We start from the raw sequence: 138,701 nt of genomic DNA on the forward strand, positions 1-138,701 counted from the left end.
CAATCAGCACCATGCAGCACCAAACAGGAGACAACACCAGCATCCATTTATTCTGTCTTTATTCACCGAGGAGAGGAGGCCAGTGTTTCATCTTGTCTTCTGCATGAGCCCTGAGAAGCCTCACCAGTTCTGCAGAGCTTTGGTCCCTCTTACCTAGACAGAATCAGTCCTTGGTTGTGGCAAAGCTGATGTGCCTGGAGGAGTGCTGGCACACAGGGAGAGGGATAAAAGGCTGCCTTGTCACACAGCAAGGAGGAATGAGTCTGCCCCAGCAGCAGTCACTGGGGGAAGGTGTTTCCTTTCTTGTTCTCTCCAGGACCAAAGCCTGTCCCAGCTCACATCAGGCTGGAGAGCAATGCAGCATGGTCCATTAAACTCTTAACCACAGAGCAAAACCAATGCTCTGGAAAGACTGAAAGAACCACGAGGGAGCAAGGCTAAGGGTCTCTGCTCCAAACTTTGTGGGACGCCTGTGAAATTTTGGGTTTGGTAAGGCAAGTCAGTCTTAGCAGTGCTGGCCAAAGGATCTTTGCTGGCTACCATCCCACCAAACCCCCTCCACTGGCTCCCACCAAGCCCCTGCCCCAGCCACACTGCCCCATCTTGCAGGGGCCTCTCCAGGCATCCCTAAATCTGCAGTACAATCCCACCAGGCCCCTCTGGACATGGCTGTTGTAGCACCACGAAGTTAGGCAAGACTAACTCTTACCCTGGGTAAGGGAGGGCACTGCCTGGGCAGTCCTTGGGACAACAGACTGCAGGGACAGTGTCCTTCCCCAGGACAGTGAAAGGGACACAGGCAGGCTCTGAAAACAGGGAGCAGAGGACTGTTGGGCACCCAGTTTCACAGTACCCAGAAGGGACCTGTGGATGTCCCACATGGGGATGCAAGGCAGCCCAGAGACCACTACACACTGCTGAGCCCTTCAGAAAGGCAGCTCAGCAGCTGCCTTTGATCAGCCATTGCCCCTTTCTTTTAGAAGAGGCTGGTCATCCCTTAACCATACCTCATAAACCCCAGAATCCCCCACACAAGAGCAAAACCCATGCAAGTGAGGAATGAGACACACCTCTGACATGCAAGCCAACCTCCAGGCAGGTCAGCCCAGGGTCAACTAACAGTGCCACCAGACACAGCCACCAAGCTGCAGAGGGGCTGAAGGTACCCACGTGCTGCCCCTACACAAGCCAGGCACTGAGACTGCTAAAAAGGCTGTGTTTATATGGCCACATGCCCAGCACCACCTTCCAGGTCCTCACTGCAGGGTGTGGCAGCAGCCCCACACCTGTGGTGGGAAGGGGTGTCAGGCACAGAATGGGATGCTGTGGAAAGGCTGAGACTTGGAGCTGCAGAGAGGCAGGGAGAGATACTCCACATCGTTCTCCCAGCTGCCAGAAGCACTGTGCAGCACCTGCCAGCCAGAACCAGGCTGCTTGGACCTGAACAGCAATGGCAGGAAGAGACAAACCCAACCCAGGTGTAACACTCAGGCTACACTCACGCTGCCCAGGATGGACACCACCACAGTTTTTCCTTCCTTACCGAGTTTGAGGTGAAGATCCTGACACCAACACCTCCCTAGGACCCCCTTTTTTCCCAGTCCCTCCCAGCAACACTGAGCCTGGCAAATACCTTACGGCAAGTAATTTTACATTATTCTGCATTTACGCAAAAATAGAGCAATTCTATATTTATAGAGATTTATAGCCGGTTCCGTGCTGCAGGAGTTATTGAGCAAGGCCGGGAGCTGAGGGTGGTCCGGGCTCCCGAGCCACCGGCTGCTTCTCGTTCGGCAACTCCAACATACAAAATTAAAGGCATTGTCTCCGTCTGGTTTCTTAAATAGATAAGGGGGGAACGAGTGGACAGTATGTACAGAGGGGCCGTGGGGGCCTCACGCTCTGCCCGGGTCAGTGGGGCCGGCTGCTGGACTCTGAGGGCTGCCGCTGGCGCGGGGGAGTGTAGCCATTCAGGTACCCGTTGCTCTGGCGTTTGCTGAGTCCTCCGTTAAGAATGTCCTGGATGTGCTGCACTATCAGGTTTATGGCCACTGTGAGCAAAAGGGGGAGAGAGGGTGTTAGGATGGCTGCAAAAGTCAAGCAGAGCCAAGGTAGTACTGTGCCCTTGTGTCCCTCCCATTGCTGTCACCTCCTGTCCCCCTGCTGGACTGATCCCTCTGTCCCTCAAGCCAGGATAGTTAGGCTGAATCCAGCCAGGTTGGTCAGGCTGATTGCAGCCAGGATGCCCACCCAGGCTGACCCCAGCCAGAGTGGTCACGCTGACCCCAGCCAGGACGCCCAGCCTGACCCCAGCCAGTGGTCACACTGACTGACCCCAGCCAGAGTGGTCACACTGACCCCAGCCAGAGTGGTCAGGCTGACCCCAGCCAGAGTGGTCAGGCTGACCCCAGCCAGAGTGGTCAGGCTGATTCCAACCTGGCTGACCCAGCTGCACATTGCCTTTTGTGTGGGATGAACCAAGAGCTGGCCTGGAGGTACTACAGGAACACAAACTCCCAGTCAATAATGCTCCAAGCAGGAGCAAAGGGAACAGGCTCATCTTGGCACACCTGTGGTAGCAGCACTCTCTTGGGTGGCGGTGGCCTGAGTCCCCTCTGGGGCAGGTCCTGCCAGCTCCAACCTAACTCCACTGCAACAGCAACAGCCCAAAGCTGGCTGCCAGGGCAGAGCAGCAGGGCCTGGGTGCTCACCTTCATTATCTGCTCCTCTGGGAATGATCACGTCAGCGTATTTCTTGGTCTGGGAGGAGAGAGAGCACTTTGTTACAGGGAAAAAGTGGAGAGACAGCGGGCTGGGGCATTGTCCCTGCTCCCTGGGGCAGCTCCTTGCCCTCCCCAGACCCACTGGGAGATATGTCATTGCTGATAATACATTTTGGATGCTCTTATTTGTGTTTCTGCTCTGCGTTTCAAGGGCCATGCTTTGTGCCCTGACTCCATCTTCATGAGCTCATAGAGAAGCCAGTAAGAGGCACCCTGAACAAAACCTGCAATTATGAAACCTCATAATCACAGGACTCCAGCAGCTGATGCTCTTGGGAACACCATTCCCCCTGAATCCACTCCAGACTTGCTCCAAGAGCACGAGCTGGCATGCCTGGGCACAGCCACGAGATCTGCCTGGGAAAGAGGGAGAATTCTCTACCACATCACTTGCAAAGGTGTGATTCAGGACTCCAGTCCTGACCTAGTTTCCCCTGCAGGTGCCAGTCTCAGTCTCCTCCCCGTTTGTGGCAGTTTTACAGCTGACAGCCAAGCCCCACCAAGCCAGCTGGGGTGATGGGTGTCACCTGACACCTCCAAGTGCTTCCAGACATATCAAAAAGCACCAGATATGCTGGACCATTTCAGTACTGGACCACTTGGCTCAGAGCTTCTTTAGGAGTCAAATAACAGCAACAGTGGGTGCTGAGCCTGCAGTTGCTCTGCAGTTGAGCTAACACCAGGTTGGAAGTGGGAGCAGACCATTGCAAAGCTGTGGGTAGAAACAAGGCAGTTCTGTGCCCTCCTCGTTTCACACTTCATTCTCCTACAGACTCTTCAGAAGAGCCTGATGCAGCATCTGCTGCTCTGAAAAACTGTGGATTTCTCTTGCTGGGAACTTGCACAAACAGGAGCCTCGCAAGCTGGACCTGCCTCTCAGGAAAAGTCTTTCTGGGCTTTGGAATTGGTTCCCAGAGCCACAGCTGAGTGAGACTGAAAAAAGGGAGCTGTGCAAGAGCCAGGAAAAGATCTTGTAGCACAGAATCACCCCCTCTTAAGGCAAGGGGCAGAGCTGAGCAGATAGACAGGCATAGGGATGCTCCTAAGGTGGGAGCACAGTTTAATTCCTGCCTGTGGTGCTGGCCAGATTTCAGGACTGTGCTAGCTCACTTAATTCCTGCCTGTGGTGCTGGCCAGGTTTCAGGACTGTGCTAGCTCACTTCCTCCAGAAAAAAAAAAAATAAAAATCCTCATATAACTACCACATCTGTTAGAAAAGCCTTGAAAAGCAAGGCACAGGCTGCTCTCCATGAGAGCCAGGAAAGGTGTACAATGGCTGATCCTGCAAACATGCTATTTCCATGCAAGTCTGCAGGACTGCAGTAAATTCCCCCACACAGTCCCTGTCTGCCAGGGAGCCTTGCCTCTGTTACCAGCTCCCAAAAGAACTTCCTTTCTCCAGGCAGGCCTTGTCCCCCTGGCCACTCACCAGCCAGGAAATGCAACCTGCAAGGCACATCCCACTGCACAGACAGAAGGAAGAAGCTCCCCTGCTCTCCCAAGCAGCACTGCAGGGTGAAAAGGGCAGGCAGGAGAGCCCAAAAGAGGAGGCAGACACAGCAAACACTGCCTGGGGGCAGCGACCTCCCATTCCCCAGCTAAATACAGCCAAGGATCTTCCGTGCCAGGCTGAGCTGCCCAGTGGTTTGCCAGCCCTTGCACAGGGAGGGATTCCTCTGGCCATGCTGCCTTCCCAAAGAGAAGGGTGATCTCACCAGGAAGGCAGTGGCTGTATAAATAGTCCCCATCACACCCTGCCCTGGCCAGAGCCTGCAGAGAGGGAGGAAGGCACAGGGGGCTGATGTGAGCTCTGGGCACAAAGTGCTCCTGTTCCCACACTCTCATGGCTGCCATTCCCCTGACTCACCGGCAGGCAGAACTCCTCGAAGGCAGGCTTGACAAAGGTGATGTACTGAGACAGGATCTGCTCCAGGTCCCTGCCTCGCTCACTGATGTCTCGTAGCACTGAGGGGAAGGTGAAAGGCACAGTCAGGAGCTGAGGCACAACTCTCTCCACCCCCTTTCCCTTCAATAAGTACAGACTTTGGTTCTTTGGATATTTTGCCCGAGATCTCTGTTCCTGCAAGCTGCTGTCCATGTGTCTGAGCACATTCCAGCCCAGCTTCATGCTTTTAACCTGCTTCCAAGCTTTCCTGGGAGCCAAGGGCTGGCTGACCTGGCCAAAGGCTTTTCTTGGCCTTCCCCCTTCTTTTCAGCTCTACATGCACATTCCAGCTGTAACCAGTGCCAGCCGAGTCCTGAGTGTTCCCAGGCTCAGGCTTTGCCTCCCTCCTGTCACTCTGTCCTGCCTGCCTGGGCATTCTCTGCCATCCCAGTGCAGAGGTGCCCAAAGAATAGAAAATCAGTGGGGTTCAGCCACACACACACACATTAAGGCACAGTTTAACTCAAATCTGCAGAGGTGGGGAGAGTAAAACTCACCTACCTGCACAGCTCTGCCGGGCTCCTTGTGCTGTCCCCAGCTAGCAGGAGAACCAGAGGTTAAGGGGTCAGCTCAGGAGGAAGCCCAAAGGCAGGAGAGCAAACTGGCCTCCTGCTTGTTCTGCCACTCAGGCCTTCCACCCTGTTTGGGCCAGTGCCATCTCCAGTCTGAAGCCACTTCAGCGTGGACAAGTGGCCCAGTTCAACAGGAATTCAATCCTCAGAAAGAGCCAAAGCAGCCCTGTGGCTGAGCAGACAGCTCTTGGCTGTCCCCAGGGGGCTGCTGGCTTTTCCCCAGCATGTGAGTGCCTGGCACTGGCTTTGGAATGAGCCTTCCCTCGTGTCCCAGGCAGAGCCAAGGCACAGCACTGCCCTGCCAGCCTGCCTGACCTGCTGGGCAGCCACTGCCTGTGTGCTCTGGGGCCAGGACACCGCTGCTCTGGCACTGGCCCCACGGCTCTGTTTGCCCTTGGCCAGCAGCTTCACAGCGTGGCCTTTCACAGCCCTGCAGGGGGAAGTGAGGGGGGAAAGGGCTGGCACAGGATGGGTGCCAGCTCCCTGCCTGCTCCAGGAACCAGAAGCAGCTCCTTCAGAGAGCAGGAGCGAGCCCCAGCTTGAACAACACAGAAAAAGAGGCAAGGAAAATACACCACTTTTGTTTCCCAGTTCCTACACCTTATTTGTTGGGGTGCAGGAGGTCTGTAAGCTGGGCAGGGGCTGGTCCTGACAGGGCAAAGCTCTCCTGCCTCTTCCCAGGGCACACCACAGCAATCACCCCACACATAAACACAGGTCAAACAACAGGGCAAAGCTCTCCTGCCTCTTCCCAGGGCACACCACAGCAGGACAATCACCCCACACACAAATACAGGTCAAACATTTTGCCCTGTGTACCTGGCCCTAAAGCAGCAGATCCCAACAGCCCAGGTAAAACCACACACCCTGTCCTGAGGGATTGCTGGCAGGGCAGGCAAATATCCCAAGGACAGATTGGCACCTCTCTGAAGCCAGCAGGTCCAAACTCAAACTGGACCCAAAACATGCACGTGACACTGGACCTGGTTTCTTTTTTAGGGAAAGTGGCCAAGGACAGGCAGTGAGGGAGCTTAGCCAGAATGAGGTCCCTGAGCCCCATGGATCCCTGTCTGAGGTACCTGGCAGACCTTGTCCCTTGCACTCTGCTAGCAGAACTGCTGGGGACAGGTGCTGAGATGGGCACAGTGTGAGCTGCACACACTGAACCCCAGCACTACTGATTAACTGAGCTGTCAGCTGCACTTCCAGCAACCTCACCTCCTGCTGCTGCCCAGCTGAAAACCCAATTGCTGCAACCCTTTAGGGCTTCTGGGACAGAAAGATGACTCAGGGCCACATCACAACACAAGATCCCAACTTTTGCAATGAGTTGCCTCCAGCTACGTTCCAGGGACATGATTATACCTTTGGCACCTCTCACACAGGCTCTCCTTTCCCAGAAATGACAGGCAGACATACAGTGAACAGATTTGATGCTGCAGTGGTCCCACCAACTTCTGATGGCAGGGAAATGGCCAGATTCCTACCAGGAGAACAATGAGCTGCAGTAACTAGGAGACAGCAGCACCTCCATCAGCAAAGCTGCCCTTTTCCAAGTGATTGATGGTGGGTGGGAACAGTACAAGCCTTACAAGAGCAGTGTGAGCACAGCAGTGGCCCCATAACTCCACACTACACACCACCTTCTCCTGTCCTGAATGACCACTAGGACAGATGGAGCCCAAAGTCAGGGACTAAATTAACTCAGGGGACACTCAGATCTGTTACAGGGGTGTTCTATAAAATAGGGGACTGGTAGATGTGTGATACACCAAAGGTGGGGAATGAGAATAGACTGGAGAGTGTGGGACCTGAGCATGATTTAAGTGGTTTGGAATAAGGGGTAGAGAATAGGCTGGTTTTGGTTGGGATAGAGTTAATTTTATTCACAGTGGCTGGTGTGGGGCTGTGTTTTGGATTTGTGCTGAAAACAGTGAAGATAACAGAGGGATGTTTTTGTTATTGCTGAGCACTGCTCACACAGATCCAAGGCCTTTGCTGCTCCTCACCCCACCCCACCAGCGGGGGAGGGGACACAGCTGGGACAGCTGACCCTGACTGACCCAAAGGGTGTCCCACATGATATAAAGCTGGGGAAAGAAGGAGGAAGGTGAGAGGAGACGTTCTAAGTGATGCCATTTGTCTTCCCACATAACCATCACACACAACGGTGCCCTGCTTTCCTGGGCATGGCTGAACACCTGCCTGCCCACAGGAAAGTGGTGACAAATTCCTCCTTTGCTTGCCTTGTGGCTTTTGCTTTACTTGTTAAATTGTCTTTGTCTCAGCCCACAAGTTTTCTCACTCTTACCCTTCTGATTCTCTCCCACCAGAGGAGGTTGAGCAGGGAGCTGTGTGGGGCTCAGTTGCTGGCTGGGGTCACTGTCACCACCACAGTGTCCTACCCTGTGGCTGGGTGTGGCCCCGAGCTCCTGCACAGCATTTTAAGGGATTAGGGCTCACATTTTGGGACCCTGCATATCTGTGACCTCCTAATACATCTCCCTGCAACTGACTGTGCTGTCACCTCCCTGGGTGAGTCATGCAAGAACAGTGGGCAGGGTCAAGAGGGATTGGTGAAGAGGAGATGTTCATCGGTGCTGATGACATCCCAGCAGCTGAGGAGGCTCTGCGTGTGTCTGACAGCAGGAGGGCAGGCCAGACCAGCTCCACTGCAGAGTGCAACAGTCCCATGCACACAACAGTCCCAGAGTGACGCACTGAGACGCGCTCCCCTCGTCACAGCGCAGAGCTCTGGAAGGGACTGCGCCTCTTAAGTCATCTTCTGCATCCCCAGGCACCCTGTGGAGCCTGCCAGAGCCAGGCAGGGGTAGGAATAGTTCAGACAGAAGTGAGTTCTGCCCCAAGAGTCCCCAGGTGTTTTTTTAGTCACCCAGGAGGTGCTGCATCAGTGACCCCACCCTTCAAGGATGCTTAGAAACAAAGGACAGCTCAAGTCATGCAGGCCCTGCAGCGTGGGTGTCTCTCCCCATGTCAGCCGGCAACCCACAGCCAAGCCAGCAGGACATGGGGAGTCCTGGAGAGGGACACTCTGGTTTCAGAGCTCTTTGCCCCCAAACCATCACCCCAATGCCAGGTACCACACAGAGGCTCCACACTGGGTTGCACAACACACAACCAGACTCCCCATGTGCAGCACCCACGGCGGACACCACGGCCCAAATGCCATCCTCAGAGCGCACCCACAGCCCAGGTCCTGAGCGGATCTGTCAGGCTCTGCCTTCTGACTGAACTGTCCAGATGCTCTGCCTTGCCCACTGCTCCCTTCCCTGCTGGCATCTGCTGACTGGCAGCAGCTGCTGCTCAGCTGCTGGCACTGGGCTGGTGCCACGGGGCCACGCGAGGACACGGCACACTCAGCAGTCATCAAAGGAGGAATCCCAGCCAAGGCAGCAAAAATCCCGCTGAATCCCAAGAGACACAGAGCGAGCCACAAGCTGCCCTAGTGACACTCTGCACTGCGCAGGAAAAGCTCCTCAGCTCTTCACAGCTTTGTGCCAGCTCCAGCTCTGCTCACTGTCACTGCCTGTGTGCCCAGCTGCCTGAGCAGTCAGGGGGATTTCTGTCCCTGCTCACCTCTGCGGGACAGCCGGGTGTCGGCGTCCGTGTCCACGAAGAGTTTCATGCGGAAGAGGTCCCGCACCTCCTGGCTGTAGAAGGCCAGGATGCCCTCGAAGAGCACCACGTCGGCAGGGTACACCGTCACCGTCTCCTCTTTCCTGGCACAGGGAAGCACAGTCAAACCCTGCTGGGGGAGGCTGGGCGACACAAAGAGAGGTGGGGGGGAACAGCGGTGCTCCTAAGCACTGCTCCAACCCTGGGACACCACTGCTGCACCAGGGGGGCAGGAGAGGAGAGGGCAGACCTACCCCACCGCCGTGGAGGGAATCCAAGGCATACGTACGCTTCCTAGAAGGATAAACAGCAAAGCAGGAAGCACGCCAGCCCTTCTCCCCCTACCTCGGCCAGCTGCTGCTCACAAGGGTTACGTGCCAAGCCAGAAAGCCCAGGAAAGTCTATGCACAGGAACCTGCACGGCCAGCTCTGCTTCCCTGGGGAGCAGGCAGCACTTCCCTGACAGCGCAGAGCTTTTGTGGGAAACACAGCAGAGCCACACTGTCCACGACCAACACGGGCATGCAAAAACGAGCTGAACGCAGGCAAGGGGAGTGTTACAGCAGCAAGAATTGTTGTCCTCCTCCTTTCCTGCCACTGCCAGGGTGTTTGAGGCTGGAGTGCTTGTTAAAGCTGCAAACACTGAGTTTATGAGGAGAGGAGGTGTGGACAGGGGAAGAGAAGGGAGATTATTAACCCCCCAGCACTGATGCCTGGATGTTGCTGGCTGGCCACACAGCTTTCCAGACCCTCAGCCTGTGCCTGGATCTGCCTGGGATGCTCTAACCCGGGGCTGGAGGAGTTAGGATGGAAACTCTGTGCTAGCAGGTTAGGCACCCAAGCAGAGGGCAGGACTTTGGAGAGAGCAGGGCTGCCACAGGACGTTAGCAGAGGCACAGCAAGGCAGGAGCAGCTGTTAGACCTGGAGTGGGAGACAAAGTCATAGACAGGAATCTGGACCGTCTTCCCTTCTGTGATCTCTTTGAGCGTTTTCACGATCAGCTCGTTGTCAAAGGCATCTGAGGAGAGAGGAATCGTTACCAAGGCAGCTTTGCAACCTCTCCCACCCACCAGATGCTGAGCTTTGCCCAAGCCAGAGCTGCTGGCACCTCATGCTGGGGACAGACAGACACACAGACTTGGGAGGAAAACCCTGCACCTCCCCAGGGACGAGGCAAGGCCCAGCTGTGCCAGAGCCACGGGGCTCTGTGGCTCTGCACCAGCCTGGGATGTGGCCTGCAGAGATCAATACCGTCCTTGTACAGCAGTGCTGCCAGCCCAGGCACAGGAAGGCATCTCCTCCAGGGCTCCAGCCCTCGGAGAGAGACTGCAGCAGTGTTCCAGCACGGAGCTGCCACACAGACAGGGCTCTGTTTGCTCAGTGCTCGCTGCCTCTGGCCATTGTCCTCGTGGGGACCAAGGGACAGCAGCTCTGGAATTTCCACAGAGATGGTTCAAAGAGCCCCTGTTGTAGTAACAGGGCAGGCCCCCTCGGTGGAAAAGTTTGCAGAGCAGCTGCACAGCTGGTTCCCTCCTTGAAGGAGGGACATGGAGCTGCTGGCTCCAGGGACTCTGCCAGGCCAGATCTCTCTGGGCCTGACTCAGCTGCACCAAAACCAATCTGTTCCTTTGCTGCCTGCTCTAGGTGAAGGGTATTGGAACAAGATGACCTTTAAGGTCCCCTCTAACCCAAACTATTCAATGATTCTACAATTCTATGAAAACCTTGTTCAAACTGGGGGACGTTTTTGCAGGAAGACAAGGGTCTTAAGGAGTTTGAGGGTTTATAACCTGCTCTTTCTCATCCCAAACACTCCACCCCTTTTCTTTCCCAAGGGAAATGGACGGGATGACACACATGTGGTGCCAGCCACCCTGTTCCACAAGAGCTTAACTAAGCCACCCACTCCTGTCCCACGAGGATTCAGAGCCCCAGTGTCCATGCAGGCTGTTTGCTGCTGCAGCTGAGGATCCCACTCCACCCGCAATCCCACAGTGCATGGCAGAGCCCCAGTGCTGCTCTCCACTCACCTGGGTGGTCAAAATTGAACTGGCCTTTGAGTGCTTTGGATTTCTGCTCCGAGGTGAGGACCCGGTAGAAGCTGTCTTGGCTCACGATCACCACCTGCTTCTGGCGATAGTCCACCTCGTTCTGGCCCAGCAGCTGGACAATCTTGGAGCACACTGAGGACTGGGAAAAGAATAGCAAAGGAAGCACATCAGCAGCAAGTTACATCTTAGCAGCACAGGGAGGATGTCCCCAGGTAACATCCCTGCCTGCTTGCTGCACCTCCAGCCAAGAGTCTGTGGTTTTCCCGAAGCCACTGAGGGAGAAGTGCTCCAGAGGCATCACCATGGTACTCTTTAGTGTGACAGCAGCACCAAGTTTGCTGCCTGCCAACCTCTCCTCCACCCCTATAGCCTGCCCACAGTTCCTATTCTGGGCACAAGCGGCAGCAGAAAAATAGTTGGCTCCTGCCTGGGTTCAGCCACATGCCGTGGGGCCCCAGGCACTCCAGCCTGCCAGGCAGCTCCCCGTGGGGCACTTTCTCCTCGAGAAAGCAGTCTTGGCTGCCCCAGCTCTGCTCCAACCCAGAAACCCCACCACAGCATGAGAGAGCCCTCAGAGGGAAAGCAAACAAAGCCCAGGATGGGAAGGCACAGCCCGTGGGACTTTATCAGAGATCTGTGCCACAGCTGCCAGGGCTGGGAGGAGCCAGCACATCCTGGTGCCCGTTGGCACGGGAGGCTCAGGGCACTGCGGAGTCAGCGGCTGAGGAGCCACGTGGCCCTGGCTGCTGGCACAGGGAGCGGGCACCTCGCACTCCACACGGAGCAGGCTGGGACAGGGCGGCTGGCACCGGCTCCGCTGGCACCAGGGCAGCGGCCGCCACTGCGACACGACCCAGAGCACAGCTCGGGGGACAGATCCCACAGCCTGCTGCAGTCCCTTCTCCTTAGTCATGGGAGCCCTTGGTGGGGACTGCATCGCTGCCTGGCAGCCAGCACTGCCCCAGCCACTGAGAGCCAAGGCCAGGCTGGCTGGGGAGCGCTCTGCTCCTGGCGCATGCCATCCACTGCCGGGGGCAAAGCAGCTGCTGGTGCCACAGGGAGCTGATCCCACTCAAGGAATCACACTGGCTGCAGGTGCCCAGCTGAGCTGCTCCTGGCTCCTGGCCCTGGTCACCACAAGCGTTCTGCTGAACCCTGTGCCTTGCAAAGAGCAGCGTGCTTGCCCCAGCCTGCCTGCCTGTGGCTCTTTCCATGTTCCTGCCTACAGGATGGCTCAACCATCTGCTCCATACCTGGCTGGCAAATTCCAGCTGCAGAGCTGAAGGCAGCACTGGTGAGAGGGAGCAGGGAGGAAAACACATGCCTGGCAGAGGAGGTCACCCCAGCAGGCAGGCAGAGGGAAGGCTGTTTGCCTGAGAAGCTGGAAGATTTGACAGCATTCCCCTCTCCAGAGACCGTCTCTTCCCTCCAGGCCAGGCTGACCTGCCTTGGCTGTGGCCATAGGCTGTGAGTCATGCCCAGCCTGGTTGGAGAGGCTCGCTCACAGCTCTGCTGCAGAGAGAACCGGCTCCAGCTGACCCACAGCAGTCCGGGCAGCCCTGGGCACCAGTTTGGGTTATGGGTCAGGGATGGGGTCTGCTGAGCATCCCACCTTCTTCTCCTGCCTCTCACAGCAGGCAGGTCATGCTTCCCAAGCCAGGCTGGCAGCCCTGCCCTGCAGCAAGCTGCTCCCACCCAGAACAAAGCCCTGCAAGTCTGTGCCAGTCACTTGCCCTTGCACACACGCAGACAAAGCCAGAGCCTGCTCTCCCTTTGCTCTGTTTTCCCACTCCCCAAATCCTTCTCTGGCCTGCCTCAGCCCTACTGTTTGTCCAGCTGCATCCCATAGGTTTTGCAAAACTGGGGTGTGTTCAGTGCCTCTCTTCCACCTTTCCTGCCCACTCACTCCCCCAGACACCACTGCCTGCCCATGCAGCTACAGGACACAGCGCAGCAGGGCTCAGCCTTGGCTACAGCTGCCCAGGACACCAAACTTCCCAGGCCTTCTGCCATCAGGAATAAACTACCTTTCAGCACAGCCACCCAGACAAAGCCACAGGTTCCATGTGGATCTGCACCAGAAACTGCTTTTGCCAGCCCAGGGCAAGGTGCAGGACTCCTTTCCTTTGAATCAGTGAAAGCAACACATACACTTGCATTCACTCTCTCCCCTTGGACCTCAGCATGTGTACTGGCAATAAAATCATTTGAGAGCATCAGACAAATGGTGCCAGTCTTCCTTCTGCCTTGTGCACACTAATCTCTGGTCTATGGGTTCTGGAAGGTGGAGAAGAGCCTCCATCAGCTCTGAAAATCACCCTCAAGCTTCATACCTCATAATTTGAGACACCTGATAGTGAGAAAAGCCCAAGGAGAAAGTACCCCAAAGCAGCTGGAGACAGGAACACGTCCTCCCTCCAGGTTCCAGACAAGGAACAGCTTGTATCCCAGCTGCATTTGCCAACCTGGGCTCAGGGGCAGATGGTGACTCTTAGAAAAAGCAACGTGGCAGACACAGTGGACCCTTCCCTTTTTCCTGGTGGGCTCAGGAGAGCTGGCTGAAGTGGTGGAGAAAGACAACCCTAAGGACAACCTGCTCTCAGGACCGAGCTCAGTTTCAGCATGCCATACTGTCTGGGTGAGCAGGGATGTCACCTCCTGGCTCTGGGAAGAGGGACACTTATCACCTTGGTCTGCAGTGTTGGCCAGGCACTGCTCACATATTGCACCTGCATTAGGTGCTGCAGGACACAGGGACAGTGGGGGACAGGGCATGTTCAGCTTGCCTCAGTCCTCTCCAGGGCTGTGTTCAGCTTTCCTTAGTAGAGCTGTGAACCTCAGCGAGGTCCAAAAGAGGGTTTTTCCTTTTTTCACTATCATTTGTGGTAGGAACAACAATGTCTCATGAGGGGCAGTCCTTGATGCCAATCTGAACTCCTACAGCTGGACATGCAGTTTTTCCCCTTGGCTGATAAACACCCACTGTTAAGGAGGAAGAAAAACCAGAAACACACAGCTTGGAAACTCCCCTACACAACGGGAACAGAAACTCCCAGCCTTGGGAAATGTCCCCCCAAATAAATGACATATTCCTGTTTAAACCCTTTTCTCCCAAAGCAGCACAGCATACATGTGTGCCTGTGAAAAGATCCATCAATAACTGGAAATGAGCACAGCCAGGTTTTGGGGAGACCCACAGATACCCAGTAAGAGCAAGAACAGAGCACGACTCCAAAGTCCTGTGCCAGTGTGCACCAGTCTGGATGCAGGGGACACATGCTGACAACAGGCACTTAGCAGCCACTTGAAGGGGCAGCCTGGGCTCAGATTCCTTCTTTTGCTGATTCCTAGCTTCTTCTCCCAGCGAAGAAGACAATTGTTTCTTCTCCAAGAAGCCCAGGAGTGCAGAGGATGCCTTGAGAAAGGTGACTTGATCCCAGTACACAAGCTGGAGGATTTGAAGCCCATCACTAGCCATGCCTTACGTGACACAACTCATCTGCAGGAATATGAGAGCTATGCCAGAGCTTCTTGCCTCTGCTCAGCCCCTTTCCATACCCACCTCACCCATGCACACCTTGCCACGAGCCAAAGCCAACGCTGCCGGTGATTCAGCCGCAGCTAACTCCCAGCAACAGGATGCTTTCTCAAGCAAAAGGAGAGAGCTTCCCCTCCTCCAGAACTTGGTTAAAACTATATATAGCCAGGCCCCAGCAGCATCTGAGCCTCTGTGGTTGCCAAGCAGACCTTTCCCATGGTAGCCACATGGAACTGAAGCAGGACTTTCCAAGCAGGCGAGCAGGGAGGGACCCTGGCTCCTGCCATGGGTCATGACTTCCCACACCCTGCAGCGAGGGGAACTCGGCTCCAGGTTGGAGCAAACCCCTGGAGCTGCACTCCCCCAGGCTTTGTGCTCGAGCTGCTCCCTGGGAAAGCTGTGCAAAGCAGCCCACACCGCAGAGCTCGTGGAGAGGAAGGTATCAGCACAGCACCACGCGAGCGAGAGCTCCAAGAGGTTATTCCTGAGCAGAGGCAGCTGCAGCTCCCCTTGCAGGACTCCTCCCCTGAACCAAGCACACAAACAGCCAGTGTTCAAGGAAGAAGTACAGCTTTATTCTGACAGGAAGGGAAGATGCAGAGGGCACCTGGAGTAGAAATTCAACATATTTTCCCAAAAGGAGAGAGGTGGTACTCAGGGAAAGAAACTCAACAGATGGGTGTTTGAAGGCCTACCTCTAAAATCTATTTGGAATATATTAATTATACATTTAATTCACATTCACTTGTGGCCTATAGCCAGCTGCTCAGATATTCTTCAGGAGCTGAGTAATTCCCTGACATTATTATGCAGATTATCCCACAATCCCTCCTGGGTAGCTCTGATCACTGAATTACAACTTCCAATAGGTATTAAGGGGAAAGCTGATGGACAGTGCCACTGTCACCCAGCAGGAACCACCATGAGAAGGAGCCAGGACACAGCTGATGCCTCCAGTCCCAGGAGGGCAAGGCCTGTTCTGGGCTAGCAGGAGCTCCTAAGCCTTGTGCAGGTGGATATGCTAAAAGCCACATGCTGAGAGCAATCTGTCCATCCCCAAGGAACCTGGCACCGCAGAGGGATGTTCAAGGTCCCATTCCAGCTGCAGGGAGGAGCTCCCACTTTCCCAGGGACTCTAGATGAGACACCCAGCTAAAATAACTTAGCCAGATCAAGTGATTCCACCCCTAAAGAAATACTGAAGCTGCCAGATCCCTCAGGAGGAGGAAAAGGGTTGTGCCAAAAGTGTGGAAAGAGAGGCACAGCCTCCTGCCACCACTGCAGGCTGATGCTCATGAGGACAGTCCTCCCCAACAGAGCAGTGCCCTTGGCCCACAGCACAACCAGGAGCCAGGACAGACTGCAGCAGTCCCATCCCACCAGGGAGAGGAGCCCAGAGGTTATCTCCAGGGACATCAGTGCCATAACGCCCTTCCTGCGGGATCCGATTGTGAGCTGGCTTGGCAGGAGCTGGCGATGGCTCTGCAGCTGCAGCAGCCTGGTTGGGGTGTCCTCATCACACCTCTGTGGATAAAACAGTCTCCAGTTTTGTGCTCTGAGAGGATTTTCCCTCAGATCAAACATAAGGAACCACTGTAATTATTTGTTTAATTTCTCTGCTGTCCTCTACAGCTGCCCTTATCTCCTGCAGCACATGAGTTACAGATGTTGGTCTCTTCCTGAAAGTTATGGTAATTATAAAGTACCAGGAAGTGCTAGGACTGGGATGACACACAGAACAGACAGCAAATTGGGAAGGGTCCCAGAGCATCTATCAAATGCTGTGACTGCAGACAGCCAGCTCATGACCCACGCCATCCTTTCCAGTCCTAATGGGAGCACACACACGCGGCAACAGCAGGACTGGAAACTTAGTATTCTTGAACCAAAAACCTGGGCCTCAACCCAGAGCATTCCCAGGCAGGTTCACCATCCTGCCTTTCCCTTTGTGAGGCACAGGCCAACCAGAGCAGGAGGGGGACAGCCAGGTTTCTATTCACTCACCCTGGGACACTGTGCATGTGATCAGCAATCCTGGGCTGGAGCATAAACAGGCACACACAGAGGCTCTAAACACAGATTACATGCAGGGAGGAAAACAAACCCTCTAACACAATCCCTCCCAATCCTCTGCTTTTAGGCACAGGATATTTTTCTCGAGCCCCTGCTGCAAACTCCATAGCCCAGAGCTGGCTGAGCCCACGGGACTATGGTAAGCAGGCTCCATAATGAGCACATATTCCATCAGTAACAGGAAAGGGCTGACCCATCAAAACGTCCTGTGGATCAGTCTGATCAGGGCTGGCACACAACAACGTTCTACTAGAAAGTTTGATGAGTCTCTAGCACACGTTGACACCAGTGTTTAACTAGTCAGACCTTGTGATGCAGGGCTCCTGCCAGCCACCAACCAACGTCACCAGGAAATGGTGCTGAACCGGCACAGGGCTGCTGCAATTCCTGTTAGTCCCCCTCCCACGGGGGAGTCATTCCCGGATCTCCCCTGGGATTCTTTGCCAGCCATCCAGGTGGTGACATTGTGGCAGTGACCCCCAGGCTGCTGTGGGGGACCTCAGCCCTTGCTGGGCTGAGCTCTGTCACAGAAGAGGTTCCATGGGAGAGATTGAACTGCCCCATGCAGCTCTGAGCACCCCTTCCCTGGGGGCCAACACTGCTGTCCCACCCTGGCTGGGCAGTTCCAGCCTCCTGGCTGGCTCACTCTTGGAGCCTCAGCCAGCCTTGCCAGTGTTCAAAGTGCCTGGTGGAGCCAGTGAAGAGCACACCTGGCTGATCACAGGCTGTAATCTTGGTGCTCTGCAGGCTGGAAACTCTGAGGCTGCATGTTCAAACAGACACTGGGAACTGGATGTGTTAACTCAAGACCCAAATGATGTAACTACAGGGCTGCAGTGGCACCCATTCTCAGCCCTCACTACCATTTGAGCAATGAGCAGCCAACCAAAGCAATCTGTCTTTTCTCACAAGCTCCTGTTGGAAGGCAGCAATCAGCGCCTTACTTCACGTGGGGACAATTAATGCTTCAGCCTGAGCTCCAAGAGCTTTCCCCACCCCTGCAGCCACCCCAGCACCAGATGCTGCTGCTGGGAGCAAGCTGCTCCAGGCCCTGCTGGCAGAGCTGCAAGGTCCCAGCAGCTAAGCTGAAGTGAGGACACAAAGAGCTTAAGGAGGTGTCCCAGCAGTTCCCAGCTCATCTCAGCAGTCAGTTTGCTGAACTTTCCTGCAGCCTGGCTGCCTGCCTTGTGTGCTGCAGAGTCCTTGGTAGTCAGGAATGTCTTGCAGGAGCAAGGGAAGGAGCTGCTAGCACAAAGGCCATGGGTGTAAGAGGGAACAAGAACTCTAGCAGAACACTTGAGAACAGAGAGGGTGAAAGAAAATGTGGCAACAAGCCTTGGGAATTGCTCTGAGGGAAGGAGGCAGTTACAGCCCTCTTCACGTTTGGAAGGATGGGGGTCTTAATGCCAAGTCATCTCCACCCCAGGAAAGCACAGCATGCCTTGTCCAGACTGCACAGTGCTTGGGTTTCAGGGGACAGCTCTTTGTTTGTGAAGAGCCTGTCCCAGCTGAGCTGACTCAGAGCAGCCACTGTGCAGCTTGCACTGCCCTCACAGGGGCTGCAGCATCCCAGACTGCTCAGGACCTCTACGGCTCCCCAGTTTTGCTCCCAGCACAGTCCAGCTTTCTTCCCAGAGCCAAAAACCTGGGAAGCACTCAGGGTTCTACTCCTATTTTAGTGGGCAAAGTTGCTCAAGCCTCTTTTGCTCACTCAGCCTTTGAGTTCTCATAGATTTAAGGAACACTATCCAAACAATCCCAGCTTTTTGGGAAGGCTGGCTGCTTCCAACACCAGCTTCCCCAGGGCACCACAGCACACAAGTCGTGGCCAGCTACAACACACAATCCCATCCTTCCACAGCCTGACCCTGCTGGTGCACCAAGCAGGATAGACGGGAGTGTGGAGCCTGTTGTCCCCATGTCAGACCCAAAAGCAGCAGTGGGAGGAGCTGCAGGGGGCCTTGGAAGGCAAATTCCCTCCATTATCTTTGGGCTGGTGTGCTGCCAAAGGGGCGTGTTGCGACAACAACCCCCAATTGGTGTCGAGGCCAGTCGGATGGATTTGTCACTTTCCCACTGGGAAAGGTGCCTGCTTCACTCCCCTGCCAGCACTCACTTTTCACCCAGAGCCAGCACATCAGCAGGCAGCCCCTGGGCTGGATTTTGGCTGCAGGCAAGCCCTTAGCTAAGCAAACCTCAGCAGCCCCACCACTGCTTTCCCAGTGTGCTGCAGCACCCGGCACAGGCCACTGTCACCAGTCAGGTGAGGGACAGCCACACATCCCTGCCTTGCAGCCACACCAAATGGGATCTGAGGGGCTGTGGGCACAAGTCCTGAGATTTTTCTGTTGCTTGGGGTTTTTTGCCAGCGTATTTCTTGTGGCCTTTTCCCACCAACTTTGTAGTAATCTGCTGGACTCTCTTCAACAGGCAACACTGCACAGAGGTTTTCAGCAGTCACTGGAGGGGGGGAAATCAAAGCTGAGAGACAGGAAAAGCCAGTTAGTACATCTCCCTTGCTAGAAAGGACCATTTCCCTATTTTTTTCCTAAGGCAGCCTGCTGCTCTTGAGCAGTTTTCACTTTGAAGTTGAGCACCACTGTGGTGCATTGTACTGTAATCACTGCTTTTACCTTGTGGGCCTGAGACACAGTGTTCAGAGACATAACAGTTCAGCAGCGCCAGACACGATGTTATTGGGACAACTACAGAGAGGCAGACCCACGCATCAGAGAACAGACAAACCCAGCGTGTTTGAGTCACCAGGAGCTGTGCTGCAAGAACAATCCAGCTTTGGTTCCCACCGGAGGAGACTGCATCCTCTCTCATCATCCCTCCCCTGTTACAGCTGGATTTTTCCCCCTTGCAGTAGCAACAGCAGTCCAAGAATCAATAGGGTGCTCAGAGACACATGCTTAAAACACAGGGCTGAGGTACAGCAGATGGGTTATGCCTTCAGGAGAAATCCCCCTCCAAACAGGGATCAACCCGGAGATCTAAGGCTCACCCTTCTCCTGTGCCAGCCCACATTCAGTTTCCTCCGCAAGAAATATTTCACAGGTATAGCTACTTCCAAATCTATTCATCCTTTCCAAAATACAGGTAGAATGTGCTGCCCTGCATATGAGTACTGAGAAGCTGCTTTTACTGCTCTTAAATAAGAAGGAAAAAAAAGAAAAAAAGCTATTTTCTTTTCCTATTAAGAAAGAAAGTGACCTAGCGAGGTTAAACAAATTCAGAGGGACACACTGCATGAAACAACGAAAATAAGACGCTGAGAAGCTGAAGGCTGCCGAGCGCTGCAGTTTGGGTGCAGCAGCCTGCCGGGAACACCCGCATTGCCCCGGCGGGCGATGCCCCGTCCCCGCAGCCCTCGCCCCGCTCCGCTCCCACCTGCCGCTGCCAAGGGCCAGCCCCTCCCGGCACAGCAGCCAGGAGGTCGTTCTGCCGCTGTGAGTCAGCATTTGCTGCAGAATCCCCGCTCCTGCTACCCTAAAGTTGGGCAGAGAAGGACACCCCCCCTGCACGACCGACACCATTGCGGGCGGCGGGGGTGGAAATTAAAAAACTGCATCGCCCCCGAGGTGCCCTGCGGGGCGGGCAGCCCCTGGGGTCGGTGCAGGTGAAGGGGACGGGGGAAGCGCTGACTACAGCCACAGGAAAGATTCTGGAGGGGAGGGAGGGAGGAGGGAAGAGAGGGAGATGCCGCCTCTGCCCCGGCCGAGCTGGGGCCACCCTTGCTCCGCGCAGTCCCCGGCTCTGCCCCATGCCATAGAGGGACACAAGGTCCCGGCAGGAAACAAGGAGCGAGTAAATCCCGCACCCACCACACAACCCCCTCCACGTGTCCGCGGGGCTCCCTCCGCCGCCCGGGCAGAGGCCTCGGCGGCCGCGCTCCCGCCGGCGCCGGATCATCCTTCCCCGGGCAGCCAGCGAGCCCGCCCGGCTCCATCCGCAGCCCCGAGCCCGCGGCCCGGCCGCGGAGCAGCGCACGTGGCGGGGCGGCCGCTCGGACCCGCCGCGCTGCCATGTGGCCGCCGCGCCCGGCGTGGGGGGCCGCCCCGCGGAGCTCCCCCGCCGACCCCCGCACCTTGCCGCTGGCCGTGCCGCCGCTGACCCCGATGAGGAAGGGCTCCCCGCCGCTGGGCTGCCCCTGCTCCTCCAGCCGCTGCTCGCTGTCCCCCGCCATCCTCCCCGGCTCACCGCCGCGCCTCCTCCGCCTTCGCTCAGCCGTGCGGGGCTGGATTTATCTGATGAGTCAAGGGCCTTCCTCCCCGCCTGGTTCACATCCCCGGCGCTGCGGCTCCTTGCCAGGTGCTGCCGCAGCTGCACATGCTCCGGCCCAGCCCGCCGGCGGGCGGCACTGCGGCCACATGGGCCCGCACCGCGCCGCCGCCCCTCCGCCCTCCCGCCCGCGGACAAAGGCGCTGCGGCCGCGCCGGACCCCGCGCTGCCCCCGCACCCGCAGTGCCCCCGCAGCGGCTCCCTTCGTCTCTGCGGCCACTCCGCTTCATCCCGGAGAGCGCTGGACATCCCACCACACCACGGTGCCCCCCAGCAGAACCTCCATTATTTGTCTCCCATGCTGGCCAAGAAGGCCAAGGGCATCCTGGCTTGGATCAGCAATAATGTGGCCATCAGGACCAGGGCAGTGACCGTCCCCGTGTGCTGAGCACTGGTGAGGTCACACCTCGAAAACTGGGTTCTGTTTTGGGCCCCTCACGACAAGAAAGACATTGAGGGGCTGGAGTGTGTGCAGAGAAGGGAACAGAGCTGGGGAAGGGTCTCGGAGTGGGGGTCAGCCTGAAGAAAAGGAGGCTCAGCTCAGCGGGAACTTTATTACTCTACACCTGAAAGGAGGTTATGGCCAGGTGAGGGTCAGCCTTTTTCCCCCATGTAACAAGAGATAGGTCAAGAGGAAATAGCCTAATTTTTTTCCTAGGTTTGGGTGGGTAGGTTGGATATTATGAAAAATTTCTTCACCCGAAGGGTGGTCAGGCGTTGGAACAGAGTACCCAGAGAAGTGGTAGAATAATCACCGTTCAAGAACCATGCAGATGTGGCACTTGGGGACACTGTTTCATGGTGAGCTCTGCTGGGTCACTGGTTGAACTTGGTGATCTTGGAGGTCTTTCCCAACCATAATGACCCTGTGATTCTCCCACCCCACCTGGGCCCTGGTCCTGCAAAGCACTCATAAATTAAGGAGCCAAATCCAGGAATAAAAGTTATGCTTATGTCTTTGGCAAATGGGACCTGTCTGGGAAGCACTCTGGAGGCCAGAATTCAAAGTCAAAATGACCTCAACAAAATGGAAAAAGGATTGGCAATATGTAGGGTGCAAGTCCACGCAGACAAATGTGATGTGATCCATGACAATGTGAGATAGGAGCCTGCTGGCTAGGCAGGCCTTTTACAGATAAAGATCTGGTGTAGAGTGGATCAAAGAATCAATTGGTGACGCCGCTGTGGAAAAGGCAAACATCCCATTGGGGCATATACACATCCACAGGTGTCATGCTTTGAGAAAGGTGAGGCCTGGTGGAGAGACTCTGGTGGGGATTCGGGAACAGCCCAGGGTCTGGCTTTGTAGGAATGCAGGACCCATCCGTGTTTAGTCTGGGGAAGGTTTCTGCTGGGCTGTAAGACTGTGTGGACACGATAACCATTTCCAAATACATAAAAGGCTGCCACAGACAGAAAAGGTTGTTTAAGGAGAGTATTAAGACTGTGTGGACACGATAACCATTTCCAAATACATAAAAGGCTGCCACAAACAGAAAAGGAATACATTTCTTTTCCCGATAGGGGCTAAAACAAAATGTTGGCAGCTCAACACTGTAACAAGGACAATTCAGGGACATCTTCTAGGGTTGAAAATAGTTAAATCCTAGAAAAGGTTGTTTAAGGAGAGTAAGGACTCTCCACTTTTAAATCTGAGGACTTAAAATAAAAAAAAAGGAAAACCAGTAGACATGCTCCTGTATGGAAAGTGTTTAATAGTGTTGATCCTGCTTTGGGGCAGGAGCCAGCCCAAGCAGTGGCCCAAGGTTCCTCCCAGCCCTGTTCAGAGAGGATCAGAACTCTCACTTCGGTTTCTAACTTCCTACTTCAACACAGCAAAAGAGGTGTGGAGATGTTTGCCAGACAGGTGCCATGTCCCTCAGCACACAGGATGTGAGAGAGGATCTCCTCGGCAGCCCTGACCCCTCTGCCCACTGCTCCCAATTCCTCTCCAGCAGTGCCATGGGAGAATGGCACTGCATGCAGCCCCTGCCAGGGAAGGAAGTGCTATATATGGATGAGAACTTCCTGCAGGGATGAGTTCCCGTGGATTCCCATGGCCCTGTTCCAGTTTTCAAGCACTGACCATGGGCACAGCTCCTGCACACCCCACTGGGACCCAGGAGCTATTCACAGCTCTTCTTTCTTACTCCAATGCTGACACAGCTTATGTGGATGGCAAAATCCCCTCAGAAGAGAGAGAACTCCAGGTTCTTGGGTTCTCCTCCTGCCTGCCATCACTGCTGCCCTGCTTGGGGGCAGTCCAAACCCTCTGCTGTGCTGTTTCAGGCTGTGCTGCCCGTCTTGATCTTCTCTGGAGGATGCCCATCTTGGCATTTCACCTCCAGGGCCCCTTGTTGCTGGACTTGTGGCAGGAGCTGACACACCTGCAGGGGAAGGAGAAGTAAATGCCTCTTGGAGGGGGTTGAGCTAAGGATTCCCAAGGCTTATTTATACAGAACACAAGGAGAACTTGCAGAGCTCAGGTTAATGGCTCTTCCAAAACCAGGCCAGGGCTGTGAACTAGAGGTGAACCAAATTCAAGTCCCAGTTGGTTTTAGATGGCACCTTTCCTCAAAACTGAGAATTTTACACACCCTTTTACTGGCTGCTGGTCACTAGCACACTGTGCAAAGCAACTGAACCTTTTGTTCAGTGTAAATTTGGAGACTTCAGTATGTGAAACCTACTGGGATTGTGTGTCTCTCTAATCTGGTTTCAAGGTTGCCTCCATAAATATTACCACTTCTATATCTAGAATGTTTGTGGACTACACCAGCCCCTGACTCATGAAACCAGAGCGATGTATTATGCAAATGCCTTCCTTTTTCCCATATCCCAGGCTGGTAGATCAAATCAGACTGCATCCAACTCTCATCTGTCCTTTACACGTTGATCAAAGCACAAGAATGCTGTTTTGAAAAGGAAATGCCATTGAGGGTAATGTGCTGTGTGTTGTCTGTAAAAAGGATCTGCTGATAAGGATCCCCGTGTGATTCAAAGTGACAGGATGAAATTACAAAGAGCCTGTTGTCACCTCTACCTCCAGTTCAAAGCACGGACCCTGCAGAGGAAAGAGGCTCATGGTTCACTGACCATCTCCTCCTGGCCTGCATCTGCCAAAAAACCTCATTCTGTATCAATAAGTGAATAATTTCCCACAGCAGCATATGAGAAACTATTTCAAAACACTGCTTTGATAGATGCTGATACATCTCACAGCCAGGAAAGTCAGGGAGCTCTAAAGAGAGGGAGAGAAGGTGGAGGATGGCATACAGCACAGGAAACTGCATGAGGTGGCACAAAATAATACAGAATCACAGAATGCACTGGGTTGGAAGGGGCCTTACAGCTCATCTTGTTCCAAGCCCCCTGCCATGGCAGGGACACCTTCCACTATCCCAGGTTGCTCCAAGCCCCATCCAAACTGGCCTTGGCACTTCCAGGGATGTGGCAGCCACAGCTTCTCTGGCACCCTGTGCCAGGGCCTCCCCACCCTCACAGGAAAGATTTTTTTTCTGTGTATCGCAAATCCTTCATCACCAGCTGTCAACATTTTCCTGCTGCTCACTCCAAACAGAAACATCCACCCTCAGTTCCATCCCTGTCTCCCTGATGGCTGAGTCCCGTTTTGCTGACATCCAGTTCTCACTTTTGCCCTGATGTCGCAGGAAGTTCCCTGGACTTTTCCCACTTCCCAGTGACGTCTGACACAGCCACCTGCACTCGCGTGGCTCTCTGCTTTCCTTGTGTGCCCGTCCCCAGGCTCAGAGAGGTTGTTTGCCGTCCGACCTCACACCTCACTCGCTGTCTTCTCCGAGCTGCAGCTCCTCACCCTCTTTCTGAATGGTGTGTTTAATTTAAGGGCGGTAGGTTTTTTCCTTTCCCTGTTTTTCACTCAGCTCTGCCCCTGTAATCCCACAGTGCACTTCTGTCAGCGGCAGCAAACTCCTCTGTTACGTAAGGACAGGCACAAACCTGCCCTTCCCTGCCTGCCCTGTTTCCTTTTCTGTATTTCTGCTTTCTAGGTCTCCTCACCCCATTACAACCCACGGATTTGCTCTACTTCTGCTGCTCCAGGTGTAATTGCTGGAGCCTCAATAAAAGTCAATTTGTCTGCCAAATCCTTGCTGTTATTGCACTGTCCTCATTACTGCGCTTCACAGTCCCATCCCTTCCATGAATATTTCACACACACACGAGCAATGGGAGGTTTGGTTCCCCGTGAATCACAGAATGCTCTACTCCTCTGCTGGTGTACAAGGGACAGCAACAGCCCCTGGCAGAGGGCAGGCAGCAATGTTCCTGAATGTTTGATCCCAGAAGGTGCCTCCTGGTGAGATGCACTAACAGGCTATTCACAGAATCACAGAATGGTTTGGGTTCAAAGGGACATTAAAGATCACCTCATTCCACCCCCTCCCATGGACAGGGACACCTTCTGCTAAACCAGCTGCTCCAAAACCTGCCCAAGCTGGTCTTGAACGCTTCCATTCACACCACCGGCAAATCAATCCAGGGCAGAGTTGTAGGAACCAGGAAGGTTTCTCCGAACCAACGTTTTGGGTTTTTTTTGCGAGCGAACGCCTTGGTGCATCTTCCCTGGCAAGCGGCTGCAGGCACCGCGTCCCGCAAGGTGCAGGGAGGGCAGACCCCCACCAGCGCCAAACTACACCGGGGGAGGCTTGGCTCGCACTTTGGGATCAACTTCTTCACAAAAAGGGTGATTACACATTGGATTTGGTGATTAGGCATTGGAACGGGCTACCCAGGGAGGTGATGGAGTCCCTGAAGGTGTTTGAGGAACCACCGGCCATGGCACTTGGTGCCACGGTAGTGTTGGCTGACAGGTGGGACTCGGGATGATGGCGGAGGTCTTTTCCCACCGAACTGGTTCCGTGAACCCCTCTCGGAGCCCTGAATCGCGACCCGGTGTGAGGGACGAGGGCGGCTGCAGACCCCGCCATGACAACGACCCTCCCTCAGCCCCGCTGGGGGGCGGGGCCACCCCGCCACGGACAGATTGACAGCCGCCTCGTCCAATCAGAGCAGCGTCCGCAGCGCATTCCCCGCCCCTCGCCTTTCCCGCGGCTTCTCGCGCAGCCGGCGGCGCCAACCGGAAGTGCAGGTGGTCGCTTCCGGGCGTTGCTAAGCAACGAGGGGCCGCAGCTTCCGGGTGGCGGGTGCACTTCCGGGTGCGCGGCGGTGTTACCGGGTCGGGGGCGGCGGCAGCACCATGAGCACCATGTTCGCCGACACCCTCCTCATCGTGTTCATCTCCGTCTGCACCGCGCTGCTGGCCGAGGGTGAGCCGGGCGGGGCGCGGCCGGCAGCTCCCGGGAGCGGGGGAAGGGGCGGCGGTGGGGAGGGAGGCTGTGAAACGGGGCTCGGCGTCAGCTGGGGCTCCTCACGGGGAGGACAGCGGGGAATGCCCCCGGGCAGCGCTGAGCTGTGGTGCAGAGCGCTGGGGTTGGGGTTGTTCCCTGCAGGAGGAGGGACGGAGTGGTTCCCCCATAGCTGGTGTGGGAAGGGTGTGAGGGAATCGCCCGGCCTTGCAGGGATGGTGGGTTAAGCTGCTGGAAAAGGTTTTTTATGTGTCAGTGCTTGAAACAGAGGCAGCTTTTTAAGGCAGTGCTGCATAGGAGCCTTTTGGGGTAGTTGCAAGTCCCAGGCCCCGGTTCTGATGTTGTGCTGTAGCCCTAAATCCCCTTTCTACCCCCTGTCCCCAAACCTTCATCCCACACCTGCAAAACAGGTTTGTCAATACAAGTAAAAACTAAAAACTTGTTTCAGTTTTGCACCTACAGCTCGTTTCGTGGTTTATTTTCCAGTTCCATTTTACATGGAGCTTGGCATGGGGATTTGAGGGGAAGGGATGGTGCAGTTTGCTGCTGCTCTGTGCTCCCTTGGCTGGGTTCTAACGGGGTTTTTTGGGCATCAGATTTAACTCCTGCACGTGGATTTGCTCCCTGCTAGCAGCATTGTTGCAGGAGGTTTTTCCTTGCCTGGCTCCTGGCTGAGTGTTTGTTTCAGGTATAACTTGGGTGCTGGTCTATCGCACAGACAAATACAAGAGGTTAAAGGCTGAAGTGGAAAAGCAGAGCAAGAAATGTAAGTACTCGCCAGGGGTTTATTTCTGTCCTTAATTCTGTTTTTTTTTTTTTGCTGGAAGAAGCTCAGCCAAAGACCTTTTTCCCCTGTGTAAATTGTCCCTCCTGTCAGTGGAGGACAGGGGGACTAAGAGATTGGTACTGGCATCTTCTTTATGCACATCAGCAGCCAGTGTCTGAAATAAATGTCTGAAATATGTTCAGAGATGCAATTTCTGCCTTTCAGGGGCAAAGAGGAGAATTTGAGGTCTGTAGAAAGAAAGAGTTAGGGTTGAATAATGAGTACCATGAGGAAAAAGTATTTTATGTAAAGATGGAAAGTGGTGATTGGTGGTGGGGGGTGAGTAAAGACAAAGCCATTATAGAAAGGTCTGAACAGTCAGCTGATGTAAAACCAAATTATCCTAATGTAAACTGGAGGCAGATAGGTTAGGAAATAAGTTCATTCCACAGAAAGGAGGTCTGGGTGTGGGGGGGTAAACAAAGTGTCAGGGGAGAAGGGAAAAGGGAGCTGAGGGTGAGCAGTCAGATCTGCATCAAATATTGAGAGAAATGGTGAACAGGAGGGAGCATGGAGTGTTCAAATGGACCGGTCTGTACCAGAAGCCAAGCTGCAGATGAGAAATTCTGACCTTTTAGCCTCAGCTGTGTCCACCCTGCCCAAGTTACAGCAGTGAGAGACAGCACACGACAGCTGTGGCCAAAACAGAGCTGCTTTTACCTCACAAATGCCTCAGTATGGTGTCAGTGCTCTTTAATGCTGCGAGAACAATATTATCACATATTGCTCTTAGCAGCCCAGCTTACTGCAGCCTTCCCCTGGGCAGTTTAAACCCAGGAGCTGAAGTGCAGTCATGTTTGTGTCACGGCTCCCACATTCTTTTGGGGCTTTTGTCACCACAGCAGGAGCAGATGGGGATTGCATCTCTGCCTGCCTCACTTGAATCCCACTGCTCCTGTGCGTGGGATGGAATTAGCCCCAGAAGAGCAACTTAGAGAAGGAGTTGAAACCCAGCTGCAAATTTAGTGTCCTCTTGTGTTTGTGCTGCTCATTCCAAAAGCAGTTAGCAGGGCTTAATCTCTAGGGCTTAATGATTGCTGGAAGAGTTGAATGCTGTTTGCTTTTATAGCTCTCCTGGTGTCTAGGCTATCATCTGTGAAGGGAGTGATGAAGGGTTCATGTGTCTCAATTAGTTTCTGGGCTCCTTGTTTGATTCCCCACCCCCAACAACAACAAAATAAAAAAGGTAAAGTGAATAAGGAGTCAGTAAAAATGCAGATTTGCTTTTTTCCCTTCCCCTCCTGTGCTGAGGACAGCTGGCTGACCTGAGGGCTTACAACTTGCCAAGTGGACCACTTGAGCCACACCTTTCAACTGTTATCTAACACATCTGAAACAGGAAAAAACACATTTGAGACCTTTAAGCTCTCCCGTGAGAGCCCTAGCAGATCCTTAGGATTTGCAAAAACAAAGGGGCTGCGTAGTGTGCTTGAGCAGACATTGTTACTCCTTAATTTCATCTCTTCCTGTCTTCTCCTTCCTCGGGAGAGGCTCAGCGTTGCCTGAGGCTGCTGCAGGGATTGTTCTGGGTGAATGTGGGGCTAAATGGACAAGGCTGAAGGCTGTCCCTGGAATTGCTGATTTGTTGAGATGGATGTTCCCAAAGGCAGTCCTGAGGGAATTGGGGCTGGGAGCTCCTGGGGCTTGGCATGAGTCTTAACAGCGCTGTCTAGAGTTTACAGCTGGGGCTGTGGGGTGATGTGCACCAGGGCAGGGATGGGCTAATGGAGTTTCCAGCTGGATTTGGCCTAGGGAAGGTTGTGCAGACAGTATTCTGGGAGCCCTGGGTGCATTGTGTCGTTTGACACCTGTCTCCAGTATTCCCTGAGGACACAAGCTCCCTGTTTTCCTCCCTGCCCACCAGAGATCCTCTTGTTCCTTGGGAAAGGCAATTGTTTCTCACTGTGTTGCCATGGAGGGATGATGTTGAGGTGGCTTGTCTGGGCTGATGTGATTTTCTGAGCAGTTGTGACTGACTCACAGGCAGCTCTACAGATCCTGCTGTGCCTTGGAAGGCTGGCTGGCTTCATTTCCTCTGGGCTGTGAAATCAGGGCTGAGCTGAGCTGGTACTCCACGGGGGAGGGCAGCCCCAGCACTCAGGTATCTGAGCTGACACTGAGCCCAGGCTCTTTGTTGGTAGAGGGAATATGGTACATGCAGCTTGCATAAATACAGAGAGTTCAAAGTAAAAAGTTGTGAGACCATGGTCATGCTTCATCATCCTTGCTTTCTGGAGTACTCTTGTTATAGGTCTTGAATGAAAGTGTCTCTTGCTTCCTGGAAAAGCCCTTTTTGCTGTCCCAGACCCCTCTTTGCAGCTGAGCAGCACATTTGCTGTGTTCCCATTTCCCTGTGCTGGCTCTGCTGGCCTGCTTTGCTGCAGTGGTGCTTGGTGGCAGGTGCTCAGTGCCTGTCTGATTTGGGGTTTAGTACCTTTGACCTTAGGCTTCTGCTTTAAAATATTGGAAATGCTTCAGTGCTGATGAATTGAAGAATGGAGAGGCTGTGGCTGCCTGCTTGGACAGCATTTCCCCTGAGAATGCCTGCCTGTGAAGAAGGGATGTAGGAGAACACAGACTTTCCTGTATTCTGCTTCCCACTGCAGATAATCGGGAGCAGAGCTTGCCACAAAGCTCTTTTCATTCCACTTGCTGAATCAAAAGTACTGTCTGATACTAATAACAAATCAGCAAGGGTAGCTTGAGCCAAAACTGTCCCCAGACTGTTCAGTCCACAGTGCCATGGGCTCTTGACAGAGTTCAAAATTAACCCTTTAAATATGTTTGTACCTTATGCAGGGTTTTGAGTGTTTTTTATTATATTTTTTAAGTGATTGGTGTAGGTAGTTGATAACTTACTGATTCTGAACATGTTCTTAGCCCTACTTAGCTGCTTTTTGTGCCCCTGTTCTGCAGAGGACTAAAATGTTCTGTTTGGTGTGTGGAAAAGATGTGGTGGTATCACTGTGCAGAAATGATGGAGTATCTTTTCATTTTGCAGTGGAAAAGAAGAAGGAAACCATAACTGAATCAGCAGGCCGACAGCAGAAAAAGAAGATAGGTAAGACTGGCACCTCAAGAGTGGTACAAAGTTCAGAAACTCATGGAAGTGATTATCCTTTTCTTCCTTTCAAGGCTATTTACTCATTTGCCTTACTCTTCCAAGGCAGGAGACACCCAGCCTCCTGATGGTTTTGGTCAGACGGGTGGGTCACTGAGAGGAGCAGCACCTCGCTGAGCTCCCTGACTTTTTCTCCCATTTCAACCTTGATATCTCTGGCTGTTGCTAACTTCAGCTGTCAAACTCTTTGCTGCAGTGCATGGCACCTTGCTGTAGTGTAGGACTCAAATTGTGTTTTTTTCCCCCCCCCTTCATTTGTACGCTTTAGAGCTGAAGATGTTCATGTTAACTGTAACCATGCTTAGATTAATTTCAATCCTGATAAATCAGTTTTGCACAGTTTTAGGTAGTGATTTATTTTTCCATTCTTTTTCATTGTCACTAAGCTGAATTCTTTCTGTTAGGGTGACTCTTTTAAGTACTGACCTAAGCAAGACCAGGGTGAAGAGATGTTTAAAGGTTTTAGGAGCATCTGCCATCTGTAGGACTCGCAACGTGCAGCAAAGCTCAGTTAAGTTATTACAGAGATCGTGGCAGGAACACTTTTGAGAGCTCCTGGGAGTTGGTTTCCTCATTCCTCTGTAACACCAGGTAGCTGGATTAGTCATTTGATCTGTACAAAGCTTGGGAATTATAAACACATCTTCAAACAGCTCTTCCTAGGTAGAAAACCTGTTGTCGTTAGATTCCTGAAGGGACAGGAGCCAAAATGCTTCCTCTTGTGCATTTCAGTTCTTAATCTTGACTAATCCCTGCGTGGGATGAACACTGCTTGGTGGATAAGGCAACTTTGAAAGTGACCATATGCAACAACTGCAGATAACATTAAATAAAGAGAGTGTGACAATGACTTTTTTGCAGGGCACCATCCAAGCTGTGTTCCCAGCAGACAATATTTGACTTGTGCTTGGACTAAACCAATAAACAGTAGAATCTGAGGACTTCAGATGCTCCACCAATTTTTATACACTGAAATAATCTTGTTTTGCAGATGGAAAACAAAGCACAAAGGGACAAAGATCAGAACTTAGGAAACGACCACTGATTTTGTTTGCTGTGATGCTTGCTGGCCAAGCCTAAGATTCTGACACTGATTTTTTTCTTCCTTTTTTTTTTTTTTTTTTTTTTAACAAGTGCTGCATAACTTCAGTATTTTATGTGTGTAAAGGGAAAGATGAATTATTGGTGTTCCTGAAAAATCAGACCCTAAATGTCACGCTGGACTTCCAGAAAATGACTCTCAGCTGTTAAGCTGAAATCCCTGATCGCAGTAACTTACTGGATGTCAAATCATTCTGCAAGATGGGCCATTGTTGTCACAGCAAATCTACTTGTGCTGGAGTTCTTCCAAGTTCTACCATTTTAGTTAACAAAAAGTAAATATTGAGCTGAGGCTTTATGGATAAGTAACAGCTGTGGTACAGACCTGCCTCAGTTGCCATCTGTTCTGCACACAGAATAAGACAGGAGGTGTGTGGATGATACTACTTGGTTTCATAAGGGATGAATCATGCCTGTGCACAAGGAGGTAGGGGGAAAGTAGCTTGGGAAGGCTTAATTTGGTGTTTCTTACTTAAAAACCTTTATTTTTAGCTGTAAAATGAACGGATTGTCACATTGTGTCTAGATCACCTCGGGCACTGCTGGAATAGGAAACCTTTAGCATTGGTGTAGCCTTCTGTCATTTCAGTTTAAAGGGATGATTTGTTAGCTTAAACCTCGCTTCTGCTTTCTGTGTCCATGTGCTTCTGGAAGAAAAGACAGTGACATTCCCAGGAGTGTGCATGAGTGCTGGATGGACAGCAAAACTAAATCAAAATGAAAACCCCCAGTCCTGGCAAATCACTATTGTATTTGCAGGGATGGCCCAGCAAAGGCAGCAATGGTGCATCTGACTCCATGTTCTCAGAAGGCTAATTTATTACTTTATTATACTATATTATATTAAAGAATACTAAACTGTACTAAAGAATACAGAAAAGATACAGACAGAAGGCTAAAAGATAATAATGAAAACTTGTGACTCTCCCCAGAGTCCCGAAACAGCTTGGCTCTGATTGACCAAAGAGTGAAAACAACTCACAGCAGAATCCAGTGAAACAATCACCTGTGGGTAAACAATCTCCACACACATTCCACATGAGCACAACACAGGAGAAGCAAATGAGATAAGAATTGTTTTCCTTTTCTCTGAGGCCTCTCAGCTTCCCAGGAGAAGAATCCTGGGTGAAGGGACTTTTCAGAGAATGTGAATGCCGCAAATCTCTATCCCTGTATCCTCATGGTTTGTGTTCCAATGAGCAGAGTAAGATGATTTTGGACTCCAGGGAGCTGCTTGTTAACCCAGTCCTCTTTCTCTGTGCCTTTACCCAACTGTACACTACCCAGCAAAGTGCTTAACAGGCTGTTTATGTGTGATTTGGGGGGGAATAGACCATTGATATAAGTTGGCAGATCACCCAGAATGTGTTCATTTTAAATAGAAATAGGTGAGAGACAGGTCAGGTATATTGGGCAATCAGAGCTGTGTTCTTTCCTCCATGTAACCTTTAGCCCACCTAAATAGATGGTTATTTATGCAGCAGAGGGGAAAAAACAAGTATTTGTGCCAAATGTGATTCCTGAAGAGCTGGCCTGTAGTTGCTGAAATGTCCCAGGACACAACTTTCTACCTTGCTCAGGAAACAGGTGTCTGAAAGGTTCCTGCCAGAGGGGATGGTTTGTAGTTAGGAGCAAGTGGAAATAGCAAAGAGGCGTAAGGAATTGTGTAGGGGTGTTGCTGTTGCTTTTCATGACACTGACTGCGAGTCCCTGTGCTTAGCAAGGGCTTGGAAGAGAATTTTGGAGTTTCTGAGCTGTGGGCCTCTAGTACTGAAACTTCAGTGGGGATCCCTCAAAATTCCCATGCTGGATAGCCCTTGGCAGTCCTTCTGCATCCTCCCCTCTTCACTGATGCTGTTCTTTGGATATTCCTTTGTTATCCACACCCTTACTTCAGCTGGCTACTGCTTCCCAGCCCTGGCTGCCCCTCTGGATCCATCCAAGGCATGATGGGGACATGGGAGAGGAAAGGTGACAAATAGTGGATAACACTGAAGGCCAGAGCAGCCCTCCAGTGAGGGACATGGAAAATGCCCTCTTGAAAAATCTAAATATCTTTGAAGTCTGTGGTGATTTAAGGACAGACTAGATTTCCATAATATTTCCTGCAAAGCACAGTAATACACTCATTACTGAATGTCATGTAGGAAATCTCTTTCCCCTTAGGAGAATCTCCTAAGTGTGAGAAGAGTGCAAAATTCATTACTAAGACCAGCAGGATTTTTGCATTGCTGAGGTGCAGCTCCCAGCTCTGTGCATGGTTTTCCCTTTGGAGACCTCCAGAAGGAAATCCTTACTTATTCAATGTATTTATGATGGTGTGCAGCACATTGATCACTGCTCCCTTTGGCAACTGTGGTAGAGGGGCACTGTTTTTGTTTCCTGGCAGCAGTGCTCATGCTCCTGTGTGAGTTGGTTGAGTTAGCAAATCTGACATTGGGTGCATTTCTTTCAAAAGTGCTGAATGTGTGATTCCAGCCGCCTCCTCTCTTTGTGCCTGACTTGCTGCATGTTGCTGTGGTGGAGAAGCAGTTGGCTATGTACAGTTTTTCACTTTCTACTGTCTGGCAAAGAGAGCTGGAGTTGATTTTGGAAGTGTTATTTGTTTGGAGAGCCAAAGAGGTTAAGTTTTCCTGGAAATGAAAACACTCTGGTTTCTAGGTTGACATAACTGATTATAATTGTTGGTTTTGTCTTTCCAGAGAGACAAGAAGAGAAACTGAAGAATAACAACAGGGACTTGTCAATGGTATGAAAATTTAAAGCCAGTTCCCAAGTGCTGGAGATTTCAGTCAGTTTCCCAACAGAAAGACTTTGTTCAATTGGCAAAAAAAGCTGCTTTTCCTCTGGAAAGGTCCTTCTGGATTTTCTCAGTAACTAGAGATTTTAATATGAGCCACAGAGTTACTGCCTCATCTCATGCCAAACCTTTGCTATTTTCATATTTATAAGTCTCCATTATGTTTTTCAATGTAGAATTAATTTTTGTGGCTTCCTATAACTTTGGTCATTGTAATGATCCCCTGCTGGGAGTCCCCTGGGAATCCCTCTGGTGGGTTTTATAGGCTTAAGGAAAAAATAAAACCAGCCTGTGCAAGATGACAGGAAAGTTCTTGAGCACTTTTTGGTTTTGTCTCCCTGAAGCAGCACTTCCCATCAGTGGCTGCCTTTGTACCCAGTCTCCTGGGGACTTCTCCAGTCATTTTCACAACCCCTCTGTGTCCTGGGTCATCCTTTTTCCCTGTTGATTTCAGTGATCTGTACCAAGCCTGTTTTTAAGGGTGTGAGATCATAATACCTCAGTGTGGGCCTGTTGTTTTAAATCTCTCTGACCTTTCTGCTTGCAGGTTCGGATGAAATCCATGTTTGCCATCGGCTTCTGCTTCACTGCCTTGATGGGAATGTTCAACTCCATGTAAGTATCAGCTTCCTGCATTGTTTTCTGAAATTTGTATGGTAAATATATTTTCCACCTTCCCTTCACCACTTGAAGTGTTAAGAGTGTCCAGCCAAGAACCACAAATAAATAAATGGATCCAAATTTAGTCTGAAGATGTGGTGGTTTGGTCATCACATACACTTTCTGCTCAAGAGGGAGCATTGAGTGCTGAGCACAGCCAGACTGAGCAAATTGCATTCATTCAGTCTAGACACAACTTTAATATCTTTTCTGCATGGGAACATCCTGATTAGGGCAAGTTGGGTGCATGTCAGGCAAACGTCTTCAGTCTTCATCTGCTTTGGCTTTGCTGCAATGGTGTGACCAAAGAATGCTCTTGCAAACAAAACTGGGTTAGCTCCCTTACCTTAGAAATGAGCTGTGATTGCAGAGTTGTTGCCCTACTTGAGGAAATCAGAGTCCAGATATAAACAGGTCCAGGCATGGGCTCCAAGCTTCACTTGTTTTAAAAGTGACCTGGGATGGGTGTAGTTTAAAAAAACAGACAAGAAACCCCAAACTGGTTTGCACGGTTATTGACAGCTTTGTTTCAGATATGCAAATCTGAAAGGTTGTGCTTGGCTTTTAAAACTTGATTCACTTGTAATATGAACTGTTGGCTGTTAAATCTGAGGATGACATGAATGTTAGGATAACCTTTAGGAGGCTGCTTGATATCTGAGCAATATCCTTGCCCTGCAAACAGGAATTTACATTCTTGGGCACCAAAGCCTTTGGCTTCTGTGCTGGCAGCCCCCAGGATACAATCAATTGTTATTTTACTGGAGATCTGTGGGTGGATAAATTGCAAACATGGGGTAACATAATAACAGAAGTGCCACTGTGTGGATCCTTTATTTATTCAGCTTAGTCAGACTTCAGCATTCTGAGCAGAGCAAAGCAGCCCAGCATTGGAGGATTTTAAAATTTGGGTACAGTCTTGAGTCAGTGATGTCTCATTTCACTGCAGCCCTGAGCAGGGCCGGAGGTGCATTGTGAGCAATGAGGGGTCTGAGCAGTTGTAGGGTTGCACTTGAGACCTCCAAGTGCTTGCCTTGCTCTTTGGGTACAGTACAGACACCAGCACCTGCCCCAAAGCAGACTGAAAAACAAACTGAAAATGCTTTACTCCACTGTGCCCACTTTCCTAGAAGGGGAAGGGGCAGATGCTCTGAGTATTCTGTGAGTAACAAGTACTACAGAACTGTAAGTTTGTTAAGAACTTCAGGGAGGGGTTGATTTGGATTAAATTCTATATGGCTCCTCCTTCCACAGATATTAAATTAAAAAAAAAAAAACAAAAAAACAAAAAAACAAAAAAACAAAAAAAAAAAAACCAAAACAAAACAGTAGAGGAAACCAATAAATTTCTACCAAGTTTACTTGTCTTTTTCCTCTTTTGAGGATTCCTGCCCACAGAGACCATGCTGCTGAGCAGAGAATTGATGTCAGCCTTGGGGCATGTATTTTATTTAACTGCCTCTTTCTTTAGAGGCAATCTGAGCAGCAGGAGTATCCAGGAGTATCCATGGAGGCACTTGTGGGTGTGGGAGGAAAAGGGTGGCTGACACCTGCAATGGCTGTGGCCACATTTGCTGCTTTTCCTGTTCTTGATGAGTTTATGGCTGCTGGGAAGAAAGGAGCAGGAACTGTGTGGAAGCAGCACCCTTTGGACAGGTACTTTGCAGATGCTGCTACTCTGTCTGAGCACCTCACCATTGCCAAGTGCCCCCTTAGCCAAACTGGAAATCTCTGGGATGATTTCCTGCTGTCATTCCTGGAGTGTCAGCAGTGCTGGGGCAGCAAGTTGGACCGTGCTGGAAGGATGTGGAAGTGTCAGCAAGGCTGGTTTAAACCCAAAGAGCAGAATGCTGTGCCCAAGACAAACAGCTGAGGGACTGTTGTGGCTTAAAAGGTTCATTATGGCAGTGAGATCTGCAGCAGCAGTGCCCTCCAAGCCACCGGGGATGTCACCTGGGGCAGAAATTGCCTTCTGTGTGTCTCAATTTTCTCTTGCCAAGAACTTTTTCATGCAATCACTCCCCTGCCTTACTCTAAGAGTTGTGCATTCTGGTGCCTCTTAATAACTGTGAAAACCTGCTGGAATTAAAAGCAGGTACCTCAGGGTGCTACTGCTGAAGTACTTGTCATTCTCACAGCAGGAATAACGCAGAATTTTAAGCCACTGGGGGATGTTCCAGGGAGATAAACATCCGTTCTGAGCTCTTTTGCCAAGCTGCCTGTGAGATGTAAACAAAGTTGGCGTGTGTTTGAGCCGTGGCTGTGTGAATGCATCTCCACAGGAAAGAAAGCTCATTTAGGATCTCTTGAAACAAGAAACACCTGTTCGAAAATCAGCACATGCAGAGAAAATAACATCCAAATATGCACATGCTGATGAGGCATCATACACATCTACATCAAAAGATTGGGTTGACTGGTCTGGCTTGGGAGAAATCTTTGCTAACTGGCCAAAATTCACACTCTGCCTGATGCCCTGGAATGTGGGCCTGGAGGGATTCCAGGAGCAGGACATGCCGCTCGGAATGTGCGGTATCATCCTGCCTCTGCACCGCCTTCATCTCCACTGCTAATGCAGACAAACTGGGGCTATGAAGTGTTCCTTGATGGCTCTCTTGTGCATCCTGAGGAGCACAGCTGCTCCAGGGAAAGAAAAGGTGTCTTTGATTTATGCTGTGGTTTAAAAAATGCTGGTTTGCTTGAAGCAAAGGGTCTGTCTTGTTGCAGTAACTGCAGTACAGCAGGGTTGACAGTCGTTCATCTTTTATTGAAGTGCTGACTGTATTCTGGGAAGTGATCTGCTAAATCTGACTTGGAAATAAAATGCACCAGAAAACTGCAAAACACCAAGATTGCATGAACCAGCAGCTTGTCCAATTCATCACTTAAATCACTAGGAAACACTTTGACTATGGTAAAACTGTTCCTGAGGGAATCCTACCCTGTGGAGGGCTTGGAAAGAGAGAGATGTCTTTATCCTCCTTGGTGTAGTGTGTGGAGAGGAGCTGGAGAAGGCAGCAAGGCCTTTCAGCCTTCCCTGTGGCCTTACCTGCTCTGGTGGCCTGTTGAAGAAGCTCACTTGTTCTTTCCATATCCAGAAGCTGTTCTGCTGTCTCCAGTGGTGATCCAGTGCTCTCTTTTCCAGATTTGATGGCCGAGTGGTGGCAAAGCTTCCATTTATCCCCCTCTCGTACATCCAAGGTCTCTCCCACCGCAACCTCCTGGGTGAGGATTACACTGACTGCTCCTTCATCTTCCTCTACATTCTCTGCACCATGTCAATCAGACAGGTGAGTACACTTCCCCTGGAGCAGGGAAAGCATATCCCCATCCAGGAGGAGGAGTAGTGCATGTGTAATCTTGGATCTGTTTGTGGTTTCTGTGTTTGTCTTCATTCCTGTGCCTCATATTCAAAGCAATTCCAGTTTGGGATCATTAAAACAGTCGCTGTCCTGGATGGGCCTGGAAGACCTGGCTGGAGACTGGCACCAGGGCTCTGGGACAGAGTTGGCAGAAATGGATTCCTGACCTGTGTGATAACTTTGTGGATTGCCATACCAAGAGATTGTCTCCATCAGAAGCTGATCTAAATCCTGCTCCTTAGTAATCACGACTTTTACATCAATATGTGCATCTTTACAAACAGCAGCTTCTTTAGGGGGAATTTTCTAGGGGGCTTGCAGCTCTATAAAAGTTTAATCAGTCCATAAAGTTGCTAGAAAAGTGAGGAAAGAGTTAAAGCTGCTCTTTTGGGTTTGTCCTTCCTATTTTTGCTGGCTGCCTGATTTTTCTCAGAGTCTTAAGAACTGTACCTTTGGTGTCAAGTCTCTCCCAGCATTAGGGATGTGGCACAGAGATGGGGGTCTGGTTTGGTAGGCAAGAGCAGGCTCCACAGAGCTCTCCAGCAGAGCTCCATAGTCCCATCTTTTGGAAGAGGATGAGGATATCAATGAGGATAAGGAGCATGTTCAGGAAGATTCACTGGCAGCTCAAGTGGCAGAATGGCTGGTGAGGACAAGAGGGCCTTCTCAGTGCAACAGGAAGTCTATTTTGTTTTCCACTTTCTCCACAGGGTGTTTGGGATAGGTTAATATACTCTGGATGAATGCTGGTGCAACTAGCTGCAAATTACCTTCCCTTCTGTATTCATATTTCCCTTTTCTTTGATTCACTTCCTGAATTCTTGCTGCTTTTCTCCTTAACCCTCTTGTTGCTTTTCCTCAGGGGTGCCAAGGAAACTTAGACTAAGGGACTTAGGCTTAAAGCAGATCAGCAAAGGGAGGTGGTGTGTAATGCCAGGAGCTGGGCTGAGCTTGATGGAGCAGCTCCATAGCAGAGTTCCTTTAGTCACCAAGTGCATGCTGGTGGATGGAATTCCCCATAGCCCTTTGTACTGGGTGCTTGTGCTGAAATGGATCCCAGTCTGGTCCTGTACAAAACCAGATAATGAATTGTAGAATCATTTATGCTAAAAGGGACATCTGGGGGTACATTTGGGCACCCCTCACTCCAAGCAGGCCCAGCTTCACCAGAGGCAGGGCCTTCCTCACTGTCTTTGCTGCAAGACAAACTTTCACTTCCCAGTGGCTAGAGAAGGGTTTGCTGCTTTGAAAGCACGGACACATATTGAGCTCTTAAGATCACCTTCCAGAATTCTGGGATGCTGTGGTCTGATGCTGTTCCTTCAGGCAATCTTGGCTGGTGCTGCTGTGTGTTACCTGTTACATGGAAAGTCCTTTCTTTTCAGTGTTGCAGATTATGATAGGAAACTGAATAGCACCACCAGCAAGATTTTTCTGTACCCCTTGGGTTGACTGGGGAACTCTCTTGCTGAAAAATCCCTCATTTGCTTTGTCCAAAAATATAATTCCTGTGGTTAATTCTAATGCTGGGTATTTCCTGATGTTTTATATGGTGAAATTGGTGGGTGCCATGAACCGAGGGGCAGAAATGCCAAGCTCTTTGCAGTGGGTTGAGCTTTCCAAAACACTTCTGGGACAAAATTGTCCTTGTGCTTGAGAGTTCCTTATGATGTCCCTGTGGAGGAGGAGAGTGAGTTTATTGCTTTGGAGAAGGGTGTGAGACTGCAATCTTCACAGTGCTGCATTATCTACGTGGTCATGGTTAACAATTCCTGCACTTCTCCAGCTGTCAGGCAGCTCAGCTTCTTCCTCCTTGCTGCTCCAGGGAAGGGCAGGGCCACCTTAGTTTGCACAAGAGGTCAGAACTGAAGCTGTGATTGCTGCTGGCATCCTGCTCTTGGCTTTATTGCCATTGGAAAGAACCTAGGTGATAACAGCATTGGGAAGAGGACTTCAGAGCTGTGACAGGCTGGGGCAGAGGGCAAGAAAGCAATTAAGGGCTTAAAATGGTGCCAGAGACTTGCACTTGGTGCTTTCAGTGACCTTGGAGGTGAAGGCTTTGTGAGCCTTTGTATTTCACTGTGTGCAGAAGGGGAAATCTTGCCAGGTTGGCTTCGAAATAGGTGCTGGCCCAGGGGACAACAACTGGTGTGGGAATTGGCTTGATGCTGCTGACACAAGAGGAGGAATTGAGATGTACCAAAAATCAGGGAAAAGGTTGTGAACAAACCAAGGAGACCATAGTCCCTCACTTTTTCCTTAAATCCTGGAGCTGCCTGTGAAACCATCAAAGACAGGGAAGAGAGATGTGCCTGTGGATTTCAGAGGTAGAGCAGGAACTTGGGTGTGTGTGAAAAAACAGCAACCTGGTGGGAAATGCAGGGGAGTCTGCCTGGGCGGTGATTAAAGTGACATTAGTGGGACAGGCAGGAGCAGCATCAGGGACTCTCTTCATGTGGGGGTGATAAACTCTTCAAACACTGACTGGGAAGCTTTGCTGCCTGTGACCTGGCCAGCATCTCCCAAAATAGTCACCTCGCAGTGAGTAACTTCCTTTGCGCTGTTCCCAGCTCTCCCTGGCACGTAAATCCTGTCCCCTAGTTCCTCCTGCCTTCCTGTTTGGAGAGAGGAGGGTTGCTGGGAGAGGCCTTCCAAGGGTCCTTGAGCTGTTGGGTTTTCAGCTGGGAAAGTCTGCTGCTGGGCTGGGTGGGAGGTGCAGTGTCAGGGTTACATCCTCTGTCGCTGCTCTTGGTTCTGAGCTCCCAGCCTTCACCTGTGCTGTTTGGGAAGAGGGATGTGCTGCTGTTCCTGGGGTGTTTGCTGCTCCTCACTTCCTTTTCACACGCGTCTGAACTGTAGATTAGGCTGCTTCTCACCAAAATGTATTCCCAGTGGGAAGGGGAGCCAGCAATTATCCCTGCTGCCAGGACTGTACTTTCCCACAGAGCCTGGTCTTAGGGCAAGGAGCCACTTGCTGCCTTGTCTGAGGTCCCTTCTGGGTTTGATGGAGCAGATCCATAAGAGAGTTCCTTTAGTCACAGAGTGCATGCTGGTGGGTGGAATTCCCCATAGCCTTTTGTACTGGGTGCTTGTGCTGAAATGGATCCCAGTCTGGTCCTGTACAAAACCAGATAATGAATTGTAGAATCATTTATGCTGTAAGGGACATCTGGGGGTTCATCTGGGCACCCCTCACTCCAAGCAGGCCCAGCTTCACCAAGGGCCAGGCAGGGGCTGGACACCAGGAGCAACTCCTGTGCTTCCTGCAGTCATTTGAGGGAAGATCAGAAGAGCTCAGATCAGGGATTTGGATCCCTAAATACTACTCTTCCCTCTCTGCTCCTTAGGGTGATGGTTGTGCTTGTGTTGGAAGTAGGCTCTGCAGATTTCCTTGTCCAATGTGGCCCACAGCAGATGGGACAAGGTTTCTGCTGGACCTTGCTCCATCTTTGGTGCTTCCAGGTGTACATTTCAGGATTGCTGTCCAGCAAAACATGCTTTGGAGCTGGTGTGTGATGCCTTCTGCCTTCCAGAGCAGGGGGAATGGTAATGCTGGTCAGTGTCTGTCGTCTGGAATTCAGACAGACAGACTGTCATCTCTCTTCCTCTTGAAGCAGTTGGAATAAACTTTAGCACCTTTCTCCCTGCTAGAAGGAACTGGGGGGAGCAAGTGCACGCTTCCTTGGTGCCATGGATCCCTGCTAGATCTCTGCTCCGCGGTGAGCCGCTGGAAGCTGAGAGGACACGGGTGCTGCTGGCTCTGCAGCACCCTCTGGTGTGCTTGCTCTGTCCCTTGGCTGCTCCTTTCTGCCCGTGCCTTGATCCAGGAAACACCAGGAGGAACCAGAGCAAGGAGTTAATGCTCTCATACATATTCAGCTGCTGAACATCAACTAGTGGCTGCTTTATGTATGCCATGGACTAAGTGTGATGTAATTCCTCTTCATGTGTTCCTTGTGTGTGGGTTGAAGCCTTCCTTTTCATAATCTCCAGCTGAAATGAATCCCGACTGTATTTTATTTTAGCTGCTGTGGAATTGTAAAACTATCTGCCTTTCCCCCCACTTTTTCCCTTCCCCCCTTTTTCTTTCCCTGTTTCTTCCCCCCTTTGTTCCCCCCCTTTGTTCCCCCCTTTTTGCCCCCGTTTTTTTTCCCCTTTTTTCTTTTTCCCCTTTTTTCCCCTGTGTTTTTCCCCCCTTTTTCCCCCTTCCCCCCTTTTTTTCCCGTGGTTTTTTTCCCCTATGGGTTTTTAGCCCGTGTTTTTTTTTCCCTGTGTTTTTCTTCCCCTCCCATTTTCCCCCCCTTTTTTTCCTTTTTCCCCGTTTTTTTTTTACCCATGTTTTTTCCCTCCCCCTTTCCCCACCCGCCTTTCCCCCCCCCCTTTTTTCCTCTTTAGTTTATTCTCCTTCCATGATAAAAAAAGTTCAAGAGCTCTGTGCCCTTGCTGTCTGACCTATCCTGACATTTATTTTGGAGAGGATACTCAGGTTTGAAGAGAATCCTTCCTCCTTTTGTTGTCTTGATAGCCAGCACTCAGGTGGTGACACGAGGAGGACACAGTTGTTTTCTTCTTTCCCCTGTGTCTCACTGCAGGAGCAGCATCTTGAGCTGGAGTTCCTTACAGTGAAGGATGGAACTGAAGGAGCTGAGGGCTCTTGGTAGTTGCACTGTTGTGAAATTTAGAAGAAATTTCACAAAAATCAAGAAAAACATTCACATTTAAATATTTTGCTGTGGTTTTTTGGCTTATGCCCGGTTCTGCTAATTAGCTCTTCCCCTGTTTGTTGTTTCCCACTGAAACACCCTGCTCTGATGCAGATGAGGTCATCCCAATAGTCAGGTTTTGGGGTTTGCTCCATATGTCCTGTTATCCTGCATGTCTCCAGTGCCCCATTGTTCTGTGTGCAGCAATGGCATTCATGTTAATTCTGGGCCTAAGCTCCTGACTTGCACTTGGCACAGCTCTGGTTGCCATGCTGCTGTCCCAAATTCCAGCTGCATTAGGAGACTCCAGCTCCCATGGCCACCACCAGCAGTGCTTTCTGGAATTTGGGAAAGCCAAGGGCTGGACTCGGTGCCTGTGAGCACTGCTAGGAACCTGCACTGCAGTTAAATTGCAGTGGTGTTTTATGTAAACTGTGTGTGTAAACACAGCTGACTGTGGGGTGTGTAGCTGAAAATGAGAAAGAATCCTTGTCCAAAATATGGATTTGGTGTTCAGGGGCTTTTGTTGAGGTGGGGAAAAATGGCCCAGCCATTCTTGTCTCCATGCTGAGCTGTTTGAGCGCATAGGAAGAGAGGTTAAATATGTGGTAGCCAGATGGATTAAAACTATGTGGGAGAGAACCTGAATCTGTTGAAACAAGTGGGGAGGTTTTACTTGTGCTGCTGGAGAGAGTCCAGGAGAGCCACAGAGATGATGGGTCTGGAACATCTCTAGAGAAGAGAGACTACAGGAGCCTCTTTATTCGAAAGAGAAGATTGAGAGGGAATTTTATAATGTGAATATCTCAAAGGTGGGTTTTAAGAGAATGGTGCCAAAACTCTTCAGTGGTGCTCAGCAATGGATGAGGAGCAGTGGCCATGAACTAAACAACAAGAAGTTCCTCCTCAACGTGAGGGAGAAATTCTTTACAGTGAGGGTGGCAGAGCACTGGGAAAGGCTGCCTGGGGAGGGCGTGGAGTCTCCCTCTCCAGAGACATTCCAAACCTACCTGGATGTGCTCCTGTCACCTGCCTTGGCTGGAGGGTTGGACTGGATGATGTCCAGAGGTTCCTATTCTGTGAGCAGAATCAGGATTTCTTGCTCTTTATTTCCCTTGTCACGCTGACCTGCTGTGCTCTGTGTTGTTCTTGCAGAACATCCAGAAGATGCTCGGCCTTGCTCCTTCCCGGGCTGCCACCAAGCAGGCAGGAGGCTTCCTTGGCCCCCCACCTCAGGCAGGGAAGTTCTCCTGAAGCACCGCCCTCACGGGAAGCCTGACCCGTGCGACAAGACTGCCTTGGGGAGGTAACAACAGGGATTCTGCACCAGGCATCGCCTGTCTGAAACCCGGCTATGCAGTATTGACATCATCATCCATTCGGAGTATTCCACCAGCAGTTGTTCGTTCATCCAACCAAGAAACTTCTCTCGGGAGATAACGCGACCTTTGTTTCTGAGTAATAAACGGCATGGGCATGTTAATTTATGCGAACAAGGTCTCTTAATTGGGTGCTGGGGAGCGGGAGCGGCTGCCCGGCGTTCGGCACGCCCCGGGCGGGGCGGGCCCTGCCGGTGAAAAGGCGTCTGAGGGAGAGGCGGCGCCTCGCCCGCGGCGCCTCACGGGATCCGCCGATGTTGGCTCCGTCCCGGCTGCCGAGCCTCCTCCTCCTGCTCCCCCGGCTGCGCTGCGTCGCTCCCGGCCTCGCCACCATGAGCTCCGCCACCGGCACCGTCACCGTGCAGCAGCCCCTCAACTACCGCGCGGGCGCCCGCGTCCAGCCCGCCGACGGCGGGCAGCTGGAGGAGGTGTTCGAGCCGGCCACAGGTACCGGGGGAGCTCCGGGGGCTGGGAGGGCTCTGTGCCTGCAGGGCCCGCTGTCCTCGGCTTTCCCCCAGCTCGCCCGGCTGCCGCCCCTGCTGCTCCCCAGCCGCCCTGCTGGAGTGGCTGCTCTGCCTCCCGAGTTTGGCCATCATCGTTCTTCGTGCAGGAATCAGCTCTCGCTCTGTCACTGCCTGATTTTGGCAAACTCCCGTGATTTAAATATCTCTGTAATTATGTAATTTAGTTATCGGTGTGTAGCGTTCAGCAGAATCGTTTCTAAGTGTTTAACTCTCCTGGGGAATGTGTAACGAGGGTCTTGAAGAGGGTGGTAGAAGTGTAACAAACTCAACTGGAAAAGCCAGGGATTTTGTAGCAACTGGAGGTAATTAGTAACCAGAACACGACTGTGGGGAATGTCAGCTCTTTTAATTGGGAGCAGCTGAATTGTAGCCCCTCTTCTGTGGCTGATTACAAATCAGTGGGTTTCAGTGGGAAATTCCATGCCTGGTATAGGTGGCTTGACTGAAGTATGTGGGGTCTGGTGCAAGTAAACCACATTCTGGGTCCCTTTTCTGAGATTTCCATCTCATTCATTCCCTGTTCAAAACGTGCCCAGGTCGTGTGCTGTGCAAGCTGCCCTGCTCTGGGGAGAAGGAAGTTGATCTGGCTGTGCAGAGTGCAAAAGCTGCCTTTAAAATATGGAGTCAGATGTCAGGCATGGAGCGGTGCCGAGTGATGCTGGAGGCTGCCAGAATTATTCGGGTATGTTGGGGGGGAGAGGGGTGGTTCTGTCTCTGAGCTTCCTTTTGGGTTATTGTGGCTCTTGGAGGCTTCAGCAGGACTTGCAGAGCTCCAGGAGTTGCTCAGGAGTTAAAACCCATCTTTGGCCAGAAGAGACGGGAGGCTGCCTCAGGCAGGGCTTTGCTCTTATCACTGGAGTCAGCATCCGTGCCTGCAGCTTTGGTCTTATCACTGGATTCAAGGCCAGTGTGTGCTTTCTCAGCTGAACTCTGTTAGAAGACATAAAACTGAAGCGACCCATTTGGCATCTTGCAGGGTTTGTGGTTCTTTTAACAGCTCCAAAGATTAAATTTCACTGCACACAGTTTCAAAGCTGAAATTGCATAACTGGCATGGCTGAACTTTTGGCTTATTGGAGGCTGTTGTTACATGATTGGAATGTGTCCTGGCAATAAGAGAAAGTAGGAGTACTGGTTTTTATCTATCAGATAATACACATGGGGAGGATGCACATAGACAGACTCCTTTCCAAGATAACAGGTCCTTGGGAATCAGAGTTAATCTCCATCAAGGCACAGATCTGTAAGAACCCAGACCTTCTTTCCCCAGTGTGTATGTGTCATGAGAAAACTTTCCTTTATGCCAAGCTTTTGCTTTTGCCAGACTTCCAGAGCAGGGTGATATTTCTGGGAGATGGACTGTTAAAGGATACTTCCCAGCTGCATTGCATTGTCTCTCTTCACTGGCCTCTGGTTCCATCCTGATCTTGCTATTTGCTCTTCCCAGTTCAGTTCTGCGAATTCTAATCATTGTTTGCCAGCCAGCTTCTAAGTTCATGTTTGTTCATCTTCAAGATAAACAGGGATGTTAAACAAGACTGGACCAGCAGTGAACCCCAGCAGCTTTCCCTTTGACATTGCCCTGCCTCAGTCACCATTGATAAACAGCAGTTGGGAATGTCCCTTTTGGAGAAGACCATTTCTCATGGCAGGATCTTGTTTGGGACTTGTGTGCTCGTGGAGCAGCTGTCTCCTTGTGGGGTTCTGCTCCAGGCTTCTCTAACGTGTTGTCTCTGTCCTGTGCCGCTCACAGGAGCAGAGGGAGGAGATTGCCACCATGGAGACGATCAACAATGGGAAATCCATCTTTGAGGCCAGAGTGGACATCGACATATCCTGGCAGTGCCTGGAGTATTACGCAGGGCTGGCAGGATCTCTGGCGGGTGAGGAGTTACTGGAGTTTGCTCTTTGCTCTCTGTCCCACCTTCCCTGGTAACTCCAGTGGCACAAAGCCATCTTTGCTGCTGATTTCCCTGAGAGATGGACCGTTCCTGAAGACCTCGGAAGGGTTGTGAGAGGTCTTTGCCCAATGCTGTTATGGTCTGTGGGCACTCGCACACCTTTTCTGAGCTTGCTGGGATAAAACTGTGTCTCTGCTCCAGGCAAAGCCAGACCTGACCCCTGGGGACTGATGAGACAAGAAGGGGCTTTGCTCTTTTCTACCTTGTGGCTCTTTCTTTGCAGGTGAACACATCCAGCTTCCTGGGGGATCCTTTGGATACACTCGGAGAGAACCACTTGGGGTGTGTGCTGGGATTGGAGCCTGGAATTATCCTTTCCAGACTGCCTGCTGGAAGGCTGGCCCGGCCTTGGCTTGTGGTAATGGAGCCTGTCTGCCCACACCAGTGTCTCTTCAAAGCCAAGTGATCCTGTGGGGCAGAGTGATTTCTGGGATGAAGTCTATGATTACCTTGAAGTGTTGAAGGATTAACAGAGTGTTCAGGCTGTTACTCTGGCAGAAAGGGAAGGGAAATGGAAGGAGGAACATGTCAAATGTCAAGAGGTTAGGAGTCCATCCAGAAAAACACTGATAGCTTGGCTTTGTACCAGATGGGGAAGGTCTCTGGAAATGTCTGCAGGGCAAGACCAGCAGCCCCATCTCCTCCAGCCTCTCCCCAGCAGGAGGGGCACCCTTAGTTGCAGTGATCAGCTGAAGGTGTTTCCTCTTCTCTCAGGGGGAAACTTCTGGGGTCTGTTGAGACAAACTCACAGTGCGGGGTGGGGATTGTTTTTGTTTCTTCCCTGAAGCAGTTTGGGTGTTAACCCCACCTCGCCTGTGTCTGGGTTCCCTTAGGCAATGCGCTGGTCTACAAGCCTTCACCCTTCACCCCTGTTTCTGTGGTGAAGTTGGCAGAGATCTTCACAGAGGCTGGAATGCCCAAGGGGCTTTTCAACGTGGTGCAGGGTGGGGCTGCCACGGGCCAGTTCCTCTGCCAGCACCCAGATGTGGCCAAAATCTCTTTCACTGGCAGTGTGCCAACTGGCATGAAGGTAAAGACACCTTGAGACAAGGGCTGTATCAACTACAATCAATCTTTAGTTGATACCTCCTTGAGCTTTTCTGCACAGGGCTTGTAGAGGTGGGGTGTGGGTCAGCATTTTTGGGCTGGGCAAGGAGCTTGCAGCATGTTCAGGGTCATGCTGGGGATCCAGTTAACCTGCTGGGCACGAGCTTGGGAGAGAAAGCCCTTGGTCAGCTTCACTTGCTTAGCCCCTGGTGGCAGGGAAGTCTCTGAGCTGCTCAGGTGGGTGTTGATGTTGGGAGGAGAGCACATGAAACAGCAGCACTAGAAAAATGTGATTCTGGCTGCCATAAAACACTAAAGCTGCATGCAACCTACTGTTTTTAAGCAAGGGGATAGTTTCTGTGAGTTTCTCACCCTCAATTTATTATTCCAAAATTAAAGAAAGACTTCTGGAAATAAATTCTGAGTTGAAGGAGGGGAAATGTCCCATGAATGATCCCTCCACGTGTGTACCTGTGGGTTGCAGTGACAGATGGCAGCTACAGCTGCCTGCAGCTTACACTGAGCACGAGACTTCCTGCAAATGCCTCTCCAGATTTTTTTTGCTTTATCTATGAAAAAAACAACCCCCAAACCCTCTGTGTCTGTCCTCAGTGTGAACTCACCACATCTAGGGAGCCCATCTTGCCCTTTGTGCTGCTTCTCTTGTTGGTGAATGGTCCTTGGGGTCTCTCTTGCCTGTCCCCCACAGCCTCCCCTTGGCCAGTGGATCACTTATCTCTTGTGTCCTTGTTCCCCTCAGATCATGGAGATGGCAGCTAAAGGGATAAAGCCAGTCACCCTGGAGCTGGGGGGCAAATCCCCCCTTATCATCTTCTCAGATGCTGACCTGGAGAATGCTGTGAAGGGAGCCCTCATGGCCAACTTCCTGACTCAGGGCGAGGTGTGTGTCCGTGGGGCAGGAGTGGGGCAGGGTGGGGTCAGGGTTGGGCACTGGGGCCAGCCTGAAACCTCCTGGAAGTGAGGGATGCCCTGAGCTCCCGTCCTGCCACACCTTTCCCTGTGCAGTGTCAGAAGGGATGCCCTTGCAGGAGCCAGAGGAGCGTGTCCCAGCAGAGTGTGCCTTAGCCACAGGACGCACTCAGCCAGTGGCCTGTCCTTCCCAGACATGGAGCCTCCCTGGCACCAAGCACCCAGCTCAGCACAGCTGCTTCTGTGCCCTAGGCACCAGTCTGGCACTCACGGGTCAGGAGAAGCTGTGCTGGTGTCCCCTGGAAGGGCAGCAGATTCCAGCCTGGTGTGCTGAGCCTGAGGACAGGCTTCTTCCCAAATTCGGGATATCCACCTGTGCTGCAGGTTTTGTGTAATCCTGTTGGCAAATTTGCTCAGCAAGGTCATTTCTAGGAATTCAGGAGTCAGCTCAAGGTCTCTGCTGCTGGTGACCTGATGCCTTTTTGCCACCTGGTGGCATCAGAACCACGGTGTCCAGCAAGGACTGTTCAGTGCAGTCACGGCCCCAGGGTAATCTCCTTGTGTTCCTTGTCCCCAAGGACAAATTAGCTGATGCAGCAGCTATGGAGGGGCTTTTCCAAGAGCCTCTGGAGCAGGACCCGAGGAGGGAAGGACTGTGGAGTGCTGTGTTTCCTATTCTGAGCTGCCTGTCCTGTGTCCCAGGTGTGCTGCAATGGCACCAGGGTGTTTGTGGAGAGGAAGATCCTGGATACCTTCACAAAGGAGGTGGTGAAACGCACCCAGAAAATCAAAATTGGAGACCCTCTTCTGGAAGACACACGGATGGGAGCCCTCATCAACCAGCCCCACCTGAATCGTGTGCAGGGCTTTATCAAGCAGGCAAAGGAGCAGGTGAGGTTGTGATGCTGCCTTGTGCCTGCCCTGAAATGTCTCTCCTGTTAGACAAACACACTGCCAGCTGCCCTCCTGCCCTGTGCCTTCCCACTTAAGCTGGGGTTTTTTGGTTGTTTTTTGTTTACTCAGTGGGTGTGTTGGACCACTAGATACAGAAGTCTGTGGGATCTGATGGGATGCATCTTGGGGTCCTCAGAGAATTGGCTAATGTAGTTGCTGAGCCATTTTCCATGATACTTGAAAAGTCATGGCAATCGGGTGAAGTTCCAAGTGGCTGGAAAAGGAAAAACACCCATTTTCAAAAAGGGTGGTGGACAAGAGCCTGGGAATTACAGACCCCTCAGCCTCACCACTCTGACTGTGGAAAGATCACGGAACAGATCCTCCTGGAAGTTGTGTTAAGGCATGTGGAGGACAGGGAGGTGATTTGAGCCCAGTGCAGGGTGCTGCACCTGGGTCAGAGCAACCCCTGCTATCAATCCAGGCTGGGGGGTGAGCAGATGGAGCAGCCCTGCAAGGAAGGACTTGGGAGTGCTGCTGGATGAGAGGCTGGACATGCCCCAGCCGTGTGTGCTGGCACCCAGAAACCCCCAATGCCCTGGGCTGCATCCAAAGATGTGGGCAGCAGGTGAGGGGGAATTCTGCCCCTCTGACCTGCTCTGCTGAGACCCCACTTCAAGCTCTGGAATCCTCATCATAGGAAAAACATGAGGAAAGGCTGAGAGTTGGGGTGGTGTAGCCTGGAGGGGAGAAGGCTCTGGGGACACCTGATAGCAGGATTTCAGTACGTAACGGGGCCTTATAAGAAAGAGGGGTCAAATGTTTTAGCAGAGCCTGCTGGGATAGGCCAAAGGCCAGCCAGAGCTGGGCAGGATGCTGCTGGATGTGCCTGCACCTCTTCCTCTCTTGGCTCTTTTCCAGGGGGCAGAGGTGCTGTGTGGTGGGGACCTGTATGTGCCAGATGACCCGAAGCTGAAGAATGGCTACTACATGCGGCCCTGTGTGTTAGGTAGGATCCATCTCCGTCATGGTACCATGGATGTTGTGGGATTTCTCCTGAGAAATGAGTTCACCTTTGTAACCTGGCTCTGTGATGTCCCCAGTGTGGATGGACACTTGGATAGGGGTCCTAGAGAGAGCTGAGGCTTCCAAGAACTGCATCCAGGGAAATCTGTGCTGTTGGAGGGCCTGACAGGAATGGTGCTGTGGTGCTTTTGAGGTGCAGGGTGTGCTCTGCCATGCTGGGTGCTGTCCCCAAGGCTGTGTGGGTTGCAGAGTGCACAGGCTGTGCTGCTGCTTTTCCTCCTGAAGCACTTGTGCTCTGCCACGCTTCCAGGGAACTGCAAGGATGACATGACGTGTGTGAAGGAGGAGATCTTTGGGCCTGTCATGGCCATCCTGCCCTTTGACACGGAGGAGGAGGTTCTGGAGAGAGCCAACGCCACTAAATTTGGCCTGGCAGGTGGTGTCTTCACCAGGTATGACTGGGCAGTGCTGTGGAATCATTCTGGGGAAATACTGCAGTGATTTGCTGCTCCTCTTGCAGTGCCTGGGCATGAGTATCCTCTTCCAGAAAAGCTGAAGCAAGGGATTGCCAATAGGGAGATCTGTAAATGACTGCACATCTCCCATTTTTTCCCCAAAGTGTTGGGTGGGCCCAGCTGTCCCTTGGGTTCCTCCCAGCCTGGCTTGGCCTGCTGTCTGCCTCCCTGCCCCTCCAGGATGCATCAGGAGCCTGCTGTGCTGCTGTTGGCTACTTGCCCCACTCCCTATTGCTGGTGTCCTTGTCCTGCCCTCTGGAATCAAATGCACTTGGAGCATCCTTGGGAATTGTGCTGCCTCCTTTGAGCAGGCAAAGACAGAGTGGGGCAGGCTGGACTCCAAAAAGCAGCGTGGCCTGCTGGCCTTTCTCCAGTGGCTGGTGCCTGGCAGGGAAGGAAGGGATCCAGCTGAATTACCCTTTTTCCTGCAGGGATATCCAGAAGGCTCACAGGGTAGTGGCTGCTCTCAACGCTGGCATGTGCTTCATCAACAACTACAACGTCAGCCCAGTGGAGCTGCCCTTTGGGGGATATAAGTTCTCAGGTGAGCTCTGTGTCACCTCCCCTGGTACATGCCAGCTCCAGGGGCTGTGAGTGGCCACTGGCACTGCCTGGAGCTGTGTCCTCACTGCAGCTCTTCCCTGCAGGATTTGGCAGGGAGAACGGCCGGGCAGCCATCGAGAGCTACTCGCAGCTGAAGACTGTCTGCGTGGAGATGGGGGACGTGGAGTCTGTGTTTTAGTGCCTCCGGGGAGCATCAGGCAGCTCTTTTCTGCCAGCCAGAGATGTGGATCATGTACACAGCAATAAAGTACCCTACAGTTGTCAGTGCCCGGGGGAAGCGGAGCTGGAGCAGCGTTTACCCACCCTGCTCCTGCAAGGGGGGTGGGACGCACAGGGCTCAGCTCTGACCTGGCTGGTGGACAGTGGGAAGCTCAGAGCAGGAGGCACCAGTCTGGATTTTGGCAGCAGCTCCTGCAGCCACAGAGGTGTTACCAGAGGCTTGTCAGTGGCCAAGGCCAGGCCCAGGCTTCCCAGGCTGTGTGCCTTAATTCCCATTGCCTTCCCCCCTCCATCAGCTCCAGTTCTGGCTTCTTAAAAGGTAGGATACTACTCAGTGCAGGTGTAAGCTCCTGGACACAACGGTATCGTGTAACTTTCCTGACCCTGTCTATTCTGTAACCACATAAAAGCCGTGCGTGCAGCATTGTTTATTCCCTCCAGACCCTTAGTAACCTCAAGTTTTGTTTTTTTCTATCTGTACCTTCCTTACAAGTGGGATAAAACATTGTGGGGAGGGTTGGCTGATACTGCCTGGGCCAGGCATGGCCCTGAGAATCACCTCCACACAAGAGTGGTGGTGAGCTCCAGCACAGAATAGTGAAAGCTATCTCCCTTCCTTCCTGTAGACTTACTGTTCTTTATACACACGATGAAGCAACAACTTCAATTGTTTTCTCATGCCTTTTTTTAGCAATTAAATAAATACTTACTCTGGATCATCTCAGTGTGACATGAATTGAAGGGTCTGTTGCTGTATGGGTTAAATGAGCTGCAAGGTGGCTTTTTGATCACTAAAATCATAAAAGCTAGAAGGAACATCTCTGCCTGACAGCCAGATTTCTGTAGTCCTACAAAATCAGAGTCATTCTAGCATTCCGCAGAGCTTCTTAAGAAACCCTTCTGTAACTTTAGAATGAAAATACAGAATGGACAACTTCCTTTTATTGATAAAGAAAAGGAAAAAACCACAGGAAGCCAAGTATTCTAAAAGAAAACAGAAGAAAAGTCCCTTTAGCTTCTGCAGCTGTACGGGCAGACCCAGCCCAGGTGCTGGCAGGCTGAAACGATGCCTGTGCCCACCAGCCCAATGAGTGCCACGGAACCAAAAGCCCCTCTCCTTCGGTTTTTGGGATCTGGAAAAAAAAAAAATCAGGATTTGTCAGTTCACTGAAAAACTAGTCCAGCCCGGAGATGCAAGAGGGAGCAGGAACTAAAGGGAAAGCCCCAGGGCAAAACAGCTCAGGCCTCTTAGGGTAGGCATGCCTGCTGGATGAGAGCTCTTCCCAAGAGCAGGAAGAGCATGCTGCAGTGTTGGCAGCCTGCACCCTTTCCTTCACACCTGGGTGGGAGCAAAGTCCTGAGGTCCCTGTAGGAGACCTGAGTCTCAACAGTGCGTGCTGCAGGGTACAGTCCTACCTCCTGTGTAGTAGCCATAGGCATAGAGGAGCCTCCCAAGGATCCAGGCCATGCCAAGCCCTGTGGCAAATCGCTGCAGAGAAAGGAGAAGCATTAAAAGGCTTTGGAGGCTTGAGCAAAGTTGTGCAGGCAACCAGGTGCTCAATCTCATTTCAGCCCTGGCCAGTCAGTGAGCCAGAGCAAGGACCAGGATGGTGGAGGCAGCTGCTGCTCCAAGCCCTGCTCCAGTGCCTCCAGCAGGTGTTCCAAACTTCCACCTTGACTCTTCATTTAGAGCTCACTCCAGTGTGGCTCCCATTTGGCAGATGTATCTATGCTGCTTCCTTCCCACTTGAAAAGGAGTCTGTCTTCAGGAAAGACCTAATTTGTCTTTTGATGGCAAAGACAGAGCTACTGGATTTGGCCTCTCCCATCTGCCTGTCTCCTCCCAAGTTGTCTGCATCTTTCAGTTAAAAATAATCCAGGCTTTTGTTGACTTCCTTTGGCAGGGCTTGGAAAAACTGGGCTGAAGGGGTTCTTCCCACTCAGTGACTGGAGGCTGCAAATGCTTTGCTTTGGCTAACAAAGCACCTTTAGGGGAAGGGCTCTAATAGCTGACACAGCAGAAATTAGTTTATTACTTGTGATTTTTCTGCAGAAGACCTTCTACAACTAAATTTTAAGAAGGGGCACTGCTGTTAAGTGTGATGTGGCTACTGAAGGGGCTGTCTTGGTCTCCTGCCCCCCACCCTGCCCAGGTCAGGGAGCCAGAGCAGAGTTCTGCATCACTTACCGGGTGGTAGATTCCTCCAGTGCCTAAAAAGAACAGGAAGGCAGGGTAGACTTCCAATCTGAAAATAAAAGTGAGGAGGCTGTGTTTGTGCTCAGGTTGCTTACAAAGACAAAACTCCAGAAGGGCAGAAACTGCAAACATTCCCTGCCAAGGGCATTTTGGGCTCATCATGAGTCTCTGTGCTCAGTGCTGTGGCTGAGGCAAGAAGGGATCTGAGCACACACAGTTTTAGGGGCTTCCTCCCAGCCTGTGCCTCTCTCCCAGGACACTCAACCACTCTTTCCATTTTGTTCCCTAAGCCACTCTAAACATTCCCCAGGAGTTGTGCTTCCCAGCACCCCTCTGACGTGCTGCTGCAACCTGTCCACAGGAGCTGGGTGGACTTGGGCCTCTCCCAGGGAGACCTGGGCTGCACAACAGATCAGCACCTTCTGGAAACAAGATTCCTCATATCTTAACAGCTACCCATGGAAGCAAACTGGTGGGAACTGGGGAAGAAGAGACAGCTTCACAGCACCATCCCACAGTTTAAGGCATGGGAAGGGGCCAGCACAGCCTGCTAAGCTCTGCAGGGCTGAGCCTGGATCAAAGCAGTGGCAGCAGCACCTCTGGGGCTGTGGGCCCTGCCCCTCAGCCCTGTGTGTGTTCCAAGGCCCCTGTTCAAAGGTGTCACTCACGTGTTCTGGTGCGCACGCTGGATGCAGTTGAATATCTGCCCGTGTTCAGGGTCTGTGCTGTACATGGTTGGGTACTGCCAAAAAACAAACCAGCAGCAAAGCATCAGCAAGCCAGGCCTGCAGCTCCTCTCCCCAGGAACCCAGAGCTGCCTGAGTGTTTGCAAGACCAGCCTGCAGTGGCAGGTTAGAGCCTGTGCCTGCCCTGGGGCCCACAAAAGCTCTGCTCAAGGTCACTGCCTTCCTGGAGCTGCTGTCTGGCTGCAGAGGCCTCCCCAGGCCTCAAATCCAGCCCTCTGTGCACCACACACACTGGGTACATTTGCTCCAGTCCTGACTTGATGCAGCAGGAATGGGATCACCCCAACAGACAGCTGGAGCTGCCCTCGTGCCCACCCCTGCTTGTCACTTCCGTGAGTGAAGTGGTGAAAGAGCAAAGGAGCAGTGGTTTGTGCTGAAGCCAAGTGGCACAGCAGCCACTGCATGCCATGGCCCTGACTCACAACCGTCCCCACCCAGCCCACAGCTCTGCCTGCCATAGAGGCTCCCCAATAGATGCTGAGGGAAGGTCACTTGAAAGACTTGTGACAGCGCTCACACGCTCCCCCTGTGTTTGAGAAACCCTCCTGTCACTTTTGTGCCACTACAACCCCTTTCCTCCTAGTGCTGCATCAAGACATATTTGCAGGGAAAAAGGGCTGAGCAGTTTCTTGCCCATCAGTGCTGCCAAGCTCAAAGCCACATACTTTCAGCTGATGTCCCAAATCCCAAGCTGTGTTATGCTTTCTGGAGAGCCATGGCAGCTCCATCCCTTCTACATCTATGTGAAGGGGCAGGAAATGTCAGCAAGGCACCCCAAACTGATCAAGGTGTCAGCAGCCTGGCTCCACACCTTGCCATGCCCTCACTGAGCACTCACCTCCACATGGTATTTCTTGCGGGCGTTGCCCACGTTTATGGCGAGGTGCATGACCAGGACAAAGCTGGCAGCCCCGGTCAGCATGACGTAGCCATATTCCTTGGAGAGAACAGCCATGGTGGTGCTGCCAGAGAAAGGGAGCTGTGAATGTTTGGGGAAGTGGCAACACATGATATACGTGCATGGAAGAGTTGCTGAGCTTGGGCCCCAAGAGCTACCAGCACAGGGATTGGCTGAAGGAATTTGGAGCCTGCAGAAGCCAGGAGTTCTCTGCATAGTTCCTGTCAAGCAAGGCTTAAAATCACCTAAGCATTGGCGGGAAGTGGTGTCTGGAGAACCTTAGTGCAGCCTCGGCAGAAATTCATGGGCCTTTCCAGCCCCAGAGCTAGGGGCCACCAAATGAAGTCAGTTTATTTCCAGCCTGTTCCCTACGAGAGATGTTTCTTCATGCACTGGGAACCACACCTGTGGAACTCCTTGCCAAGGGACATTGTGAATGCAGGCACTTCTGATAAATTCAACAGGAAACTGGGAATAAGAGGTAAGTTGGGAGTTAAAACAGAACCTGAAAACAGAAATTCCCTGAGCTGGAAGGAGCCGGGCTACATCAATGATTAATTTGTACTGCTAAGCTCACCCTTATATAAAATACTAATAAAACCCACCACCACAGCAATGATAACTGAATTTTTGGGTAAAGAGCCACTGGCCAGATGACCAATGCTCAGCCCTGCAGCTCCCAGGAAGCTTCTCAGAGTCACAAACTGGTGAACAGCTCCAACAACACACAGCTACTGGCATTTACAACCATCTGCACCAGCGGCCAGGGGACACCAGGGCCTGTGTGGCTTTTGTTTAATGGGTCTGTGCTCCCTCATGCAGGCCTGAGACAGAAGCACGGGGCAGAAGGTGCATCCTGCAGCCTCTGCCATGCTGCCCCACATTCCACATCCTCACTCTCTCCTCATCAGCAGCCCCCATAAGCCTGCCCTGCTGCACACAGAGCTCCACACTGGCTCCCTCCCTGCTGCCAGAGAGCACCAGGGCCCTTCCCCACAACCATCCTGCACAACCCCAAACCTCAGACGCCTGTCTGGGTGACCCTGGAGGGTGCTGCATGACACAGCCCAGCAAAAGACAGCAGAGACCTCCCTCCAGCACCGAGATCATGCTCCCAATCAAACCCAGTCGGTGTCTGTCTCCAGATGGTGCCTTCATGATGTAGTGAGGTTTTGGTGCCTCCCTGCACTGACCCACCAGCACAATCTGTCAGTGTGGAGAAAAACAGGCCACCTCAGGGAACTGCTGCAGTTTCCTCTTGCACCCCTCACAAGGGATCTCTGGGGACCAGAGCGTTTTATTTCTCATTTGCAAAGGATTATCATCGATGGAGCAAGGTGAAGACAGCAGCTGGCTCTGTCCACAGGAAGTGTGGTAAACAATTATCAGTAAGAATATTAAAACCCTGAAGTAATGAAGAAAAGCTAGCTGCATGCACCTGTAATTGAGGTTAGCACCTGCCAGGTGACACACTGAAAATAGAACATGTAGAGCAGGTTGGTGGTCACATTTCCCCCTTTAAATTACAAGGCCGTTGGAGAACCAGGCATTTTATCTTCCAGCACTAAGTTATAATCTGGGGGTTTATCTTGGGAGCAAAGAGCACGGCAAAGCATTAAACCGGGTGTGTCATAAAACTGCTACTCTTCCACTACCGATATCAAATCGTACCTCAAACCTTTGCTCTCGTAATCTAGTGCCAAATAAAGCACTCCAAAGTCACCAGGACTCCCACGGTCGTTTCCGGATTGCGACGCCCGGAGCGTTTCCGCAACCTCTGCCCGCAGCTGCAAGGGCTTTGCCGTCACGGGGCACAAGACTCAATTTTTACCTTTTTACCCTGCGGTGCTTCCCGCTGGAGCCACAGACACGAGATTTTGGAGCACGACACGGCACAGAGCGGCAGCAGAAAAAGGGTCTTTGCCAACTCTGCCACAACACTACAGCTCCGTGAGTCAGCAAAGCGTATTAAGGCTCCTTGAACAGCCCCACGCGTGGATTCGGACTGGATTAGCCGATGTAAGCTCGGCCCTCAGAGCCAGCAGAGCGGCAAAAGCGGGCCGAGCCCTGCCCAGCCTGCTCGTCCCGCAGCCCCCTTCCCCCAGAGCCTCCTCCCGGCTGGGAGACGGCGCTTCCTCCGTTTTCCATCGGGACAGCCTGCCCCTGGGCGCATCCCCCGGCCCCCCGGCCCCGCACTCACCCTCAGCGCGGCGCGGAGCAGCCCAGGCGCTGCGGGCCGGAGCCGGGGATGAGGACGGAGGCGGGGGGGCGGCGGCGGCGGGGCCGTCCCTCCGCAGCACCGCCCGCAGGCGGGGCCGGCGCTCGGCCCGGCGCCCTCAGTCTCGTGCTGCGAGACAAGGGCGGCCTGGGGATTGCTGAGGGTCTGCCGGGGGCTTTGCCGTGACGCTGTTCCCCCAGCAGCTCTGCCCGTGTGCCCAGCACACAGACGTCGTCATCCTCAGCCTTGCCCCCATCCCTTTCTGCCGTTTTACTCATTGTAGCTAAGAGCTCTCAGCTTTGATTCGCAGTCTACAGTTTAATGGCTCTGAATTTGGTAATTCACACCGTGCTTGCTGAAATCTCCTGGTTTCCCCTGTTAGCTCACCAGACCCTGCAGTGTGTTTCACACGTGGAGTTGCTGTGCTGGGCCGTGTAAGCAGATACTTCCCTTGGCAATTCCCAGCACTTTAAGGATCTTACATCTCCCTGTAGACATAACTCTGACATTTTGGTATGGACACACAACCCATTTCAAAGAATATTTGGAGTGTGTAAGCAATATTTTTACTTTATAAAACATTCCAGTTTTAGGGTTGTGTGGCACAAAAGCAGAGCTGGACTTTGCAGTTCTGTAAATGTTCACCCAACAGTGGAGGCACAGGTGGCCTGGCTGCACTGCAGGAGCACAGAGGGTTCTTTTGCTGTCACCAGTGTAATGGGAAAGAAAGGAAGAACCAGTGGGATCCTGGGCTCCTAAAAGTCTTGGTTTTAATCTCTTTGCCTTTCCAAAGCAGGAAGTTCTTAGATTCCCTGGGGCTCCAGCTGCGTAGGCTGATCCCTGTAAGCCCTGCTGGGTTTTTTGGCCAGGAAGGGCCTGGTGACCTCCTTGGCTACAGCACAGTGCCAGGACCTTTCCCATATTTCAGCACCTTTTCAAGCTAGTCCTTATGTCCCTACTGTTCTGTGGTCCCAAGGTAGGGTGGAAGTGGAAATGCCTGGCACTGTGCACACCTCTCACACCTGCCTAAAATGAATATTTTGCCCATATCCTGAGTCCCAGTGGCAGAAGACTGGGCAAAGTGAAACTGGAGCACAGCAAGTGAAACTGGAGCACAGATACTTCCTTCTCTTGCAGTTTTATTTCACTTACCAAAAAAACCCAAGAAGATCTAGGGTGGGACAACATGGGAAGTCAGGCAGGAAGGGCCTGCCTTTGGTTCCCACAATGGGAGTTTAGAAGGGCTGGTTCTAAGTGGCTGTGTCTTCCTCCTCCTCCTCCTCTTCCTCTCCCTTTGAGGCATGGGCCTCGTAGATGACAGCACAGACGCCGGCCAGCCAGGCTGCCACGGTGCCAGCAAGGAATATGCAGAAGCCAACGAGGCCCAGAAAGACATAATCCTGCTTGTGCAGCTGGGTCAGGCAGCTGAAGTGGAGCTGTGCCTCTGCTGCTGGCATCCTCAGGGCACGCAGCCCTGCTGGGGTGTAGCAGGTGATGTTGTCAGTATCTGCAGAGAGACGAGCAGAAGCAGCACTCTCTAGCCTGTATCATAATTTAATGAATAGGAGTGCTGGTAGAAAAATTATGGAAGTGCTTGCTAAAAGCCTGAAAAATAGCTGCAGACTTTGTGGCCTCCTTCCCCCCCCCACTGGCTTGGGTAAAATCTGACATCCAAACTCGTGCCAAACCTGTGCTAAATCCTTGCCAAACCACAATTCCCAGGTTGCTAGAGTATTTTTTGCAGTGTTGGCTCCACAGGATTATATTGCCCACTGGATTATGCAACTGTGGCAAACTGCTGTCCCTGCCCTCCTCATCTCGCTGATTGAGCACTTTCAGCTTCATATAGGAACACCTGTGTTATTTTTTTAAATCTCAAACACCTTCTGAAGTGATACAGCCTAAATTATGCTGGAATAATGAGTTGGCTGTGGGTTTGACAAGGAGGGTTGCTTGCAGTCAAGCACAGCCTTACCTGCTCTGTGAAGCAAGCAGAGGCAACTCATCAATGATTCAGTTCCACTGAAATAACAACCATACCCTGTCATATTGCAATATCTGCAGTGATAAAACAGGTGCTGCCTGCTCCCTTTCAAGTTAGTGAAGGATCAGTGTGGTGCAGGGTGTGCCCTCAGCCATCCTCTGCAGGTTTTGAACCCCACAGACACGGTCACTGTGGTGGGGACACTGCTTGATGAACAGGATGGAAGAGCCTGAGGGAAAGGGAGCACTGCTCCACGCATGGGATGGAATGGGAGTGGTGGAGGGGAGCGAGGCATGGGGGATTTTTATTGCATTACACTGTAGTGGATGTGGCTGAGTATGTTGTTCATGCTGATCTTGCTACTGGTCCTGAGTAAAACTGAAGAGCTTTTATCTCTCTGTTACCCAAATCCATCCAAACTTGGGCAGCTTTGTGTCAGCCCCCAGGCTGAGCTCAAAACTCTGATGCACAGATATTTCTGAAGGTCAGGAGCCTTGCTAAAGGCCAGGCTGGGGTCTGCTTGCAGCAGGTTCCAGGGCTCTGTCCCAGTATCCCTTTGGCCTGGAACAACCCTCAGTTTAAGGCTGCCTTTCCTCCTCCTCCCCTCCCCAACAGCCTGCAATGAGCTTTATTCTCCTGTTGCAGGGTTCAGAGGGTTATCTCCAGTCTCACTGCTGAGAGCTGTACTTTATTCCACTGTTCCATAATTGCCTGTATGTGGAAAAAGAAACCCTTTATTGTCTATAAGGAGCTTACTACATCTAATAAAGGCACTGAGACGTCTTTAATTCAGTTCTGTCCTAACACCAGCTTCCAGTTGCCCTTCCTTTTTTTCCCCTTGGGCTCTTTTGTGGTCCTTTCTTATTCAGTGGACAGACTTTCCCAACCAATTTCTCTCTTGCGGCTCTCTCTCACCATTGTGCCCTGCATTACTGAAACCAAAGATTTTCTTGTTCATGTGTGCTGTGTTGTGTCTCTTTCCAGTCTGGAAAAGCTAAGTCCATGTGCTGCAGCTGCAAAGCAAAACATCACCCTTGGGACCAGTGTTTTTATGGGAAAGGGAACTGGTGATTGCCCTGCCTCGGCCTCTCCAAGGCCCAGTTATAGAATCTCTCAATATGAAGGGCAACAGCTGACTTTGGGGTGGAGACAAGGCAGGAAATTCAGAGCAATGATTTTTCCAGTGCACATCTCCCTGGAGCTCTGTGGGGCTCCTCGTTCTTGGCGCTGCAGCCATGGGGTGCTGTGCAGGCACAGGGACACCTGAGGCTGGATCCAGGTGTTTTAGGGAAGCAGCGGTGTCCCAGCTGTACATTACACCTCCCTGGCTGAGGATGTGAACAAGAGGGATTCTTCATGTGTGTAACCCAGCTGCTCCCATCCCTGGTTTGTGTGACAGCAGAAAATGGCATGCAGTGGCACAGCCCCATGAACTGAACTTTTGGGAAGGAGAACAGAGGGCTCTGTCTATTCCACACAGATCTGTGCTCACACAGCCCTCACCTGGAAAATGCACATCACTCTCCATCATCCAGGTGATGAAGTCCAAAAAGGAGCAGTTGCAGTGCCACAGGTTGTCACTGAGCCCCAGCAGCCTCAGGTTGGGCAAGTCCCGGACAGTGCTGGTGTCCAGGAAGGTTAAGCCCGTCCGGCTCACATCCAGGTGCCTTAGCCAGGTATTGTTGGCAAAAGCATCCTTCTCGATGGCCACAAGGTTGGGATTGTCTGAGATCTTCAGTACCACCAGGCTGAGGAGGTGGGAGAAGGTGCTGAAGGTGACCTGTGTGAGGTTGTTGAAGCTGAGGTCCAGATAGACAAGCCTGGCCACGCCAATGAAAGTGAAATCCAGGTCATCCCCCAAGAGGTTCTTTCTGCAGTCCAGATAGACCAAATCAGCCAGGAAGCTCAGTTCCACAGCCGGCAGGTACGAGATGTTGTTTGCTGCCAAAATCAGCTGCCTGGTATCCAGAGGGATGTCCACGGGAAACTCCTGCAACTGCTGCCCAGTGCAGTTCACCTCCAGGTACTGACAGCTACACCTGCTCGGGCAGCTGATCCCCTGCAGTGCCATCCCCAGAAGAAACACGAGGCTCAGGGACCATGGGCTACCTGAAGGAGACATGGTTTGAGACCTTCCAGGCCGCTTAGCCTTTCATGGACTGCAAGCAGCCCTGTGGCAGCTGCGCTGCCCTCCCAGCCATGCCGAGGAGGTGTCCGGCTGCAAGGCTGTCGGGAAGCACTCTGTGGCTCACCTGAGCCCTTGGCAGAGTGCCCAGCTGGAAACCGAGCCTGGCTTTTACATGGGCAAGTGCAGAACAGTGGCTGGAGCGTCTCTGTCTCGCACTCGGTGCCAGGTGACACCTCCGTGATGTCAGTGGCTTGCAGAAGCTGCCTGTTTTCGGGGACACTGCTGTGACCTTGCTGACCTGCTTCCAGCTGAGTGGAGGTGCAGGAAGCCGTGCGTGGTGTGGGAGCATCGGAACTTTGTGGGGAGAGTGTGAACAGCCCAAATTTTGTCAGAAATGGTGTCACACTGCAGGGGGTGGTACTGGTTAGGCAAGAGTCCTGTGCAATGCTGGGCTGGCATTGTCTCCTTCCAGGAGCCAGGAGGTTTTATGCCATCTGGAGTAGCGTGTCCAGGTCTGGAGATCCCGGCACAAGATGTGGAGATGTTGGAGTGGGTCCAGAGCAGCCATGAAGATGCTCAGAGGGCTGGAGCAACTCTGGTGCGGGGACAGGCTGAGTTGGGGCTGTGCAGCCTGGAGAGGATTATGGTGAGACCTCACCTAAAGGGTTTTAGGAAAAGAGGAAGAGTGACTCATTACAAGGGCAGGTGATGAAAGAACAAGGGGGAGTGGCTTTAAACTGAAAGAGGGCAGGTTTGGAGTAGATATTAGGGAAAAATTCTCCCCTGGGAAGCTGATGAGGCACAGGGTGCCCAGATAAGCTGTGGCTGCCCCATCCCTGGAACTGTTCAAGGCCAGGTTGGACAGGGCTTGGAGCAACCTGGGATAGTGGAAGGTGTTCCTGCTCATATCAGACGGAAAACTAGGTGAACTTTAACGCTCCTTCCAGGAATTTTATGACTCCTCCAGAGGCCGTGACAGCCCCGCCCGACAGAACCAGCGGGACGCGGCCGCCTCACCCCGCCCTTCCCCTCATGGCCAACGGCCGCGGCGGGGCGGGGCCGGCAAAACCACGCCCACTAGCGACAGCGCGGCCGCTGATAGGTTAGGAGAGGGCGGGAACGCGCTAAGCCCCGCCTCACGATGACGATACGATCTCTGATAGGTCAGCGAGGGTGCGGGGGCGGGGAGCGGCGGATTCAAGCAGCGGGCGCGCAGCGGTGCCGCCGTTGTGTCACTGCCGCGTCCCCGCGATCGCCGTGTCCTCGGCACGTCCCGCCGCCGCCATGGAGACCATGACCTTCCCCCGCTACAGCCCCGACGACATCATCAGCTACCTCCGCTCGCACATCCTGGAGGGCGCCGAAGCCCGCAACCTGGTCAAGGGCGACGTGTTCGGCAACCCCAGGGTGCGTGAGGGGGGCGCGGGGCGGCTCCGTGGCCCGCTGGCTGCCGTGTGGGACGGACGCGCTGGCCCGGCCCGGTGACCGCGGGGTTGGGTGGAACGGGCTTGGGGAGGGCTCGGAGTGGTCTCGGGGCTCTCCTCGGGCCTCGCCGGGAAGCGCCGTGGTGTCGCCAGCAGCACACGGCCCGCCTTCCTGCGGGAACTCGGTAAAAATAGCCACGGCGTCTAGTTCCAACATCTTGCCGGATCCATTCAGTGCTTTTAAACCCTTCCCTGCTCCACCCGCTTTCCTCACCCTGAGCATTTAGCGTTAGCGAGTGAAGAAGAGCGGCTTTGAAGCGGAGTTGATGCCTCCGAGTGATTCCTGGTGCTGCTGCTTCGTTTTGAGCTGCGGTGAGAGGGGTCTGGCCCTGCTTGTGTAGATGGTTCTTAAGAAGCAAAATTGATCATGGGTTAGTGCTATAAATGAAAAATTGTTTGGCTTGTAAGTGGTTTTTTTTCATCTTCATTTTAATAATCTAATGAAAGGCACTCGTTGCTACAGGATTATAATTTCTGTGACCTTTTTTAGGTTTTTGGCATTGCTTGGTTTGGAAATTGCTCAGCAAGCAGCAGTGTAATGAAAACCAATGCCTGGCATACACATTCAGGGCTGCAATTGCCCAAGCTGTCTGCTGCCCCTTGAAACCGAATTATCAACAAATAATGCTTGAACTGAAAAATGTTAAGAGTGAAACTCTGTTGTCTTGGTTGGTCAGTGAATTCAGCCTTCATGTGTTAAAAGCTGAATGCTTTCATGGCCCGGCCTGGGAGCCCTGAGTAATCGAACATATGGAATCCTGACTCATGTCCTCTGTTCCTGCAGCTTGACGTTTTACACCTGATTTACCTGAGAATCCTGCAGAAAGTGTGTGGGATCCGACTGGAGCACGCCTACATGGTAGGGCTGCCTGTGCCAGGGGTGATGGGATGTGAAAGGAAAAGGATACTGGCTTTACCTGTTCTTTGGGATGCTGAGGGTGCCAGAAATGTCTGTAAGGTCCAGGAGGGAGTGGACAAGCTTTTGGAGGGACACCATGCCTTGAAAATCCATACTGGACTCCTGCCTTTGGCCATGGCTGGAGGAGGTTGGACTGACCTGGAAGGAATGTAAACGTTGCTTTTGATACTTGATCACCTCCACTCCTCCATTAACTGAGGGGAAAATGAGGAGAGGCTGATACCCAAAGTTAATTTACCTACTGTCTCTGTTAGGCAAGAACTGATTCTTGAAAGTGAGAGTAAATGGTTTTGTTTCATGGCTTTTCTGGATAAACTGAAAGGGAAGAGCATTATGTGCACAAGGTACCTCTGTTCTTCCCAGGCAGTACCAGCACCTGCCATGCTGTGCTGTGAGGTTTAAAATGTCAGAGAAAGGAGACAGTGTACCACTACATTCTCCTCCTGACTTCTTCATGAAGCAGCTGAGTGTGTCAGTTTTGGGGTGCTTAAAGAAGGAGCTTCTTGCTGGTAGCTGTATAATGTTGTGCTGCACAAGTTGTGAACAAATTAAAACAGAGTTTGGATTCAGTTCCAGAGTTTGTAATGTTGCTGCTTTAGTTATTATTGTATTTTTTTGTCTTTTCCAGCCAAAGTTGACCCTTAAAATAGTTGACTCCTTGTTGACATTTTTCATTCTTCCCACTGGATGGGAAGATCATCCTCAGTGTTCTTAATCCATTGGAATTATTTTATGCTGTGGAAAATGCTGTATAATTTTTGTTTTAAGTATTCTCTACTTATGCACTGACTCTCTTTTTTTTTACTCTTTTTACTGTTTAGATGCCCCTCAACGTTGACATAATGTACCCACAGATCCATGAAGGCTTTCTGCCTGTCTGTAACTTGTATATTCACATGTAAGTAGAAGATGCTTGCCTTGTGCTTGCTGGGCAAATGCTCTGGGATGAGAGGACAAGATCTATTTTGTAGCAGATGGGTACAGGACAAGAACAGAGCCTTGGCCACAGAACCTGAGTCAGTCACTGCATCTGAGGCTGTGTTTTGTTCTCCTTGCAGGGAGCGCTTGCTGCCCATGTGCCGGATCAGTGACTTCCAAATCGCTGATGTTTTAAACCCAAGTAAGCAAGTGCCTTGTAATCCTTGTGTTTCCTGGGTGCTGCTTGGTGTTCCAGGTGCTTTTTCTCCTTGGGCATAGCCAGATGGGCATCTAGTGTGGAGAAGTGTCCTTCTGGCTGCTCTTCTGACCCTTAAACAAGCTGGTTCTAGTGGACAGCTCTTGTTCCTTACGTGGGCTGGTGCAGGTCAGTAACTGAGGACAGCTTTGAATGCTGTGAATCTCTTGAACTGCTGGTCTGGAGATGAACTCTGACATGCTTATAACAATGTAATAATAGATGGGGATGAAAATTACCCTGACAGCTCTGGAATGCTTTAGGATTTCTCTTGTCAGTGCTCCCCTACTTTCAATACCCAATTGTGATTCTGCCACAACACAGACAACTTGGAAAATGCTGCTCTGAAGAAATCTTTCACTTCTGGACCTGTCTTGTCTAAATTCAAAGCTTTTGTAATCATCTTTCAGAAAGTTTTCTTGGAATAAAGACAGAAAGTCCCTGCAGTTCAAATTGCTGCCTTCAGTTTGGCTGATAGCTACAGAGAGGTTCTCTCTTCAGAGCTGTAGTTCAAGACTGACACTCTTTCTCCCTGGCTGCTGTTTGAATGGGAGGCTGTGTGTTAACAGCCTTTTCTCCCAGGTGCCATTATTCATTTGTTAAATTACACAGAATTACTAAGTGTTGGTAACCAGCTTGGTGCTGGATTTTGTGTAGTCTGAAATCTTTGCAAGCTGATTGGGGGAAGAACTAATTTGGACTGTGGTTTGTAATTTCTGTCTCCTTGAATTACACTTGGCCCAACTTTTTTGAAGCAATTGCAATGCTTTTGGAAACCAGCTCAGTGAGCTCTTGCAATTCCTGTTTCAGAGACCAAGAGGACTGTTCGCTTCTTGAGTGGCATCCTCAACTTTGTGAACTTCAGGGAATTCCGGCGTGAGGTCTACCTGGAGCTGCAACAGAGCTATGTAAGATTAGGTGCTGATTTATTCCAGATGCCTATAAAAGTTTAACTGATATTAACCTAAAACTAAGAGCATGAAGATTGCAGTTTAACTTCAGGTTTATGTAACATGTTGGGGTGTTCAATGTCACAAAGCAATTCAGGAAAGTACTGATTATTACTTAGGATATTACTGAAAGGTGGTTTTTTTGGGCTTTTTTTCCCCCCCAATAACTTATTGGGTACTTCAGCCTGGTAAGTGAAGGATTGAGACCTTGTATCATTTTGAGAAAAGTTAGGTGTAAAAGTTGGGTTGTAGGTGGCTGCTGTTCTGAATGTAGTTCATTCCAAAGTAGTTCAGAGATGGTGCATTTCACCTGAAATAACAACGAGCAAGGCTCTAATAAAAGCCCAGAGAGAAACCACATTTCTCTAAAATTAAATATTTAACTTGCAGAAATTAGCTATGGAGAAAAACCAACACCTGGAGGCTGTGAATCGGGAGGCAGCACTGAAGCTGGAGAAACTGAAGTGAGTGTGAGGAGTCAGCACTGTGAGATGCACTGCTTGCCTTTCCTGCTCAGGCTGGATCAGTGGGCCAGTTGTGTGGGGCTCAACAAGTCTGAGTGCAGAGCCCCATTCTTGGGTCATAATAACTTGGTTCAGTGCTACAGGCTTGGGAAGAGGGGCTGGAATGTGGCCCAGCAGGAGAGGAGCTGGGGGGTGCTGGTTGGCAGCAGCTGAACAAGAGCAAGCAGTGTGGGCAAAGAGGCCAATGGCACCTGGCCTGTATCAGCAAGTGTGGCCAGGGCAGTGACCATCCATCCCCCTGTGGCACACCCTGAGTGCTGCATCCAGTTCTGGGCCCCTCACTGCAAGAGGGACATTGAGTGTGTCCACAAAAGGGCAGTGGAGCTGGGAAGAGTCTGGAGCACAAGTCTGATGAGTGGGAGCTGACGGGGTTTATTTCCTGCTGGGAGAGAAAAAAAACCCAAAAAGCTTTACAGTGTATGGCTGCATTGAAGGAATCCTGTATTTGTATGTGGAGAAACTTTTTGCTCTTACTTAGCTTTTAGTGATGTGTCTTTATACCTTCAACAGCTGGAGGAAGCTCATCTTAATAGATGAGTAAAGTTGTCTTCCTTAGTTATTTGACATGTTTGCCACAATCTCTGTTTTTCAGGCCATTTAGCCCTACTGCCTGTGTCTTTGCACCATTAAATTTTGTTTTTGCTTGTGGATAATAGGATGAAGGAATGGCTGGTTTCCAAGAGAGCTTTCAAAACAAAGTGGGTTTTTTTTTTCTGACAGCTGCTCTTGGTGTGTGCTACACAGGGTGTTCCCTAGCTGGGATAGGGCTGCACTAATATAAGCTATTTGTATGACAGGTAATATGCAAATTTCATAAATGAAAGTCACCACCAAAATTGGTAGGAGTGTTGTACTTTCATGCTTTCCTTAATATGATCTTTAAACTTAGTCCTCTATGTTTGTGCCACTTCTTGCCAAAATAGCTCTTTAGAGTATGCTTCAACTGCAAAATCTTACAAGCAAAGGAAAATAAGATACATTCATTTAAGACTGTCTTGCTCTGATTACTGAAGTTACTGTCTGTAAACTCTGTGGAGACAGTGATTGTTTTATTTACTGTACTCTGACTGGACTATAATGGTGCTGAAACTGCCCAATATCTTTATTTTTCCCTCAGCACAGTCCCAGTTGAACATGAGGCAGAGATCAAGCAGCTCACAGAGAACATTCGGGAGCTGGAGCAGCTGCTGAGGCAGGACTACCGTCGGAAACAAGTAGGACCTTGTTCTGTGTTTCTCTGAAAACCTGCTGTGGGTTCCTCTCTTCTCTTGATTTTATTCCCTTCCCTCTAACTCAGTGGATAAAAGGGACTTTTCTGATTTAAAACAATGGCCATTTTAGCAAGATGCTGTTGGACCCTTCTTTGTTTCACTGTAAGGAATGTGAAATGTGCTTTAAATCAGATGTGGGGAATACAAAGGTATAGTTGACTCTTTTTTTTTGAAATGCATTTCTGCAATGACTTGGGAGATGTACATCACACTTCCAACAGGAACACAGGGATGTTCCTCTTTGTTTTCTATTTGAATTCAAAGAACTGGAACTGGAGGTGAGCCATGGCAAGAAATGAGGCCCAAGAAGGGTCACCCAAGGGAATGCCTGGCAAAAAGAGTAGGGTTAATTGCAGGGGTAACATTTCAGCAGTGGAAACTTGCCTCTCAGGTCTCATAGATAACTCTTTTAGCTTCTTTGGGAGAAAGAAAATAACAATCTATGGTCAGGATATTTTTGCTTTGTCAAGTCATGTCTCTTTTATTAGCATTATTAACCTTGCATTTGACTATTATTTGGGACTTTATATTAAATTATATTTTTCTTTGAAGAACAGAGCCCCTGGCAAAGAAAGTTATGGGGGTATAATAACTGCCAGGGTCAATGAGAATAGGGATGAATAGAATAGAATAGGGATGGCCAATTTCTTATCCCTATTCCTAGTTACCCACTGCTGGCTGTCTCCCTAGTGCTTCCAGTGGTGTTGGTGACAATATTGTCCTTTCCTGGCTTTGAAGTCTTACAGACTGCAGTTTTTTCTGCGGGTTATGGCACTCCAAAGGACCCATAAATGAGATTTCTCCTGTGGACAGATCTATGATAGAAGGATAAGGCAGGTAGCAGCTGTAGAGATGCTTGTTGAAAGCTTGGTGCTTTTTTTTTTGTTTTTAGACAGGTTTGCAAGAAGTGACTTCTCAAAAGAAGACAGATATTGCTGAGAGAACCCAAAAACTGGTGAGTACACCTCTGTGTGGCTGCTGGCTGCAGATCAACTGAGAGATCATCTCTCTTTTTAGGATCAGATTATTCTTGGAACTAAATCACTAGAAATCTGGACCTCTGAGGTGCTGTGGCTTTATCTTGCATGCATAGAGTGGGCTAGTGAGGCAGAACAGGAGTTTTTGAACTTGTTGCTCACCTCCCGGGGTGATAGAGCTGGCTCTGGAATGCTGCAGTCACTGCCTCAGTATCCCTAGGTCAGGAGCTCTAAGGGAGAGAGCTTTTGGCAATATGCCAGGCTGGATGGGACTTGGAGCAGCCTGGTCTGGTGGGAGGTGTCCCTGCCCATGGCAGGGGGTTGGAATGAGATGATATTTGAGATCTTTTCCAACCCAAACCATTCTAGGATTAGCTGGCAGGCTCTTGGTGGAAAATACCAGTTAACTGCTGTTCTTCTGCACCCCTGTAAGCAAATGTGGGAAGCAAAATAGGCTGTTGATTGCTTTGATTTGGAATGTTAATGCTGTTTAGAGGAATTTATTTTTAGAACTTCCTAATGAGGAATGCCTACACACCAAAGAACCTGCCTTAGTCACAAGACCATGGCAAAACTTGCTACACAATTTCTCTTTGTTCACCTAATCACTAATATTGGAAGTGTTTGTGTCATTAACTAGAATGAGTGTAAAGTGTCTCTGGCTACCTTGAAAGAAGAACAAGAGCAGCTGAAATCCAAAATTGTGGAGAGTCCAGAAGAACGGAAAAGTTACAACGAGATGATGAAAGAGACTATTAAGAAATTGAAAAGATCTAAGGTGAGGTTTTCCTCTGTCCACACAAGGAGGTGTTCAGAAAAAGTGTGTTTTACTGGACTGCCATTATCTAGAACTGCTTCTTGAGTGATGGTGAAACACCAGCAGGACAGTGGTTAGTCTGAAATGAAATCACAGCCTCAGAAAATTGAACATTTGTGGTAGAGGTGGTGGTTTATTTTTGATGGGTGGTTTCTTTTTGATGGGCTGGTTTTCCCTTTTGAAAAGCAAGATTGTAGTCACTTGTAAAACCAGGTGTTGAACTCTTGAATCTATACCTGTTTGGCTGTTTGCTCTGCAGAGGAGACAATATTTTGTCAGTTCCCAAATATCTTTGGATTTAGAACATGTGCTTCCTAGTGCTTCTGTTGTCATTCACTGTTTCTGGAATTGATGGCTGTCTTCACTAATATGCTGAACACTGAGTTCCCTCCTAGCTTTCTGGTTTGGTTTTTTTTTTTCCATTATAATATCTATGCATTTTTGTGCTTTGAGATTGCTCATGCTTCAGTGGTTTGCACTTTGCCTCTGAAGGTTATTTTTGTTCCAAAGGTGTAAACTCAATTGCTGTAATTTCAGGTACAAAGCTTTACATAACTCTGATTTTACCAGTGTAGAATTTCTTCACTGCACAGCTTTTTATTCTGAAAGCTTGGAAAAAGCTGATTACTGATCAGTTCAGTGTAAAACACTTGTATGTCACCTTTATTTCTGTGCTTCCAAATAAATGCCTCTCTTTTATTATTTTTTTATTAAGTGAAGAGCTCATTTCACTACCTCTTAAATATTACTTCTAGTGTCTTGTAACAATGAGGGGAGGGTTCAAAGTTCAATATGCTTTAATTCTATATAAATGAACTCTAAAGCTGTTTATTGATACTCTTTTTTTCTCTTTAAAGCAAGAAGTTACTGAGAAATATGAAGGTTATAGAGATGTAGTTGAGGTTCTGCCATCGTGCCAAGTGGAATTGCAGTTATACCAAAAGAAGATGGAAATACAGGGAGAAAATGTGGAGAGACTGGCCAGTGTATCATCAGAGGTCTGTATTATCCAAATTATACCCTGTTAGGGAGAATTTGATGTCTAAGCAATGTTCCCCTCCTTCCTTTTCACTGTACAGAATGGCGTTTTGAAGTTTCCAAATTCTTTCTTAAAAATGTCAGTAAAACATTGCTGCTGCTTTGCTGGGTGGCACTAGCTAATGTACTATGCACTAGCTATTGACCACTTTGAATAGTCAAAGCCTTTGTTGCCATAGAAACCTGACCTAAAATAGTTGGAGCTGTCTTGGGGTTGTTGGTAGGAAATGATGGGAAAAGAAAAGTGAAATCGAGTTTCTTCTGCCTTGAGAGTGGAAACTAAGAATAAAAAATTGTTACTTCAGGAAGAGTCACGCCTTAAGTGCCTTTAAATTTATTAATATTACTAAGCCAGACATTCTCTGATGAAATGTTTGTCACAATACAGTCCCTTGCTATTTGCCACTAGGTTTTGGGAGAATGCAGTTGTTAGGAGCAATTGAAAAACTGTATGGAGTCTTTTTGGGTATTTGTGTGGCATGTGTTCAAATGAGGCTTGGCAAAAACCCATAGCAGAAGTCACAGTCACTTCTGAAAGTCATCCTGAGGGAGGGTGTCTTGTCCATTTGGATGTATTTATAATCAGAGAAAGACCAGGGAACTGGGATAAGGAGTTGGCAATCAAACCTTGAAAAAGCAGCCAGCTAATTGTAATCTTAGCACATTTACAGGCTCTGCTGTCTTGATAATTTCCCACCCCCATTTAATTTATTTCTATTTCATTTATTTCTATACTTCTGTACTCTAGGCCAGAAATCTGGAGGACCAACTCGAGAGTGCTCAGGTAGAGCTGAAAAAGGCCAAGACAGATGAAATGTCCCTGAAGAGAGTGGTCACTGCAAAACACGAGAAGCTTGCTACAGCTGAGATCCAGCTCAAAAAGATGCGTGAAGATATTGAGCAGCACAAGTGCACTGTGCTCGAGTATGGAGGAGTTGATGCTTCTGCCTGATGCTGCTTTATGTCTTTGTTATGTGCTGCCAAAGTCCATGTCTGCTACAAACACACAGCTTAGCAGCGAGGGGAAAATGAGCAGTGTGGGACAGCTCTGTATGAAGACCAGTAATGCTGCAGGCAGGGATTTGGGGTCTCAAATCAATAATTGCAATGTGACTTGACAGCAATTCTTTTATTGGAGCACTAATTTAATTTATAATGCTTATTCTTGATTCTTTTATCTTCTTAAAGAGAATGTCACATTGGGATAATTTTCCAACTTATCAGACTTCAACAAAGCCCCATTTGCCTTTCATGAATTTTTCATAATTTCCCTTGCCACTTTTGCTCATTATCAAAGATGTTCAAGACCCATGGGGAAATGGGGCTCGCATCTCAGAGGAGCATTATCCTGACATGATGCTTCTAAAACAAAAGGAAAAGTGTCATTTGATCAAAGCCTCTCAGCCCCTCTTCCTTCCTCCCATATGCTGAAGGCAGCACCAAACTGCAGCCCTGGAAGGTCCTGGCTTCACTGTGAGCTTAGTGCTGAACTGTTAGGGAGAAAATTGATTTTTAAACAATTTTCATCTACACAGATAGAGAGAAAAGGGAATGTGGAACATTATTGGCTGTGGTGGAAGGGAGCTGCTTGCACATGGCTGAGAGTCAAGTAAGATTTAGCCATGCTTGAGGTTTGTGTGGTGTGCAGAATGGCACTTAGTGTATTGTACCAGCTAAAGGAGATTATGTGGGAGGAAAACAGCTTGGGCATTGGGAGGGATTTCTGGACAGAAAGGTGATTAGACCTTGGAATGGGCTGCCCAGGGTGGTGTGGAATCACTGCCTCTGGAGGTGTTCAAGGAGAAACCAAGTGCCATGGTCAAAGTGACAAGGGGGTGTTCATAACTTGATCTCAGAGGTCTTTTCCAACTGAAATGATTCTGTGAAAAGTAGCTTTTAATTTAGCACTGAAAACAACATCATCTTACTCTCCTTTTCTTCGAAAGTTGCTGCCTATTTCTGTTTTTAATGTGTCAGGTATTTCCCTTGATAAAATTAAATGCTTTGATAAGCAAGAGGGGAAGGGAGGTAACCTTGGTTGAAGAAAAGAGTTTTAGCTGGTGAATAAAAAAATATGTCCTGACTGTTCCCTTGAGGTGGGAAGGTGCAACTCCTGCTAAGTAGGAGTTTCACTTTTTGTACCTAAGTTGTTCTGGTTTAAAAATCACATCAATTTCTGAGAAAGGAAATTCTATATAGCATTGCTTCTGGAAGCTGCTGATTTTATGCTCATAAAATGCAAGGTTTGCTCATGGTGGGCTTCAGTTTAATCTGGAATGAGCCAAAAAGCTCAGTACTAACTTTTTTTTCCTGTCACCTTTAGACATTTTAACGAAGTCCAGGAGAAGAGGGGTGCTGTGTATGACAAAGTTATGGCCATTCGCAAGGAAATCAAACAGAAAAAGGGCAAAATTGAGCAGCTGAAGGATGATGCTGAAGAAAAAGCAGCAAAAGCCAAGGTGAGGGTTTTTTTTTTACCCCCAAAATGTTCTTACATTCCTGTTGTAGTGTGGACAGTGCAGTGAATCTCTAAGTGATTCCCTGTTTTCTGTAAATGCTGCTTCTTAAGCTATGGATGAGATACCCCTGTAATCATTTGAGTCCACTCACTTGACATTGGTGCTTGACAAAGATTTAACTTTGCTGATGGAATTTTTTTTTCCCTTCTTCATTTTCTCTTTCCAGGAAATACACCTAATTTTGAAGGCTGTATTGGACAAGTGTCATGAATCTCTCCTTAAGGCAGTAAAGACTTCTGCAGCCTCAAGAGCAGAAAAAATTGATGAAATAAGGGAAGGGCTGTTCAGCATTCAATCTTCTGTAAATGCTTCTTAAGCCTGTCTGAACTTGTGTTCTACTTTTCATTGTGCTCTTGCTCAACTCAAGAGCTTCTGCTTTGCAGGGGAGGGACAATAATTCCAGGCAAATCCAGCTTTCTCCAAAACCATGTCAGAACACGTTCAGCTTTCCAGGCTGATCCTGATGTCATGAGCTTGCTGATGTGGATAAGAAAACACTCAGTTTCTGGTGTTCCAATCTGCACCTGGTTTTAGTGGTAATATTGCAAGTCTTGCTATCACCAAACTGCTCAACATTTTAGACAGAACCCTCCATTTGTAGAAACTGTTCTGCAAACTTTGATCTGGGAACACCTGGTGCCTTGGTCTGGCTTGAAATGTTCAGGATAAGTCAGTAACAGGTGATGCTCCACCACCATTATTCAATTGAGATGAAGTCCTGACAAAGCAGTAGCATCCATCTAAATGCCAAGTTGCTCTCATCATAAATATTTCTAACTGTAAATACTCAGAAATACCATTTTAATATCATTTTAGTTAACAGTACACTCCCTGTCAATGCTTGAACTCATTGTGTCTGCTTTGTGGGGTATTGAACCTTCATCTGTGTTCATCAGTCTGTGTCAGGATGCTATTAAATGTAGATTGATGTTTTGTACCTTAACTTGAGAGTGGTTTTCATTATTTGGAAAAAATAAAATTAATTTTTACACTAGTTGATATAAAGATATTTAAACCATTTTCTCTTGGGTCTTTCCACTTCCCTAACTGATTTGGCATAAGGTTTCAGCTGAAAAATGTTGCTGTGCACATTTGTAGGAACGTGTGCTATGAGCAGTCTTTTGTGATGAAGGAAGGAGGATGATTCAAGCCATCTTTCAAATTTTAATTCTTCATCTCTTACCAGCTAGCAAGTCAGTTAGGAAGAGCAGCTGCTTGTTCCTTCTAGAGCTCTTAAGAAGGCATCAGACCCTTCTAAAGTTTTGCTTTAAGTTTTTGGTTGTTTTTTTTTTTTTTTTTTCTCCACTGTAACAGAATTGTTTAAGTTGAAAAAGCCCTCCAAGATGAAGTGCAGCCATTAACCCAGCACTGCCCCCTCCACCAGTAAGCCCTTGTCCCCAAGTGCCACCAGTGCACTTTGAAATATTGCAGTAGCATTTCCTTCTTGATAAAGACTGGTTGGGGAAAGAGATTCCCAAAAACTTCCAACAGACTGCAGGGGATTATTTCAATCAGCAGGCCAAGATTCTTAGGCTAGAGAGATGATGTTTGTGTATCCCAGTGATGAGGAATTTGCAGGACAAAGAAAAAGCTGGAGTCTGGTTCCTGCTCTCAGAGATTTTGGGTAAAATAAAAGGCTGCAATTCATGAAGAAAGAAAAACTTGATTTCCAGGTTTTTGTATTTCCAACAGGTTCTTGTGCTTTCACTGCTGCTTCTTTGTACCTAGACTACTTACAAATAAAACATAACTAAGGTATGATTTATCTAGAGATAATTGATTCCTAGGTGTGAGTTGATTCCTACTGCTGCTTGCCAAAAACTTCCACCCACCTTGAACCATATGGCAAGGCAGTGGGGGGACTTTAGTGTGGCCTGGAGAGCAGGGAAAGGAGAAGGGTTTTGCTGAGGAAATACAGCTCCCTTTCCCTCAAGAGGGCACTGTTAGTCAAAATTTTCTTTTTTTTTTTTTTGGTTTTGTATTTTTTTTTTCTAATCTTCTGCCTTAGCTACTGTTTAAAAGTGTAGTTAATTTTTTTTTTTGCTTGTACTTCAGTGTTTCATATACAACATAAAGCTTGTAGCAAGTTTGCACCATGCTGCTGTGGCTGGCCACACTTGTTTGAAATGAGTGGAGTTATTAACAATCTATCTGGACACAAGTTTTTAAATTCTGCAAGCAGAAAAAATAATAGTGGCTAAGGTGGGGAAATGGGTTAACAAGACACCTTTTAAAGGATGGAAGGAAATCTCTTTATCACTCCTCTCTTGCCTTTACACCAGACCGTGGCTGGAAAGATCTTCAGAGCCGTCTCAAAAGTCAGATTTTGTAGGTTTTAGGTGAGAGTAGGTGAGCCAGGTTTGTATTTTCATATTTTCAGCTGCTGGGGCAGAGGGATGAGCTGGAAGAGGAGCTGGTGTGCTGGCCACTTGGTGGGGATGTTGGCACGGAGAGTGGCCCTGGATTCACGTTCCATTCCTGCCACAGCTCTGCTGAGGAAGCCAAAGGAAAACCTGCTGAATCTTCAGCTTCAGGATAACAGCTTTTCAGCACTCATATATTCTAGGAGCAGTCAGGAGCAGGTAAGCTACAAGTTCAAACTTACTGACATATATTTCCATCTAAAGAGGTGACCCTTGATGCTGCCAAAGTAGGAGCTACTCTGGAGGAAGGAGCCTGCATTTGGGAGTCTGTTCCCTGTTATTTGTGCAGGGGAATTAGGAGGGAGTGTGAAAGGCTCAAGTGTGTGTAAATCACGAGGCTGTGAGGTGCAGAGTAAAGAAATCTGGCAGATAAATGCACCTGTGTCTTGAGGTCTCTTGTAGCTAGGGCACGTTTTGGAAAGATCCTCTTGATGTTTCCATCAGGCTCGTTAAGGCAATCCTTATTATGATGCAGTAAAATACATGGCTGGAGATACCTGGAAAATAAGACCAGGGAAAACTTGGAGCTGAACATCCAAATTCTTGTTGCCTGCAAAATTCCTTTTTCTAAAGGAAAAGCTGTTTCTTGAGATGCTGTAAATGGAGAAACTATGTGACAAGGTAAAGTTGCAGTTGCAGGAGTTCCCGTGCGATTTTTCACTGAAAAGTTTAATTACCATGAGGCTTTTGTCCCTTTTTCCCCAGGAAGAAAGGACAGCTCAGGAGCTGAGTTTCTAACAGGCAGCACATTAAAGAGTCCTTACTGCAAAGGGAGAGTCTGGAGGCTGGGACAGTGATATTGGGAAAGGCACTCACTGAAAAATGTACTTGCAAAGAGAAATGGGCATTAGAGGGGGAAAAAAATAAAAAAAAATCAGTGTTTTTGCAAGCTGCAAGTCCACCTGGGGAGGACTGGGAGAGGCCAGTGTTTGTAGAAAATGAACAAACAAAAGGAGGGAAAACCCAGGTTATGTTGGGGTTTCCATAGCAACACAATGCTTTTCCTGGAAAACTCAGCTGATGAGATCTAATCTATCTGCTGTTTAACTCTTGCATGCAGAGCCCTTTTCTTGCCTTACCTGTCTCCTCCACAGCACAGTCCCTGCTGATGGGTGTGCTGTCACTCCACCACGGTGGTCTCCATGGGGAATGATGCTCCTGAGCCAAGGCTGCTCCTGTTCTGCTCCAAAGCACACAGAAAAGGGAGAGCTTAGGAGGCAGAGGCACCTTTTGTGTGCAGGGAGGGCTTGCCAGGTGTGCTGATCCTGGGCAGCCTCTGCCTGAGATCTGTGGAAGACTTTCTGTGACTGTTTGGAGAGTTCATCAAAGCAGCCTGGCTCTAATTGGTACCTGGTGTTCTGCCTGCTGAAAAGCCCCAGCTGTGGGGAGTGGGAATCCTTGGTGGCAGGGGACATTCTTGTGGAGGAAGGGTGGCAGCTTTGGCCTGACAAAAAGGACAATTGGGAGAGCGGGCAGCGCCACAAATGTTCATGAAATGGCTACTGCTTTCAAAAATGTAGAAAGGAGTGTCTGTTTTGGGGAGAGAAGTGGAGAGAGTGGATGTGAGACCCCGTCCTGGTGCAGCAGAGAGGAAATGGATTCTGCTCCCTGCCTTCTGAGCAGGCTCTGTAAGAGGGGTTGCCCTTGCAGAGGGGAAATGGGATGGAAGAGGCAGAGTTTCTCAGTTTCTGGGTTTTTTGTATGGTAAGTAGTTACAAAGAGAGGGTGGTAAGAGAAGGCAGGGATCCCAAAGGATGCTGAGTATGTTGTCATAGAATCAGGGAATGGTTTGGGTTGGAAGGAGCCTAAAAGCTTGTTCCAACACCCCTGCCATGGCAGGGACACCTTCCACTGTCCCAGGGTGCTCCAAGCCCTGTCCAGCCTGGCCTTGGACACTTCCAGGGATCCAGGGGCAGCCACAGCTTTGTGGGCACTCTGTGCCAGGGCCTGCCCACCCTCACAAGGAAGGATTTCTTCTGTCTGATGTGTTTTTACAGCCCTGTTAGGGGCCTGGCAGCGACCAACCCCTGCAATATTCAGCAAAAGCAATATTCTGTTTAATTGGTGGGCTTTATGTTTGTTTTTTTTTCCCCTCTCTGACTGTTCTGTTATTAACCTGTTATTGCTTATTGAGCCCTGAAGATTTGTGACTGGAAAACAACCATCATTACAATATTTAAAAGAAAACCAATTCAGAGGGGTTCAAAGACCAGTAATCCAGGTATGTGCCAATAAATAGGAAGCAGTGCTTTATTATCTCTTCACAAACCATCCCCTCTCTTTAAACATTTATTATATTCCCTCTGATTTCTCCTGACAGCCACCTGTTCAACTTGTGACCTGTTTGTAAAAATCTGCACACCATCTATCAGAGGGATGCACTCACTTACAAACTTCTGTTCTGTGGGCATTGAGTAAATTATTTCTTTAAGATCATATGGCAGATCTATAATTAATTAAACCCTCCATGATATTAGTGCAAAATAATTTCGCCTTTCTAAAAAGGTAAATGTAATTTGCCGATCTGGTATTTGGAAGAATGCTTTCCCCAAAATCAATTCCTTTAGTTTCCAGAGAATAGAAATGAGAAGCAATCTCATTTTAATTATATCTCTTTATTGCTAACAAAGGAATGATTTATGCAATTAAATTAACTGGCTAGAAAATTATTCTCAGCTGGGCTGTCCTAATTCTTTGCTTTCTGAATTGCAAGCTCTTACACTTCTCTATGTAGATTAATTTTTCTGATATGCAAACAATGCTCCTTGTGTTCATTTTTAACATTTTTTATTCACAGCTCCCCTTTTCTTAGTGTCAATGACATGAGTAATATTTGTGCACTGCTGGGCTCTGATTCAGGCCTTTTTTATGTAGAAAGATTGGGGAAAAAAAATCTTTTCTTTTGAATCTCATTATTGCAGAGCAAGGTTTTGAAGTTTTCTTATCTATTGCTGAGAAACAGCAGCAGGAACACGGAGGGACTGCAAAGATGTCAAAGGATGCAAACTTTTGAAGGAAAATGTATCAGCACTGAGGAGACAGGTGAATTTGCAGTTGGTGTTAAGAAAGAATTTTTTAATGTATTCCTCTTATACCTCTGCCTCCTTGCAGCCAGGCAAAAAGCTGAAACACAAGGGGAAAAAACGAGACAGATTTATGCTGTACACAGACTCAATAGGGAACAAATTTGGGATTTTTTTTTTCTCTTTCTGCCTGGGATTACCTTGCAGCGGCTGGCCAGAATGCAAGCTACAGATATTTGGGCTGAGGGGAAAATTACCATGTAACAACACATTGTGACCATGTGCCAACACAGCCTGACATCCTCTGAATGGGGCATCGGTGTAATGTGCCGCTCGAAAGCAGCAGCGAACATATTGCAGAGCACGTGTTGGCTCTGTCTGAGCTGTCCTGCCCTGTGTCAGTGGAGATGTGTCAGCTGCTCAGGCTTTGCTGTGCTGGCACTCTGTGCTGCTGTCAGATGGCTCTGAGCTGAGAGAAAGGAGATTTGGATTGGATGTTAGGAAGAAATTCTCCCCTCTGAGGGTGGGGAGGCTCTGGCACGGGGTGCCCAGAGAAGCTGTGGCTGGAGCAGCCTGGGATGTGGAAGGTGTCTCCTTGCCATGGATGATCTTTCAGGTCCCTCCCAACCCAAACCAGGCTGTGATTCTATGGAATAAAGTTAAAAAAAACCCCAGAGTTTTTGTCCGGGTTGGAATGTGGAAAGGTCTGTGCCCCTGGGATTCTGAAGGCTTGTGAAATTCCAGATAGGAAGGAGCAAGTTGTGATCGTTTGGGTGGGACAAGGAGGCATTTTGAGCCTCTCTCCTTGGACTGGGGGTCATCCAAAGGGAATCTTTCCTCTGGGCTGCATGGCTGCTGGCTGGGTAGGGAAGGGGCAGTTGGTGCAATGCCTCTATTGACTGCAGTTGTTCTCCTTGAGGACACCGCTGTAAAATCAGCATAAACTCAATTTGCTTAGCAAGTGGGATCACACTTATTTATTGGAAGAACATTTCTCAAAGAACAGTTGCCCTTGGCTTACTGTCAAGAAGTGATTTTAAATTTTTTTTTTAATTAAAAAAAAAATTTCCCCTAGTTCTGCAAATTCCCTGCACTGAGTTCAGTTCTCCTGCATGAATATCTTGGTTCATACAGGAAATAATCCTTTGCAATGCCTCAGGAAGATGCTGTGAGGTGTGAGTTTACCAGAAGTCTGCAGAGAAGGCTTTGAGTTCAATATTATCTATACAGCAGGAATGGTTAGAAATCAATAAGATGAAATTCATGACAAATGCTACCTTTAGGGAGGAAACATCTGATTAAAAAAATGAGAAACAGCTGCCTAGGCAAGCAGTACTGCAGGGAAGGGTTTGGCTTCAGAGTGAATCACAGACAAGTGAGTCAGTGATGTGCCTTTAAACAGAAATCTTGTTCCTGGAAGCATTAATAGGAGTGTCAGGAGCAAGTTGTGGGGTCGGGGGAGAGATATGACTGCTCTGTGCTGCTTGGTGAAGGCTGGCAAAATGTATCCAGCCTTGCAGCCTGCATTTCAAAAGCCAAGAATGGGGAAAGAACTGGGAAATCGTGATCTGGGGGATAAGTAATGACAAGCCTTGCAGAGGGAGAAAATTAAACTTCACTTGCAGCAGGAGAGAATTAAGCTGATAGCAGGAAAACCTCCACCACAACCTTCAATTCTCACCTATCAGCCCACCTGGAACCCTCTGGATGTGCCCTTTGGTCCCCCAACCCCACCTGCTTTTGCTCTTAACTCCTGCTGCCTTTTTCATTCTGATTTAGCAGCAAATTCCAGTGGGGGCTGGCACTGAGAGCTGTTCCTGGTGATGGCCAGGGAAAAGGTTTGATTTCTCAGTGCCAGAAATCCTCCAATTCTTTTGGAACAAGCATTGTGTGTGAGGAGCAGCGTAAGCAAAAAGATGTACTTGTAGTGGAAGGGAATGAAAGATGAAGAAGGAAAATAAACTAAACTAAGAAAAAACTCCAGCAACAAACAACCACAACAGGGGAAAAAAAAAAAAAAAACCAAACCAAAACCCAAACCCCAATGGAACCAGAAAATGTCTCCCTTCATGGAGTTGATGATAAGGTGATGCTTCCTTGCCATCTGGGACCTCTAGAGCAGTTTAAATGGTGGGCAGTGTAGGTTGGCAGTGACAATTTCAAGGATCTGCCCTGTTACAGTCTGAATTCTGGACCTCTGTTCTGTTCCTTAACAAAGGAAATAAGAATGAGTTCCCTCCACATCCTCTAATAGAATTAATCACCTCTCCATGGACCATTTCCCAAATGTGCCAGGATTTAATTTCACAGCGAGTGCTATCCAGATGAAAAGCTGCCTTTGCTAACGCGGGGGATCTCTCCTCTGCAAAGTCCATCACTGTTACAGGTGGCTGTTCTCCCTGTGAGCAGATCCCTGTGCCTTGCTTGCTGATTTACCCTGCCAAGGCAGCTGCCTGGGAATGCCCTTCCTCTCTGGGACAAGGTTTGGTGCCTTGTGAAGCTCCTGTAGATGTTTTCTCTGCAGGTGCTTTTCTTCCAGATGAGATGCTGCTGAGACAGCAGGAAAACAGAACTGAGTGGAATTTGAGAGCCTTGTGCATTTGCCCAGTTTCATTAAAACAGGAGAAAATCACCAGATTTTGCTGTTGACTAATTCTTTTCTCTTTGCTGTTTTGTTTTGTCCACAGTGTTGTTCTTAAAAGCTGATATTCTTGCTGAGCTTCTCACAAAGCAGGACCCAGCAAAATGGAGTTTGGGCTTGCAATATTTCAACAAAGCCAATTTTAATTTTTTCCCCTTTTGTTTCATTGTGTAACATTAAAAAGAAAAATTAATGAACATTTTACTCCAAGTTCAGCAAATATTTCATTTTGAATACCATGCTTTTGTTTATATTGGATTCTGGATATCAGAGTGCTGAAATCAGAGGTTAATCTGGTTCACTGCACTGAAAGAGATGCAAGTGCTGGAAAGCTTTCTGTTGACCTTGTGTCTTCATTTCTCCTGACTTTTCATTTCTAGTCTTTCCCATTTCCCAGTAAATTACTGAGAGATAGCTCCTAGCTGTGTCTTACAAGCAGCAGAAGAAATGAAGCAGTGTGAAGTATAGATAATATAGACTGCAATTAGGCAGTATAGCCTGTGCTTTCTGTCTCGTTGCATTTCAGAGGGAAATTCTGGGCAACAACCCTGTTTCTCTGGCCTTTTAAAACCTATTTAGTTATTCTTGTCGAGATCTAGTTTGGAGCTGGGGGATCTCCTGAAAAGTCTGACCTGAGTTGCTGAATTCTTCTGTGAAGATGGGTGTGGCCACTGCCCCCAAATTGCCAGCAACTGCTCTGTGTGAAGATTTGCACTCAGAGACAAAAGCCAAACCTCCCAGTGAAGGTACTTTAATGTCCCCAGGCTCTCAGCAGCATCCCCCAGCACACAGCTTGTCCCTCTGTCCCTCTGTTCCCCCCCTGCCGGGATGCTCTGTGCCTCACTCTGGTCCCAGTGTCCATCCCTTCAGGATGCACCACCATCACCTGGACTCTGTTCTGCTCATCACCAGGCCCAAACTGTTTTCTGCCCACCTGATTTCCCATTTCTGCCCACCCTGAATCTTCTTCCCCCTGCTTTTCACCCTGATGAACTTTTCCTACAAAAATCTCTGTTTAGAGCTGTCTTGGCAAAAGGCTTGGCCACTCTAAAGGGCTTCAGCAAAATGTTAAATATGCAAATAATAATAATAATTATTGCTGGTAATAACAGGAGCAGCCTGGGATTTCTTTATTTTTTTTAGATTTCTCTCTCCTTTGCAGATGCCACTTTAATGCAAATCAAACTTTGCGGATTGTGTTACCTATTGAAAAATAGTTTCAATTAGAAATTCAATTACACTGTCTTGGGGGGGATGGAACTGACAGTTTCTTTGAATTTTGCACGTTATAGAGGGCTCCAAAGTGCCATAAATCTGCTAATTGATTTCTGTACCTGTAATGTTTGATTAGGTGTATTTTATTGTCTTCTTGGTTTTAATTAACCCCAGGCTTGTCAAAATGCTTCCACTGACAAAGGATATATGATGAACTGAGATAAACTCTATTAACAGAGGCTGACTTTTGTCAGTAATTGCTATCATGCCTGAGAGTTATTAGAAATGATCACACACAAAGAAGCTGTACTTTTGGTAACAACTTTTATGGGCTGTTGTAAATCTGTTGATTGCCCCCTACACGCAGGAGATAAGCACCTGTGAATGACAAGGGGTCCGAGGAAAATCAATCATTTCCTGCATGTCTTATAAATATTAAGAGTGACAAAATGGGAAGAGTTATGAAGTTGAGAGCCATGAAGCACTTTTTCTAAGTGCTGAGAATGGAACTGATGCTGATGCACCCATAGCTGTCCCCACCAGAGAGCAGGAGGGCTCTGGGGACAAGGGCACGGCCACCTCTGCTTGTGGTGGAGCAGAACGTTCTTACCTTGGCTGGGCAGCTCTGAAAGGCTGAAGTGAGGCTGAGATTTTTAGTTTTTGGCCTTTGGTTGGGTTCCAGGCTGCCTTGGAGGGCAGGCACCCAGCAGGGCCACGTCACTTGTGTTTGGGGAGTTGGCCAAGAAGAAATTTGTGTATTTGCTGATGCTGTGTGCTCTTTGTGTTAGAAATGTTTGACCTAGGAAGAGCTGGCAGACCATCTCTTGGACAAAACCAGAGAGAAGGGTTAAAATCCCTATTTTTACTGATCTATCCCCCTGTAAGGACTTTGTTTATGTAGGATCTTTAGATAGAAATGTATCTAAAACCACACAGAAGTTTAGGCAGAAATAATTTTGGCTGGACTGCAGCTTCATCAGTTGGAGCTCTCTGCCTTTGGGTTCTGGAGTGTGAATGGGCTGTGGATGCAGTCCTGAGAACACAAATGGGATTGTACTGAGCAGGAGTAAAGCCACACAAAGCTTTGTGCAAATTATTTGTTAAAATTGTGATTTATTGTTAAAGTAATGTGAATACTTCCTACAAACACCAATATATTCATTATAGTTAACATTTATAAATGTTTTGGGGTTTTCAATACACATACACACACACATATATAAATATATATATGTGGGGTGACATTAATTTATAGTAAATGTGATATTTATAAATATTTTGGGGTTTTTTTAAATGTATATATGTGGGGTAACATTAATTTATAGTTAAGGTGATGTTTATAAATGTTTTGGGATTTTTTTAAAATATATATATCTATATTAGGGTGAGCACAGAAAGTCCTCAGGAGTTACAGAGATCTATTCTCTGTTTTCTGCCAACTTCTGTCCAAGCTTTGGACACTCTTGGCTGGGCAATTTAAAGTTGCTTAATAGCTCTTCTGTCTTTTCTGTCTTGCTCAAAACAGTTATTTTTAGCTTGATTTTTTTTTTTTTAATCTACAGCTGAGAGGGTACTTTAAACTGACCTTCATTTTCTTTGTAAGAATTATCCCAATGACTTGCAGTGGTGTGAGTGGGCATGGAGAAAGGGGGAGCAGAGTGGAGCTTCCCCCCACGGAGGACACTGCAGTCCTAAAAGCTGCTTTACCTAAGAGCATTAGGATATTCAGCTTCTTATTAATATTTTGGGGAGCTCATAAAATACCTCTGCAGCTTGCAAGGTGCAAGATTCTCGCTTTGCTGTCTTAGTTTAGCCCAAAATAGATTTTTCCAGTGTTTGGAGCTTTTTGGAGGAAGGTAGAAGGGGCTTCTGTTTTATTGGGGTGGGGAGGCACAGCTGGAAGTGCTGCCATGGGAATAAGCACCCTTCAGTTCCCAGGGAGAGGGATCCATTTATTCTGCTGACCCTCAGAAGGTCTGGAAACCGCATTCTACTTGAATCCCAGCTCCAGGATCACTGCCAGGCAGGGCAGGTGGTTTTTGGTTGAATTGCTGAGTGAGAGCTGCCACTGATTCAGTGATTTCTGCAGCCTGAGAGAGGATCTGCAGTGCTGCAGCCCTGGCACAGCACAGGTGGGATTTTCTATGGGATCCTCTGCTGCTGTGGGTGGGAAACTCTCCCAGCTGTGACTTGGGATCTGGTTTGATGTTTTATGAAGAATTAGAAGAGTCCTGGACATCCCAGATCTTGAGATGTGGGAGTGGGAGTTGAGACCAGCAGGGCAGGGAGAGCTGAGAGCTAAGGATGCTCTGTTTTGAGGAGCTGGGCAGATCTTTTACCCTTGGTATATTTGGAGTGGAAGCATCCTTCAGTTCCCAGGGAGAGGGATCCATTTGTTCTGCTGACCCTCAGAAGGTCTGGAAACTGCATTCTACTTGAATCCCAGCTCCAGGATCACTGCCAGGCAGGGCAGGTGGTTTTTGGTTGAATTGCTGAGTGAGAGCTGCCACTGATTCAGTGATTTCTGCAGCCTGAGAGAGGATCTGCAGTGCTGCAGCCCTGGCACAGCACAGGTGGGATTTTCTATGGGATCCTCTGCTGCTGTGGGTGGGAAACTCTCCCAGCTGTGGGTTTGGATGTTTTATGAAGAATTAGAAGAGTCCTGGACATCCCAGATCTTGAGATGTGGGTGTGGGAATTGAGACCAGCAGGGGAGGGAGAGCTGAGAGCTAAGGATGCTCTGTTTTGAGGAGCTGGGCAGATCTTTTACCCTTGGTATATTTGGAGTGGTTCTGCAGGTTGGAGAGCTCAAACTGACCTGTTGTATGTGGTATCCCAGTGAATATAATGGAATTTCAGCTGTCCCACCACCCCCCTTAATGCCCCCAGCCCCCAAGGGGTTTAGGGGTAGGTTTAGAAGCTGAACCTTCCTATTGCTTTGCCTTGGTTACACGGCTCAGTTCCAGAGATTCCATGCAAGTCTCGTGTGTGTGAGAGAGTGCACATATATCTATATTCCCTCTTGGGGCATGCTGAAAACAATCCATTCAGAAACCAGGTGTCCTTGTCTCTCTTGGCATCTGGTTAAATATCAGCCAAGTAGGAAAAGGTAAATCCTAGGATGCTTTAACAACTGCCGGGGCCGTGGAGCCCTGGGCTCCATCTGATGGGATTTGAAGGTCACGGTGGCTGCCCACGTGTGAAAGATGTGTCCTTATTCCCCATAGATAAAACAGAGCGAGGTGATCTGTCTCAAGGTGTCCCCAAACCCAGCGGATCGGTGACACCTGCGCTTAAGGCTGCCGGGAGCAGAGGTCGCTGTTGAACTGGGAATGGAGCCCCTGCGCCTCTCCAGGGCCACCTTCCCTCTCCATTGTGTCCAGCCCTGTGACACCTCAGGCTGCTGGATGAAAATCCTCAGCCCCTTTTAAGATCCCCCAGAAAATCCCCAGAAAATCTGAACTTGCTGCAAATTGCCCAGGTGAATTCACATTTTATTGCCAGCATTCCTTACTGCTTGGAAACACCTTGGGTTTTAAGGAAACACCTTGGATTTTAAAGAAACGCCTTGGAATTTAAAGAAACACCTTAGATTTTAAGGAAACACCTTGGATTTTAAAGAAACACCTTGGATTTTAAGGAAACACCTTGGATTTTAAGGAAGCACCTTGGATTTTTTGCTTCTCGCTGGAGAAAAAGCAAATTAGAGCTTCCAGCAGAGACTGTGGATGTTCGTGCCTTTCTTCATGAGGATGATCAGAAGCCTTTGGCAAGGTGGGACATATGTGGCAGCAACAGCCTGGGAAGTAAACAGGCTGTGCCTCTCATCACTCCACTAATTCAGTATTCACAGCAGCCTGAGCTCCAGCAGTTTGTTCTCAATTGGTTTATTATAGTCAATACTTATTATTTATAGATATGAAAGAGACAAGATCTGAGCCTTTTGATGTCGTAAATCGATACAGATTTGTTCACTCCCCGAACTTGCAGGGCCACAAATCCTTAGTTAAAACTTCAGCCTTTCGCCCAGACCTGTAAACTTCACGTGGAAACCTTTGTCTTGGCAGAAACAGGACTGCCATTTCTCCCAAAATCCTGCAATTCCAGCAGAAGGCTGCCAGGGTTGGTGTGGTGTGGTTATATTTGGCAAAATTTTGGACAGCCATGTGTCATGGAGAATTACCTGGATTTGTGTGGACACATTTAGCATCTCTTTCCTTGGAAGCAGAACTCTGTGTTCAAAGCAGTGGGAGTGCAGGAAACACCGTGGTGTCTAAATAACTGGTAATGTTACAGCAGAAAAGGTCTGAGTTAATGATCCAGTTGATTTACAAGTCAACTGCATGACAATAGAAATTAATATTCGCTGATGAGTCAAACTGAGAGACTCTGAATTATATTTTTTTTCCTCTCTAATGGTTCCATGTCAGATCTGTGTGGGAGTTCACACACCTGTGCATGGATCAGAGGGTGTCTGGGGATAAAGGAGCATTTGATGAACTTTTGGACTCTCCTGAAAAATACAGTGTAAGAAATCTCGTGTGAAACTGTCCAAGTGCTGTGCTGCTCTGAAAATGTCTTCTAGTGCCAGTGGTGAGCAGGTGGAAAAGGAGATCCCTGATCTAATCTGGCTTTGTTTAGGGGCAAAATACAAATAGCTGAGGCCAGATTCTCCTCTCTTTTGCTTCTGATTTATATTCAGCTAAACTTGCACCACTGTAAAATCACAGTGAGAGAAAAGCTGTGGTTATTAGGGGAAGAAAGTGGCACTTTCCTTTAAATCAGCTGATCTGTAGTTAAAAAATGGGGCTGGCTGTGGCATGTTCTTGGCACCTGGATGACTTTAATCAGTCCAGCCCAGCCTGAGGAAGGAGAAAAACCCCTAAAAAGCAGAGATATCCAAGATGCTGTGCCTGAGGGGAGAGGTTGCATGGACAGTCCCTCATCAGCCTTGGACCATGTGGAGAATAAGGACTTTCAGGAATTGTGGGATCAGAAAATCTATGATAGGAAATGGCCTCTAAGACCTCACCCAGCACTAAACAGTGTCCACAAATGTTGCACCTACGTGGGTTTTTTTAATATATTCAGGGTTGGTGATTCCATCACTTCCCTGGCAGCCTGTTCCAGTACCTGACCACCCTTTGGGTGAAAAAGTTTTTCACCTAAACCTCCTCAGGTGTGACTTGTTCTCCTCTGGCTTGTTCTTGGGAGAAGAGACCAATTCCCACCAGGCTCCATCCTCCAGTCAGGGAGCTGTAGAGAGTGAGAAGGTCCCCCCTGAGCCTCCTTTCCTCCAGGCTGAGCCCTCCCAGCTCCCTCAGCCTCTCCTGGTGCTCCAGACCCTTCCCCAGCTCTGTTCCCCTCTCTGGACTCGTTCCAGCCCCTCAATGTCCTCCTTGCAGTGAGGGGCCCAGAGCTGGACACAGGATTTGAGGTGTGGCCTCAGCAGTGCCCAGCCCAGGGGACAGTCCCTGCCCTGGGCCTGCTGGTCACTCTGTGGCTGGTGCAGCCCAGCTGCCCTTGGTCCTCCTGCCCACCTGGGTTTTGCCAAAAGCAGCACCCCCAGGTCCTTTCCAGCCCCTGTGCCTGCAGCACTGCAGGGGTTGCTGAAGCACAGGGCTGCTCCATCCCTTGTCCCTCCTTGCACTGAGCCCCTTTTTCTCAGAGAACACAGCTGAGGAGCTTGTTGGAGCTCTTTGTTCTGCTGCTCAGCACTGGCAGGGACTGGGTGCAAGTAACTCACCAAAGAGGTGTAAAATAGAGTTCCTGGCCCTGCTTTCTGCTCTCCAAGGCCCAGCAGGGTCTGTGACATCCCCAGGCTGTCCCTTCTCTGTGGCTTCCCTTGCAGAGCCAGTACTTAGCAAAACTCCTGTAACAGCCTTTATGCTCTTAACCCAATTTCCTTCCAAACTGCCATATGCTGTGAGCTTTGGGAGGGATTGAGAACATGAGAAGGCTGCTCTTTTAAATCCCACAGAAAGGAGGAAAAGTGGCATTCTGAGTGCCTGCAGGCAAGGAATAGAGAAATCTCCTATGGGTTTTGGGGCAGGAAAACCCATGTGCCCTCACCAAACTGAAGCCTGCCTCCCCCAGCAAGCAGTTTTCCCAATCACAGAAAATGTGAGGGAAGCCTCACTTGCTGTTCTGCTGTCACGTTGGGTGATGCTCTGAGATGCTGCTGGAACCTGTGAAGAAATGAGACCACGCAGAGGGTGATGAGCTCCAGAGAAGAACCAGATGCTGCAGAGATGGAGCTGAGCCTCCTGCTGAGTAACCACTTCCCTCCCTGCCAGTGGGAGATCTATCCCAGCTGCAAGGGAGGCTTTTGGAGGGTGCTGAGCCAGCCAGGTGCTGTCTTCTGAACCACTGCTGTGGCATGTGATTGGAGTTAGTGTTTAATTGGGGAGTTAAAGCCCTGAGATTGGGCAAGAAAAGAAAAACTTCAGATGCTGGGTCAGAGACACCCTTCTGGCAAGCTGGTGATCCTAGAATTAGGCTTGGAGAGTCTACATGTGACAGTATCAACCTCTTTAGGACTTGCAGAGTGGTGCTGAAACCCTCCTTTTCCAGATGGTTTGGTGGCAGTGTGTGTGCTGTCCCTCAGCCTGGACTGGCACGTGAGGCTCTGGTGGCTCCACATGGAGCTCAGCCCTGCCTGGGCCAGCAAAGGGAGCAGCGCCCTGCGGCCAGAACGCTTCCATATGGATCAGAAAGAAGAGTCTGTCTCCATAGCTCTGGGTGGACTTTGTGCAATGAGGCTGAAACACCAGAAGGTAGGATTTCGTGTGTTTCTACAGAAGGTCTGTGCCCAGTGCATAAACAGATTAAAACTGGATGTATTTTTTTCACCTGGGACACCTGATCTTTGATGGTTTTGTAGCCTTGTGCAGGGGGTGTTGCAGCACAGCACCAGGGCAATGAGGGCAATGTGTTCTGTCTCCTGCTTTTGGATGTCTGTGAGTTATTCTGCATTTAGAGATCCTTTGTTGCATCTGCGGTTGAAGGACAAAGTGCAGTGATGGAAACAGTTCTGAGATGCAGGATCCAGAGGTCAATTAGTGAATGAGCAGGGATAAGAAAATGGAGGTTGAAAAAGAGTCAAAGATATTTACAGCCTGCATGGCCTTCCCTCTCCTGGTGCTTTATTTTTAATGGCTTGCTGCTTTTACCTCTCTTTGTTTAATGAATATATTGCTGAGTTATTGGAGGCACAGACTGCATCCAAAAGCAGGACACTCAGGGTTTATTATATTCATATAACTCAAAAACAGCCAAATTGATTTTTTTTCTTTTTTTTTCTTTCCCCCTCCTCCTCCACCACCTCATTTTTAAACCTTGCAGCAGGCTCAGTGGCAGTGACAGGTGTGAGACTGACAGCACTGGAGATGAGAAGCTGTGTTTAGGTGCTGGGGAGAGCACCTCAACACCCTCTTTTCCTCCCCTGGTGCTTTATTCCCCTCCAGCCACCTCTCCCTGTGCTTGGGGCAGAGGCAACCCTTGGTTTGCAGCTCCCCAGTGCTGCAGGATGGGCTGTGGGAAGGTGGGGCTGTTCCTCCCACTGTCCCCAGCATGGCTTTGTGCCTGTGTGGTCACCTGGACCTGTGTGACCAGAGAGTGGACACAGAGGGACGTCCTGGGTGACCACAGCATAGTGTGAGCTTGCAGTGCAGGTCTCTGTTGGACCTGGAGCTGCTGTGGTGGCTGCAGGGGGTGAGGAGCTTGTGGGGAAAAAAAAACCAAAACATTTGAAATGGTTTCTCTGGGTGATGTTTTTCTAAAAAGCATCTCTGAGTCTCCAGGTCATCAGTCTCTCCAGGTAGCACGTCCTGAAGTGGCAGAATTTGGTATATTTGGTGGCTTCTGGCCTCTCTTGGGGGTGTTCTCCTGGCTGGAACAGGGATGGACATGGCAGCAAAGTGTAGGACAATTTTTGGAGCAGCAACAGCTGCTGGAGTCTGGGACTTTGTCCCACAGCCACCCCATCCCTCTGATGGGAGTGCAGTACCCATGGGCTTCAGGGACAGCCCTGCCCTGTCCCCCGGGACGGAAAAGGGACAGGGGAGGTAAGATCTCTGCTCCTGGAGAAAAATAAAGGAACCCACCCTCAGCACGAAGCAGCGAGAGGTTTGCAGCTCAGTCCTGGTTAATGAGGGCATTTTGATCTACAATTGTTGACTGCAGAAAGAGCCTCCCTGATAAAGGGGGAAGGGATGTCCTGGGGGAGAGGGTCGCTGAATATGCATGGCCCCGGGTCTCTTTGTTTAGCTGATATCTGACTATATTTATTCTTCTAGATTACACATTCTGACTGCGGAACAAAGGGCTGGCAGGAGCTGCTCTCTTGTGCTTAATAATTTGAGTGAATTTACATTTCAATGCAGCCCTGTGCCACTTCCCACCCCCCGTGGAAAGAGCAGAATTTCCCTGTTGCGGGGAGGGGGAAAAGAAACTCCCACCGCAGTGGCCAGGCTGGGAGATTTATTGCGGCTCCTCTCTGAATTTATTCCTCCCGAATCCTGCACACGTGTGCCCACCCGCCTGATGCAGAGATGTTTTCCTCCCCACTCCAGACCTGCTCTGCCTGCCCCACCTCCCTGCTGAGCTCTGTGATTCATCCTCAAGTAATTAACCATCAGCAGCACAGAAAGTACCTGCCTGGCAGAAGTGTGAAATCACATCCTCACCTAACGGGAACCGGACTGAAGGTTTCCACTCTCAGTGACACCCAGGGAGCTGCAAAGTGAGAAAAAGACGGAGTTGCCAAAACTCCCCGAGCACGGTCTGGTTTCTATGTAACGTCCCTTTGGCTGCACTTTGGGAACCGAAAGTACAAAAACTCCATTTGCTGAGTCAGAGTTGGCTATGGGGGGTGCGGAGGTGGCAGGTTTTTCACTTGCTGGTCTGACCCTTGGATCCCTGCCTGCAGGGCGGTTTGACCTGCTTGGCTCATCTCTTGCTCCTCAGCTGAATTTTCCCTGTTGCGCATCCCTGAGCTTATCTCCGAGCAGGATTTGGTGTCCCTGCACAGGCCCAGCATCCTGCCTTGGCTGCCACCCACTCCTTACTGAGTCCCACTCCTGCAGTTTAATCTTAGGACAGCTGCATAATTTTCTCTTGCCTGCGTGATAATAACTTTGCAGGGACTTTATGTGCTGATAACCTCAGCATGCTACACTCCATTTGGGTCTTTCACCACCAGCTGCTCTGCATTAGCCCATTTTAATGAATTTTGATTATAGGCACAGCTCCTCATTGCTGTTTTAGAGGACATCTCTGCTTTTCTCGATCTTCCTTAGGAGCTGGGCTTTGGTGTCATGGGCACAGGACCTCACTGTTTGGGATTTGCATGTTGAGATGTGGCTCAGTTAATACTTTTCTTTCACTTGCTCTTCTGCCCAAGTCCCACATGGTGCAAAATGAGATGGACCCTCGCTGCTCTTGGGGCTGAAGAAGCAGAATATGAGGAAAGTGCAGCCTCAGATGTACCTGAGCACAGCAGCAGCCTCTTCCAAAAGCTCATTACACCTGAACTCGTGCCTTTGGGCAGCCAGGGGACAGGCACTTCTGTCCTGAATTCTTTTCTTGCCATCTTTTTCCTTTGAGTCTGTGTGAGGACCTGTGTGTGGGAGATGGGAGCTGTTGAGCTGTGAGCTGCTCAGGGCTCCCATGGGGGAGGGAAGTCAGCTTCCAGCAGGCTCCATGTGTGTGACCAGTGGCTTTTAACACATTCAGCTCAAACCTGAGCTGCAAAACAACTTGGAAACAGGTTTTATAGCTGTGTTTCACCACTCCTATGTACTTGGGAACGTGTCAAGCTGTCTGTGGATGAGTGTCCCTGTACTGCCCAGAGCTGAATTCCTGACTCTGCAGAGAGCAAGGCAATGACCCCAACTTAGCCAGTAAGTATATGTGATGCTGCTCTTCTTTCTGCTGACATTTCTAGATGTTGGTGTTCTGCAATGCAGAATGCAGGAAAAAAACGTTTGAGGAGCAGGGGCAGAACCAGGACCTTGCCCTGTGTCCTGCTCCAGCACAACAGAGGGAATTTCCTGCCCTGTGAAAATGGTGAAAGAGTGTGTGGTTGTCAGCAGTTCTGTCTGAAAGGCCTGCTGGAGCAGGTAGCTGTGTTTGTTTTAATGGCTGGATGTATACATTCATTATTTCTCACTGGTTCTGCATTGTGTACATGCTCAAAGGTGGAACCATACATATGTATGTTCCATATCACACACACATACACAGCCTGCAACACACACCAGCACAATGCAGCATCAAACCAGGGGGCTTTCGCTTCTCTTAATTACCTAATTATATTGATTCTTACATTCTGTACATCTTGGTTTTATCTGAACTTTCCAGAAGGTGTAAGCAATACACATCTTGTCACATCCCATTTTCACACTAGCGCTGGTGCTGTACGAACCATTGCTCGAAATAAAACACGACGAGAATAGGCAGCCATCTGTCTGGGAAGCACATGCAGTCCCAGATGGCAGCTCCTCTCCTGCTTGCTGCTAGCAGAGTCCTCTGCCTGAGGAGCACAGCAGAAATGTGTAACAGTTCAGCAGGGATATGTAGAACGTGTGATCCTCCCCCGGGCTGGGGCTCGGGGCCCTCCAGCGATGGGAGGGAAACCTGAAACTTGGAGCACGGAGCCCATCCCTAAGGGGGGCAGGTGTTCATCTCTCTCACAGCAACCTCTCTGTGCTCAGCTCTCTGGGAATGAGGCTCCTCATCCCATCTGTGTCTGGGTGAATATTCCTTTGGAATGGTGGAGTGGGGGCCTGGTGGAAAAGAGTCCACAGGACCTTGTTGGGTAAAGGTGGAGGGAGGTAAAAGCCCCTGAGCCCCTTTTGAGAAGGACAGGGCTGCTCTGGGGTCAGGAGGGATGACAAGGAGTGCTGAAGGATCATCACATATCTCTACTTTTTGTTCCAGCCCAAGGGTTTCCCTCTCTGCAAACAAGTGCTCAGGTTATGGGATTGTGGGATGCCCTGAGGGCTTGGGGCAACCTTAGCATGGGTTGTGCAGCTCTGTTGTGTTTTGTTTTTGTTGCTTTTCTTCTTTTCTGACACACAACCTTCTGAAGCGCTTGGTGTGGGGCAAAGTACCCCAAATACACCCAGGCTGGGGATGCTTTGGCTGCCAAATGTTCTTTTTTTTCTTCTTTTCTGACACACAGCCTTCCACTGAAGCTCTTGAACGTCTTCCCTGCCAGCCGAGGGGAATGGTGATGAAATATCTCTGCTTAGCAAAGCTTGGTCATTTTTGCTGGACTTGGCATCCAGGGATTGCTTTCACTGATCAAATTTAGCAGAAAAAGCCCAAGAATGTGTAAAGCACCTAGTCTGGGAGTGGCTGAGTGAGAATGCAGCTGCCTTATTCTTTGAACTTTCTATCCCTGAATGCAGGTTTTAATCTGACCTGAGGGAGGGATAAAGGATGTAGGGACAGGTTTCTACAGAACTGAGGAATACAGAAGAAATTATCACAAGAGGAATAACAGCCCTCAGGAGAGGCACCCAAAGCCATCTCCCTATTGGCTGTGACTTTCACTACAGCTTTTAGAAGACCTGAGCAATGGTTCTGTGAAACAATTAAGACTTTCCTTGTGATTTTGTTAGAATTTCCGTGTAATTTTGCTTTGCAAAATCATCTCCTTCCTGCATTCCAGTTTTCTGGAAGACAAAGAAGAGCTAAGCAGTGGTTTTGTGGAACAATTAAGAATTTCCTTATCTTCTTATCATTTTGCTTTGCAAAGTCATCTCTCTGGGTTTCAGTTTTCTGGAATGTCTTTTGAGACTGTCTCCATTCCCAGAAAAGCCTTTCCACCATCTGATGACTTTTAAACCCTGTGATACCTGTTCCTATCTGCAGTTTTTTACTGGGAGGCTCATGGATGTGGTTTTTTTACTGCAGAGCTTGGCACAAGTCCTTTTGTTCAGGGTGAGTCTGCCATGGGCAGGGCACCCTCCACTATCCCGGGTTTCTCCAAGTTCCATCCAAACTGTCCTTGAACCCTTCCAGGGAAGGAACATCCACAGATTCTCTGGGCAGCCAGGGCCTCCCCAGCCTGACAGGGAAGAATTTCTTCCTAATATCTAATCTAAACCTAATATCTTCCTGATATCTAATCTAAACCACTCACATGGTCAGGAGGAGAGACAGTGCATGCAGGAAAGGTCCTGCTGAGATTGTGCAGAGGGTCAGATTGTTTTGGATGCAGGAGAAAAACAACTGCTTATTCCTTCCTCTCGGAAACGATTTCGCCTTGGCCCAGCTTGTGCAAAATGGAATTAGAGAGCCTTGCTGAGCACCGGGAGCTGGCGGGAGCCATCACTCAGCCAATTCATCATAATGGGAGCCTGGTATCTAATAAGCAGGTAATAAATGTGCTAAGTGTCCACCTTCAGGTTGCCTGCATGCCTCCCCCCTGCCCAGACCCTGGGTTGCAGCTGCTGGCAAGGAGACGTCACCCTGGCTGAGGAGCAGATGATGCTGGAGCGGTGCCTGTCTGGCTTTTCTCTCCTGCCATGGGCTCTGTAGGGCGAGGTGTGGGGCTGGGGAAGCGGTTTAAGGCAGGACAGCCTCACCCCAGGTAAATCAGGCCTGGAGGCTGCAGTGGGGCTTGGCTGATCTCTGGGAGTCAGGCAGCAGGGTTGGGGTAGGGAATGGGGAGGGTTTGGCTTTGTCGTGGAATGTTTTGTGTCTTTGGTCGAGGTGCTAAAATTGTGATTTCTCTGGATTTCAGTGCATGAGGTGATGGACAAAGGGCGGCTGGAAGGAAGTGCAAATGGATGTTGAGTAGAGAAAGCACAGGGGTAAAATGCTCCCCTTGCCCTGAGGAAGAGCCATGGGGGGGCAGGCTGTGGTACCAGGGAATGGTTTGGGTTGGAAGCCACCTTAAGGATCACCTAGATCCAATTCCCTGCCATGAGCAGGTTGTTCAACCTCCCATCCAAGCTTGTCTGGAGCACTTCCAAGGATGGAACATCCACAACTTTTCTGGGCAGCCTCCTCCAGTGCCCTACCACCCTGCAGAAGAGGTGGCACCAGGAGAACCTGGGCCTGGGACTGGAATCACAGAAGCTCAAGAGAAGCCCATGTCCCAGGGAATTGCCAATGGGTGACTGTCCTTGCTGGGGGACATGGGTTAGGAGAGGTGATCCTGGAGGAGGTGACAAGTCTGGAGGAACAGATCCTCCTCTGGCCTCGGGGAAACGTGGATCCCAAGCAGCAGCGAATGGGAACACATGGAATTGCAAGGGCCTTTGCTGGCATCAGGCAGGAGGGACTGGGGACAACCCTGACAGGAGGAGATTGCAGCAAGGGCAGGAGACAAGGACCTCTTTACACCCTCCAACTGAGAAGGACCTGCTGGGGCGCAATCTCTGGGACCACCACCTGTGACTGACAGCTGTCAATCTCCTATCCTTGCTGGGGCTCTTCCCCGAGCCCCTGGGGGATGCTGCTGTCCTGATCCCTGCCGTTGCTCTCCGTGGGGCTCCCAGCGGGCGGTCAGCGCCGCAGGCCCCGCTCGGCAAAGCCGGGAAGCCCGTCCCTATTTGTCACCGAGCGTGGGGCCTTGGAGGTGAATCAGATGCGCTGCATTAATGGCTGTAATCATGGAAGCCTTGGTGCTGCTGGCTGCAGCAATCTGTTTGCTGGCTGACAGCGAGCTCGCCGCCGGCAGCGCGGGAGCCGGAGCGGGCAGCGCAGGCCCGCGGGACCGGGCCCTGAGGACGGCTGGGCCGGCCTCTTCCCGTGAGTTTGATGCCTCAGGAGTTTAGCTTTTTTGTTTTTCATCTATTTGTACTCCTGTAATTCTTCAGTGTGTAACTTTATCTCCACATACAGTGTCAACTACTGGCTTCCCATTTTGGGCAGACACAATTCCTGTCCAGGCCTGGGAATCAAGGCCTCAGGCCCTGAAAAATGTAACCAAAAGTGAGCTGGGGGGGAGCAAACTTGGGGTAAAATTAACTTCATTACCTGAGGGTGTAATCGGAAGATTAACCTCCAATATGCAAATGGACCAAACTTATAAAAGTGTGAAAACCTGTGACCATTTTGGTCCATTTTGGATGTAGCCCCTGGGAGGCTTTGTCTGCCCAAAACATACCTGAAGGTCCTTCAATAAATAGAACAGCTTTTTATTCCCTTATTTTTGTCTGACCTCTGTTTTTAGGTCAGCCTGAAAAAGCATCAGTTTGGGTGGGTGAAATCCTGCTCTCAAGCTCGTGGGTGACAAATCCAGCAGAGCGGATTGCAGCCAGGCAGATTTTGGGTTTTGGAGAGTGCCCCGTGCTTTCAGGCGTTTCTCTTTTCCTTGGTTGTCCTTAAGGAGATCTGCTGCTCCTTTCAGTTTGCTGGCATCCCCCAATTCTGCATTTGTCTTCTTTGCTAATGCTGCAGTTGGTGCCAGTGCTGCTTGGGGTTTCAGACCAGCCTGGGATCAATAGGGGAGCACTTGCAAGCATCATATTAATTGAGTCTTATGTTGAGAGCCCTTGTGCTATTGATTGTAACAGTAACTTCAGCTGGAATTTGGGAAGCACTTACTTGAAGTCGAAAAAATGAGAAGAAAGCAGAATGCTGGGTGATTGCATTGACTTCATTTCCAGAGGATTACACCGTAATAATTGTGTGTGTCCAGTCTGCTTTCATTACTTGTCCCTCTAATGAAAGTACCAGGAATGCTTTCAGATTTCAATATGCAGGATTACAGGGCTTGCTTGGAGCAAGCACCAGAGTACAGTGGCCAGGAGCAATATGAGAGACTTTATCTTAATAACCAGCAGAAGATACCCACTCACCCTGCTGTCTGCCCAACTCACATCCTTTTTTTTCCTCCCCCAAAAAAAAAAAAAAAAAAAAAAAAAAAAAAAAAAAAAAGGAAACAAAAATGCCAATTACTGACTGAGAACATGAATTTTTCATTGACCTCCTGTAATACCCCACAAAGCTCAGGAGCCTGGAAAGTAATGAAATGAGATTTCTTCAGAGAACAAATGAATGAGAGATGATGACTGTCTGGACCAAAAGTGAGATGAGGGCATTTTCAAGGGCCTGACTTTGAGGTGAGGGAAGGACAGGGCTGCTCTGGGGTCAGGAGGGATGACAAGGAGTGCTGAAGGATCATCACATATCTCTACTTTTTGTTCCAGCCCAAGGGTTCCCCTCTCTGCAAACAAGTGCTCAGGTTATGGGATTGTGGGATGCCCTGAGGGCTTGGGGCAACCTTAGCATGGGTTGTGCAGCTCTGTTGTGTTTTGTTTTTGTTGCTTTTCTTCTTTTCTGACACACAACCTTCTGAAGCGCTTGGTGTGGGGCAAAGTACCCCAAATACACCCAGGCTGGGGATGCTTTGGCTGCCAAATGTCCTTCCCTGCTCTGCAGAACTTTTTGGGGAGGTGCCCTGAGTGCTCAGAACCCCAGGTTTGGGACCAAACTTGCTGGGATCTTGTTGCCATGCTGGGGCTTTCTGGGACTTCAGTTGTTTTTAATATGCTGCTTTGCAATAACCCAACAAAAGCTGCTCTCAAACTCATTTATTATTTTTTTATAAAGGCTCCCCCCACTTTTATTTTTTTTTCTTGTTGTTGTTGTTGTTTTAAGATGCTGTCAAATTGCACTTCTTAAGATTCATGGTGGATCTCCTCTTCCTGACTCTATTACCCAATTTAAATACACAACAGCAAGAGGGGTTGAATGCCACTGTGTTAACATGGTGCCAGAGACCTCTGCGAGGTTGTTTGTTAAAAGCAAATTGTACCTGTTAAGGGGCTGGGAAGGGGAGCACAGCTGCTGTTAACTGCTTTACCAAATTGACTCTGACTCATTCGTTTCAAATGAAAATTGAAATGCTTTTGACTTCTCCTTTTTCTTCTTCTTTTTTTTTTTTTTTTCATCCTTCCAGTGGCAAATTTGCTTTACTTAACGCTAAGTGGGGATCATTTCTTGTGATTACTGAAAAATGCATCATAACTTTTGATTACGCTGCTATTAAGGATGCAGAATGGCAATTGCTGCTGCTGGCAGAGAGGGAGAGAGAGAGAGGGAACGCTGCTGGAGGAGCAGGTGTAACCCTTTGCTTGCTGTGCAGAAGGTGGCAATGCTGCTGCTCTGCTGCCCCAGGCTGGAGGGGCGGGACCTGGGGTCGAATTTGGGCAAGGAGTGGACACAAACACAGCTGACCCCGGAGGGATGCAGTGATGAGGGCTGGAGCATCGCTGAACCGCCAGAAGTTTTCCTTTAGTAGGGGTTAATGATCCTCTCCTGAAATGAAAACACCTTGGGAAGGCTGGTTGTTTGGAAAAAGGAAAAATTAGGGGGATGGAGAGGGAATGCTCCTGGCAGCAGGACCAAGGACACACATCCCAGGGGTGTGGAGCTCTTCGGTGGGATGGGCTTTCCCAGTTTCTGCCAGGGGCTTTCCAGCAGGGAAATAGGAAGAGAGGGATCCCGGAGTGCCCAGGGACGCTGTCCTCAGTGCTGGGGAAACTGAGGCAAGGAAGGGAAGGTGGCAGGAGGAATTGAATGACTGAGGGAGCTGGGGGTGCTCAGCCTGGACAAAAGGAGACTCAGGGTGCCCTCATCACTCTGCACAGCTCCTGAAAGGTGCCTGTGCTCAGCTGGGGCTGGGCTCTTGCTCCAGGCAGCACTGACACAACCAGAGCACACAGCCTCAGGCTGCACCAAGGAAATACAGGTTGGATATTAGGAAGAAGTTTTTTACAGAAAGAGTGATAAAGCTCTGGAATGGCTGCCCAGGGAGGTGGTGCAGTCACCATCCCTGGGTGTGTTTAACAAAGCCTGGATGTGGCACTGGGTGCCAGGGTTTAGTTGAGGTGCTGGGCTGGGTTGGACTCGATGATCTTGGAGGTCTCTTCCAGCCCAGTGATTCTGGGATTGCTTTACCTTGCACTGTTGTTTTCAGCTTGACCTCAGGACGCGTGCCAGTGATGCTGATGAGCTTTCTGGAGGATCCCTATTGGGGAAAACCCATCCAGGCCAGTACAGAGAGCCCCTTCCTGGCTTGGGGAAGGTGTAATCGACCTTCCCCTCCTGCTGCTCAGCACAGGGGGCTGTAACCAGGGACAGAACACCCGTGGGCTGCTGCAAAGGTGTGTGCCCAACATTGCAGGGGATTTGGGAGCTGAGGAAAGGAAGGGGGGTTTGTTCTGCATCAGAGGGTCACAGGAGCGAGGCGCTGGGGTTTTGCTGGTGGTCACTTCCACACTTGCCTGTTTTCAGCCCCTTCCCAAGGAGCTCCGCTGTTTTTTCCGCCCGTTTTGCAGCTCTCCTGGGCACCACCAGCCTCCTGTGGCTGCTTTAGCGCCGTGTTCCCCCTCTGAACTACGTTTCCCAGAGTTCCTGCTCTGGAAGGGCTGTACCGGGCAGCGCTGAGCCGCCTCTGAGGAGACAGAAATGTCGTAGGCTGCACTTAATTAAATCAGAAGCGCAGGGAGCAGCCACATCAGCTATTTGGGATAGGTTTGGAAGATGGAGCTCTCTTATGAATAAGAACACACCTTCCCCCCCCCCCCCCCCTTTTTTTTTTTTTCCTTTTTTTCTTCTGCAGTCCCTGTTGCTGTGAGGAATGCTGTGGCCAGCTGCAAACAGCTGGCTCTGTCTCATACCTTGAAAAACCAGGGTTATTAGTGGGAGTGAAAGGACAGGTGAGCTCTGTGAGGCTCTGGGATGCTCAGGGGCAGTTCTCTGCCCTGGCAAGGCTCGCCTGCAAACACCTGGGTGGTGCTGCAAGGCTGGAAAAGTTAAAGATGGACTAAAGAAGTGTGTGGAATGATCAGATGCAGAGACCAGCCTGCAGAGCTAGGGAGAAATGTAACAGCTCCTAATATTGATGAGACAGCCAGTGCCCTCCAAGGAGAATTACAATTTCTGCTTCGTTTTCTTCTTCTTCTCCGTGCCCCAAACTGAGCTTGGTAGCAGAGCAGATGTGGCTGGTAAAACATGTTACAGGAAGTGTGTTTTCACCAGCACTGGCAGCTGTGTGGGTTGGATTTCTTGGCAAGAAAGCACACAGGGGATCACACTTTTGAAAATGTCAAATTTTTACCAGCCCACCACTGCCCCACCCCCAGTTGGAGGGGGTGTAACCCAGTCCTTGCAGCTCACCAGGTTGGGGGTTGCTTTGTCTTGGGGGCATCCTCCTGGCTGGAGACTGTGGCTTGGCAATGTGGAAGGTGAACCAGTCTCAGCATTCCCAAAACTACATCCATGCTTACAGATACACACACACACACACATATATATATGTAGATGCATGTGTATATATATAAAATACATATATATATTTTTTTGCTGGCAGCTGAGATAAAAGGGATATAATGAAAATGTAAACGAAAAACTTTACAGCAGGCATGGCCTGACAGAGGGAAGATTGATATCCCGTGATGCTTTGTCTTGATGAGACAATGAAAAATAACCACCACGGCAGCTGTGTCAATATCAGACTTGGTAATGCACCACTAGCTGTGGGTTTTTATTTAATCCGCTTTGCTTTAAGATGATAACGGTTGTTACTTTTCAATGCCTGTCTGTCAGCACCCTGGCATTGCAATATTCCTCCGCAGCTTTGCGAGCGGGTTTCATTTATTTTAAAATACCATTTCACACACTGCTGACTTTTAACAGTGTTCCATGTGAGTTTGGGAGATTGAATAGTGACAGAAACAACACTTTTTATGAGAATACAGAATATTAAAAATGGGGCACAATATACAGATGGCAGTTTTCACTACAGCTTGTTTTTTTCCCCCCAACCTGCTTCTGCTACTCAGCTTCCCACTGAATGCATTTGTAGTAACACCATAAATGTCACTTTCGCTGACTGCCTTTTGGCATTTTATTTAAATGGGAATTCGGTGCTTCCTGCTGCTGCTGCTGCCACTGCTGCATCCAGCTCCTGCTCTGCAGCAGTGCCACTATGCTCTCCTCTTGCATCCAGTGCATTTTCCATCAGCCTGGATCCAGGGGCTGCCAAAAGGGCGACAGCCCCAGCCGTGGCAGAGCAATGGGGGGGGTTTGTGTGCACTCCTGAGTGTCTCTGGGAGGACTGGGAAGGTCACTGAAAGCCATCCAAGAGTGGTTTCTGCTCGGTGAAATACTTTTCTCTCTGCTTGGCTTCTCTGAAGCTCGCATCTTGCCAGCAAAAAGGCAAAACCGTGTGCTGCTGCGACGGCACCGAGAGGCAGATGATAGCTGGAGTTAGTAACTCTTGGTTTTAACTCCTGGGGCTCTTTTGGCTGCTTCCTGCCTAAAATTCTGGCTGCTTGCTCGAGCTCAGTTGCTCTGGTGTTGAAGGAGCCCTGTCCCCTCCAGGTTTCCTGGGGCAGAGAACAGTAAAATCTTCCCAAGAGGTGATACAGTCACATGGCACATCCCTCTGTGAGCCAGGCTGCTGCTCCTACAGCCATGTGGATCTCCAAAAAATCTCCAGAGCTTGGTGTGTGAAGAGTTGTGATGGCTGTCAGTCCTGATCTGTCTCCTGGAGAGAGCTGCTGGTCTGCCAGTGCTCTCCTGGGGGCCACAAGGGCTGGAACGCAACAGGGGAAGGGGTGAACTGAGGGCTCTCTTTGATTTGCCCTCCCTTTTTGTCTCAGAGTGGCTGGAGAGACCTCCTGAAGTGTCCTTCCTCTTTGGGAACAGGCAATTTTGCTTCTTTTTGGCTCCTGAGGGAAGAGAGTAAGCTGCTGTGCGTGCCCTGGGTGCTGTGGCTGCAGTCCAGCTTTTTGGGATATGATTCTGTAAGCACAGGAGGATCCACACCCATATTCCCCACTCAGTTCCTTCAGTGTGGGGAGGAAAAGCCTGTGCAAGCCTCATCCTTGTTTTTTTCATCACCCTTCCCACTGCCAACAGCCCTGTTGATAGTCTGTGACAATTCCCTGTCCCCTCTAACCTCTGGGAGGGATGGGCTGCACTCCTGCCATCATCTTCTAACCCTACAAGACACCAGAGTGTTTCTGGAGATGTCTGATTGCCTGGTTGTCCCAATTCTTTGCATAACTTTGGAAGTGTCTAAGCCTCTGCACATCCAGGCTGGAATGGTTTGAATGAGTTGTAAGGGATGATTGTGGCAGAGCCAGGAATCCTGCATCTTTGTGGGTAAGAAAACCAGGTTTTGTTTGAAAATGGAAATATGGATTTTGATTATAATGGAAAAAGAGGTAATGTAAACATTTTTGAGGTCTTTATTTGTAATTTTGAGGTGATGGCTGGCTGCAGGGCAATATTGCCCATCCCTGGAAGTGTTTAAACCAGTTTGGATGAGGCTCTGGGCAACAAGCTCCTAGGGGAATGTGTCCCTGGGTTGGAATGAGATGATTTTTAAGTGTCTTCCAACCCAAATAATTCCATGATTTCTTTGTTTCCTACCCAAGCACCCTGTAGAGGTCCCTGACACCACTAAATGCTTCATCAAGTTCTTTCAGTGTTTTGGAAAATGATCAACATGGGATTATCACTTTGATCTCTGTAAAAGGTCTTATTTTAATCTTTGAGCTGCAGACCCATTGTACAGGTGTACAAGGACATTGTATAAAATATAATGACCTCAACCAATGTTTTTCCATGCTTCTGGTAACATTTTTGCTGTTGCAGATTGTGGTACTGCGGGACTAAGGAATGCACCTGCATTTCTTGAGCCCTTCTGGGAGGCTGGAAATTTGTCCTTCCCTATTCCCCTGGGAAAAAGCTGCTATTTTTGGCTTTGCAGGTTGCAGTGGCATCAGACTTGCAAGTGGTGATATTTTAATGTACACAAAGCTGTTTTCCAGTGCAGGCTGAATCTTCTCCCCTCTTGGTCCCAGGAGAGTGTTGTAGCAGGGGGTGGGAGGAGCAGAATGAGCCATTACTGAACAGGTTGACTTTCTAAAGAAAATGTGAGCTGTTTGAAAATGCTCCTACATGAGCAATGTTCCAGGCAATCCTGGGAGATGGATGAGCAGTGAAAGTGCAGGTGAGGCAGGCAGAGGCACTGGAGAAAATGCTGCTTTCTTGTCTCTGTCCCAACACAAATAATTTTCACATAAATAGCACCTATCTGTTATTTAACACTTAAATCATCAAAGTGTCCATCAGCAAGGAGCTCTTTTGTGCTGAATGCTCCACAAATATAAAAGTGTGCACACAGGGAGGCACAGAGATGGTTTATGGCTCCTGTTTTAGGGCGAGGAGATGGTGCAGGTGACCTTTCCAGAGCCCTTAAACCCCATTATCTATTCATCACCTATTGCAACAAAGAGGAGTTGCACAAAGTTTATCCCACACTTCATCAGATCTGTGGTCTGGTTTCCTAAAGTGAACTTAGGGAAGTTAAACTTTCCTCCTGCTGTCTGTATAAAAATCACTCAACTACACTTGTGCACGTGTTGGTGTGGTGTCAGTCCATAGTAATGTCATATTTGCATGATCCATCAGGAAAAAAATAAGAGTGTACCTTTAGCCTGATCCTTTTTGGATGTGAGGTAAGATGGATAACAGGGAAAACAGTCCTCATCTTAAGCTCTTCATGTTTTGGCTCTGCTGTAGCATTTCCTATAAATATTGTCTTTTAATTGTTTTTTCCCAAAGCCATGGTGTTTGCCTACAATGGTTGCCAGGGTTAATTTAGTGGTTCCCAGCTCCACCTGCATGGCTGTGCCAGGGAATACTGCTGAACTCCACAATTCCATGTGTAATGTATGGCTCCTTACCGAGCAGAACAGATTCATTAACCTGAGGTGAAAAAATAACATCCCCCTCCCTCTGGACTTATGTTTCCATGGGGCTGGGCAGGGACACTTCAGTGGGGACATGGGCAGGGCAGGGGGTGTTGGGTGGGACTCCCAGGTCACATCTGTGCCCCCACTGTGCCCTGAAGGAATGTGTCTCCCCAGTGATGGATGGGATGCCCTGGAAGCCCAGCTCTTTGCTCCCAGCTTGGCATTTTTTCCAGGGATGCAGGGTTTTTCAGCCAGCAGGATTTTCTGGGATGAAGTGGAAGGGATGCTGAGGCATCTCCCAGTCTGAGCTGCCTCTGTTCACCTGTGGGAGGTGGTTATACTGGATTCTCTTTCATGGCATTTTACAGGGGCACAGAGATTTCCTGTTGTCCCCAGACCCTGTTTCATGCCTGAGAATGCTCATTCTCCAGGAGCTGTGGCAAACAGCAGAAAAGTTTCTCCCTTTGCAATATTTCTTTAGGACGAAGGGCTTTTTTTTTTTTTTTTTAAACAGAACTATTGGTGTGGTAGTTTGGGATTTTTGGAAGTGGGGCTCAGCCTGGCTTGCTGCACCAGCTGCTGGGTTTGTAGGTCCTGACAAGCCTCCTTCAGCACTTCTGGCACCCATCTGACAAACTCCAAACTCCATGTCTAGCAAATACAAGATGTACAACTCTACAAAACAACAATTAATTTTCTTTTATTAATACATAAACATAAGTATAAAGACTTTAGTAAAATATATTACATAAACCTTTCCAGCCATTCAATATCTATACATAAAAACATACAATTACAAAAATATTAAAAAAAAAACCAAACTATAAAAAATCACAATTAAATAATCTATTTAATTAGCTAAGACTCACACCAATATACAAAAAACCTTAAAAAAACATATATATCAACATAATTATCATAATATTTATACCTTATCTACTTCAATATAGCCAACAAAGCTTTAACAAAGCAATATTCATAATTCAAGCAGGAGGGGAAAATATTAAAACCCTAATTACTAAAAGTTTTAAACTTTCCATACTAACAAACACCAGTGGTGGGTGCACTGACCAGGTGCACCCACTTGGGCAATTCACCAGTGCTTCAAAAGGTTCAGGTTTGTGTCACCATGGAGTGGGAGGAAGGACTGGCTTCCAAACCTTTGATCATCATGTCCAGGCCACGTGGGCATTGTGGCTTCTCTGTTGCACCCCCTGCCCAAGCTGTGTCATTTGGCTGAGGTGGAGGCAGCATCAGGATCTCAGGGCAGTGATTTGGGTGAAACTGGCCTCCCCAAGCTGGGGATGCAGAGGGCTTCCAGGAAGGATGTGCTGTGTGATGCTCTGAGCTGCAGGGGCCAGGAGGCCAGCTCAGTGTGCACAGTGGGATTTTCTTCCCAGCTCTCAGACTGGGATTTCTGGTGGCTTCCAAACCTTTGATCATCATGTCCAGGCCACGTGGGCATTGTGGCTTCTCTGTTGCACCCCCTGCCCAAGCTGTGTCATTTGGCTGAGGTGGAGGCAGCATCAGGATCTCAGGGCAGTGATTTGGGTGAAACTGGCCTCCCCAAGCTGGGGATGCAGAGGGCTTCCAGGAAGGATGTGCTGTGTGATGCTCTGAGCTGCAGGGGCCAGGAGGCCAGCTCAGTGTGCACAGTGGGATTCTTCCCAGCTCTCAAACTGGGATTTCTGAGGTTTCTGGGCAGGAGGTGACAGTTCCATCCCAGGTCTGGTGCTGCAATTGCTGTTTTCCATCCCTCCTTCACTTTGGCCACGTAGGTGCTGAGCCTTGTGCGAGGGTCAGAGTTGTGAGGAGAGCAGTGGCTTGGATGGGTGCCATTAACCCCACTCCTGCGTTTTCCCTGCCTTTTGTCCCAGGTGCCCAGCCCTGAGGAGCTGCAGGTCACCTGCACAGGGGTCCCTGCACAGCCTCCCACCCCTCTGGCACCCCAGAGCCAGCTCCACTCTGACTGTCACTGCGTGGACAAAGGCACCCTGCAGGACTCCGAGCTCTGGCTGGGCTCAGCAGCTTTCTGTGCAGAGCCCTGAATCCCACGGGGAGTTTCCAGCCTTTCCATCATCTGTTGCAATCCCGTGGTTATTATGGATAGCAATATCAGTACCTGGAAGCTCTTTGGTGGCAGTTGCTGTTTCAGAGGCTATTAAGCTTGCAGCTGAACACCTCTTTGTCTAAGCTAGCGCCTAATCTTTCACATGACAATATCTTTACAGCTAGACCCATCTGGAGCCTGAGTCAAAATCAGATTCGCTTTCACTTGAAGCTGCAGATTTGGAGAATTACACTCTGTCAGCAGGGGAGGGGGGAGAGATTTTTGCTAAGAAGATGAAGGAGATATTTCCTTATCTGTGAAAGGCTACAAAATGGTGTGCTGGTTTTGGCTGGGATGGAGTTAATTTTCTTCCCAGTGGCTGCTGTGGGGCTGTGTTTTGGATGTGCTGATGACACTGTGATGTTTTTGTTGTTGCTGAGCAGAGCTCACACAGTTCCAAGATCTTTGCTTCTCCTTGCACTGCCCCACCAGTGAGGAGTGCACAAGGAGCTGGGAGGGGACACAGCTGACCCCAAGTGACCCAAGGGATGTTCCATACCATGTATTTGGTGATATAGAGCTGTGGGAAGAGGAAGGAGGGGGCATTCACAGTGAAATTTTCATCTTCCTGATGCCTTAGGATTTAAGTGTTTCTGTTCTGCTTTGGTGTGCAGCTTTTAGCTTTCTATTAAGTGTTACTGGGGTCTTTTCACAGGGTGGTGAAGACAAAACAATCCTGTTCTAGCTGGAGACTCAAGGACAATCTCTTCAATCTTCAGGCCCAAAGCACAGACAACATGAGAAGAGGAGGGCGGGCAAGCAAGCAAGGAGGATGAAACTTTGTGATTTGAAGCTGTTAATTGGACAGTTAACTCCTATATGCAAATGAACTAAAACTTATAAAAATGTGAGATCTTGTGACCAAGCCCTCTATTGCTTCCACCTTGGAACCATCTGGGCAGAGCCATGGCTGTGGCTGTGGTACTGCCAGGTTGTGGCCTTTGAAGGCACTATATATATATAATAAATATAAAGAAATATAAAATTTTATAAATTTATAAATAAACATATAAATATACATAGTATAATATATAAATATTTTTATTAAAATACATAAAAATTTTAATAAATAAAAATAAATATATAAATATAAAAAAATAAAGTGAAGGCGCTTTAATAAATATCCACTTTATTCCTCTTAACTCCATCTAGCCTCTGTTCCAGCTCCTTAAGGCATCAATTTTGGTGACCACGTGTGATGAAGCCCTGATGATGCTTTCCTGGGGATGGCTGGACACCTGCCTGCCCATGGGGAGTGGAGCAGGGACTCCTTGTTTTTCATGTGTGGTTTTGCTTTCCTTATTAAATTGCCTTTATCTCAATGCACAGGTTTTCTCACTTTTATCCTTTCAGTTCTCTCGCCCACTCCACCAGGGGGGAGTGAGTGAGAGGCTGTGTGGGGCTGAGTTAAACCACGACAAATGGCAGCATTAAATCTTTGTCAGGAGATCTTAGCAGGGATAATGTCTTTCTCTGTCAAAAATCAACCCAAACAAACCAGAGATAATGGACATTTAGGTGAAGGCAAATGATCTATGATTTCTGAGCATGCAGGAATCTGGGTAATGAACTACTTGTTCAGATGTCTTCTTCTGAGTTCATTAGCTTTGTTCCACCCTCCACTTGGTGTTTTAATATATATTCTAAAACACTCCTTGCATTACATTCCTATCCCTGTCTTTCAAAAACTGGAACAGCTTAGTTCATAGAATGGTTTGGGCTGGGAGGGAACTTAAATATTAGCTTGTTCCACACCCCTGCCATGGGCAGGGACACCTTCCACTATCCCAGGGTGCTCCAAGCTCCATCCAGCCTGGCCTTGGACACTTCCAGGGGCAGCCACAGCTTCTCTGGGCACCCTGTGCCAGGGCCTGCCCACCCTCACAGGGAGGAAATGCTTGAATTCTCTCTAGCTGGAGATCCGAGTTTGGCTGTGATGTGGGGAATGAAATAGAGGTTCACGTATTTTCCATGCTGCTCACTGCAGAGCTGGGAAATTACTAAGCTGACACCTTCTGTTTGTCTCCGTGTTTGCAGTGCTGTGATGCCCCTGCCAAACAGGGAGAGTTATGGATGGGAACTGCTGGGGTTTTAATCTTTGCTGCTGCAAGCTGGAGGCAGCTTTCAAAGGGCTCCAATCCTGTATTTCTGAGAGTTTTGCTGTTCAGGGAGGTTGTGCTGGAGAAATACATCCCCTCCAGCTGTCCTTAGACCTCCTGTTCTTCAAACCTACCCTTCCTTCCTTCCTTCCTTCCTTCCTTCCTTCCTTCCTTCCTTCCTTCCTTCCTTCCTGCCTGCCTCCCTCCCTCCCTTCCTTCCTTCCTCCCTCCCTTCCTCCCTCCCTTCCTTCCTGCCTCCCTCCCTCCCTCCCAAGTCTTTTTATTTAAAAATCCACAGCAATGCCCCTGGAAGGAAAGGTCTGTGTGTCCTTCAGGCACAAAACGGTGCAGAGATGGAAGATGGCAAACAGTTCCTCAGTGTGAATAATTCCTCCTCCCCTTTGGGTTTTTTTTTCTACCTTACATTCAGACATACTTTCTCTTCTCTTTTTAAGAAGTCTTCCCAAATACCAAGTCTTATACTCCCACTCTTCATCACTCATGAATCCTGTTTTTTACCACTGTGTTTTGTTTTGTTGTTTATGTAAATGTATATTAATATGAAGAATTTCTAAATGGTGTAGCAATTTTTTTTCTTCTGTGCCTCTATTTGTATTGGAAGACAACTTGTACAACATGATCTGAAAATACCCCCATATTTTCTAGTTATGCTTTATCTGTCTGGCTCTGTGGTGACCCTCTGACCAAATAATATCCTCAGTCACTTAGATATCCTCATTATAACCATTAGGTTAAGTGCTGAGCAGAAAATGTATATACTGTACCTTAAGTTGCTAATCACTGTGGCAGAGTTTAGATTGGTGCTATCTTTTTTTAATGGCCAGCAATTCCATTTCTTGGATGAGGTGGTTAATTGGTTCTTTATTGTCTATAGCCTCAGCAAAGCTTTCTTTTCCTTTAGTGTTTGTGAAAACCTCTTACCCTCTATTTTTAGTGTTATTTTTTGGAGAGCAAACAGCAGAAAAGACTACAAAGTGCATGTGATTTTTCAGGGATTTAGAATTAAAAATTGCTTTTCCAGTGCAATGAAAAAATCCCAAGGAAGCAAGAATGTGTAAATGAATCTGAAACTGCAGCTGAGCTCTGAGTCCCAAGTTGAGGAGAAGGGCCATTAGGGGCTATGTGGGGGAGTGAAATTTAAGGAAAATTCAACTGGAGATTTTTCATTTGTTGCTGGTTTCCAGGACTTTGCAGCCACAGAGGTTAGAAACTTATAATTATCCTTTAGCACAATTATGATGATTCTCATGTGTTCACCTGCCAGTAGCAGCTGAAGCTGGGTAAAAAAAAAAAAAAAAAAAAAAAAAAGCTCCTGAAATAATATAAGATGATGAAATAAGGAGAAGTTAGGAATGTTGCATTAGGCACCTGAAATTTTATCTGTTTAAAAGTGCTGTGCAACTGCTATTTCATGGATCTGGCCTGAGGTGCCAGGCCATCAGAGATGTTTGTGTGCATGGAGTAGGTGCAAAATCAGCTGGTTTTAAATGAAAACTATGAGCTGGAGAGTCACAACGTGTATCAGAGGTGGGAATGGTGTGCTGGCTGTCCAAGAACTGAGCAACACCTGATGTTCCTGCAGGCAGGCAGGGACACGCCAGGTTGTGAGAGTGACCCCACTCCAATGCTGAATGCTGACCTGGGAGCCGGAGGTTGCAAAAAAACCCTCTGGTTTTTTTTGGGTTTTTTTTTTTTTATGGGGGGGGCAGAGGAGGAGGGTTTCAAGTGCTGAAGTGCCCTTTTTACTGAGAAGGTGACACTGGGGACACTGGTTTGTTATGGGCTGCCAAGGGCAGGAAATGCCAGCGCTGCACTTTCACCTTTTGCAGTGGAGGTTGTTTTCCTTCTTAATCAAATTGAGGCCGTCCTGGTCTGCTCTGAGCCGTGGGCTCCAGCCCTGAGAAACTCATTCCTTGTGGGTCACTAATTCTGGGGAGGAGGGAGGCCTGACATCTCCCTCCTGGGAGGTGTGGTGGAAAGGTCATGTGCAAAACAGAGAGGAATATATTTGTTTCCTCTGGCAGGTACTCACTCCTGTGCTCATTTAGCACGGGTGTTTACAGATGATGGATCCAACTCTCAAAAATCTGCTCCTATATTAAGTTTTTTGAGGAAAGAGATGCAACCATTTTGGGGTTTCTGCAAACACAGGTGCCATGGTGAAAAATAGACTGAGGTGTGAACAAAAATTAATCCAAGCCCTGAAAGGACTTACTTTGCTAACAATATTAGTATTGGTGCTGCAGATATGGTAAGTCCTCGTAGCTCAATGAGTTTGTCTCAGAACTTGTTCATGAAGTTGTTTTAGAATAATTTTTTTTACAATGAGGGTGATTATTGTATTTGTTGGGAAATGTCTTCTGGCACAGGCCGTCCAGAGAGGTGGTGGATGCCCCATCCCTGAAAGAGCTCAGGCTGTCCCTGTTCATTGCAGGGAGGTTGGACTGGGTGGCCTTTGCAGGTCCCTTCCAACCCAAGCTAATTAAGTGATGACTGAATTTGTGTAAGAGAGGAAAAATCCCTTCACGGTGCTGTTTTGCACAGAAACTGTGTGTGATGAAGCACATTGTAAAGCCTCAGTGCGCTGGGGCAGGCTTTGGGGAGGACAGGGAGGAGCAAAAACCTCGGAGGGACCAAAGGCATTCCTGCCTGGCTGTAGGAAGCTCTCTGGGCATCTGCAAGCCCGGGGTGGATAAGCGGCTTTGCAACCATCCTCAGCCCCACAGGGAGCCATGAACACTTATGTTAGCTGTGCTTACAGCACGTTATTCCTTAGCTCTGCACTTACACAGCACCACTAAGCACCTGCTAATGCTCTGGAGGATTTTTAACCATGCATAGCTTGATTAAATACAAAGGGAGACAGATATGCAGGGGAAATGCGGCTGTAGTCACGGAAAACCCAGCGCCTTGTGTGGGATTTTTGTATCCAAACAAGCTCCTGGTGATGACACCACACTTTCTACCAGTGACTGGAACAGGGTAGGACGAATGCCCACCCGAGGCACCAAAATTTTCCTTGCTGCTTTACAGAGGTTAAATAAAAGCAAGGGATTTGTTTCCTGAGCAAGTCCCTCTGATTTACAGCCGTGTGGGCAAGAGCAGAGCCACTTCCATTAGGAGAGCAGTTTGGAGAAGGAGCACAACAGCAGTGAAACAGCTTTGAACTCTGCAAGGTGCCGATGAAATGCCTCCCTTGCACTCTGTCCCACTGGCATCTGCTCCTCTGGAAGTTGTCTGAAAACCCTTATGGCTTTGTGGTTCAGGACCAGGTGTGTGCCCAAGGCTCACAGGAAAGAGGTTATTTTATTCACTGGGAATGCCCAGATGCTGGGTCCAGCCTGCTCCTGGGCTCTGCTGGGATGGCAGGCACTGCTGAGCCTGGACTGGGAATCTGGGAATGTTCCCCCTGGCAAGAGGCCATGGGAATTTCACGGGGAGGCCGAGGCAAGAGGGGAGCAGCGTTCTGAGTAAATTGTCAGCAGCCTTTCTGTGTGTCCTCCCCTCGCCTCCGCTTTCTCCTCACCGACATATCAGCGATGTTTATTAAGAGATGACAAGTCTATCAGGCCTCATAAGCAGCCTTTCACAAGGAGGAGATCTTATATCCAGAGAGCATCATCAATCTTGTCTCTGCTCTGCTCTTCTGAGCAGCTGATAGCGAGCAAGGCTCCATCCTCTTCCCCCTCCTCCCCACCCCTTCCCCTCTCCTCCCCTTCCCCAGCCCTCTGCAGCGCAGCGGGAGCCAGCAGAGAGATTGGATTTGCATGAAGTGTTTGTGGAGAAGAGAGGGAAGGAGAAGGAGAATTGCAGCCCCTTCTGCCTGGGCTGGAGGTGGTCCAGGGATGCAGGGTGAGGTGCACCTCAATCTGCTGCCCAGGCAGCTAAAAACTGCCTAATTTTGGCGGGGGGGAGGTTGACACTGAGCAGGGTCAGGGGGTGGGTAGAGGTCAGAAAATCTCCCTCCCTAGCTGCTGTGCTGGTGGGTGTCTCCCTGATTGTTTAAGTTTTTCTAAGCCTTCTGATGTTTACATTCTTGTAACGAACTTTCTCACACACTTTATGTAAATAACTTATTGTTTTGCATTCTTTTATGGAGGAGGAGAAATTTGATGGACTGTTGGTTTGCCGAGTGTCGTTTGAGAATTGGCACTTTCACCTTCCAATCCACTGTCACTTTTGGAAATCTATAAATGTTGGACTCAGAAATGAAAAGTGCTTTTTTACCTTGGGAGGGCTGCGTGTCCACGTCGTGTTATTTTGTGTCCTACAGCAACAGGTGGGGGCAAGGTGAGGAGTGATGCTGCAGTCCAGCTGTGCCCCTGTGATGCTCCTGCCTGGGGAAGAGCCATGCAGACCTGTTGTTGCCCAGAGAAATGTGATTGCCTCATCCCTGGAAGTGTTTAGGGCCATGCTGGACGGGCCTCTGAGCAGCCTGGTCTAGTGGAAGGTGTCCCTGTCCATCAGAGATAATTAGATTATCTCTGAGGTCCCTTCCAGGACATGCTGGGACTCTGTGGCTGTCTGATCTCTCCAGCTCAGTGGTCTCTGCTGGGAGCTGTGGCTGTTCCCTGGGGGCAGAGGCTGCTGGGAGAGGGATCCTGTGCAGGCTGAGCAGGTAGAGCAGATCCTTTAGCATGTGAGAGGTAGGATCAAATCCAGAGAGTAAAGTGCAAGGGCTCAGAAATCCCCTCTCAGAGCAGGAATCATCACTTCTGTTTCTGTTTTACAAAATTCATCCTATCTTGTAAATAACTTTTTTTTTTTTTTCCTTTTCCCAATTCTTAAAATTCCTTTCCTCTGCTTTTATCTGAAGATCCTGACTGTTTAGGACCAAATTTTGTGTGCAGATCCAGCCCTGAACAATAAGACTGTGCTACGAAAAGCTGCCCATTGCCTCTTGGAGATCCTCCTCTCATGGCTCTGCTCATGCTGGCAATGCCTTGGTCTCAGGGAGAGGAGATGGATTTACTTTTGGGAGCTTGTTAGGGAGCACAGCAGTGAGCTTTTTCCACCAAGTTTTTTGTTCCCTGGTGTTTCCAAGAGTTTTATGGCAGAGAGAGGGAGCTGAGTGACCTGTGGGGGAGTGGATTTTAACTTGTGGCAGCTCAGAGCTGAGCCTGGATGTCCTCAGCTCCCTGTCTCCCATTGCTGGAGACAACTATAAAATCACCTTTATAAAATATATATAATCCTCCACCAAGGATTTAGGCTATCAGGCTTGCAAGTGTGGGACGAATGTTGACACATCCTCGTTAAAAATGTTGCTAAGCCTTGCATATCTGATGTGCTTTCTTTTTTAAACTAAAAACTGTAGACAGATAAATATAACAGGATGCACCTCACCAAGTTTTGCAGAGACAGACAGTTTCCTGTCTGAAGATGCATCAGAAGAGCTGGCAATTTCCAGGAGTTCCCATTAAAAGTTTATGATGAGAAATTGAACACAAACCTCACAGAATATTTAAAGCATTAAAACTAACCCTGTGTGAAATTTCCCAGCGATCCCTTTAGGAGGAGGCAGGAGTTTATGCTCCGTTTTAAGGCTCCTCGAGCACAGCCTCCACCAGGATGGCACAGGAGCTGCCTGTGTTAACAAATCCTCGTGGGACATGTGGTGGAGAGAAATATGAGGTTTTCTTGGAGGCTTTTGGAGTGTGATCCCATTTCCTTGGGTTCAGTGGGAAATCTGTTACCGTGCACGGCGCCGTACCTGGAGCTTAAATATGAGGTTTTCTTGGAGGCTTTTGGAGTGTGATCCCATTTCCTTGGGTTCAGTGGGAAATCTGCACGGCGCCGTACCTGGGGCTCGAGCCCCAAGCTGCCCAAAGAATCTGGCTTGGATTGAAAACAAAAGCTGAGGTAAAGAATTGGGAAGAGGAGAGGTGGCAGAAAATGGCTCTCAACTGAGTAAAGGCCTGTCAGGAAGGAAATGGTTTACTGCATTTATTGTTTAGGTGTGAAGGGATGGTGGGAGCTGCACCAAGATCTGTTTGATTCAGGCTGGTGTTTGTGATGGCTCCAGCCCTGCGTGGTTTAGTGGAAGGTGGAGGAAACTGAAGAGCAGGCAGCTGCAGGGGGGATTTATTCCCATTCTTCTTTGTCTTTCAAAGGTCATTGGAAGCCCAAGGGTTTATATCTCTTCCAAAATTCTGTAGCATTATGATTAGGTGTCATTAAACTTGCTGCCTGTAATGTGCCAACATTACCCTTTTGATTCATACACATTTTCCTCCTGTCCTTTTCCTTGGGAGTGGGGAGGGAACTGCCTGACACATCTTTCCTCTGCCCTGGACTCTCAGGATCCAAGGCAGTGCCAGCACTCTGATCCCAGGTTTGCTTGCTGGAGAGACAACAACTGATGCTGCAGGTTTTGGTTTTGTCAGGTCTCTATTTTCCCAAATGAAGCTGCTGGTTAATAATGGACATTTCAGAGGCAAAGCTAGTAATTCCTGGCTTCATGGGATGCACTAGAGCTGTCACAGCTGTGCAGCATCACATCGCTGAGAGAGGTGTGCTGTGTCCCCCACTGGTCACTCTGTTGTGGCTCAGCCTGTGCCACCAGCCAGGAGGGCAGGCAGCAGGGAGGGAAATCAGATATTGCAGGTTCTCCATCACTGCTGTACCTCTGGTTTGGTGTTCAAGGGGCTTCACGTGCTTCATGTCTCCTCTCCTGCAGTGGATGGGCACAGGGTTTTTCTCACACCCATGCAGCACTAGGTCATTGATGTGTTCCCCCCACCTCTTTGCTATTCTGGACATTTGCTTCCCCGGGCCAGACCTTTGCTGGGAAGAGGCTGAGGAGGCTGGAAGAGGTCACCTTTTGCAGTCTGGCTCTGTAGTTCATGTCCAGCCAGCAGTTTCTCCATCAGACAGGCTCAGTGGCTCAGCCTCCTTTGCACAGCAAATCCCTCAAGGGTGGTTCCCCAACCTCTCTGTGCACACATGGCTGGGAAGATGGGCAGCAGCAGCTCGGGAGAATGGAGCTGGAATTACTCTCCTGTCCCCTGAGACTGTCAGGTCAGCAAGGGTCACTGCCAGGAGAGGCCATTAGAGAAGCACCCCATAAGTTGTCTTATGCTGTGTCTGTGCTGTTGCAAATCCCTTTCCTTGTCAGGAAGGCTGCCCTGGGCCATGGGATGGGGATCTGTGGTCCACAGGGAGACCCTGCTCTGTGTAGGCAGTGTTTGAGGAGCATGGAGAAGCTGCCAAGGAACCCTGGATTCTCTGGAGTGGCAGCTCACTTGAAGCAAAATATCTTTCCCACTGCTGCAGAAATTGGTACCGTGGAATCCCAGTTTTTGTCTTGCTGCCATCAGTGAGAAAGAGGGAAGGAATGAGAGTTTTCTCCATCACTTTGATGCCATTTGGGTTTTGCCTTTTTTCTTTTTATCTTCTCTGTATTCCATACATTTGTGGCTCTCTCTTTGTATTAGTGACCCATTTTCCCAGTACTTTTCCATGGCCTTTCCTTAAGCAGAAAGACAAAAAAAATTCCAGCGCTCCAAGCCCTGGGGGTGCAAGGCCCCTATGCTATCTTGGTTCTTCCTGGGAAGCAAGGCTGAGAGCAACTCTTTTGAGATACATTTTCATGGATTAGTGCTGAAGGGGGTGTTCCAGAGAAGGGGCTTGGCCTGAGGGGAGGAATTGTCCTCCTAATTGGTGCTTTTTATCAATACTGCTAATTTCATAAAACCTATAAAACTGTATTCACCCCTGGAGGGGATGGGTTTTTGTGGCCATTTTTCCATAACTGCCTTCAAATAAAGGTCCCCTTTTACATTACCTCCTTACTAAAATTATCCCCAGTTTCATTTCCAGCTTGAGGAAGAAGGCAGTTTGCTCTGAAGCACAGGTTGATCAGGAAAAGGCCCCTTCCCAAACTAGAAATGATGAACCACAGTGATGAACCAGCCAGCTTCATGCCACCAGCATGGCAGTGGTTGTGCGATGGCTGATGGACCCCGTGGCCACTGTGGCAGCGTTCTTGTCCCCTCCCAAACACCGTGACTCAGGTCTGACCGTGGAAGGAGCAGCTGCAGCCTCCAGGAGAGCCCCTAATGAGGCCAGGATCTCCAGCACGGGGCCTGCTTTCTGTCAGCTCCGGGAGGAGGCCGTGGGTAATTGCCTCTCCTGTCTGCTCCTCGCTGCTTTTGAGGCTCATGCACTCGGAGAGCGCTCGGATGCGTCGTTTAAAATTCTGATGGCATGTTGTCAGGTCAGCATGCTGCAACACGGGAAGGGATTTTACATCCTAAGGATTCCGGTGTCATTCCTGGCTGTGCTGCTCGCCTGGTGCTTTTTTACCTGTTTGAAGGTGGGTTTCTCTGCTGTGGGGTTGTAGCTGTGCTGGTCTCCTCTCACCAGACCTCTGAGGTCTGTGGTTGCCGCCTCACTTTGGTCTCATGTTTGGGGTATTCTCTATTGTGCTGGATGAGCTGGAAATGGCAGCAAGAAAGAAGGTTCAGAGCAGAGAAACCCAAGTTAGAAATCACTATAAATTGCTGTAACCCTTCCTTTACCTGATGTTAGCACCTTGACAGTGGGAAAACCTTTTTATAAGGTTCAATCTGATGTTTTATCAGCTGTTTTTGAGTGCACAACCTTGGCTTAGAGTTGGAATCTGTGCTTTAATTGGCCTCTGTCTACAGAGCTGGGTAATGCAGCCTTGGTTGTGCAAAGCTGCATCCACTGTGAAGGGCATTTTCTGTCAGCAGAGAGAAGGGTCCTGGGGGGGAACACTCTTACCTGCCTTTGGCAGCACTGGGGAAGGACTCTTGGCCACGTGAACTGAATCTTGCTCTCCCCAAGGTGGCTCAGCTGCCTGAATGTTTTGTACAGTCTCACTGAAAAACAAACCTAACCAAACAGCAGGTCTGGCCTTGCTGTGGACTGGGAGAAAAGTTTCTTTTTCTGTACTGCTGGGCCAAGGACCAGGCTTGTGGTCCTGTCTGTCCTTCTAGCAGTCCCTGGCTGTCCCAGTGTGACTTGAGCTTGGAAAAGGAATGGCACGGACCTTCTGCAGAGAAGGAAGAACCCTGGTGTAGACAGATGCAGAAGTGGCTGAAACAGAATAATATTTTCAGCTGGGGAGAGCAGGGTGTGTTTCTGCTGCCCACGAGCCAAGTGCAAGTGGCACACAGTGGGGGGAAGTGATGGGGTAAGGAGAGTGCCAACATTTCTGTGCCTGAGTGCAGGGGTTCAGCTTCTGTCTCAGTGTTTTACTTCACCTGTGTGTCACTGTCATATTTTCTGAAAAATCCTTTTACCAGGATTTCTTCTCCTGGGAAGCTGAGAAGCCTCAGAGAAAAAGGAAAACAATAACTATCTGATTTGCTTCTTCTGTGTTTTGCTGCTTTGGAATGTGGTTTGGACATTGTTTACCAACAGCTGCATGTTTAATTGGTTGCATGTGAATTGTTTTGACTCAATGGCTAATGAAGGCAAGGCTGTGTCAGACTCTGGAGTAGAGAGTCACGAGTTTTCATTAGTATCGTTCTAGCTTTCTGTCTGTATCCTTTCTCTATTCTTTAGTATAGTATTAGTATAGCATTCTTTAATATATTATAGATCATAGTATAATAAATTAGCCTTCTAAGAACATGGAGTCAGATTCATCATTCCTCCCTTCGACAGGGGACCCTGAAAATTCCACACCTGTGCCTGCTGCCTTCCCTGTGCCCATCAGCCTGTTGGTGACTGGGGTGAGCACAGGAACACCAGGCATGCCAGCACTGAAGCCAGAGTGGCAAGGAGGCAGGTCAAGGTGTCCCCAGGAGTACAATCCCAGCCCTGTCCCGGATTTGGGGCCACGGTTAGGAAGGGGAGCAGGGTAGTGCCTCTGTTTGGAGCGATGCTGGAACGTGATACGAAGGGCATGGCAGCTGGGGTTTGGAGGGTGGATTCATGAGGGGATTTTTTCATTTCTTTTCCGTTCTTGCCGCTCTCCAGGGCTGTCATCCGTTCGGCCAGGAGGTGGCTCTGGAGCACGCTGTGGAGCCGGGCGCAGCGTGCAGTAGCCACGGCGACAGGGAGGGAGAATCTCCGAGCGTCAGGGGCTGGCCATGGAAGGCAGATGGCTTTCCTTGGAGCTTCCAGACGGGCTGCGTGCCTGTCCTCTGACACACACACGCAGGGGCAGCCTCGGCTTATTCCCAAATGCCCCCGACACCGTGGGGTCTGCTGCAATGTTTAGGAAGTGGGGAACACGCTCCTGGTGCTGGGAACGGGAGCTTGGCTCAGGCTGTCCTTGGGGAGCGGGGGTGACTCCGAGCAGATGTAGGCTGCTCTCCAGAGCTCCAGACCTGTGCAAAGTTGTTGTGCCAGGCAGCCACTCCGAGAGGAGCTGCATTTGTGCTTGCCAAGGTCCCCAGGGATGCAGGGTATTGTAAATGCAGGCTACCGCAACAAGGGGAGAGAATGGTGCATCTGACTCCATGTTCTCAGAAGGCTAATTTATTACTTTATTATACTATATTATATTAAAGAATACTATACTATACTAAAGAATACAGGGAGGATAGTTACAGAAGGCTAAAAAGATAATAATGAAAACTCGTGACTCTCTCCAGAGTCCCAACACAGCTTGGCCCTGACTGGCCAAAGAGTGAAAACAGCTCACAGCAGAATCCAGTGAAACAATCACCTGTGGGTAAACAATCTCCACACACATTCCACATGAACACAACACAGGAGAAGCAAATGAGAGAAGAATTGTTTTGCTTTTCTCTGAGGCCTCTCTCACTGCCTTTCATCTTCCCAGGAGAAAAACCCTGGGCGAAGGAATTTTTTCAGAGAATGTGAATGCCACAGTAGGGCATGAGGGGCAAAGCAGGGAAAGCCTTGACAGAAGCACAGAGAAGCATTGCTGCTGTCTAGGAAGATTTTGGCATCCCAGGCTTTGGAGAATGTGCCAAAACTTGTGTCTGGTACACACAGGGCTGCCAAGGCTGAATGACTTGCTTTCTGTCATCCTTGGGCAGTGCTGTGCCCCTGACAAATGGAAAACTTGGTGCTCCTGTGTGAGTGGAACAAGATCACGGTAGCCCAGGGCTCTCTTCGTGGTTGAAGCTTTGGGATGCCCTGGAAGCAGGGAATTCCTGCTCTTCTCTTAGTGCTGTGATATGGTTCCTAGTGATCTCCTCTGTGCTGAGGATACAGAGAGTTAGCCCTGGGAATCTAAGTAAGTCTGCACTTTGATCCCCTTTAGGAGCTCAGAGAGGGACCTTTTACAGCAAAACTTGGAATTCACATTTTGAAGAGCAGGAGGGATGGTGAAAGTCAGGTGGGACAGGGCTCCTCAAAGGACAAAGAGAAAAAACAGGCCTAGAGCTCAGCTGGGTTCAGTTTGTTCCATGGAAGCACCAAGGTGCTTCCAGCTTTGTCTCTTTATCTCCAGTGGCCCAGCAGTGCTGTTGGCAGCGCTGTCCAGACATTCCGTTTCCTTTCCATCTGCTCTGAGATTCATGGAGAGCCCTGTACTGACTCTGTGGGTTGGAGTTCCGTGCTAAAGGCTTTGCCTGTTGACCTACAGAAGGCTGTGGCAGGACCAGGGGCTGCAGCTGACCCTCAGCCTCCTCATCCTGCTGAGGGCTCCCCTGCAGCCAGTCCTGGGAGCCAGGACCAGCAAGGGGGCCCTGCTGTGAGGTACTGGTTGTTTGCTCTTCACATCCTATTTGCTGGTGAAAGCTGAGGGAAGAGTAGGGGCTTTAATTCAGCTCTAGAGCCTCTGCTGCCTACTGCCTTGTGCTTTGCCAGTGCTGTGTGAAGTGGAGAAAGGGGATTATTCAGCACCACTGGTTCCAGTCTTCAGTCTGGGAGCAGACTTTAGAGGACAGACCTCAACCCCAGGCCCTTGTTTGCTAAACAAGCTGGATCTGGAATTACAGCTGGTTTGTTTCTCATTGAGAGCTGTAGGGCGAGACCTTCCTCTGTGGCCTGAGATAAGCTGCAGGTATCAAGCTGAGGAATCCAAACCTGTTGCCATATTTCAGGATGTGCAGCGAAGCCTGTCTGCTCTCTGCCTCTCTATGCTTTCCTGGGGAGCTGGGGAGGAAGAGGAGAGATTCCCCAGGCTCCATGGGAGGTGCAACTGTAATTCAGTCTGGCTTGCTGGACCCGGAGTCCGCTGTGGGCTGTTGAAGGAATGTGTGCTCTGCTAGGGTTAAATGCTTACATGAAATCAATAGAAGTTTTATTGCCACCACGTGATGTCAGCTGGAACTCTGCCACCCGTAATAGAAGCTGGGTTAGGTCTCCCCCCTCCAACTACAGGACAGATATATTGGTCTAGACAACTGAAAAATAGCGGTATATTGGGAGGCTGCGTTTTCATTATGTAAATGGAGCTCTACAGGAGGATTAATTGATTATTCAGTTACTATGGATCTGTCTTGGATGCCCTGGCAAGATGAGAGAACCTGATGGAAGCTCTCCAGTGGTGCTGTGTGGCAGCACAAAGGAGTCCTTGAGCACCCCCTGCTCCCCTTCGTGCGGTGCCCAGCACTCCCTACAACAGGAATTGCTTCCCAGAATGGTGCAGGTGCCTTCCTGCTCATGACTGGTGACCACAGCCTGCTACAGGCAACAAAACCTTGCGAGAAATAGTCAGAACTGACCTACTTCGTGCTGTTTGGAGGGAGGGACTCACTTGTTGACCAAGTCTTGCTAGTGGCAGCTGGAGACCATGCAGAGGGCTCCAGAGTAAATGTGCTGCTGCAAGTGCTGGGAGCTGTTGAGATAAATCCATTTTTGGAGACTTGCTCCTAGCTTCAAAATATATATATTATATATATGTAAGTATATATTAAAAAAAATATATATAACATGTATCTTTTTAACATATTGTTTTATAAATTATTTCTAAAACATTATATTTATTATATATGTTTTATAATATATTATTTTAGCCTCAGCCTAGCAAGTGAATGATACAGAAACAGAGGGGAAATATCGGCTGGGGGAAGGAGGACACCATGATTTTGTGACAGGTACAAATATCTATTTCATGTGCAGCTTGAGAGCTCTTTAGGGTAGATCTTACTGGACAATGTGAAACTCCAGGTGAATGTAGTGCTATTTAGGCCTTAAGGTCAGTGTCCACAGAATATTTTTGATTTTTGAATATTTTGGAGCATGGATAGGCTCCAGAATTTTGGAGCTCATAGGAATGGCAACTGTGTGGTTGGTGCTGCTGTTCTGCTCTCATTCCTAGGCTGTATCTGGGGCATTTTAAGAGCTGTCCTGTAAACATGCTGTGGTCTTCACTGCTGCCTGCATCACTGGGGTGCCCAGATGTGGGGACAGCTGTGGAGCAGCTCTGCCCCCTCCCTGTGGCCCTGGGAGCAGAGCTGTGGGGTTTTTTGTGGGTAAACAAGCAGGGCTATCATATCTTCATAGCTAGATATGTCCCTTCTGGTCAGACAAACACAGTATAGTACAGGGAGTCTTTTCTGACTCAGAAATACCTGTTCAGCCCTCCCCAGCAGTGGGAAATAGAGCTGCACACTCTGTTGGGTTCAGATTGCTGCAGGAAGAAAGGACAGCTGTGGTGAGATGGATGCACTCACTTTCTGCTGTCCTGCTGTGTGGGATATAATTGCTTTATCCTTCTCTGTTCTTCCAAAACCATTTCGATATTGCTGCCCAGATCAAATTTTGTGAAGAACATTTTAAAACAAATCTTAGCCTTTGGCCTGAAATACATCACCTGTAGAAAGTTTTACAAACAATCCCGATATTTGGAGTCTGGGTGGGGAAAAGCTGTGATATTGGACAAGTGGAAATTTAGATCCTTGTGAGTAGGTGCAGATACTGGAATGGAGGGTGATGTATCCCCAGATTTGGGAGGGGAAAAAGTCCTTGGGAATTGGAAAAGGTCAAGTGTTCAAAGGAAGACCTGCTTATGCTGATGAAAAAAAGAAATTTGCTTCTATTTCCGTGCCTGTAAAGCAGGGAAAAATTAAAATTCAGCCATGTCAGTAAGTGTGACAAACTCTTCCAGAAGTTTGCAGTGTCTCACAATCCTGCTGAGAACAGGGCAAGAAACTTTCTGGATCCCAAAGTAAGGACCAAAAGAGATGAGATTCTCTTTTTCTGTGAGAAGAGAACAAACTGTGGCCAAGTCCCCCCTTTCTGGGGTGGCAGAACTGCACGGCTCCGCTGCAGTGGTAGCTGTGAGATGGCTTTTTACACTCATCCTGGTGCTGTGGAGCCAGCAGAGGAGACTAATTGTAAAGACTGGCAGCTCTTTAGGTCGAGATTTCCACTGAAACGGGAATTTATGTAATTTATTTCATTAAAACTTGCTGCTCCTTTGTTCAGCACTGGCTGTGGAGAGGCAGCTCAGCTCCTGCTTTGTGCTGCTGGCACACCTCGTGCAGCACGAGGCGTCTTTGCTCTTTTCCTGAAGTCACCAAGCTCTGAGGATTTCAGTGCAGAAACTTTGCAGACGTGAGGCTCGTTTGCAAGGCAGACATGCATTTCCACATCCTGTCTCGTGGATTCCCGAACAAAGATGTTTACAGGAAAAAAAAAAGGGAAAAAAAAAAAAAAAAAAAAGCACTAATGCTATACCAGGAGGGGGAAAGCATAATGTATTCTTCAAATGTTTGTATGTCAGCAAAACGCCTGCAAACCATTCAATAGATTAATCCTGTAGCTGGCCTAAAAGGAATGGATTTCTAGCCATAACTGAGATTGGGAAAAATTGATTTCCATGTTCTTGTTGACTGAATAAGATGAAAACAACTGCCTTGGCACTCATTACTAGGCCAAGAATTCAGATCTCTGCTGGTGAACTGCAGAGCTGGGCTGAATACCAGAATTAGCCCCGCTCAAGAAGTGATGAAAAAGGGGCTTTTCAGAAACCAAATCTTAAATATTTCCCATTGTGGAAATGGGATTTGCAGCAGATCATGGCTGCTAAAGTAGCTGGTGGCTTTGTGTGGATGTGTGGCTGGATGCTTTGGTCTCTCAGCCAGAATGATGAAGGCACTTCTGGTAATCAAAAATGTGAGAACAGCTTGGTCTAGGTTGTCCATCTAGCTGGAGAGTAAAATTTCACTTCAAGAAGCAGCTCTAAAGATAGGTTCCATGGAAGATACTTCTAAATTTACTATTAAGAAAATCTTAGTGAGGGGGATAATGAGCTTATGCCATGGCTGAGCTGGAAGTTCTCATTGTTTTCCCCACCTCTGACAAAAGACAGTAGAAAAGACAGGGGAAAATACTGGCTAGGACAGGAGGTGACATCTGCAGGTGGGACAGCCATGACACACTCTCCAGACCCATCTGTGTTCCCTGTGTGTAGGGAGTCCCCAGCTGGTCTCTCCCAAGTTTTTCCAGGCTGGATGAGCTGCACCCACCCAACCATCTCTTCAAATGCTTGGGACCGAGGGAGAAGATCTACACTTTGTTGTCACATCATTTCAGGAACTGTTTTTTCCCCTGGGATTGGCTCCCATTGGAGAACCCTTGTGCAAGAAGTGGACAAGGCAAGGGACACAAACTCAGTTTGAGATCCCACAAGTCCCAACATCTCCTAAGATCCCCAGCCTCTTGTGTTGTGGATTAGCCCAATGCAAAAAGGCAAATCCCTGTCCTGAAATTCACTGGGAATCACAGCAGCTTTTGACTGACTGCAAACAGATCACTTGATAACCCTCAGTCTTACTGACACAACTCCAAAAATACGCTGCAAAGTGTAAATAATAAATGTGTAGTATCCGCACTGGAGCAAGTAAACACCGCCTGATGTTGTCTGATATTTCACTGGCAAGGTGTCCTCGGTGATGCTCCAGCAGAATAATTTTCCAAGCGAGTGGCTCGCGTGACAGGTGGATGTGCTGAGCTCACGGAGCTGGAGCTGGGAGCTCCGTGCTGGAGATGGAACAGGAACACCACCACGGGTCCCTCCTGCTGGCTCCCAGCAGCTCGGCATGGAAGGGCCTGGCAAGCTCAGCCCGGGCTTGCTGACAGGGGAGCGTTGCTAAAAGCTTTCTTCCTGCTGGTGGTGTGGATGTGTCAGCTTCTGAGGCTGCATGACACACGGATTAATAATTCATGCTGGAGGTATTGACTGGTGGGAGCTGTTAGGAGCCTCGCCCTGGGTGAAGGAGCTGCCTTCCTGCTCAGGTGCTGGGGTTATCTGTATCACAGTCTTACAGGCCATGAGTTCTGCAGTATTTCACTAACAAGGTGTAAAACGGTTCTGTATCTACCTCTACAAGGCCTTTTAAGGATAAACTGTCCAATTAAGAAATTACACCCAAATTATTTTTACTTTTAACCCAATGACCAACCACCTGTGGCCTGCAATGTGGACTTTTTTATCCAATTACACCCAAATACCACCCAATACCAATGGAGAAGAAGGTATTTTATCCAATACCATCCAAACCCATGGAGAAGACGGTGAAGAAGAAGGACCAGCCACTGCCCTAAATCCTCCATATTGCTTTATAGATATTACTACGTTCTAAAACCTTGCACTCTAGGTTTTCCACCATCTGATATTACACATTTTTAATCAAACTATATTATAGGTGTGTTTTAATCAAACACACCTAAAATCTCAGTTCTGTCATTCAATTTTGGAAGACTTCTCCATGGCCTCAGGGCAAATGCAGTGTTCTCTTGAGGGTCTGTGCCTTTTAACACAGAAAGTCTAAATTTCTTAACATCCAGGGCTCCAACAAAGAGTCTCCCCATGGCAAGGTGGCTGCCAGATCCTTTCCAGGGTGGCAGCTCTGGCAGCCAAGACTGCTTCTTGTTACCCAGAGCATGCTCCTATTCTGCTTTTTGGAGCATTACAAGATGTCTGGAGAAGCCAGACTATTGAAGACCAGCTTTCCATAACTTGCAGGTGATATAAGCTTTCAATAACCAGCTTTCCAGTTTGCAGGTGGACTCTTGTGCCTGCTGGTGGCTGGAATGCTGAGTCTGAAATAATTTTTGTGATAGGGTGGTCCTCAGGATGGACTCTGCAGTTGCTCCTGTTGTGTGCAGGCACAGCCTGCAGTATTCCCAAGGGGATTGCAAGGCAGGAAAACGTACATTGGCTGACCTGACCCTGAGGGAGCAGCATCCCCCTAGAAAAGGATGTGATTTCCAGGAAACCGTGGTTTGTATAAATGTGAATTTTAAAGGATCAAATGTCTGTGTGTGTTGCTGTGATCCTGGATGGAGGGTGCCACCCTCATGCTGTGTGTTGTACCTGTTTGATTTTCCTTCCTGGCCGTGTGGAGACTCTGCAAAGTCTCTGAGGTGACCTCAGGGCCGTACAATACCAGCCTGCAATGTCTGTAGTCGTGAGTGGCAGACACAGGAGACCAGGGATGAGTGTCTAGGAATCCTGGGAAGCTGCTCTCAGCTCCAGCAGTCACAGAGCTCCCCAAGATCTGCCTTTCCTCTCCTCTCATGGTGCCTTGTGCAAGCTGACCTAGAACAGAGGCTAGAATTAAATTGTTTACAGAATTAACAGAGTTAAAGAATAAAGTAGGGATTTATTAAAAAGCCTCAGTGGATCCACCTTGGGCAGCACAAGAGCCCAGCCAGGGCTACACCCAAGATGGGCCCAAAATGGTCACAAAATGGACAACTGGTCATGGGGTCCCACACTTTTATCAGTTCTGCTCCATTTGCATATTGGAGTTAATTGTCCAATTCCACCTTTATCCCATGCACTCCCATCCTGCTTGTTTTTCTCTCTTCAGCCCACAGTGTTTGTGCTCTTGGGCTGAGATTTGGATCATTTGTCCTTGGTCCCCAGCTAGAGAAGGAATTGTTTTGTCTCCCTGCTCTGTGCAGACAGCTCACCATCTCCTTATATGAAGCCCAGACCCACACACTAAAGCAGCACAGAATCTGAAAATATAAAAGCTAAACCTGAGGCATCACTCAGTGCCCAGTGTAACATTGCACTGACTTTCCCAAGTAAGATGTAAAACTGAGCTGATGGGCTTTTTTTGAGAGCAAAGCTCTGTTAACAAGAGCAGGGAGGTTAACCTTGGATCCCTGCCCAAATTGAAGTGGATATAATCTCTAAATGGCTCATACCAAAATGAAATCCACTTATTGAGGGGACGTGTCCCTCTCTCTCCTGTAGTGCTGCTGTGCTGAGCACAGAGGGGATAGAAACTTGTGGGTGAGTGAATTTTGTGCTGAACATGTTGGAAGCAAACCAGGCCTGTCTTCCTGGGTGCATGCTCTATCTTCTAAGAGATCCAACAAAATCAACCTGGAATCAAGGAAACAAAACCAACCTAGAGAAGACCAAATCCTGGCTCCAGTCTCCATTTTGATGGACTCTGGATTAATTCTGAGCAGTGCTTTCTTTTCTGGGAAGATCTCACTCATGGCCAGGGTTGTGCTGCCATCCTGCTCTGTGTGATGGACAATGCTCCAGGCTGGAACAAGACTCCAGAGGCCATGGCACAAAGATGATGTTCACCCTGGTCAGGGGCTGTGGTTAAAAGGAGCTGTGGGGAGGACTCACCCTGAGTAAAAGCTGTGCACCAGGAACCTGGGGAGCAGATATGTAGGGAATAAGCTGGCTGCCTGCAATAGCTGTGCAAGCACTGGCTGCTGAGCTCAGAGGACTAAGAGTCCTTCATGCTGCAAAATGTGCTGTAGCAATGCAGGATCTCGATGTGCCTCGGTCACCCAGCAGTACTGGACCAGGTTCTGGGAAGCTTCCAGCCTCAGCTTCACCAAACACGTGCTCTGCCTAATGCAAATGCTGCTTTGGAGATGCTGAAAGGTTTCTCTCCCCCCCACCTCTTAAAAAGAGCATATGTTCTCACTACTAACAAGCAGGTTTGCAAAGAGTCTATTTTTAAGATGATTACAGGGTATCAGTAGCTGTTCCAGTGTCAACTGTCGGTTTTGTTTCCTTGTCGGCAGTAAACTGTTGGCAGGTTTGTGCACCAGAGGTTTACTCCTTCCCAGCTGTAATTGCACAGCACGGAAATTATCACTTGCTCTGTGCATGCCTCTGCTGGTTCATCCCTCTGAGCCTGCTGCTCGCCAGCAGCTCCTCCAAGCACTTCCCACCCGCTGAAGAGCCGTGCCGTGGCATCTCCTGCTGGCAAAAGACAAGGCCTGCCTAGATCCGAGCTGCACAGATGAGACTGAATGTGGCATTGTGCTCAATATTGGTGCTTCCTGCTTTGTTGCACAGGGAAAGAGCCCAGGATCCGGTTCCTTTCCCACTAAGGCAAACACAGAGATGATTTTTTGCAGGCAGTTTCCCTCGTCTGCTGTATAAAATTAAACCTGCAGGTCTAGCTGAGATCTTCAGGGTGGGGAACACCCCATGGTGATTTGGTGATTTGGATGATTTGGTGGCTGGGTGTCTGGAGAACTGGTGCTCTTCAGCTCAGTCTTTTATTCACCTCAGCTGGTGAATAGCTCAGCCTTTCTGCATCTCAGATCCCTGTGTGCCTGGCAGGCAGAGCAGCATGGCCAGACTGCACCAGGCTTTTCTCCACGTGGCCACGGAGAATCTGAAGTCCTCTGATGGAATAAAGGATGTGAAGACCTGCTACAGCCAAAGCTGTGTTGGCTAGAGGGCACTGGAGTGTTAACTCACACCATCCCTTCCATCCTGCTCCCACACTGCTCAGCCAGAGGTGACTTATGGAGGAGGAAGCAAATAGGATCCTTTATTGAGAATTAAGGAAATATCTTTGTAAACACGTGCATCCTTTTATTATTTTTTCCCCAAGAGTCCAAGTAACCCCATGATTTGTGGCTGCAGCTCTGCACACAGAGGTGACGAGGGAGTGCAGTGGGAAGTGTCAGCTAGTGGGAGGAGGGCTCAGAAGTTCCATTCCTTACCCCACAGGGCACATCCTGTAGGAAACAGCCACTTGAAGTACACTTATTCCTTTTCCCTTGACAGGCATGAGATGGTGACGATGCCTGGGTGTGAAGTCTGCTCCAAGGCCTTCAGTGCAAGTCCTTGGCACACCTCTTCAGACTCAGCCTTCCCCCCCACCCTGAAAGTTTCCAAACTGATGGGAGACAAAGCATGGTTGTGTTTCCCGGGCTGACACCTCCTGCTGAGCATCCTTCCCTGCAGGAATGGCAGTCCTCTCGCGTTACTCTGGGGACATGCCGCCGTGCTGCTGATGGGACCAGACAGGATCCGTCACTGTGCTGATGTGTCTCCTCCACAAAAAATCCTAAATGACACCAGAGCCTGAGAGACGAGGAACAAAGGGAAAACAAATAAAATTATCTGCTCGGTTTGGTCCCCTCTGGTCATCTGTCATCCCAGTCTGGCGTGGGGGGTGTGGAGGAGGGCTGGGGTTTGAGGGTTCTGGGTTGGGGATATGAGAGGGGTTTGCTTTGTTCCCGTGAGACCAACAAGCCTGGCAGGCCAGAACGCTGCTTCTGCTGGACTCTGTGGAGTCTCTCTGTTTCAGCTTGTTGCTGGTGCCCAGACTCCTCTGAGTGCTGCCACGGCCAGACCCTTGCACTGGGGCAGAGCTCGGTGTCGCTGGTGCTTCACAAGCGTTGGAAGGACCTCGCCAAGGTCGTGTGAGTGTCTCTCCCTGCCTCAAGGTAAGATCATCTCTAACTCTGTCACTGCTGTACTAATCTCTTTGTAAAGACCCTTGGGGATACAGGTTGCTCAACCTCTTCCAGGACTTCTAAACAAGAATAATTGTAACAAGCCTAGAAAGTGTGTTGGGGGTTTTTTTTGTTTACTTTTCTTCCTTGCCTCAATTTTTGTTTTTGTTCTGTGGTGGCTAAGGCTGAGGAAACATTTTCCTTCATGTTTCTAGGAGCCTGTTTGGAAGCTGCTCTCAGATCAGTGAGGACCAACTGGGATGGCTGTGCTCCTCTGCAATGCATGTGACAGATGTGTCAGCTCTGGGCTTACTCTCTCCAAATGGTTCATTTCTGTCTCAAAACACAGTGGCCAAAAGCAGAGCACCAGACTTATGATGAAAATCAGCCTTTAAGGTAAGAAGCTGAGATACTTTTTCTTGAGCAAGATGCATGGGGAGCCTCTCTCATGTGAGGATGCTGACAATTAAACCTTCAAGGCATCATGGCCTTAGCTCTTCAGAACTGCCTGTCTTTTTGGGCAGGGAGATTTCTCCCAGATGTGTTTTCTTGTTTTAAATTGTCTGGTGGAGTTTTCCCCTCTTTACACAGCTGTTATTTCCAGCCTTGGCAGTTGAAGGTACTTTAAAATTGGGTGGGTTAGTGCTTGTGAAATAGTCTGGGCTGTTCATTTTCATGGGATTGAAGAGTGACTTACTGTTCGTGTCCTGAAAATTGTTTGTTTTGCCTGGAGGCCATTTTGCACAGGAACTTAAATTGTTGGCTTGACTCTCCTTTTGTGTAAGTTGTCCAAGCTGAGAGCTGTGTGTTCTATAACAACCTCTTCTTGTCTGTGATAGCAGCCTTTTGAGACCTGCCCTAATCAGAGTTTTGGGTGGCACCACTCCAAAATGTGCTGGAACTGGAGGGAAGAGAGCAGAGATGGGAAAGGACAGGTGCATCCAATTGAAGTAAGGAGACTTCCAAACACAGGGCAGCCAGACCAGAAACATGCAGATTATGTAAGCATAGCTGAGCTAAAACTTGGCAAAATAGTCTTTCTGGTCTTGCAGACTATCCTCAAGGAAATAATTTTCTGTGGACCTCGCTGAGCAGAAGAAAACACAATGGAGAAAACAAAACATCCATTTCTTTAAAAATGCCCCTCTCTGACTAGCTGCAGACCTGGAAAACAGCCTTAAAAATAAGCAACCAGTAGCTCTAATTACCCTGGAAGTCCACCACCTTCTCTTCCACAGGCAGGGGAAGCAGGCTGGGAACTAAAGGTATTGGTGTGGTGACAGCAGAGCTCGTGAGGAAACCACTGGGTCTTGTCCCTGGGCAGCCCCAGTTAAGAAAGAAATACATCTGCAGGCTCCAAGTCCCCTGCCTGCTGCTGGGACTGCTCGCTGGTGATGACATCTCAAATATGTTTTAATAACCAGAGGCTGTTAATAAGCGCTTGCTACTTCACCAGCTTAGATGCATCTCTTTAAATTTAAACAGGATTAGATAAGGTAGGGAGATTATTAAATACCCAAATGAACATTAAGCAGATATATTGGAGGTTTAACAACTCTGCAGCAGATTGTTAAATTGCTCTAAATATTTCCCTACTAGTCTGGGGGTATTTAATTAAAACAACCCCTCTAGTCCTGTGTAACGTGCCTAGCAGGCCTACAAGCCCTGCACAGGGCAGGACCTTAATTGGCAGCGTTACCATAAAGCTGAGCCTTGCTCGAGGACAATTAAAAAACAACAGCCTTCCCCCCTCCCCACCCCACCCCTCAAACCACCCCAAGCCCCTCTAATTAGTGTGAGAAATGACGACAAAACAACTCCGAGTGTCTCCAGTGACAGGTGCACAAATAACAAGGCTGATGAAAGATTTTGCAATTAAGATTGCGCTATGAAGATTAATGGGATATTTTCATAAACTGATGTAAGACTGCCTATAACCCAGTTGCCTCCACGTAACTCCATCTCCTTCTCACCAGCGCTTCTGTATCTCTTATTTCTCAGATTTCCTTCACCCCCTCTTTCCAGCTTGCCGGGGGTTTTCATCCTCAGCCCTTTTTTTCAAGGTGTCCCATACTTCCTGGCATTTCCCTTCTCTTGCTTTGGCTGTTCTTGTCAAATCTTGGGTTTCTGCTCCATTTAAACTTTTCCTGGCCAGGGTGGAAGTGGGGCTGTCCCTGTGGGCTGTCCATGTGGTGTTGCTCCATCACGGGCTGTGTCCACTTCCAGTGGCTCACTGGAAGGTATTTTCCAGCTTTGTTAAGGATCCAGCTGCAAAGCACATATCTGGCTCTAGAGCCACGTGTGTCCATGGCTTTCCAAGGCCCAGGGGTCACATTGCCTGTGCTGCTTCCCAGCAATGTCTCCCTTGAGCGTGCCAGCGATTCTATTAACCCAGATTAAATTGGTACAGCCACTGCTTGATAGGAAGCATTAAACTGGCAGGGAAGGAAACTGGGAGCTGGACCAGACACCCCTTCCCATGCATCTTTCAAAGAGAGGGATTTGTGCCTCTCACCCAAACCTGTTCTGTTCCCAAAGACATTTGCCTGTTGCTGCCATTGTTGTGACTCTGTTACTCCTAATTGCCTCCTGTTATTCTTGATATCTCCAAGGCAGACCAGTACACAGGGAATTTACTTTTTTTTTTTTTTTAATCTAGTGAAAGCAATGATTGGACACACAGCCTCCAGTCCTGCTTTTCTTCCTCTCAACTGCTGCCATACACCAGGTTTGATGTCCATCTCTTCAGTCTGTCTGTGCTTACTGGCTGCCTCTCCTCCCTGCCCTTGAGTTTCTTTCCTGACCTTATCCTCAGCCCTCCCAGTGGCTTTTAGCTGTGATTTTTCTGTGAGACCTCAGAGGTATTTGTTAGGACAGGGGTTCAGAGGCTCTGCTCTGGATGTAAGTTGTGCCTGGCTGGAGGGAGCTCTTTCTTGCTGCTTGCTTTTTCTTATTGTTTTTTCCCATTGTTTTTTCCCCACATAAATGATGTGTTGGAAGATACACCTGCCCAAACCTGCAGCCCTGCTTCCCCCAGGGCCCTCTCACCAGCCAGGCTGCCCAGGACTTTCAGAGCTAGGGGTGAATAATCCCCTGCACAGGGATTTGGAAGTAGTTATAGCTGGGGCCCCCAAACCAGTACAACCACTTCCACACTCTCCTGCTTGTTAACTCTGCTGGGGAAGGGTGTAAATAAGACCTCAGGGAAATGCTGTTTGCCTCCTGATTCTGAGGGTCTCACCATGCCCCTATCCCTAGAAAAGGGGCTGTAAATTATTGTTTCCCACCGTTTGTGAACAGTCTTTAATTGAGAGTTAGCACAGGACCGGTGGCTAGTCTCAGACACTTCTCTGTACAGAGGGATGCTATGCACTCCAAATTCTGACACCCTTTCTGTAAGGTCCATGAAAAAAACCTGGTACAGCAAAAAGGCAGGAGGATTCCAGTCTCCTAAGAAAGAGGCATTAATTGGTGGTGACAGAAATGTAGTTTTTCCTGAGAATGGTATGTGCCTGACAGTATTCCACTCACCAAAGCAAACAAGCAGAAATTAGGGCTTTCTGTCTCTTGTCCATGAGTCTTTTTGACTTGATATCTCCTTGTCTCTCCTCCTTTTAATTGCTCAGCTATTGTCCTATTAGTGTCAACGCTTGGCGGGCGCAGGGGTTAGAGCTGAGATGCTCTGGCTGGTGCTCTGTGAAGTGTCAGCCTGGATAAATACAGCACTTCTTTCTGTTCTCTCAAATCCCCTTTCCCACTCCCTCCTTACCTTTCAGATGCTGGGAAAAGCCAAGGAATGTTAGTGCAGGCTGTAGGTGTAGCCTTCCCTCCCAGGCCCTTGGCTCGCTGGTGCTTGCAGCCCTGCTCCATAACTCTGCTTCTCCAGAGCTGAGATTATGCTGGAAGCCAGCAAAAGGTTTCTGCAGTGAGATGATACTTCTTGGTTTGGGATTCTTGCAGACATTGAAAAATGCCTGCAAAACTCTCCTGGTAGAGGTGCTGCTGTGGTCCTGCCACTCTAGATGGGCAGATCTGCAGCCTGACTCTCAGTCTCTGCTTTCACCTCGTGTCTGTGTGGTGGTCCAGAGTGGCTGGCAGTGAGCTGGCTGGCTGGCTGTGTGCTTTTTATTCCCTCTCACTGTCCTGGTGACTGCTCTGATGCTCACTTCCAACAAATTAACCTTTTGGGGGAAGTCTTCACCTTATTAGCTTCTTGTCCTGGCTGCTGACACCTCGCAGGAGGCTGATGCTTCCCAGTGATCCTGCTGGGAATGCAGGGTGAAGCTGCCTTTTGGTGGAGGTGGGGATGCAGGGCAAGAACTGGGAGGCATCAGAGGGCAGATGTGCCTTCCAGGTTGAGCAGTTTCCCCTGCTGCTGCAGTGTGCTGGGATGTGCTGCACAAGAGATTGTCCTTGGGAATGTCTTCTTGCCAAAAGCAGCACAAAAATGCTTTCTTGCTTCCTGGAAGAAGCACAGAGGGTGCCAACCCCAGCCTGCCAAGGAGCAAGGCCCATTGCCCTGGTGGCCTGTGGTTCTGCTGTGGCCTCTGTGGCTGCCTCCCTCCCTCTTTGCCCTGGGGGGCTCGGAGCAGTGCCTGGCTGACCCTCCCTGCTCTGTTGGGAGCTGGGGACAATCCAAATGGATGTGCCCTGACCCAAATTCCCCCTGCAGTTAGTGCCAAGCAGGTCTGGAGCTGAGAGCAGTGAGATGTGTGGAGATGCAGCAGCAGAGCTTCAGGGACCCCTTTGCTCATCCCACAGCCTGGATGAGGCAGAAATCCCAAGGAATAAGCAGGATGCAGCTCTGCCTTGAGAGATGCTTTGAAACAAGCAAACACGTGGGTGGGAAGGGAATTTGTGTTGCAGGGTGGATTTAATGCCTGGTGTTTTATAACCTGAGTGCCTTTTACCAACATGGTTTTACTATCCCCTCCCATCTTAATAGCTATTTTATAAATATTATTATGAAGAAGTCTTGGTGGTAATGCTAAAGGGAAGCTGGGCTTTGTTTTATCTGAATAGCTCTTGCTTCCAGCTTGGGATAAGGGCTGTAACACTGCAGAATGAAGCTGGGCTGGAACAAAAGGAAATCTATTCATTAACTTAAATCGTAGTAATTTTAGCATGACCCAAGAGGAGCCTGGTGAATCTAACCCTCTATTTTCCCACATCCTTCCTAGCAAGTGCCTTTCTTTCTCCCTGAGGTTTGAGGGCTGACTCACTTCCAGACTGGAGTGAAATCTGGGGTGGATATATTTTTTTTTTCTCTAAGATTAGAGTCAATGCTGTTTCAACAATTACAGTGGAAAGTGAAATTATTACCATTGTTGATTTTAATGCGTGAAAGCTGAACTTAAGTTGTCCACTTACCTACTTCATGGATGCTGGATTTATTTTTCTTTTTGTTGTTATGTGCCATAACAGTTTCTGTAAATGCTGCTGCTCACCCAGGGGGTAGGAATCACAGCTGAGACCTTGACTGCTTGATCCCTCATCATGGTAGTGACTCTTTTCTAGGGCTGCACCTCTGCTTTTTTTATGACTTGATAATTTCTGGTGGGGGTGAGAGGTCAAACCAAGACCTAAGGGAAGAGAGGTGTAAGTGTCTGTTTGGGACACACTGAAAGGGTCCTGCTGGTGCCAGGGCAGGTGAGGAGTCCTGGTCCTTGGCCTCCTGCAGTGTGATCAGGGTTACACAGAGACCTGGACCTTTCCATGGGCCAAAGCCAGAGCTCAACTACCCTTGGCAAGTTTATGTTGTTGGATGCTGGCTTTATTATTTTAATTTTTTCATTTCAGATTCAGCTACAGTTGTGAAAATGAGTGGACAGAGGCTTAATCCAGAGCAAAAAGGAGTGAGTTTCTGGGGGGCAGAGCGCTGGAGGGCTGGGGATGCAGGAAGTCACAGGTATCTCTGCTTCCTCTCAGTTCCCCAGCCTGTAAAACAGGGGCAAGGAGGTCGATAACTTACATAAGAGCTACTAGCACACGGCATTTTGCAAAAGCTCCCAAAAAACCTCCTGGATGGCAAAGCACAATGGGAGCACAGACAGCCTCATCACTCAGACAGCAAACTCCTACATGTGAGAACGCGAGCCGGGCGTTTGACGTAGCTGCTACCCAAATGCCAGCAGGTGACGAGCAGATGGGGCTGCCGGGCGCTTGTCTGAGCTCTGCCTGAGCAGAAGGTGGAGGGGGAGTGCAGATCTGAGTGCTGGGGCTTTTTTTTTTTCCCTTTCTTTTTTTTTTTTCCCCCTTGTGTGTGTTGTCGAAAGCTGCCACGTGGTTCTCACCAGAGATGTAAAAATAGAAGCCGTTGGCTTGCGCGGGGCTGCTTTATCTGGGAGCTGGGATGTCATGCTCTCCTGGTTATTTATAGGTGGCAGGCAAACCTTGGGAGAAGGATGAGACGAGCAAAATGAGGAAAATGTTTCACATGGTGGTTTTGGGCCGTGCTGGTGCTCGCTGGGAGCCCTAGGTTTTTTCCTAGTGGGTGCCCCCACCAATCCTGCAAGGATTGTCCCATCTTCAGAGGGGCTCTTCTCTCTGATCCATGTGTGTGACCTGCCTTGGGGACAATGTGGATTTAAACACATTTTAGATCATTGGCTTTAAGGCATTTACAGCATAGTGTGGCTAAAGCTGATAGGGCAAGAAAAGCTTATAGTGTGTTGTAATTAGGAAATAGTTGTTGAATAATAAAATAAGTTTTTCTTCCTTACACATCTCCAAAAACAATTTTTGCAATTATAAAAATAACAACTCAAATTATAATTGAAACCAAAACAAAATTACTAATTGTACTAACTAATAGTTCAGCAACTATTATATACACAAGAGATGGATGGATGGATTGAAGGAGCTGATGAAGAGCAGTGCAAAGGACAGAGGCAGCGAGCAGCCAGCTCAGTGTGTGGTGTTTTGGGAGTTAGGATCTGGGGGAGCCAGCAGAGCAGTGCTGTACCAGCTGCAGTCTGTAGTCCTTTCTCTTGTAGCCTTTTGCTGTACCCTAAGTGGTCCCAGTCATCTTGCACTGTGCAATTTCCCATATTTCTACTGCTCCTGAAATCTCTACTACGTGCCCCAGTGCAGCCCTCAGCTTGGAAGGGAATTGGAAAAATTAATTGGGTATTAAAAGCCTTGGTGGGCTGACCCTGAGTGGGTGCCAGACACCCAGCAAAGCCTCCCTCTCACTCTCCTCTGCAACTGGATGGGGGAGGGAAAAAATAACAAAGGGCTCATGAGTTAAGGTCTGGGAAAGGTCACTCACCAAATACCATCACAGGCAAAACAGACTCGAATTAGAGATATTCATTGGATTTGTTGCTAACAAAATCAGAGCAGGATAATGAGAAGTAAAACCAGAGACTAAAACCACCTTCCTCCCACCTTATATGCTGAGCATGATGTCACATGGTCTGGAACATCCCTTTGGTCACTTGGGGTCACTTGTCCTGGCCTCCTCCCAGCCTCCCATGCACCCCCAACCCCCTTACCATATAAATGGTGGCCATATAAAAAGCAGAAAATGCCTCAGCTCTGTTGTGAGCCCTGCCCAGCCACAAGGAAAACATCTGTGTGTTCAGCACAGATCCGAAACACAGCCCTGCACCGGCCTCTGTGAGACAAGAACTCCACCCCAGCTGAAAGCAGCACAGATGCACAGCCCCGAAACCTGGTTCCCACCACAGGTCCCTGTTGTTGCTTCACCCTGCTCAGCCCTGACACAGGAGAGACCAAGGCAAGAGGGTGAGTCTGAGAATCCAAGCCCCCTCCTGCCTGCAAGCGTGGAGGAACACCCTGTGCTTTCCTGGGAAGGCATCCCTGCCCATCTAGGGCTGGGAACAAAAACCAGGATCCCCTTCAGATTTCCTGAAGGGATTGTCCCACTCTGTCCCTTTCCCTGTGGCAGTTTGTGAGCCTTGAAGGATGAGATGCTCACAGGTCCCCAGCAGTGGCATTGCTGTGATGGGGACAGGGGCCACCACACCTGGTGGTGCCTGGGAATAGGAGGCAAACAATTACAGCTGGAGAGGTCGTACAGCATTGTAATCCCGAAAAGAAACATTATGATTCATCATTCCTGATGTAATGTCATCTGTTTAATAAAGCTGTAACTCACTCTGGGCTCATTTTTAATGGGGCTATTTAGGTAATGGCGTTGGGTTTTCTCTTTCCCAACCTCCCCCCACTCCCATACCAAGCAGGATTTGGACCAAGCACTTGGAAAGAGCTATTGTAGCCAAAGACTTTTTTTTTATATTTACAATATCTTTCAGGCCATAGCTCAATGGGGTATTATTTATGTCAAATCACTACTTACCCTGAAATATGGGGGGAAAGAAAGCCAACAGCTGGATATGGTAATGAGTAAATAAACCATGTGTCTCTTTAATGATAGGGACATGAATTTGTGCCGCATGGGGAAACGGCCGGCGATAAGATGCCTTTGACTGGGGCTGACCACAGAGCAAGGGCACCCCAAAATTTATGTGGCTGGAGGGCTCCCTTGGCAGCTTGCTGAGAAGAGAGATGATCTGATGGTCTGGGGTTGGCTTTGCTGCCTGTTCCCTGTGGGGGTGCTGTCCACATGCAGGCACAGCAGCATTTGCTACCTCCAGCCTGGTGGCACAGCATGATTCTTCCCACGAAAACCTGGATTTGGTTTCTGTGGATGTCTTGGAAACCCAGAGATCTTAAATATCCAGAAAGGTCATTTTAGGAAGAAGTGGTGGGAGGGGGAGTGGCTGTCATACCAGTCCAGAGGGAGAGGCTGTAACTGTTCTTGTGGACTTGGTTTTCTTCAGGGTGATTTTCTGTGTGTGTGTGGAGAGAAGCAGGTCTGAGGATGGACGTTTTGAATGCCTGTTGTTTGAACACCCACATCAGTTGTCTGTGTCCTCACTAGAGCAGAGTGGCAGGAATCTTTCTGTCTCTGGGGATGTGCTACAAGGGCACAGCCAGAGAGCGGGTGATTGATGAAAACTGTTAAAGGAAAGGGGAGATGCCAAGGGGAATCGCCTGAGGACAGCGTTGAAGTAGGTGTGACAACACTAAACCCCTTTATGCATTCAGCTTCCTGCACCAGGGGCAAAGAGTTGTTTTCGTTTTGTGGCAAACTCGGGTTTGTGTGAAGTTTTGGTGTGGGGTAAAT

At 49.2% G+C, this 138,701-nt stretch overlaps 6 protein-coding genes across 6 annotated transcripts; 3 read left to right on the forward strand and 3 right to left on the reverse strand.

Moving 5' to 3' along the window:
• Positions 1-1,676: 1,676 nt before the first annotated feature.
• Positions 1,677-20,937, reverse strand: UCK2 (uridine-cytidine kinase 2). Its single transcript, XM_041478939.1, has 7 exons — positions 20,690-20,937; positions 10,968-11,127; positions 9,859-9,955; positions 8,898-9,040; positions 4,651-4,748; positions 2,712-2,760; positions 1,677-2,051 (listed from the first exon to the last, which is right to left on the reverse strand). The coding sequence occupies exons 1-7, from the start codon at positions 20,786-20,788 to the stop codon at positions 1,912-1,914; spliced, it is 786 nt and encodes a 261-aa protein (XP_041334873.1). The 5' UTR covers positions 20,789-20,937; the 3' UTR covers positions 1,677-1,911.
• A 5,107-nt stretch (positions 20,938-26,044) lies between these two features.
• On the forward strand, positions 26,045-44,284 carry TMCO1 (transmembrane and coiled-coil domains 1). The gene is made up of 7 exons (XM_041478940.1): positions 26,045-26,189; positions 26,917-26,994; positions 30,056-30,115; positions 33,979-34,025; positions 34,624-34,691; positions 37,882-38,026; positions 43,957-44,284. Exons 1-7 carry the CDS (start codon positions 26,120-26,122, stop codon positions 44,053-44,055), a joined length of 567 nt encoding a protein of 188 aa, XP_041334874.1. The 5' UTR covers positions 26,045-26,119; the 3' UTR covers positions 44,056-44,284.
• Positions 44,285-44,388: 104 nt separating this feature from the next.
• Positions 44,389-52,576, forward strand: ALDH9A1 (aldehyde dehydrogenase 9 family member A1). Its single transcript, XM_041478935.1, has 11 exons — positions 44,389-44,627; positions 45,241-45,386; positions 46,458-46,587; positions 46,889-47,023; positions 47,499-47,695; positions 48,473-48,613; positions 49,345-49,533; positions 50,458-50,545; positions 50,873-51,014; positions 51,509-51,621; positions 51,725-52,576. Exons 1-11 carry the CDS (start codon positions 44,435-44,437, stop codon positions 51,817-51,819), a joined length of 1,569 nt encoding a protein of 522 aa, XP_041334869.1. The 5' UTR covers positions 44,389-44,434; the 3' UTR covers positions 51,820-52,576.
• Positions 52,577-52,780: 204 nt separating this feature from the next.
• MGST3 (microsomal glutathione S-transferase 3) lies at positions 52,781-58,045 on the reverse strand. Its single transcript, XM_041478943.1, has 6 exons — positions 57,902-58,045; positions 55,642-55,765; positions 54,726-54,799; positions 54,049-54,106; positions 53,277-53,349; positions 52,781-52,993 (listed from the first exon to the last, which is right to left on the reverse strand). Exons 2-6 carry the CDS (start codon positions 55,756-55,758, stop codon positions 52,872-52,874), a joined length of 444 nt encoding a protein of 147 aa, XP_041334877.1. The 5' UTR covers positions 55,759-55,765; positions 57,902-58,045; the 3' UTR covers positions 52,781-52,871.
• Positions 58,046-59,169: 1,124 nt separating this feature from the next.
• LRRC52 (leucine rich repeat containing 52) lies at positions 59,170-62,225 on the reverse strand. Its single transcript, XM_041478942.1, has 2 exons — positions 61,407-62,225; positions 59,170-59,426 (listed from the first exon to the last, which is right to left on the reverse strand). Exons 1-2 carry the CDS (start codon positions 62,023-62,025, stop codon positions 59,170-59,172), a joined length of 876 nt encoding a protein of 291 aa, XP_041334876.1. The 5' UTR covers positions 62,026-62,225.
• A 1,090-nt stretch (positions 62,226-63,315) lies between these two features.
• Positions 63,316-74,648, forward strand: NUF2 (NUF2 component of NDC80 kinetochore complex). Its single transcript, XM_041478936.1, has 13 exons — positions 63,316-63,438; positions 64,300-64,374; positions 65,256-65,332; positions 65,493-65,554; positions 66,419-66,516; positions 66,949-67,022; positions 68,200-68,296; positions 69,246-69,308; positions 69,971-70,108; positions 71,005-71,145; positions 71,934-72,109; positions 73,509-73,644; positions 73,871-74,648. The coding sequence occupies exons 1-13, from the start codon at positions 63,316-63,318 to the stop codon at positions 74,018-74,020; spliced, it is 1,410 nt and encodes a 469-aa protein (XP_041334870.1). The 3' UTR covers positions 74,021-74,648.
• The last annotated feature ends 64,053 nt before the right edge of the window (positions 74,649-138,701 follow it).

The sequence above is a fragment of the Pyrgilauda ruficollis genome, unplaced genomic scaffold, assembly GCF_017590135.1.
Source record: "Pyrgilauda ruficollis isolate IOZ18807 unplaced genomic scaffold, ASM1759013v1 scaffold47, whole genome shotgun sequence".
Classification (NCBI taxonomy): domain Eukaryota; kingdom Metazoa; phylum Chordata; class Aves; order Passeriformes; family Passeridae; genus Pyrgilauda; species Pyrgilauda ruficollis.

What these genes read in the sequence shown, in the direction of transcription:
- UCK2 (XM_041478939.1), bottom strand. Translation starts at nt 20,788, where the DNA reads ATGGCGGGGGACAGCGAGCAGCGGCTGGAGGAGCAGGGGCAGCCCAGC. An exon ending in GTTCAATTTTGACCACCCAG is followed by an intron (nt 9,956 to 10,967) that starts GTGAGTGGAGAG and finishes CTCTCTCCTCAG; the next exon opens with ATGCCTTTGACAACGAGCTG. An exon ending in CAGAGGAGCAGATAATGAAG is followed by an intron (nt 2,052 to 2,711) that starts GTGAGCACCCAG and finishes TTTTGCTCACAG; the next exon opens with TGGCCATAAACCTGATAGTG.
- TMCO1 (XM_041478940.1), top strand. Translation starts at nt 26,120, where the DNA reads ATGAGCACCATGTTCGCCGACACCCTCCTCATCGTGTTCATCTCCGTC. An exon ending in ACAACAGGGACTTGTCAATG is followed by an intron (nt 34,026 to 34,623) that starts GTATGAAAATTT and finishes TTCTGCTTGCAG; the next exon opens with GTTCGGATGAAATCCATGTT. An exon ending in ATGGGAATGTTCAACTCCAT is followed by an intron (nt 34,692 to 37,881) that starts GTAAGTATCAGC and finishes TCTCTTTTCCAG; the next exon opens with ATTTGATGGCCGAGTGGTGG.
- MGST3 (XM_041478943.1), bottom strand. Translation starts at nt 55,758, where the DNA reads ATGGCTGTTCTCTCCAAGGAATATGGCTACGTCATGCTGACCGGGGCT. An exon ending in GCAAGAAATACCATGTGGAG is followed by an intron (nt 54,800 to 55,641) that starts GTGAGTGCTCAG and finishes GTTTTTTGGCAG; the next exon opens with TACCCAACCATGTACAGCAC. An exon ending in CTATGGCTACTACACAGGAG is followed by an intron (nt 52,994 to 53,276) that starts GTAGGACTGTAC and finishes TTTTTTTTCCAG; the next exon opens with ATCCCAAAAACCGAAGGAGA.
- ALDH9A1 (XM_041478935.1), top strand. Translation starts at nt 44,435, where the DNA reads ATGTTGGCTCCGTCCCGGCTGCCGAGCCTCCTCCTCCTGCTCCCCCGG. An exon ending in TGGCCCGGCCTTGGCTTGTG is followed by an intron (nt 47,024 to 47,498) that starts GTAATGGAGCCT and finishes GGGTTCCCTTAG; the next exon opens with GCAATGCGCTGGTCTACAAG. An exon ending in TCAAGCAGGCAAAGGAGCAG is followed by an intron (nt 49,534 to 50,457) that starts GTGAGGTTGTGA and finishes GCTCTTTTCCAG; the next exon opens with GGGGCAGAGGTGCTGTGTGG.
- NUF2 (XM_041478936.1), top strand. Translation starts at nt 63,316, where the DNA reads ATGGAGACCATGACCTTCCCCCGCTACAGCCCCGACGACATCATCAGC. An exon ending in TGGAGCTGCAACAGAGCTAT is followed by an intron (nt 66,517 to 66,948) that starts GTAAGATTAGGT and finishes TTTAACTTGCAG; the next exon opens with AAATTAGCTATGGAGAAAAA. An exon ending in AGGACTACCGTCGGAAACAA is followed by an intron (nt 68,297 to 69,245) that starts GTAGGACCTTGT and finishes TTTTGTTTTTAG; the next exon opens with ACAGGTTTGCAAGAAGTGAC.
- LRRC52 (XM_041478942.1), bottom strand. Translation starts at nt 62,025, where the DNA reads ATGTCTCCTTCAGGTAGCCCATGGTCCCTGAGCCTCGTGTTTCTTCTG. An exon ending in GAGTGATGTGCATTTTCCAG is followed by an intron (nt 59,427 to 61,406) that starts GTGAGGGCTGTG and finishes GTCTCTCTGCAG; the next exon opens with ATACTGACAACATCACCTGC.